A 144162-nucleotide genomic window follows, 5' to 3' on the forward strand; every position below is an offset into this window, starting at 1 on the left:
CTCTCGGAGTCCTGGATGTGATGCAGAGCCTTGCCTCTCACCCCTAAGCTAGCCTCCGCTCTCCCACTGTCCTTCTGTTCCATCATCTATCATCCCTGTGAAATACTTTCCAAAATGAGTAGTACATGAAACCCTTAGGTTAAACCACCAGCCTAAAGACTGCTTTGGAAAGCTAATATTTGATTTCTGTCTTTCCAGCTTGTTTGCCTATTTAATATAACAAACCCCTTTCACATATAAATACAGCCGCCTCTTTCTGCACTGAGCTGTTGCTGCTCACGTACAGGAGACGGGAGCTCAGAGCCCCACTCCCGCTGCCTGGGCTTTTTCAGCTGGCAGAAGCATCAGGGCCTCTTTCCACAACCAGCCAGCAGGCAAGGGCTGGGTCCCTGCTCCTTGTCCATTGCCAGTTGATTGGGTGCGCCCATTGGTCATGATTCCCCAAGTTGACAAAGGCTCATTTGACAGCAACAGTGTTATCGGCCCAGTTCTGTGGAACACTCTGCCACTAGAGATTTAAAGGTAAAGGTACCCCTGCCCGTACGGGCCAGTCGTGTCCGACTCTAGGGTTGTGCGCTCATCTCGCTCAAGAGGCCGGGAGCCGGCGCCGTCCGAAGACACTTCCAGGTCACGTGGCCAGCGTGACGAAGCTGCTCTGGCGAGCCAGCACCAGCACAGCACACGGAAACGCCGTTTACCTTCCCGCTATAAAGCGGTACCTATTTATCTACTTGCACTTAGGGGTGCTTTCGAACTGCTAGGTGGGCAGGAGCTGGGACCGAACGATGGGAGCTCATCCCGCCGCGGGGATTCGAACCGCCGACCTTACATTCAGCGAGTCCTAGGCACTGAGGTTTTACCCACAATGCCACCCGCATCCCCTAGAGATTTAGCAGACACCTTATGTTTTAACGCCTACTGAAAACATTTTATTCCTTCAGGTGATTTTAAGACTTTTATATTTTTTAAAATTATATGGTGTTGTGTACAATCATTGCAAACTGCTCTGACTTTTTAAAAGTGAATGCCAGCATATAAATAAACATCAACAAAATGTCAGAAATTCCTTCATATCATCCATACAACACTGAAGTCTTGATATGTAGCAAGTTTGGGCAACTTATTGGAGCAGCGATTTGGTCCAGGCTCAAGAAGATGTTGTAAAACGGATGTTTAGAAAGGACACAGTTGACTGTTCCTGCCGGAGGATTAAAGAGAAACCGCAGTACTGCACTGTGTTTCAAACATGTAACTTTAAAAAAACAAAAACCCCACATTCGTTGATGTGCCTGGATCAGGGAGGAAATGGTCTTGGGTTGACCTCATGAACAACACTGGGGGAGAACTGTTTGCATTTGAAGCAAAGTCTATCAAGTCCACACTCTCCAAAACAATATAAGAAATGAAACACAGAAACAACCTTCAAAATCTGCACGTATCCAAATTTCACAATGCATTTCTCCTGTCAAATAGTATTTACAAAACTTCATATATTAGGTGAAAGCGTGCCTGAAAAGAAATGTATCAGTGAAAGTAACATACAAGTAACATACAAGAATGCAGCGTGTTAGGAGAAAAAGAAAACCTTCAAATTACTATAGAAATGTGGAGAACTGCATTTAAGTTTGGAAAAAAGCCAGAACTGAAATTGACAGGTCCTTCCATCCCTACCCATGAATTAACAAGAATCACTCAAAACTGAGATTCTGAAACAGGAATCTGCCTTATAACAAATCAGCCGATTGCTCCATCTGACTCAGGGTTGTCAGTGCTGACTGACGATGGCTCTCCGGGGCTTCAGACAGTGCTTTTGCTCACAGCCCTACCTGCAGATGCTGAGGCTCAAACCTGGGACTTTCTGCAATGCAAAGCAGCTGAGGTTCCCCAGCAAGACTACTGCAATGCACTCTACGTGGGGCTACCTTTGAAGGTGACCTGGAAACTACAACTAATCCAGAATGCGGCAGCTAGACTGGTGACTGGGAGCGGCCACCGAGACCATATAACACCGGTCTTGAAAGACCTACATTGGCTCCCAGTACGTTTCCAAGCACAATTCAAAGTGTCAGTGCTGACCTTTAAAGCCCTAAATGGCCTCAGTCCAGTATACCTGAAGGAGCGTCTCCACCCCCATCATTCTGCCCGGACACTGAGGTCCAGCTCAGAGGGCCTTCTGGCAGTTCCCTCCCTGCGAGAAGTGAGGTTGCAGGGAACCAGGCAGAGGGCCGTCTCGGTAGCGGCGCCCGCCCTGTGGAACACCCTCCTGTCAGATGTCAAGGAAATAAGCAACTAACTGACTTTCAGAAGACATATGAAGGCAACCCTGTTTAGGAAAGTTTTTAATGTTTGATGTTTTATCGTGTTTTTAATATTCTGTTTGGAGCTGCCCAGAGTGGCTGGGAAACCCAGCCAGATGGGTGGGGTATAAATAATAAAAGTTGTTGTTGTTGTAATTCATGATGATGATGATGATGATGATGATGATGATTGCAATTCATGAGACAAGTGCAAGATGTACAATTTAGCAGCGCCAGCCCACTCATGAGGCAAAGTGGGGCAGTAGCTGTCTCATGCGCAACCACTTCCTCCTAACATTGTGCAGCAGTAGGTAGGAGGAGAAGGAGGGATTGGAAGAGGTGGTATATTTTGTTTTGCCACTAGCAGCAAAATATCTGGGCTGGCTCTGCACTTCAGAGTTCCTTTTTAGGTATTACACACCCTCCTAACATTTCTCCAATGAAAACAGTGGCATCCTATTCAATAATAATAATAATAATAATAATAATAATAATAATAATACAGTCATACCTCGGGTTACAGCCACTTCAGGTTTCGTTTTTTGGGATTGCGGACTGCCGAAACCTGGAAGTACCAGAGCAGGTTACTTCTGGGTTTTGGCAGTTGCGCATGTGCATATGTGCTAACTCACGCTTTGCGCATGCACAGAAGCGCTGAATCGCAACCCGCGTCTGCACAGATGTGGAGACAGGGGTTGCGAATGCTGCAGGTTGCAAATGTGCATCCCGCACGGATCACATTCACAAACCGAGCGTCAATAATAATAATAATAATAATAATAATAATAATAATAATAATGCCCCAGCCATTTGACTTGGTTGCCCCAGCCACTCTAGGTGGCTTGCAACATATATAAAAACATAATGAAACATTAAACAACTTCCCTAAACAATTTCCCTATCCAAGGGTTGCCTTCAGATGTCTTCTTAAGGTTGTATGGTTACTTATCTCCTTGCCTCGGGGGAAACTCCATACTCTCCAACATTTCTCTGATGAAAGTTGGGATGTCCTAAGGAAAAGCGGGACGTTTGGGGATCAAATCAGAAACCGGGATGGCTTCTGTAAATCCGGGACTGTCCCTGGAAAATAGGGATACTTGGAGGGTCTGGCGTATGACAGCTCCACCACTGTACAGTGGTAACTTGGTTCTCGAAATTAATCTGTTCCGGGAGTCCATTTGGCTCCCGAAAACCAAGACATGGCTTCCGATTGGCAGCGGGAGGTTCCTGCACTCAAGTGGAAGCGGTGTCAGATGTTTAGCTTCCGAAAAACGTTTGCAAACCAGAACACTTACTTCCGTGTTTGCGGAGTTGGGGAGCCGATTTGCTCGGGAGCCAAGCCATTCGAGAACCAAGGTACCACTGTAACTTTTTCTTGGTGCCCTGTGCAGCGAAGTTGTGTGAGACCCAGCTCAATACGCCAGTGTCTGCTCTCTCCCTCATGCCAGCTCTTCTCTCTGACCAATCCGTTTACACCCTCAACAAGTGGCCTACGATATCTCACACCATATTTGTGTCAGTGCGACGTGTTCGCCCTCAGATAAGATCTAGCAAATATTCTGTTACGCTCATTTGAGAGAGAATTATTAACGACAGCTTACAAATTGCTGTCTGCTTTGCAGCAAATTTATATATTGCACAGCAGGGGGATGGCATTCCCATCTCTGCTCTGTGGCATTTTCAAGCCTGTCTTTTATTAGAATTATAAAAACATAGAATTGTAGACTTGGAAGGGACCCCGAGGGACATCTAGTCCAACCCTCTGCAATGCAGAAATCCCAGCAGAAGCATCCATGATAGATGGCCATCCAGCCTCTGCTTAGAAACCTTCAAGGAAGGAGAGAGTCCATAATGTCAGCATTGCCCTTGAGCCAGTGCCACAAATTGGACTCATCCACTTCAGCCCCGACTGGGCTAGGCGAGCTGGGTAGCACTTCCAGAGACCACCTTCTGCACAGGAACAGGTCAAAGTGCTGTGGACTCACAGCTTAGAGTTGTGAGCACCGGATTCACTCCAACAAGAAGACAGTCATCGCACAGCTGAGTATAGCAGAGTATAGCTGAGCATAAACGACTCGGAGAGCAGCTCTGTAGAATATCTTCTTTATTCTATCTACAACTATAATACACAACTATATACAGAGCTAAATGAGGTCTAAACGAAAAATGCTGAACGGCACTGAGTGTCTGCAGCTGCTCTTAGCAGCATCCTTATCTATACACACAATCTCTCTCTAACACTCAGTCTCTCTCTCTCTCTTTGATGTGAGGCTGGAGCGGAATAAGTAGAGAGCAGAAACCGCCCCCTCCTCTCTGGAGAATCAGCAGAGAACATCAGCAGATTCTTGGATATGGGAGGGGTGAAATCTCCTCACATAATGCACTGGGGTAACAAGGTACAGAATAATATAAACCCATCTACTATTTTATGATTCATGACCCTCACCAGCCCATGAGTGTGGGTTTGTGAGCCTTGCTTTAAAATATCATTACCTGTACATGTCTTTTTTTGCTTTCTTCCTTTTCCTGGACTCATCGGTCAGTTTGATTGAGTTTCGGAAGTCTGCCACTGAGGTTTAGAAACTGACCCAAGTGACGAAGCAGGACTTAAATGATCTGCCACAGAGCAGAAGGTCTTGTGCATTCAAAGAATTAATCTTGCAGCCACCAGGCTGACCTTGAGTCTGGCCGTCCCATTTATCTCATAATCACACTGAGTCTCCAGATTTAAGTTCCAAGGTGGCCGTTTCCGGAAATTAAATCATGTCCTTCAAGTTGAAACCGGAGCAAAAACCTGAAGCATGAATTGTAATCAATGCTTGGAGTTGGCACTTCTCTTGCAGCCATAATGGGACGCGATAAAGAGATTTAGCACCTGTGGAGGCCAAACCAGCCCGGGGTTAGCTCATCTCTATTGGAAATAAGCTGCTTCCGGGCTCGCCCGAGGGGCACCTTCACAAAAGATGCCAGCCTCATTGCCTGACTGGGGGACCATCTGGTATCAGCTTTTGCGGCCAGGATTGTTCCAGCAAACAAGAGAGGCAATGTGGTGAAGGGAATGTGTTGAATCAACATCTGTGCCACAAGCTTTTCATCCAAATACAGCAGGGTGACATCCAGGGGTTTAGGAATCAGCCAGCTGCCAGGCATCTTCAGACAATTCTCTTTGAAATGTTGGTCTGGAACTAGCTTTGAACAAGGGCTGTGTGTGTGTGTGTGTGTGTGTGTGTGTGTTAAGAACCATGCAGCTTGCAAGGTTCAGCCCAGCGTAAGACAGATGCAAATTGCTAAATTGGTGGCTGTCTGCCTTCCTCTGCTCCTTCCTTCCCTCTCCCAATTAACCTCCATCTCCAGGGGTTAGCGATGGGAGCTCAGAGGAAGAAAACAAACTGGGCGGGGTTCAAGAGGAGAGGTTTGTGAGTTGGCATGAGCTCCTGATGTGGGACCTGTCCCATGTGACATCACCCTGAAATCTTAGGGGCTGGAATTTTCCTGACCTGGCAACCCTAAAAGAAAAGGAAACCTCCCTAACCGTTTTCTTCACATAATGTGTGATTTTTATAAGCCTCTATTATGTCATTAGGGACGCAGGTGGCGCTGTGGGTTAAACAACAGAGCCTAGGATTTGCGGATCAGAAGGTCGGCGGTTCGAATCCCTGCGACAGGGTGAGCTCCCATTGCTCGGTCCCTGCTCCTGCCAACCTAGCAGTTCCAAAGCACGTCAAAGTGAAAGTAGATAAATAGGTACAGCTCTGGCGGGAAGGTAAACGGCATTTCCGTGCGCTGCTCTGGTTCGCCAGAAGCGGCTTAGTCATGCTGGCCACATGACCCGGAAGCTGTTCGCCGGCTCCCTCGGCCAATAAAGCGAGATGAGTGCCACAACCCCAGAGTCGGTCACAACTGGACCTAATGGTCAGGGGTCCCTTTACCTTTTTATTATGTCATTCTTTCGTCCTTTGATAAACCAAACAACCCCAAACATTTCCACCTTTCCTCTGAGGCAGTGTTTTCTTACTGACCTAAGAACTGAAGGACATTTGTAGCTGAATGAGAGCTCATGTCATGTAGTGGTTAGAGTGCTGGGAGAGACCAGGGTTCGAATCCTCATTCACCCATGACTCTCACTGGGTGACCTCTGGGCCAGTCTCATCTACCTCACAGGGTTGTTGTGAGGATAAAACAGAGGAGGAGAAGTACCTGAGTCACCTTGAGCTCCCTGGAAGAAAGGAGGGTGTAAATGTGATAAGTCAATAAAATAAAATTTTGTTTTCAAGCACTAGGGATCTGTTTTCAGGGTCCTGCGTGTACTGGGGAGGAAAGGAAAACCCTTCCAGCAATAAAGAAGGGAAATCCTTTCAGCAACAAATAGGTCAGTTGCCCCTCCTGCCCCTCTCCCCATCACATCTACCGTATTTACTCGAGTCTAATGCACCATCAAATCTAATCTGCACCTCAATTTTCAGAACCTTGAAACCCAAAAAAGGTATTAGCTGGTGAATGTAAATGTGCCATCGAATCTAATGTGCACCTTAATTTTTGCAGTGTAATTTGGCCCAAAAAAGGTAAGCGTTAGATTTGAGTAAATACGGTATCTTCCTCTCTTCCTGCTGCTGCTACTCCCTTTCCTCTGGTGCTGGCCGTGGTGCTGAATACCAAACAAGGCAGCTGCCAGCCTGGTTTCTCCCTAGACACTCCCCTTCTTGGACTGTTTGACTCAAGCACTGCATATGTGACCAGCATATTTCCCGGATATATTTTAGTGGATGACAGGAGGTGTCACGGTGGTGCTGGGTCTCCCCGACTGAAGCTTTGAGACTCTCCTCCAGTGTCCTGTGATATGGGTGCCCCACTGTTGACCTCTCCTTGCCTGATTCAGTATTTATGGAGAAAAGGGAGTTCATAATAGAAAAGCCTCATGAAATTTTAGCGACCTGGCAGAATGCAATTCCCAGGGCTATTAAGGAAGACATATATTAAGAAATGGAACTTTGACGTCTGCGTTAGACACAAAAATAGGAAAATGATTTATCCAAGGTGCTGTTTTCAGATAGGTGTTGAGGCAAGCACTGGTGGGAGAGGAGGAATAATATTTTTATCCACTACCACACAGTCAAAGGTCTCTAGGAAGGATAGGGGAGGGGTTTAATTTAGTCTGCTTTCCACAGAAGACCAACCCAATCTGATTCTCCCGAGTTTGGATTGGGATGCAACACCCAGATATATTACATGCTTCTCAAATTTTCAATTTTCAAAGGTGTTTTCAAAGATAGGCAAGCCAAGTTCACATTTTACTAGTGAAGGCATTGAAAAAGCACTGAAAAATGTGTATTTCAAATGGAAACTGTGTGTTTTAGATAAAGCACGCACACAGAATGTGTACCTATGGGACCGCCTCTCCTGGTATGCCCCACAGAGGAACTTACGGTCTTCAAACAAAAACATCTTGGAGGTCCCAGGCCACAGAGAGGTTAGGCTGGCCTCAACAAGAGCCAGGGCTTTTTCGGCTGTGGCTCCGATCTGGTGGAACGCTCTGTCACAAGAGACTAGGGCCCTGCAGGACTTGACATCTTTCCGCAGGGCCTGCAAGACAGAGCTGTTCCACAGCCTGACCCCCTCCTTTGGCAATCCTCACAGAACTCTAGCCCAATGGTTGCCATTAATTTGACTTGAATTAATTTTATAATGAAATGATTTTGAATGTTGTATTATTTTATTGTTGTTAGACGCCCTGAGCCTGGCTTCGGCTGGGAAGGGTGGGATATAAATAAAAATTTAATATTATTATTATTATAATGGACCTGCGATTGTCAGTGAGACTGAGGTGGGATGAAATCAGCCGCTCAGCCCATCTCTAGGCTTCAGGATGTGTACAGGGCAATGGTAGCATTCAGTGTTCATTCTGTTACCTTCTCTGGGATTTTGGGTGGTCTATTCCCCCTCTCCAGCTCTAGTACCTACCCAGGTGCACACAATCTCACCTGCTGAGAGTACTTTAAAAAAAATTGGCCTCACCTTGGCTTCCAATCTATCTTGCCCCTCCATGCGATGACCTGACTGTCTAAAGTAGCCAAGATTCCCTCACCGTCCAGCATCCTGGTTTACTGCTTAACCACAAAGGTTCCTGCAAGGAAGAGATTCTGCAAGGAATCACACACCCCTTCTAAGATGGGAAATGTTAAGAATGTCAAAGATATATTGTTGGAGCAGAGCAACAAAGGCTGATCTGGTCCAGCATCTTATTCTCACTTGATGTACGTCAAGAAACCCACAAACAAGGCATGTGTGATGGCCTGGGATTCAGACTCGGAGGCTGAACCTGAGGAATCCCAGCCTGCACAGGATTCCCTGCCTCCAGAACCAGCTGAGCCGGAGCTGGGGCTTGAGCCTGAAGGGTCCTCACCTGTGCTGGGTCCTCAGGTGCAGGCATCAGCTGAGTCTGCTCTGGCTCCTGAGGTGATGGAGGACCCACTGCCTGCAGGTGCTCCACTCTCAGCCCCATCTGAGGTTGCCTCTGGGTCTGGTAACCCTCCAGCCTCTCCTGAGCTGCAGAGGCTCAGGGCAGAGAGGCGGAGGGAACTAAGTTCCCGCAGGAGGAGTGCTCGTCTCCAGGCCAGGAGAGACGAGTCACCTGTGGACCGGGGCCGCCCTATGCATCGGGGCAGATAAAAGCCAGCCAGCCCCAGTCCCAGGTTGCGGGAGCAACATTGTTGGTAGCCTGTTCCTACCTGCACCCTGTCCTGCTCTTCTGTCCTGACCTCACCCGATTCCCTGCCTTGGACCCAACTTCAGCTTTGACGGACAGCCTCCATACCGCACCCTCGACCTCGGACTGGACTCAGACCTCGCCGCATGGTTAACCCTCGGGACCAGCACAGCATGAAGGTGAATCTCCCCAATGACTTGTCCTAAATGCCTAGCTTAAAAGACCATGAATTCACAGGATCATAGAGAGGTGGATAAGGCCTTAAAGGCAGCGGTGGAGGAAGCCTCTCAGGCACCTGGGGCGGTGTGCCAGGGGTGGGGCGAACTGCCCATAGAGGCAGGGCAGGGCATGCGGCCCCCATAGGGACAGGATGGGGCGCGTGGTGTGCCGCGGGGCCTCAGCTGCCCTACAGCTTGGGAGGAGGCAGCGGCCGGACACTGTGGAGGCTGCGGGCACAGGAGAAGTGTGGCTCCGGTGCACTGCAGGCCCCGCGGTGAGTGCTGCCCGCCATTTTGTCACCCCCTCAGTGGGGGCACCCGGGGTGGTCTACACCTACCGCACCCCCCTGCTTAAAGTGTTGGAAGAAGAAGAAGAAGAAGAAGAGGAGGAGAAGGAGTTTGGATTTGATATCCCACTTTATCACTACCCGAAGGAGTCTCAAAGCAGCTAGCATTCTCCTTTCCCTTCCTCCCCCACAACAAACACTCTGTGAGGTGAGTGAGGCTGAGAGACTTCAGAGATGTGTGATTAGCCCAAGGTCACCCAGCAGCTGCATGTGAAGGAGCAGGGACGCGAACCCAGTTCACCAGATTACGAGTCTACCACTCTTGACCACTACACCACACTGGAAACATGCCTAGGAAGGCAGCCAACTTCCGAAGTCATCGGGGCGTCCTCCCTGGCTGTAAATCTCCCTCAGTCCAGAGAGACCAGTGATAAGAGACCTCTCTCTCCTGAGAAGAGCACACTCATCTTCTGGCATCTCATTGCAGAAGAAAGACTCAATCAGTAGCTCTAAAACTACTTTATTTACAGTCTGTAATACAAAGACTCCATCAGCACGTCTGTGCTCTTTGAGCACCAGTACAGAACAGCAACACTTCCAGAAGTGAAACTAACTTCCAACAGTACTCAGACTTCCTGTCCCACGCTCACTCAGACACTCACATGATGTATACAAAAACATAGTACAACAGTACAGTGATACCTCGGGTTACATACGTTTCAGGTTACATACGCTTCAGGTTACAGACTCCACTCACCCAGAAATAGTACCTCAGGTTAAGAACTTTGCTTCAGGATGAGAACAGAAATCGCACGGCGGCAGCAGGAGGCCCCATTAGCTAAAGTGGTGCTTCAGGTTAAGAACAGTTTCAGGTTAAGAACGGACCTCCAGAACGAATTACGTTCTTAACCTGAGGTACCACTGTACCACTCACTGGAGCAGCTCGGATAGATAAAAATCCTAACATAAATGTCATGTAGCCCAACAACTGCTGATGCAGGAGATCTGTTGCTACAGCAGCCCTAATAAAAGGCGGTCATTCAGCTCCTGCTTAAAAATATCTACCAAAGGAGTCTACCACCTTCTGGAAAAGCCTGCCCCACTGTTGGACAGCTTGCACTGTCAGAAAGTTCTTAGACCCGTATGATTGTAGAGCTGGACCCTGAGGTCCTCTAGTCCAACTCCATGACATCTCAGCTAAAGAATCCAGGACAGATGGCCATGCAACTTCTGCTTCAAAACCCTCCACGAAGGAGTGTCCACCACCTCCCAAGGGAGTCAATTCCCCTGTCAAACAGCTCTTACTGACAGAATGTTCTTCCCACTGTTTAGTCTAGATCCCTCTTCTTGCAATTTGCCCAAGCCTTTCCTTAATGTCAACTAGGCAGGTAGCCATCGCATAGTCTTGTGGGCGGTAAATTCCATGCATATATTTTTTTTTGAAAGGCATCTGAAAACGGTTGAGCCACCCACAGCTGTGTGATACGCAGACTTGTTGCAGGCTGGATTCCAACCAAGCTGGCTGTTTTGACAATCCCCGGGGGCAGAAGGAGCCTTCAGAAAAAACTGCTGGCGGGAATAAGGAGGTGCCAGGGTCAGAGTCGCAATCAGTCTGCTCTTGGCAAGAGCGGCTGTCAAATTATCTGCTTGCTTCCCATATGTTATTCGGCGCTGCTTTCCAAAAACCACATTGGAAGCATATTTAGCCTGTCTTTGATTTGGAGTAATTTCATTAAGATTGTGAAATGTATATCCAGTAGATTTATAGGACCGCATTATCCAACGCTGTCATTAAGTTAGTGAAACTAAACATTCTCAGTGACAGAATGGGGGGGAGAGAAGCAACAGGGAGGGAAGGCAAGCGAATTGGAGGTTGCCAAAAGGCTATGGTGCCCACTGCCAAGAAGAAATTGGGTCCCCCTGAAAGAGGTATAAAAGGCGCAAGGAGAGAGGATAATATTATATTAAGGATGGAATAACAAATAGAGGGAGTAACACAACAATAATAAAAATAATACTAGGCAAAGAAGATCGCACACGGGTGGAGGGAAGTACTGGGTTGTGGGGGAGGGAGGTGAAGGGATTAATTGAAATTGTTAAAGATTGGTATAGGATTTAAGAGATTTAAATTTCCATAAAGATTCTATAAGGAAAGCAGAAAGCAGCAAGAAATATCAAGTAAAGGTATTGGAAAGGAGATCAGTGTAAATGAAAACATGAGACTTACGGTTTTGCTATATATGGTTTTATTTTGGAGTTGTAAAGAATGTATATTATGTGAATAAAATAATAAAAAAATAATAAAAATAAAAGAAGAAAGAAAGAAAGAAAGAAAGAAAGAAAGAGGAGGTCAGTAATGCCCAAGGCAAGACAAAAGTCAGCACCTTAGAAAGAGATTCAGGTGGAAGTTTAGGACCATGGACAGTGCTTCTGCAGCTGAGACCAAACATCCAAGTTGCCTCAGCAGTGTCCTGGAGCGACCGGCCGAGTTCATAAAGCATGGCTAGGTAGACATTGACTGAGTGCTGCCCCCTGAGTTCTGCCTCCAGTTAAAAGGCTGCCATTTTCTTTTGCAGCCATTCCTTCTTTGAGGTAGAACCCAACCCAACTGGTATTCAGAACTCCCCTATGAAGAAAGGTTGCAATGTTCGGGACTTTTTACTGAAGATAGAAAGCGAGGAAGAGTTGACATGATAGAAGTTTATAAAAGTTTTTGTGGCATGGAGAAAGTGGAGAGATATTTCTTTCTCTCTCTTTCTCATAACATCAAAACTTGTGGATAACCAGTGAAATTGAATGTATGCCTGACTGGAAATGGTATTTATGATGTTACTGTACCTTGATTTTGCAAGATAAGCCAGAGCTGAACAGTACGCACTGCAAACACAGTCACACACCCTGCTTTATGCAATAGTGTTTTTTGGAGTGGGTTGAGGTGCTGGCTGGCCTTTAACTTCCTCTTTTATCCTCGCTCCCTGTTTTCAAAATGTCTCCCCTCCACACACACTCTGCTAGAAGAAGCCACAAGCAGCCTCCAAGTGGTTGCTGTAGCAACGCTACCTCCAATTTATAAATCTTGCTTTATCACCCTGCAATTTTTTTAAAAAAAACCTTTGGATGGGTGAATGTTTCTGAAGATGAAGGGAAATGACTCAGAACCCAAACAACGAAAGCTATGGCCTTACCGGTTCCGAATTATGTGACTTACGACATTTCACAGTTATGAAGAAGGATCTGCTGGATCAGGCCAATGGACCATTGAGTCCAGCATCCTGTTCTCATGGTGGCCAACTAGATAAAGGTAAATGGACCCCTGACCATTAGGTCCAGTCGTGACCGAGTCTGGGGTTGTGATGCTCATCTCGCTTTACTGGCCGAGGGAGCCGGTGTACAGCTTCCGGGTCATGTGGCCAGCATGACTAAACCATTTCTGGCAAACCAGAGCAGCACACGGAAACGCCGTTTACCTTCCCGCTGGAGTGGTACCTATTTATCTACTTGCACTTTGACGTGTTTTCGAACTGCCAGGTTGGCAGGAGCTGGGACCAAGGAACGGGAGCTCACCCCGTCGCGGGGATTCGAACCGCCAGCCTTCTGATCGGCAAGTTCTAGGCTCTGTGGTTTAACCCACAGTGCCAGCCGCGTCCGATGCCCAACTAGATACCTCGACGCAAAACCCAGAAGGATAGGAGTGGAACAGTAGTCTCCCCACTTGCGATTTTCAGCAACTGGTTTCCAGAGGGCTGCTGCTTTCATCTGTGGAGGAACATAGCCATTAAGGCTAGGACCCATTGATAGTCTTATCCTCCATAAATTTCTCCTGTCCTCTTAACCACTCAAGTTTAAAACCATCCCTGCCTCCTGTTTAACTAAGTGCAGCATGCAGAAGTCTCTTCTTTTATCTGTCCTGAATCTTCCAGGATTCAACTTCATTGGATGTCAACAGGTTCTGCTGTCAGGAGAGCAGGGGAGGGACTTCCCTGTCCCCTTTCTCAACGCCATGAATGTGGGATGTGATACATCAGTAGCAGTCAAGTACAACTTGAAAGACCTACATTGGCTCCCAGTACTTTTCCGAGCACAATTCAAAGTGTTGGTGTTGACCTTTAAAGCTCTAAATGGCCTCGACCTGAAGGAGCGTCTCCACCCCCATCGTTCTGCCCGAACACTGAGATCCAGCTCTGAGGGCCTTCTGGCAGTTCCCTCCCTGCAAGAAGCAAAGCTACAGGGAACCAGGCAGAGGGGCTTCTTGATAGTGGCGCCCGCCCTGTGGAACGCCCCCCCCATCAGATGTCAAAGAGATAAACAACTACCTGACATTTAGAAAACATCTGAAGTTTTTAATGTGTGACATTTTGATGTATTTTTAATCCTTGTTGGAAGCTGCCCAGAGTGGCTTGGGAAACCCAGCCAGATGGGCGGGGTACAAATAATAAATTATTATTATTATTATTATTATTATTATTATTATTATTATTCCTTGTTTTCCTAGAATGGACACGTGATGGAATGTATGGTCCAGCCAGTCGAAAACTTCCTGTTTCCTCCTGGCTGAGACATCCTTCCTTTGCATGTGACTAGAGGTGGGCGTGACCTTACCTGTCAACAAAAGGGACAAGGCACGCAGCACTTTCCCCCTTTTCATTTCCTTCTTCGTTGGACAAGCTTCTAGCTAGGACTGCTCTGCTTCCAGCTAGCAGAAGCACTGGGGTCATTCCTCCCTATGGAGTAGATCCACATGTACATATTTGTAACTAAGTCTGCCTTCAGGAATCCAACTGTGAACCGATGTGAGTAAACTTCTTTTATTGACTTTACATAAGATAGTGGTGTGTTTATTCTTTTAAGAAGGATATAAGGGAACTTACCAGGAACCTGACAGTGAGAGGCTTACACAAGCCTGCAACAAGCTACCCGCTGTGTGTTTAAAAGGAGAATGTGAAACTCTGCTAAGTACAGTGGTACCTCAGGTTAAGTACTTAATTCGTTCCGGAGGTCCGTTCTTAACCTGAAGCACCACTTTAGCTAATAGGGTCTCCTGCTGCCACCTCGCTGCTGAAGCACAATTTCTGTTCTCATCCTGAAGCAAAGTTCTTAACCTGAAGCATTATTTCTGGGTTAGTGGAGTCTGTAACCTGAAGCGTATGTAACCTGAGGTACCAGTGTAAAGGAACTTGCTAGCGCAAATTAGGAAGGGTATTAATAAACAATATATCCTCTCCTGCCTCCCTGAACATTCCCACAATGCATAAGTTTATGGATGTCTGTCATGTCACCTCTTACTCACTTTCTATCTTAACTAAAAAGCCCCAAATGCTGCAACCCTTCCTCACAGGGCAGTTGTTCCATCTCCTTGATCATTTTGCTTGTCCTCTTCTGAACCTCTTCCTGCTCTACAATATCCCTTTCCTGTAAGGTGATCAGAACCGTTCACAGTATTCGAACTGAGAGTGCACCACAGATTTGTACAGCAGCGTTACGATACTGGCATTTTCTGTTTTCAGTTTCCCCCCTAATGATCCCTTATATGAGTCTTTGCAAGACAATGACCTTAGCAGGCCACTTGGATGTCCTCATAAGCATCCCAAAAGAATGAGCTGAGTTGCTGCAGCCACAAAGGCGTGATGGGGGCCTCCAGGCGAAGGGGTGGGCTTTCCCTTCACACCCCCCCCACGAAGCTGCTAGGGAGGAGAACAAGAGCTAGAGCTGGGTGTATGTGAGCTGGAAGCAGATTGGAAGCTGGGCATAAAGACCTACTTGCTCTGTACCAGATCTAAAGCTAATGGAGAAGCAGTACTTGTTGGGTTGTTAATGCTGTGAGCCCCTCCATCCTATGCGGAGGTTGTATATAGGTAAAGGTAAAGGGACCCCTGACCATTAGGTCCAGTCGTGGCCGACTCTGGGGTTGCGGCGCTCATCTCGCTTTATTGGCCGAGGGAGCCGGCGTACAGTTTCTGGGTCATGTGGCCAGCATGACTAAGCCACTTCTGGCAAACCAGAGCAGCGCACAGAAACGCCGTTTACCTTCCCGCCGGAGTGGTACCTATTTATATACTTGCACTTTGACATGCTTTCGAACTGCTAGGTTGGCAGGAGCAGGGACCGAGCAACGGGAGGTCACCCTGTCGCTGGGATTTGAACCGCCAACCTTCTGATCGGCAAGATCTAGGCTCTGTGGTTTAACCCACAGCGCCACCCGTGTCCCTCGAGGTTGTATATAGGTGTCAATAAAACCATATATCATAAAGACACTGCAGTCTCCACTGACCTTCATTCCAAGGAAACCAAACTTGGGTAAGTGCTGGAATTCCTGGAGTTTCCCCCTGCTTGGAGACTGGGGTGGTGTGTAGCATTATAGAGAACCAAACAGTTCTAGATGAAAGGCAGGTCCAATTAACAACCCTGAAAATGAGATTTCCCCTACTGCCACGCACCAGCCAAATATCCCGCAGCCAGCTTTTGCAGCTATTTAAATGAGATGGGGGGGGGGGAGAGGACAGTTAAAAATGTAAACCAGAGAGAGCCCTCGACTCATACTTTCATAAAAGCAATAAAATGTATGGGGAGATGAGAGTTATAAATCTGAAGAGCAATAACATTCATCCCTCAACAAAAGCATCATGTTTATTTATCACTTTTACTATTTTCCGTAAAATTTACCGCCCACAATCTGCCAGAATGCAGGAGCGATAATTTAAATGGGCTCTGAGCTTGGAATGCGGTGGTGGAAGGAACAAGCAGCGATCCAATATGTCTTCCTTTTGTTTTGCTCGTGTCCAATTCTCAAACAAAAGGGGGTGATTTATCGGAGAGGTAACAAACCGCTTTATTACAAGAGCGCAACAGTGTGCTAGGGGTTGTGGGCTGGGGGGTGGGGAAGGGAAACGCACTCCACCCAGTAATTATGGAAAGCAGTGCGCTAGAGCAAAATGGCATTTGTGTCGCCGAGAATAATCTCCCCAAATGTTTGCAATAATGTAGAACTGGAATGAATCCAGACGTTGCAAAGGAACGGGAGGATGGTGTGCAGTCTTGCAGCAAGGCACCGCAACAGACCAGCAACAGAACATTAAATGGGGAGGAGAGGCAGTGCTGAAGCTCTGACTCACTCCAAGGAGGCAATATAAAAAACACAGCGGGTGGGTGGTTGCAGGGGGAGCAATTCAGTAAAAAAGGGCTGGCTGCTATCAGGTTCTCAGGGAACAAAGCCGAGGGGAGTTAAGGAAACACATCCAAGGGAAAACAAAAAAAATTTTTTCTTTCCAGTAGCACCTTAAAGACCAACTAAGTTAGTTCTTGGTATGAGCTTTCGTGTGCATGCACACTTCTTCAGATACACTGAAACAGAAGTTGCCAGATCCTTCTATATAGTGAGAAGGTGGGGAGGGGTATTCCTCAGAAGGGTGGTGGGGATGGCTACCTATCTGTAACATCCAAGGGAGACAGAGTAGTTTATTTTCAGAGACGACAACCCGAAACAATCAGGAGTCGTCACAAATGGTACATGGGAAGTGGCCTAATATGGAGTTGTTGTAAATAAAAAATATGCCCTTTCCCCTTATAGGGTATCCAATAGCCCATATAGAGTCCTTACATAGGTTCCCTATTGGTAGGAGAAAATAACAGAGGCCAACCAGAGAATATTGAGAAGCAAAGCAGCTAGTAAGCCTGATCTTTATTGATCTGTTGCAACAGGGTTCTCACTCACCACACGCAGGAGGGAGGAGGAACCCAGAACAATGGTGTGCAAGGGCTTATAAAGACTTTTGAAATTCCCATCCTCTAGATCAAGACCACCCCCAGAAACATTATGCATTCATCACAGAAGGGGTGTAACCTAAGACCACCCCTCAGATAAGGCGGTCTAAAACAGAACATTTGCATGTTGTTTTTCTCCTGTCACAGTTTATCTGCTGTCTGGCAAGTTACTTGATTGGATTGCCTGGGGAGCCTGGCCATTCTTTTGTAGTGGTAAAATACTTATTTCCTGGGCCAGGTCACAGGCTCACACCCTATTCATATCTTAAATGTGTCCTTAAGACAGGATTTGTGAGGAAAGAGACAATGGGGAGACTTTTCCATTTTGACCTTGCAGAGAAAACATTTGGTCAGTTTAGGAATCAAAATGGTTCCAGGTTGGTCTTCCTGTGCTGACCTATGTATGTGCAGTTATGAACATTACCATATATCTAAGACCATAAAACTCCTATTACAGAGTCAAGCATTGATCTATCAATCTCAGAATTGTGTAGAGTAATTGGCAGCATCTCTCCAGGGCTTTAGGTAAGGTGTCTCTCCCAATCCTACCTGGAGTTGCCTGGAGATTGAACCTAGGAGCTTCTGCATGCAAACCAGGTGCTCTACCAATGAGCTACAGCCTGTTATGGACAGGCTGGATGCAGAGGAATGGTGGGAAGAACCTGCTGGGGAAACCCCAGTGGAAGAAGGCTCAGAGAACAGGCACTGGTGGTGGGACTACGGAGAGGGAGAAGAGGGAGAAGACAGCGAGGAGGAGGTGTCAGAAGCTGAGGAGGTAACAGGCCTTAGTGAGCTGGGAGAGTCTGTGTGTGAAAGCCTGGGAATCTGATTCAGAGGCTGAACTGGAGGAATCCCAGCCTGCACAGGAGTCCCCGCCTCCGGGGCCAGCTGAACCAGGGCAGGGGCTTGAATCTGAAGGGTCCTCACCTGTGCTGGATCCTCAGGAGCAGACACCAGCTGAATCCACTCCGGCTCTGGAGGTGATGGAGGACCCATTGCCTGCAGGTGCTCCACTCTCAGCCCCGTCAGGGGAAGGTGAGGTTGCCTCTGGGTCCAGTAACCCTCCAGCCTCTCCTGAGCTGCAGAGGTTTAGGGCAGAGAGGTGGAGGGAACTAAGTTCCCGCAGGAGGAGTGCTCACCTCCAGGCCAGGAGAGGCGAGTCACCTGTGGACCGGGGCTGCCCTATGCCTCGGGGCAGATAAAAGCCAGCCAGCCCCAGTCCCAGGTTGCGGGAGCAATGTTGTTGGTAGCCTGTTCCTGCCGGCACCCTGTCCTGCTTTCAGCCAGAGTTCCTGTCCATGCCTGACTCCCTACCTTGGACCCAGCTTCAGCCTCGGACCACGCCACACGATAACCCCCCGTGACCAGCACACTGTGGCAGAGAGAAGTCCAGAATCAGAGGCAAAAGCTAAAGCAAGAAAGTGGGATGAGGGAGACCAAGAAGCAGAGATGAGTCTGGCTGGTGAAGCGTCACGGGTGTCTCGTCCTCCTACTGCGACAAGCTCCCCTCCCCCCTGACAAGCTCCCCTCCCCCGCAGTCTCCCAGAACCAGAAGAGGCATGAAAAAGGTGGAGGAGAGATTGGTGATGCTCAGATACAGTCTCCAATTGCTCTGGAGAGGAGGGGATTTAGGCAGCTGTGAGGATGTGGGGACCTTCAGTCTCTGCAACTGCTTCATGGGGGCCAAGACCTGCCGTACATGAGCTGCTGTTCTCATTAGGCGTAACACTCCTGTGCCAATCGTGTTTTGGCTAGCAAAGAGTTAACTCCAAGTTGCAGGGTGTGATTTACTGCTGGCTCGTGGCGGACACAGCCTTCCTCCTATGTGACTTTGCCACATGGATAGCGTGGAGCTCATATTGTCAACTAACACAGCGAAGCTGCCAAGAAAATCTGCACAAATCCCATCGAAAGCATTCAGGCTCCCTAGCCTATCTCCTCCCACTCTGACCATAGATATGGCAGAGAACTTTGATTTGGTTCTCATCTGAATGCAAAACTACCTGAATTGCCTTCCCCAAAACAATACCCTGCTGTCATTTGAAATCTGCACTTTTTTGAATTTTGTGGTGCTGTTTAACCATAGAATGTGCACAGAAAATTGTGTATTGTGGGAAAATCTGCCTACAAATGCATATATTGGTGAAAAACAAGCATTGTATTATGGGAAATGGCTAGCAAACATATTTATGTTAGACAAAATTGCATATAGAAATGGATGTTCCCCATGAACACAGATTGACCGTTCAAGCGCTCCGAAAATTGTAGCTCTGTGGGGAGAATCGAGGTCTCCTAACAGCTCTTAGCACTCATAACAAACTACACTCCCCAGAATTATTTGGGGAAGAGACAGCTTGAAGTGGCATTCCGGTGCTTTTAATGTATGGTGTTAATGTGGCCTAGGATACCGGTGAATTTTTCAGAAAACAGATGTGGAAATATGGTGAAATGAACTTCAGAACGGAAACCCCAATGGACAGATGCATCCATCCCAATCTTGTCCTTTTTTATGCCAAACAGCTGGACAGGAAGAGTTTATCTGTTTCCTTTTTGCATTTCAAAGCTCTCCAGATCCCATTAACTGGGACTGATGAGCTCCTGTTCCTGGGCTTCTACAAGAAAAGAGCCAGCTTTACTTGCCTCTAGGTGCTTGTTTTTGAAGAACAATGGTTTCAACCAAGTTATCTTTGTGATTGTAAGATTATAACTCGGAAAGCCGTGCTTGTAATTATGTCAGGAATATGCAGGAGCCAGATTTCTTGAGAGGGAGAGGCACAGGAAGGCTTTGTAACATTTAAGACAAGAACATTCTATTTTTCTTCGTCAAGATGAGCATTGTGTTGATAACCTGTAAAGTTAATTGATTGGATAACGACAACAATAAAATATCCCATTTATATTAATGTCCTGTGATTTCCTGCCATTAAGTGAAGAATCTCATTTAAGTTTTAAAGAAACATTTCTGGTTTGTGAGTTTGGGGAGCACACCTGTATAATGCAAACAAATATTTACTACACACACACACACACACACACACACACACACACACACACACAATAATTGGACACATACCAATGGGCCTCAGATTCCACATCCACTGATACACCAGATTCCCAATAGGTTCCATGGAAACAATCAAAATGGAATAGGGGAGTTCAGCTCAGAGTGAAGTAAACGGGGGATAAGAGACAGCAGGGAACATTTGTGACTCCATCTGCCTTTCCCTGCAAATGGTATAAACTTATCTGTGACCTTGAAAGACCTTTTTTTTTTTTGGTTCGGAGATCAGCCAGGATAGCATCTATCAGCTTATTGGCCTCTTCAGCCACATTGCAACCGTGTGAAAAGGGGACTTAATCCACACCCCCACACCCAGTTCTTTCAATGCACATTTGTGTGGAATCGGAGTTTTGTGACACAACCACAGCTGTGGGTGGTGTTATTCCATGCACACCCTGGACGCAAATGGCTGGGATCCTGTAAGCGGAGTCAGAACCACCCATGCTAATTCAATAGCGTAGAGACAGGGTTGCTAGAAATTTGCGCCGAAAATGCTAAGCTCCCTGGGTGACTTTCAGAGAGGTTGGTACATGTACCTGTTCTGGAAAAGCAAAGAACGAGTCTTGTGGCACCTTAAAGACTTGCATATTTCTTAAAAGTCTTCATCAGATACATCTGGCCAAAGTAGACTCGCTTGGCCATGAAAGTGGTTTCCATAACCAGTGTGAGAACCAGACTAGGAAAGTTTTCGGCTACAGTGGTACCTCGGGTTAAGAACTTAATTCGTTCTGGAGGTCCGTTCTTAACCTGAAACTGTTCTTAACCTGAAGCACCACTTTAGCTAATGGGGCCTCCTGCAGCCACCGTGCGATTTCTGTTCTCATCCTGAAGCAAAGTTCTTAACCCAAGGTACTATTTCTGGGTTAGCGGAGTCAGTAACCTGAAGCGTCTGTAACCCGAGGTAAAGGTAAAGGTAAAGGGACCCCTGACCATTAGATCCAGTCGTGACCGACTCTGGGGTTGTGGCGCTCATCTCACTTTATTGGCCGAGGGAGCCAGCGTACAGCTTCCGGGTCATGTGGCCAGCATGACTAAGCCGCTTCTGGCGAACCAGAGCAGCACACGGAAACGCCATTTACCTTCCCGCCGGAGCGGTACCTATTTATCTACTTGCACTTTGACATGCTTTCGAACTGCTAGGTGGGCAGGAACAGGGACCGAACAACGGGAGCTCACCCCGTCGCGGGGATTCAAACCGCCGACCTTCTGATCAGCAAGCCCAAGGCTCTGTGGTTTAACCCACAGTGCCACCCGCATCCCTGTAACCCAAGGTACCACTGTAGTATTATTATTATTATTATTATTATTATTATTATTATTATTATTATTATACCGCCCTATACCCGGTATAATAGGGCTGTCTCAGGGCGTTTCACAGAACAAAATCAAAATATAAAACCACAAAATATATAATCAAAATAAAAACAACAACCCAATAATGTCCCCACCCCCCCCAAAAAAACCACCACACCACATTTTAAAAGGGCATAGGATGTCAATCAAATCAACCAAAGGCTTGGTTAAAAAGGAACGTTTTTGCCTGGCACCTAAAGGTGTACAGTGGTACCTCTGGTTAAGAACTTAATTCATTCTGGAGGTCCGTTCTTAACCTGAAACTGTTCTTCACCTGAGGTACCACTTTAGCTAATGGGGCCTCCCACTGCCACCACCGTGCAATTTCTGTTCTCATCCTGAAGCAAAGTTCTTAACCTGAGGTATTATTTCTGGGTTAGCAGAGTCTGAAACCTGAAGCGCCTGTAACCTGAAGCATCTGTAACCCGAGGTACCACTGTATAATGATGGCGCCAGGTGAACTTTTCTGGGGAGAGCTTTCCAGAGACGGGGAGCCACTGCAACTCAAGGAATGGCCAATGTCGCTCCTGCCGATGATCTTGATGACTGAGCTGGGATAGCAGGGTAGCCCCTGGACCTAAGTTGTTTGGGGCTTTGTAGTAGATAGGCAACCAATGCAGGTGCTTCAACGATGGCGTCACATGTTCTTGGCTAGATGTCCCCACCTGCAATCTGACCATTGCTTTCTGCACCACCTGGAGTCCATACCAGGTCACCAGGGCAGCCCCACAAAGAACATGTTGCAGTAATCAAGCCTTGTGGTTACCATTGCCTGGACTACAGTGGTCAGGTTATCCCTGTCCAAGAAGAGTTGTAGCTGGAGAACCAAAGCTGGCCAAAGGCACTCTGAACTACAGAGGAAACATGGACCTCTAGTGGCAAAGATGTACATGACTATGCTCTCGTTCCTACTTGCCCGGTGTAGGCACTCCCACCAACATTTCTCCGGGGAAAATAGGGATGTCCTATTCCATCACCATCAGCTTCATCACCATCATATTTTTACTATTCATACCCCACCCATCTGACTGGGTGGCCCCAGTCATTCTGGGTGGCTGAAAATGTATATAAAAAGACAATAAAATATTAAACATTCAAAAACTTCCCTGTGCAGGGCTGCCTTCAAATGGTTCGGGGGTCGGATAACTCCACACCCTCCAACATTTCTCCAATGAAAATAGGGACGTCCTATTCTATTATTATTATTATTTCATTATTGATAGCCCTCCATACCCTCCAATGAAAATAGGGACATCTTACCATACCCTTGCCAACAAAGGTCCGTATAGTTAAAGCCATGGTTTTCCCAGTAGTGATGTATGGAAGTGAGAGGTGGACCATAAAGAAGGCTGATAGCCAAATAATTGATGCTTTTGAATTAAGGTGCTGGAGGAGACTCTTGAGAGTCCCATGGACTGCAAGAAGATCAAACCTATCCATTCTTAAGGAAATCAGCCCTGAGTGCTCACTGGAAGGACAGATCCTGAATCTGAGGCTCCAAGACTTTGGCCACCTCAGGAGAAGAGAAGACTCCCTGGAAAAGACCCTGAGGTTGGGAAAGATGGAGGGCACAAGGAGAAGGGGACGATGACAGAGGACGAGATGGTTGGACAGTGTTCTCGAAGCTACCAGCATGAGTTTGACTAAACTGCGGGAGCAGTGGAAGACAGAAGTGCCTGGTGTGCTTTGGTCCATGGGGTCACGAAGAGTCGGACACGACTAAACAACAACAACAACCATACCCTCCAACATTTCTCCAATCAAAATAGGGATGTCCTAAGAAAAAAGCGGGACATTCCAGGATCAAATCAGAAACCGGGATGGCTTCTGTAAATCCTGGACAGGCCCTGGAAGAGAGGAACACTTGGAGGGTGCTGTGCAGGGGGAATGCTTTGCCCCCCCCCGGCACTTGGGCTACATAGTTCCACAGGGCGCACTTTTTAACATTAGCATGAGCAAACATCTGACGTTTTGGGGCACTTCACAAAAGACATCCAAGAACACGGTAGAAATATTAAGAAAACGTTTGTTTAATGAGCGGCATTTGACCTGAGGATTGTTCAGAAAGAGTCCGGCAGCTTTGGGGCTACCCCACAAATGAAGGGGGAAAGGTAGAAATCATATCATTTTCACTACAACTATTTGGTCTCCAAAAAACAAAGAAAACCCATAAATAATCTTGCTTCACAAAGGCTCAAAGCACACACAAAAAAACACCCCCACACTCCCCTGCCCCCCGCAATAACTTTGCTGTTGCTCCTTATCAAATACATTCCAGGAGCACAGGAGCTCTGTTGGAGCCTTTTGGTCAAACATCAAAACAATAAAAGAAAAGCAAGAGGAAATAAGAAGCCAATGTAGACAGCAGCATCGACACACCCCAGCAGCAGCAGCAGCAACCCCAAGCAGTGCAAACGGTCTGTGAGTCGTCCCCCCCGCCCCCCACGAAGGTGCATAAAAAAATAGAGTTCTCTTGCAACATCCGTCATTGCAGCAGAAATATCTTTGCTGTCCTTGAACATGGAGAGAGAATTGTGCAGCCAAGACTTCGGATCTAAGTTAACTGGAGATAGAAAAGAATCTGTGTTCGACATATGGCTTTTGCATCTACATGTGGGCAGGAGGCGTCGAGCTGGGAAGTGGGGCATGTTTGTCCTGCGCCTCATCTCAATCTGAGATGCACTGGATCATGGGCACAGCTTTTCCATTCCTCGCTGCTTCCTTCCCCCCTGACCCTGCAAATACAGTTTGCTTCACTGTTATGTACTGAGTTGAATAGGATCCAGAATGCAGCAGTGTGACTGGTCCTAGAACAATAGGATTCAGAATGCAGCAGTCTGACTTGTCCTAGAACAATAGGATTCAGAATGCAGCAGTCTGATTAGTCCTAGAACAATAGGGTCCAGAATGCAGCAGTCTGATTGGTCCACAGGAGCCACCCAATCCAGCTCCAGGTGGAAGTGAATCTGCAACCTGATTGGCCTACAGGTGAATCCCGGAATTAGCCAATCACGTGGGGCCCATTGTGTAAATAATGTATATAAAGCAGACATTCTGGGGGAATATCCATTCGTCCTCACCACTATGAGCTGAATAAAGAGCATGAAATCCACTCTCGACTTTGAGTATATTTCATTCACCTTGACCTCCTTGCGAAAAAAGAATTGCAAAAGCTTGTCGTTTTTGAGATGCTCTGTAGAGACTGAGAAATGACAGTGAGGGAACAGCCACAACCTTGGGATTTTCTATCAACTGGAGGCCATTTTCTCTTCTAGGTCTCTGCAAACCTCATCCTTTTGGGTCTTTTTTTAACCTCCTGGCTCCTAAGAGGCCCTCATTCCAGGTTGGAGCACTGTGGCGTTTTGCCCTGTGCATGCACACCTAGGGGGTATGAAAGCAAGGAGCAATAGACGCTGGTAATTTAGATCAGTTTCATAGGTCATTGTAGTGAGCTTTTGCCACTGCAACTGGCCAAGTGGAAGGGAGATTCAAAATATAAATATAAAATTCCATGTTTGTCAGGTGAGAAAAGGGTTAGGACACATAGAGTTCCCTGCAAATTCCTAGAGGGCACTCTGTGAGGTCACATCCTCTGTTTGCCCAGGTGAGAAGGGTAACAATAGGAAGATAATCTTCATCATTTCCTCACACCTGAGGAACAGTCACTCTCTTGTCATGCAGCCGTAGGGAGAAGGTGATCTGAACCAGTGTTTCCCAAACTTGGGTCTCCAGCAGTTTTTGAACTACAGTTTCCATCATCCCTGACCACTGGTCTTGCTAGCTAGGAATGATGGGAGTTATAGTCCAAAAACAGCTGGAGACCCAAGTTTGGGGAACACCGATCTAAACCACTTACTTTGTAATCTAGAAGCATATTTTGCCTGATTTACTTATTTCTCTGTTATTTTCTGCTTGAATCGAGTCTGCAACTTTATGTAAGTAAACAATATTTTTATATCTTTACATTACAGACTTCCATGTTGTTATTTTTTTTAGAGGGATAAATAAAGGGGAAGATCCAGTCTGCCACAGGCATCCTGGATAATTCTAGAACGTTACACAGCTTTCCCCTAAGTTGCTGTGTTAATGCTGCGAAACTAGACCCCGATCTTACTAAAGTGAATATATTAATAAATAATATAATAATAATAATTTATTATTTATAGCCCATCCATCTGACTGGGTTCCTGTCCCGGCTTCCAAATCCATCCCAGAATACATGAATTCCATGTGTTAGGGATGAGGCTGTTGTAACCCTCAGGATTTTGTAGGATTACAAGTCTCCTCAGCCCCAGCCAGCATGGCCATTGGCCAGGGAGGATGAGAGCTGTCGTCCACCAACATCTGGAGGGGTCACAGGAGGAGGAGTTTGGATTTGATATCCCGCCTTTCACTCCCCTTCAGGAGTCTCAAAGCGGCTAACAATCTCCTTTCCCTTCCTCCCCCACAACAAACACTCTGTGAGGTGAGTGGGGCTGAGAGACTTCAAAGAAGTGTGACTGGCCCAAGGTCACCCAGCAGCTGCATGTGGAGGAGCGGAGACGTGAACCCGGTTACCCAGATTACGTGACTTAACCACTACACCACACTGGCTCTCCACAGGTTCCACACACCTGCCACACACCAGACATCATCAAGGACAGCTCTGGACATGGAGGCCTGTGAACTAAGCCTTGATGCCCCCCAAGTGAATGTGATAAAAGGCCCATTCTGACATGCAGAACTGCAGGTCTGGCCCAGGTAGTTAAGTGGGACCCCCTATTCCCCACACAGATCTACACTTCCCAGAGTGGTTTAACAATGCGTCCCTCTTCCCAGGGAACTCTGGGAATGTGGGAAAGGGCCATAGCTCACTGTTAGAGCATCGGCCATGCGCACAGAAGGTCCCGGGTTCAACCAAACAAAGAATCTGACTTCCTGTAAGGCAGCTTCCTGTAATGAGGAGGTAGAATGCTCAGTGTGGATGGTACCACTTTTTGGGACGCTCCCCTACAAGCAGAAAATGAAGTTGACAACATGAAGAGAATGGAGACCTTGTATCCCTGAACTACCAACCACCAACAAATCAGGATCTTGTGTGTTGTATTCCCACCCCCACCCCCGAAGGGAATTAAAAAATGGCATCCTTCAGCTGAAATTTAAAGTGGTACAACCTACTCAACCACCTCAGGTCTGCAACCGTGCTGTACTGTATGAGTAGACCAGGTGTTTGTGTGCAGATATGTGAACCAGGCTCAATTGTAGAGAGCAGAGGAACCCAGGATGTGCGTACAAGTGCCAGCCAGGTCCGAATGAAAGACCTGAATCTTGAGGAGTGTCAGGGCAGCCAAACGGACCACAGGTTTTTGACCAGGAACAGAACACTGCCTGGCTCGGATAAGGCCCCAGCGACGCCCAAAAGATCTGGGTACTGCAACCATCTGGAACAGAGCTGAGGTGATTCGTATTATGAAGTGGGGCAGGGGAGACAACACTCTTCCAAACAGCAGTAGCAAAGATCTAGCTTCATTTTGCAAACCTCCCCCATCCGTATGTTAATGTTGGTCCCTAGTGAACGTAGATCTGTGTGGGCTGGCTTGCCAAGGCATCTTCTACTGGCAATGGTGGATGTTGACTGCTTTTTGCTCATGCAAGGGGATTCGTTAACAGCGAGCAGCAGAAGTCCAAAAAAGGGCCACCCACTGGGTGGAAATAGTGACTCGCCAGGTGAAACCAAGCCGCACCTGCCTGGGCAGATCCCGTTCCTCCCAGCCAAAAGATGTCCCTACCCAACACGACCATCATCTTGGATAATAGTCCTCTGGTACCCCTGTGAGGTTTCTGAGTTTCAGGGCTGTGTCCACTGTTTTGATGTAGCCGTTGATCAGTTTCCTCATCTCAAGGGTATAGGGGTCGTATTCCAACTTCCTGAGCCCAGATCGCTTGAAGTTCCCATCCTTCTGGCCTTCCACGCACAGAAGACGGTCCTCAAGGACTGCGATGCCCAAGAGGCTGACCATCCTCTTGAGCTGAATGAAGAGGTCTTGTTTCAGGTCCTCAAAGTGCACCACCAGGACACTTTTGCCGTATTTGAGCCAGTCAAGGGTGTGCGTCGCCCACCAAGGGGCATAGTTCTTGACGAATTCTGGCCATTCTGAAAGAAGAGAGGGGGGCATCCTGTTAATTGGCATCTGGGCACAGGGTGGGATTCTGAGCACATTTGGTGCCAAGTGCAATGGGACCCACAACAGACACATGTTAGAAACAGCTTGCCCTTTGTCCATGATGGTAGAAATGAGGTAGTTGTATCAATTAAGTGTTTTAAATTTGTTGTTAGCCGCCGTGAGCCCGGTTTTCTGAACCGGGAAGGGTGGGGTATAAATAAAAAATTATTATTTATTATTAGTCTCTGAACAGACCTGGATATAGCTCAGCTTCAAAATGGTATGAGTGGGAGGCCAGCCAGAGATATTTTGCTTCCTGAGACCCAAGACAAGATTTTTTTTAATTGCTTTTTTCCATCCCTGCCCCCCCCCATAAAAATTATATTACAAGGGGAAAAAACCAAAAGGAACAAAACAATCAAATCATCCATGAAAACAGTTTAAAACAGCTGCACATAGAGCAGAAATTTAAGGTTAGAAAAATGGAGAGAGCTGCAATAAACAGATTCATTTGTCCCTGGTTAAAACACAAACCTGAATGAATTCCTGCCCCATGTCTACACCCGTGCTACGAGTTTGGAGGAAACAGAGATAAGAGGATAAAGGGACGCAGGTGGCACTGTGGTCTAAACCACAGAGCCTAGGACTTGCCGATCAGAAGGTCGGCGGTTCGAATCCCTGCAACGGGGTGAGCTCCCATTGCTCGGTCCCTGCTCCTGCCAACCTAGCAGTTTGAAAGCACGTCAAAGTGAAAGTAGATAAATAGGTACCGCTCCGTCAGGAAGGTAAACGGTGTTTCCGTGCGCTGTTCTGGTTTGCCAGAAGAGGCTTAGTCATGCTGACCACATGACCCAGAAGCTGTACGCCGGCTCCCTCGGCCAATAAAGCGAGATGAGCGCCGCAACTCCAGAGTCGGTCGTGACCAGACCTAATGGTCAGGGGTCCCTTTACCTTTACCTTTATACTTCAACAAATAAGAAGGCAACAAGATACAGATTTGTGTGTGTGTGTCCCAGGGTCTGGGGCAAACCTACAGGAGATCGGTGGAACATAATCTGGGGTAGCAAGCTGGATAAAGGAGCCCAACGATGAAAAGGAAGCCTGAATTCTTGTAGAGATGTTCTGAAGTAGGACTATATTGGAGCTCTGAGGTTCCTCAAGTGTGGATAAGCAGAGTGAAGATGACAGCCACCTTGAGCTGCTTAGCCGTTTAGGGGACCTACATTGGCTCCCAGTACGTTTCCGAGCACAATTCAAAGTGTTGGTGCTGACCTTTAAAGCCCTAAACGGCCTTGGTCCAGTATACCTGAAGGAGCATCTCCACCCCCATCATTCTGCCCGGACACTGAGGTCCAGCGCCGAGGGCCTTCTCGCGGTTCCCTCATTGCGAGAAGCAAAGCTACAGGGAACCAGGCAGAGGGCCTTCTCGGTAGTGGCGCCCGCCCTGTGGAACGCCCTTCCAGCAGATGTCAAAGCGATAAACAACTACCTGACATTCAGAAGACATCTTAAGGCAGCCCTGTTCAGGGAAGTTTTTAACGTGTGATATTTTACTGTATTTTTGGTTTTTATGGAAGCCAACCAGAGTGGCTGGGGAGGCCCAGCCAGATGGGCGGGGTATAAATAATAAATAATAATAATAATAATAATAATAATAATAATAATAATAATAATGAATAACAACCAGTCTGGTTGGCTGGAATCATTCATGTTGTGATTCCTGCATTGCAGAACTCAAAGACCATTGGGATCCATCCCAACTCTTCCATTCTTTGATTCTGTGTATCTGGGAACCCGTTTATAAGGGTTGCTCCAACTTCACTACCAGGGCAGCAACCCAGAGAAGAATGAGTTATTGGCTCCAGGCAAATCAGCTCCTGACGTGGGTCCAATATAGCCAATGCTCGTTTGGGGGGAAAGGGGCTGATTGGGAGGGTCATCTCATCATGTCTACCTTACCCCTGTTGCCATAAATGCATCATTCCCTAAGAAAAAAACCTTTCCTGGCTAGGCTCTTTTTGTTGATGATTGATACGATCTCATTAGCAAGCTGCTCCGTTAGCCACCAGCTCCTGGGCTCAGTTAAACATGCTCCCTTGCTTTAGAAAAGAAGGAGAGGAGATCTTTCAATTACCCCTGAGGTTTCCTGCTAATTGATCCTCACATTAAAATCGGGTGATAAAATGGATAATGAACCAGATATAATCTGCCAGAATTCCGTTTGCAACTGTAACGGGTCCGATGCCTCATTTGTGGTGCAGAAAAAGTTTGGACCCTTGAACTTTTCGTCTTCGCCTCCTTGAGGAAAAGACAACCTTGTCCACCCTCCCCACATCCCTTATTAATCCTCTTGAACTGTGTTTTATCCCCCACCTCTGAATTATTAAATGGACTCTCTGTTCCATTAAACAGAAGCGGGACAATTCACCTTGCATAATCATATCACATAAAACTTTGCTTTGGAACCGATCCAAGGAATATCATAAAATTAATGCCATGGAACAAAAACACAGAACTTTTTTTTTTTTTTAATAAAGTAAAAAATCACATAGACTTTAGCTTGGGGGAGCCAGGAGGAAAAGTGTAATCGGAAGGAAGGGAGCACGGTAAGTCTGTAGCCTGGCACTAAGGTGGGCATCAAAGATCTGCCCATCTGACCACATGGTAGTACAACTGACAGCTGCAGAAACCTAGCAAGAAGCTGACTAGGTGCATTTTTAAAGCCTGGAGTTGCCAGTGCAACCAGTCTGGTTTTATTTCTTTTGGCTGAACTTGTGCAGTTCTGCAGGGCAATCTATTTAAATTCCCTTGCAAGGGTGAAGTCATGGGGCAGGAATTCATTCAGTTTGTGTCTTAACCAGGGACAGTTGGATCCGTTCATTGCAGCCCTCTCCATTTTTCTTTTAGTCTTAAATTTCAGGTCTCCACATTTCTGCAACATTCTTCCACTAAAACAAAAACCCTAAGCCTAAGGCTATAACATGGATAGTTGAAACTTTGGCAATGCATTCAACGATGCAGTTATTTGACAGTGTAAAGGTAAAGGTAAAGGGACCCCTGACCGTTAGGTCCAGTCGTGGCCGACTCTGGGGTTGCGGCGCTCATCTCACTTTATTGGCCGAGGGAGCCGGTGTACAGCTTCTGGGTCATGTGGCCAGTATGACTAAGCCGCTTCTGGCAAACCAGAGCAGTGCACGGAAATGCCGTTTACCTTCCCGCCCGAGTGGTACCTATTTATCTACTTGCACTTTGACGTGCTTTTGAACTGCTAGGTGGGCAGGAGCAGGGACCGAGCAACGGGAGCTCACCCCGTCGCGGGGATTCAAACCACCGACCTTCTGATCGGCAAGTCTAGGCTCTGTGGTTTAACCCACAGCACCACCCACATCCCTATGCCTGCCATAGTGCTTTACATATGTGGTGTGAATATGGCCAGACTATGCGCTTGTGTGCTTTTGAGAGTTTTGTCACGCCGCCTTGTGAGGACACTGTGCCCTAAAAGGTAGATTAAAAAATAATCTTTTAATAAGCAGATAGAAGCCGATGGGGTGGATCCCCGTATTTACCTTTCCCTTTCCAGTGGGCGTGAGCAGCAAACCCAATGTGGCCTCCATATTTCCGGTTGAATTCAGCCATCAGTGCTTTGTAGGGGTTGCGGATCAGCAAGATGGCTGCATCAAACGCCTCGATTTCCTTCTGCCCGCTCTCGTGAGTTTTGATGCAGATCGTCCTCCCACTTCGCCAGTGGTCCCGTTCACCTTTGAACCCTGTTGTGGGGAGTGGAGGGGGAAATGGAAGATCAAAGAATGAGCTCTAGGGAGAAATATGGGAAGATGGAGTCAAGCTAAAGAGAAGAAAAGAATGAAAGAAGAACCAACAAACAGCTTACCCTCTAAAACATGGGTAGGCAAACTAAGGCCTGGGGGCTAGATCTGGCCCAATCGCTCCTGGCTTGGCCCATGACTTTGCAGGTCAGTCTGCAACAAATTGCTGCAGTTTTTCCTTAATCCCCCTAAGCTATTTAAAGGGGCATCGTTGTGAACCTATTGAGCCCAGGGTCTAAAGCATGGGTAGGCAAACTAAGGCCCGTGGGCCGGATGCGGCCCAATCGCCTTCTCAATCCGGCCCACGGATGGTCCGGGAATCAGCATGTTTTTACATGAGTAGAATGTGTCCTTTGATTTAAAATGCATCTCTGGGTTATTTGTGGGGCCTGCCTGGTGTTTTTACACGAGTAGAATGTGTGCTTTTATTTGAAATGCATCTCTGGGTTATTTGTGGGGCATAGGAATTCGTTCATCCCCACCCTCAAAAAAATACAATCTGGCCTCCCACAAGGTCTGAGGGACAGTGGACCAGTCCCCTGCTGAAAATGTTTGCTGACCCCTGCTCTAAATGTCCGTAAAACCCACACATTCCCTAATTCTCAGCACTGTTGTCTCTGCTATCTCCAACCAGCTGATTTTCCTGTGTTCTCCTTGACATCTTTGTGGCTCCTTACAAACACAAATCCTTTTCTCCCTTACCACCGCCCAACAGGACCGAATGCAGTGAGGGTCAAAGAGATTTGTTTCAATTGTGTCTTCCTGGCTAAGACATTTCAATGGGCCCCATAACTCAGAAAACGGTGGTTTGTGTGCATGTGTGTGAGAGAGAGAGAGGCAGAAAGAGAGAGGAGCTCTGGCGAGAATTCTTCAAGTGAGGAAAAACATTTGAAAAGCCAACCAGCCAACATCCATAACCATCCTGCCCATTAATGTCAAATGGCCTTTGTCTCTCTCCACAGACTGGTTCATCTTGGGGCTTTATAGCAGTTTGTTCATTAAAGAAAGAAGAGAAACTGGGGTGTGTGGGTGTGTGAGGGGGCACCCAATGCCACAGTAGCTGAACAGAAGATGATGGCCTCATGCCACATTCCAGATAAACAGAGGAATGGTCTGTTCGGGAAGTTTAGTCTGGAGAATAGGGGACTAAGAGGTGACATGAGATCCATCATCTGGTACTTTGGGGCTTAGGTGAATCATAGAACTATGGAGTTGGAATAATAATAATAATAATAGGGACTCGGGTGGCGCTGTGGGTAAAACCTCAGCGCCTAGAACTTGCCGATCGCATGGTCGGCGGTTCGAATCCCCGCGGCGGGGTGAGCTCCCGTGTTCGGTCCCAGGTCCTGCCCACCTAGCAGTTCGAAAGCACCCTTAAGCGCAAGTAGATAAATAGGTACCGCTTTATAGCGGGAAGGTAAACGGCGTTTCCGTGTGCTGCTCTGGTGCCAGTTCGCTGGAGCAGCGTCGTCACGCTGGCCACGTGACCTGGAAGTGTCTGCGGACAGCGCTGGCTCCCGGCCTCTAGAGTGAGATGAGCGCACAACCCTAGAGTCTGTCAAGACTGGCCCGTATGGGCAGGGGTACCTTTACCTTTTAAGCATTAGATAATCCCAGGGCTAGCTGGATGAATTGGCCCTACTTGGGCCAGCGAGGAGGCCAGGGGAGAATTAGCTGTGGGGTCTCAGAGCAGGTAATCTTCATAAAAGGGGAGGGGGAGGGAAGAGAAGGGAAATAAAAGATCAGGCTGAATTCAAATTAAAGGCCAGGCGGAATAGCTCTGTCTTACAGGCCCGACGGAAGGAGGTTAAATCCTGAAGGGCCCTAGTCTCATGGGACAGAGCATTCCACCAGGTCGGAGCCATCACTGAAAAGGCCCTGGCCCTGGTGGAGGATAGTCTGACTTCCTTAGGGCCCAGGACCTCTAAACTATGGTTATTCATGGACCTTAAGGTCCTCTGCGGGGCATACCAGGAGAGGCGGTCCCGTAGATATGAGGCCCTAAGCCACAAAGGGCTTTAAAGGTCAAGACCAGCACCTTGAACATGACCCTATACGCCACCGGAAGGGATCCCAAGGACCATCTAGTCCAACCCCCTGCGGTGCAGGAATCACAACTAAAGAATCGCTAACAGGTGGTCATCCAACCTCTGCTTTGAAAGCTCCAGTGAAAGAGAGTCTACCCTCCTCTGAAGTAATTCATTCCATTGTCGAACAACTCTTACAAAGTTCTTCCTAACATTTTAGTTGTCATCTCATTTCTGGTCATTTGAACCCATTGGTTTGGGTCCCACCCTCTGGAGCAGCCGAAAACAAACTTGCTCCATCTTCCTTGGGACAGCCCTTCAGATATGGCTACGAAGATAGCTATCATGTCACCTCTCAGGCTGCTCTGTTCCAGGCTAAACATCCCCAACTCCCTCTGTCATTCCTCATAAGGCTTGGTCCTTCCCTTTGCTGGGGCGACACCTCTGCTTCTCTGGAGCTTTCCAGGGTCCTGAAGGCTCCACCTCTGGACACTACAGTCACAATGTTCTGCATCCTGCCTCCCTGCATTGATCTGATTCCTTGCGAGGGTCCAGCTTCTCTACAAGTGACATTTAAGGTGAACAAAGCCCTGGGTGAGCATTCCCTCAAGTGAGGGGTGGGCAGAACTCCCTTTGCAATCCCTCCATCAGTTGGCCCAGTAACCAGTTTCCTTTGTGGCAGACAGTGGGCATCTGTCAGCACAATTTCATCTGAAAACCATCTGTTTGGCTCTCAGTCAACACAGTCAACGACTGACAAAGCTCAGCGATGTTGGGAGAGAGGACAGATTGGGACACTAACCCATGCTAGCTACTATTTCTAGCCAACGGGGAGAGATCAGATGGCAGGAGATACAAGATATTAATTACATACATGTAATTTGCTTCTTCCAATTAGAACATGCACAAAAGAGTTTCATGGCAGCTACTTTGCTCATTGCTCGGATATGCTTTGACCCAGCGAGGTAAGCGGAGACTGGCTCAGAACAAACAACCGCAAGCTACCATCTCTGATATCTGGCCAGCAGAAGCAAACAGTCATAATGATTGGCCACCACAATTATCATGTGGCAATGAGTTCCATAGGTTTAATCTCATGTCAAGTGATGTTACTGTAGTGCTCATAAACAAATATAATAGCTGTACATTCTAATTCTAAATAAATAACTGTAAATCTTTGTCATCGTCGTTGTCACATAGGCTGCAAACTATGCAATCAGCCCAAATTAAGGAACATAATAGGACTTACTTCTGAGTGGGCATACATAGGATTGGGTTGCATATATGCCAGGTATTAATTTCAGTGCTTCATTACGAATCATCATTACTGCTATCGCGTAGCATGACAATGACTTTTATTACCACCAGGAATAAGTAACTCTTGGGTTTTATAATACCAGCTGGCAGTGAGCTGCATGGGGCACGTAATGCAAGACTGATGGTTAACAAATAAGAACATAAGAAGAGCTGTGCTGGATCAGGCCAGTGGCTCATCTAGGTCAACATCCAATTCTCACAGTGAAGAAGAAGAAGAGTTTGGATTTGATATCCCACTTTATCACTACCCTAAGGAGTCTCAAAGTGGCTAACATTCTCCTTTCCCTTCCTCCCCCACAACAAACACTCCGTGAGGTGAGTAAGGCTGAAAGACTTCAGAGAAGTCTGCATGTGTGCAGAGGAGGAGCAGGGAGCGGGGATGCGAACCCGGTTCACCAGTTTACGAGTCCACCGAATTCAAGCCAGCAGAGCCAGCGAAGCTCTGAGGAATTTGGCCACCCTCCAGGTGCCCGGCTTGAATCCTTGTTGACCTCCCCTGCCAGCGACTCCCGGCAGGATCAAGGGAGGTCTCCCTCGGCGATTCTTCCCAACGTGAAAGAAGAACACACCATTCCTCCCCCTCCCATCTCCAGGGGGGGAAAGAGACAGACAGAAATATATCTACATACTTTTATTCCTGTCTTTCCAGCAGTACAGAGAAAACATGTCTGTACTCTCTTATCCCAACTGCAGAGAGAGAATAACTCCACCCATGTACTTCCAGTACAGGGTCATGTGACACTCTGAGCTAACATCCGGTGCTCAGTACACTGTCCCTTGTTCCCACGGTATAGTCCAATAACATCAGTTTCCTGTTTACCATTCCAGCCACCTGGAGCTCGCTTCTGCATTGCTCCTTTTTCGTAACATACACCACACTGGCCATCCAGATGCCTGTGGGGAAAACAGCAAGCAAGACCCAAGCACAAAAGCCCACTCTTCTCCTGTGCTTTTCAGCCACTGGACAGTCTCTGACTGTGGAGGCGGAGCATAGCCATCATGACAGAGCATAGCCTCTGACTTTGCAGGTACATGTCATAGACACATAGGATTATTGGCTCCCAGTACGTTTCCAAGCTCAATTCAAAGTGTCGGTGCTGACCTTTAAAGCCCAAAATGGCCTTGGCCCAGTATACCTGAAGGAGCGTCTCCACCCCATCATCCATCCCGGACACTGAGGTCCAGCTCCGAGGGCCTTTTGGTGGTTCCCTCCCTGCGAGAAGTGAGGTTGCAGAGAACCGGGCAGAGGGCCTTCTCGGTAGTGGCACACGCCCTATGGAACGCCCTCCCGTCAGATGTCAAGGAAATAAACAACTATCTCGCTTTTAGATGACATCTGGAGGCAACCATGTATCAGGAAATTTTTAATGTCTACGTTTTTATTTTATTTTATTTTATTTTATTTGTAAGATGCCCAGAGTGGCTAGGGAAACCCAGCCAGATGGGCAGGGTATTATTATTATTATTATTATTATTATTATTATTATTATTATTATTATTATGAGTTGGAAGGTACCCCAAGGTTCAATTTCCTGTAATGCAGCAATCACAACTAAGAAATCCCTGGCAAATAGCCATCCAACTTCAAAATCTCCAAGAAATGAGAGTCCACCATCTTTTGAGGGAGTCTGTTCCGCTGTCAAACAGCTGTTCTTCCTGATGTTTAGTTGAAATCTCTTTTCTTATCATTTGAATCCATTGGTTCATGTCCCACCCTCTGGGGCAGGAGGAAACAAGCTTGCTCTGTCTTCTATGTGACTGCCCTTCAGATATTTGAAGATGGCTTTCATATCTCCTCGCAGTCTCCTCTTTTCCAAGCAAAACAGCTCCCACTCCCTCGACCATTCCTCATATGGCTTGGTTTCCAGATGCTTCACCATCTTGGTTGCCCTCCTCTGTAAACATTCCAGCTGGTCCTCCTTAAACTGGGGTGACCAGAACTGGAAACCGGGCTCTAGGTGTGGTCTGCCTGAGACAGAATAGAATGGTAACCTTCCCTGTTACAGTGAGGAATTTCCTCTGTCAACCTTTCATTCACGTGGGCTGCCTTGTCCCTGTCCCTTAAACCGCCTTAGGGGGAGAAGTAAAGGATGAGCCTGTTGCCCATGAAATATTAACTCTGTAAATAATTTCCCATAGGAACGGAAAGATAGATGGCCTCTGAATCAGCGAGGGCAAGGAGAAACATGATGATCCAACCCAAAGCATACAATCACACATGACAGAGAAATGTGCTGCATTATTCCAAAAAGCTTTGAGCTGCAGTATTTGCTCTGGAGAAAGCCCCGTTTGTAAGAGATTTCTTTCTTGCCCAAACAAGCAGAGTACCTGTGTGTAAGGGAGATTTACTGTACTGCTGTGCCAGGGAGTCTTCTCAAACGGTAGGAAGACTTGGGGTGAAATGACCAGCTTTGTCATAGGATTATGACTGAGCTGGAGGAGTCTTAAGAAAACCCAACTCATCTCTCTCTCTCTCCACTCACAACTGAAGCCGAAAGCTGTCACCTGACCCTTCTCTCCCATGACGCTCTCCAGCCATTGGTGCTGCTGCTATGATGTCATGGAACACCCAATACAGCTTTGAAGCTCACTGAGTGAGTTTGGTCTACCTCTTAGGGTTATTATGAAGATAAAATAGAGAGGGGGAGAACTATGAATCTGCTTAAAACATTTTTGTTCAAACAGGCCTACCCAGATATGTAAAAAGCTGGTGTGTGTTTTAATCGGGTTTTGGGTTATCACTGGTTTTGATTATTATTTGTATGTTTTAAAAAGCTGCTATTAATTATTTTCCTGATAATTTTATTGCTTTACCTTTTTTGCAAACCACTTTGAGGCTTTGTTCTTTTTAACCGTCAAATGGTATATAAAAGGAAGATTTTACAGCCTGGACCCAAAGACTGCATGAACCTTTTTGTAAAGAAACCAAGCACTTTTATTTTTAAGTCATTTCGAACCTTTTTTTTCCTTTCCATTTTCATTTTACTGCCAATATATGGAGACTTGTATGCTGGATCTTCTGGAAACCAAGTAACACACCTGGAAACACAGATGCTAAGCACCTGTGATTTAAGTATTTTGATGTGGAATGTTTGTTTTAAGGTGGATGAGGGTAGATGCAAACCTAACCAAGTTTTAAAATGCTTCGAGTGATCACCATTGTGCTTAACTCTGCTACTGGAGAGCAGGGATCTCTCTTTCAAACCTCTCCCTCCAACATTATGTGCATTAGAAGTATTATAAATCTGACTGGGAAATTGATGTTGCTTCTCCCCACCCCCCACCCAGACATTTAAAATGCAGTCCTGACAGAAACATACCAGGGGGGTGAGAGGTTAAACTGACTGCTCCCCACTCCCCAAAACATCTGGTCTCTTTCACACCAGGATCTGGAGATATTCTTACTTCTCTCTTTTTTTTCCCCCAAGTAAATTTTTATTGTTTTCCTTACATATTCTTTTCCAACAAACCATATTAATGCCATACATTCCCTTTGACTCTGCCAAGTCGCGACTCCCCTCCCTCCCTGCAATTGGTATATTTAACCCCTTTCTATCACGCACATCATTCTCACAATAGTACTATTATACATCGAAGGTATTATGTCAATCCTGCTAATGTCTTGACCTCTTTACAATTCTCCTTTAAATATTCAATAAATTTACTCCAATTATTTTGGTATCTTTGGTCTTCCTGGTCCCGGATCCTCCCTGACAATTTGGCAAGTTCTGCGTATTCTGTCAACTTCACCTGCCACTCCTGGATGGTTGGTATGTCTTGTGTTTTCCATCTTTGGGCCAGGAGGGTTCTTGCGGCGGCCGTAGCGTACATGAACAGATTTTGGTCTCCCATTTTGATTTCCATTCCTATTAAACCTAATAGACACGCTTCCGGAGATATTCTTACTTCTCAATTTGCGCGTCTCTGTTTAAGGCCGTTAATCCTGCCCCCTGCTCTTCCTAGCTGGTTTTATGGTCACAGACAAGCTGCATGTAGCTGGCCCTGACTGTGTCAATAAGCCGAGTCTCTGCACATTCCTCGTCTCTCTGGGAGATTATCGGAGATTGATTGATGTAATGGGGCTTTTCTTTGGTATTCTGAATTGGCCTTGAGGATTCCCCCCCCCCCCCCGGGTTCCCCAGGAAGACTCCTCTTGTTAACTGATCTGCCTTTGTATACCGTGGATATTTTAAAGCTCTGACGATGCAGAACTTCCAAGGGAGTATCGCAGTTAGTTTCCAGGCAACCGATCGCAATTCACATAAAAGGGTCTGAAGTCAGCCTGTTTCACAGTGGCTCTCAGCCCTGGGAGAAGGAGCAAACTTGTTTTCTCCTGCTCTGGAGGGTAGGACCCAAACCAGTGGCTTCAAGTTACAAGGAAGGAGATTCCACCTAAACAGCAGGAAGAACTTGTTGACAGTAAGAGCTGTTCAAGAGTGTTCAAGAGACCATAGATAGTCATGGCTTCGCCCAAAGAATCCTGGGAGCTGTGGTCTGTTAAGGGTGCTGAGATTTCTTTGTTGTTGTTGTCATGTCCGACTCTTCGTGACCCCATAGACCAAAGCACACCAGGCACTCCTGTCTTCCACTGCCTCCCGCAGTTTGGTCAAACTCATGCTGGTAGGTTCGAGAAGCTACCATCTCGTCTGTTAGGGTTCCAAGGGGTTGCTCGAGAGCAAGCAGGCAAATGCCTCCCTGCTCGCCTGCGTAGCCTTGCTTTTGATGCCAAAATATACTTATTGTCCAGAACGCCACTCTCCCTTGCCCGGCTCATTCACTGGCAGAATCTGTGAGTGGGCGGTCCTTAAACCTTCCCCAGCAGAGTAGTTTCTTGACGCCCAGTCTGCACCTCCCCTCTCAGCGCGGAAGCTTACTGTGCAAGGAGGGCGTGGGTAACGGAGGACCTCTCTCCTCCCCGCTTTGCCCAGGCAAGGTGTCCTGGCACCGCCTCGCCTCCTCCGAGCCCTGAAGCTCCTCTCCGCTGGAGGCGTGGTTACTCTCCTCCACTGAGGAGGAGCTGCTTCCCACGATCTTTGGGGGCTCTCTGTAATCCATCCGGCTTTGCCCCCTCACCCCTGAGCCGATGGCAGTTCCCTGACATCGTCCTCTGTCGTCCCCTTCTCCTTGTGCCCTCCATCTTTCCCAACATCAGGGTCTTTTCCAGGGAGTCTTCTCTTCTCATGAGGTGGCCAAAGTATTGGAGCCTCAGCTTCAGGATCTGTCCTTCCAGTGAGCACTCAGGGCTGATTTCCTTCAGAATGGATCGGTTTGATCTTCTTGCAGTCCATGGGACTCTCAAAAGTCTCCTCCAGCACCATCATTCAAAAGATTTCTTAGGAAACCCTTATTTCCCTTACGAGAACTACAATTCCCAGAGTCATCTGGGAAGAGGGACTGATAGTTAAGCTACTCTGGGAATTGCAGCTCTGGGAGGAAAACAGGGGCCACCTAACAGCTCTCACTACCACAAACTACAACTCCCAGCATTCTTTGGGGAAGCCATGACTGTTTAAAGTATTACCATAATGTTTTGAATGGATGGTGCAGATGTGGATTCACTACAGGAAAGGGTTTCAGCCCCCACCCGCTTTCTGATTCTTTTTATATTAAAAACACCGATACATTCCAAAAGAAAACAATCACTCCCCTCTCACCTTTGTTATAAAGAGAGCCGTCGAAGTAGTAGCTGCCAGTGTAGAAACCTGTTGCCAGTTCAATGAGGTGCCTTGCCCAGGTATTGCCCGCCCCAGGAAAGCTGGCAAGGGCAACAAACTGCTTGGCCCGAGCTGTTAAAAATCTCCGGTCCATACAGCGGTTATCTGTGAGCAGATCAAAACGAAGGCGTTAGCTAGGAATGGAGGGATCCTGCGGTCACTGGGAGTGAATAAGTGCACAAAACACCAAGTAAATCAAGAGGAGGCCTTGGACATCTCCCTGGAGAGGGAATCCTAAAAGTGAGGGGACAACACCGAAAAGGCCCCGCCTTTCTCTGCTAGTTTCTTTATTATTCTTTCATCCAGAAACCACTTCCTATAAAGTGATTTCACAATAAAATTAAAAACGTATTGTTGCATGCACCCCAATCTCTGAGTGGCAAGAGACGCCAGGGGTTCCTGCACCTACCAGCGGGTTGGTTTACTTGGAATGAAGGCCAATGGAGAGACTACTGCGATGTTCTCTATGTGGAGCTACCTTTGAAAATGACCAGGAAACTACAATTAATCCAGAATGCGGCAGCTAGACTGGTGACTGGGAGTGGCCGCCGAGATCATATAACATCGGTCCTGAAAGATTTACATTGGCTCCTAGTACAGTTCGAGCATAATTCAAAGTGTTGGTACTGACCTTTAAAGCCCAAAAAGGCCTCAGCCCAGTATACCTGAAGGAGCGTCTCCACCCCTACCGTTCAGCCCAGACACTGAGGTCCAGCTCCGAGGGCCTTCTGGCAGTTCCCTCATTGCGAGAAGTGAGGTTACAGGGAACCAGGCAAAGGGCCTTCTCAGTAGTGGCGCCCGCCCTGTGGAACGCCCTCCCACCAGATGTAAAGGAAATAAGCAACTATCTGACTTTTCAATGACATCTGAAGGCAGCCCTGTTTAGGGATGTTTTTAATGTTTGATGTCTTATCATGTTTTTAATATTCTGTTGGGAGCCGCCCAGAGTGGCTGGGGAATCCCAGCCAGATGGGCGGGGTGTACATACATACATACATACATACATACAGGGGTGCAAGTAACAGTATGCATAGGATTTGCTGCCTAAGTTATTGGAATTTTGTTCCCCCTGAAATCCGCAGCACTCAAAGCCATTGTGAACGACTTACATCCATTTCAACAGAGCCTTTTAAAAGGAGATTGGTCTGAATGGAACACATAGAAATGCAATGCATGAACAAATCCAGAGAGGGAACTGAGTTAATACAGAAGAAGAAGAAGAAGGGAATGAGAGGGAAATGAAGAAAGGAAGCGGGCAACCGCTTCTTGCAAAAGTCAAACAGCGGTTTCCTGCATCTAACCAACGGAGCTATCCATCTGATGGAAGCCGGAACTAATTACTGTTTCATTCCAAAGTGAAATTTATATCTTTGGTAATTAAAAGAAATAAAAGGGTGAGGTTTTTTGTTTTTTAAAAAAACAAACAATTGACTCTCTAAGGATTCAGACGGCGGTGGGGTGAGGATCTTCCCCAGTCCTACGCAGATGCCAGATGGGTTGAGAAAGGGACCTTCTTCCTGCAAATCACTTCCATACAAAGCAGCCCTCTACCTTGAACTTGAGTCTGATAAACGATGAAATACTTGGAGGTGCCGCAGCTCTCGAATTCCTCGCCGCTGCATTTTTGGGAGCAGAGTTGCTCGTCTTCCCTCTCGTGCAACGTGAAGAGGGTCGTAGGGAAGCCGCAGTGGCAGGCGGTGGCAGCCAGCGCCGCAAGTGGGTATTCCTGGTGGAAGCAACAGGGGAGAATAATTTTGTGCAATGCCTTTGAGAAGGAGTACAGTTAGAATCATAGAACTGCAGAGTTGGAAGGGCCCCGGGGGGGGTCATCTAGTCCAACCCCCAGAATGGCCAGTGGTGCAGGACGATGGAAGTTGTAGTCCCTCTGGAAGGCCACAGCAAAAGAGAGGAAGTACTAACAAAGGAGGAATGGATAACTAAGATGATAGACTATGCTGAAAAGACGACCATGAAAATCCGGGACGAAGATGAAAAAAAGGTTTAAACAAGACTGGATTGAATTTATAGAATATCTTAAGGTCCACTTACAGGTAGGTAGCCGTGTTGGTCTGCCATAGTCGAAACAAAATAATAAAATTCCTTCCAGTAGCACCTTAAAAATGTAAAGGGACCCCTGACCATTAGGTCCAGTCGTGACCAACTTTGGGGTTGTGGCGCTCATCTCGTTTTATTGGCCGAGGGAGCTGGCGTACAGCTTCCGGGTCATGTGGCAGGCATAACTAAGCCGCTTCTGGTGAACCAGAGCAGCACATGGAAACGCCGTTTACCTTCCCACCGGAGCGGTACCTATTTATCCACTTGCACTTTGACTTGCTTTTGAACTGCTAGGTTGGCAGATAGTGTGCATGCACATGAAAGCTCATACCAATAGCAAGCTTAGTTGGTCTCTAAGGTGCTACCGGAAGGAATTTTTTTATTTTGTTAAGGTCCACTGTAAAGACTTAAAAATATTAGCAGGATTGGCATAGCATCTATGAAGTAATGTGGATTAGGGTTATCAATGGACTTGTAACTGAATGGAAAACTAAAGATGTGTGAGGTAATAAAGGGGAGAAATTGGAAACCGGGGGGGGGGGGGTGAAGTCTAGAATAGGGGTCAGCATGGTTTATCTTGCCTGGGCCGGATCGGTCCTATGGAGAGCCTTCAATTGGCTGGATTGTGTGTGCACGTGAGCACGCACGCCTGGATTTTTTGCGTCTGTGCAAATGTGATTTTCGGCGCTGCAGAAGCAAGTCCCTGCGCTGCGCCAGTTTAGCACAGCGGGCAAGTGGGCAGCTTGGTTAGGGTGCGGCTTGTGGGCCAGTCAAATGACCTCTGCGGGCCACTTTTGGCCCATGGGCCTTAGGTTGTTGACCCCTTGTCTAGAAGTGATGAATAAGTAAGTAATTTGGATGTTAAATTGTTTTTTTTTAATTATTTTTTATTAAAGTTTTTATAATCACACAAACATAACATAAAAACAGCAAATACATAAACAAACAAAAACAAAAACAAAACAAAAAACAAGTATCATTTCATATCTTAATTTCATATACCTTTCTTCCCCGACTTCCTCATGCCTCCCTTTTCTGTATTCCAGATTCTAATCAATTATTCAGCAAATCTTCCCTTATTTTACTTTAATTTTAAGTTAATCTTCCTTATTCTCCTTGTCTTAACCATTACTAATAGTAACCATTTACTTTCCAGTCCAACATCATTCTAACTTTCATTAATTTTGTAATATTTCTTTAGATAGTCCTTAAACTTTTTCCATTCTTCTTCCGCTGCTTCTCTTCCCTGGTTTCGGATTCTGCTCGTCATTTCTGCCAAGCCCATATAGTCCATCACCTTCATCTGCCATTCTTCCAGTGTGGGTAGATCCTGTGTCTTCCAGTACTTTGCGATGAGTATTCTAGCTGCTGTTGTAGCATACATAAAGAAAGTTATATCCGTCTTTAACACCCCTTGGCCGACAATGCCCAAGAGAAAGGCCTCTGGTTTCTTAGGGAAGGTATATTTAAATACCTTTTTAAGTTCATTATAGATCATTTCCCAGAATGCCTTAATCTTCGGGCACGTGGATGTTAAATTGTTAAGTTATTGAAAATTAAAAATAAAATGTGAAAAAAGGAAGGCCTCATCGTGCTGGGTGCAGCTGTGGGGTCTTGGGTTCGAATCTCCACTAAGCTGTGAAACTGAACTAAACAATTTAGGGGCACTTTCCACCTGCTGCTCTAAGACATCCCTACCAATGCATTCTATGTGGGGCTTCTCCTGCAGCTGAACTGAGGATGCAGAATGCTGCGGTACAGTTTCTGACAAGAGCGAGACCATATAACACCCCTGTTTAGAGATCAGCGACTACTCTTTTCAGCGCCTGATAAAAACATTTCGGTTTAGACTAGCCTACTTGGATATGTTTTGATCTGTTTTTGATTATCATTCATTTTAATTATCTTCTTAGAAATAGTGGCTTTTAACTGTACTGAATATTTGATAGTTTTCTTCCTTTTGTAAGCCACTTGGGGTTTTTTTAACAATCAAGAGGTATATAAATTTTATGAAAAAAATAAATTATATGTATATTTCACAGGGTTGCTTCCCTGCACATTCCCTCCAGATAGGTGCAATTTTTTTTTGCACGCAATTTCCCCTAATAGATGCAATTTTGAAAGCTATCCCCCATAAGTAATGCATTTTTGGAGGTAATTTTCACAAACGTACACTTTTTGTGTACCCCATATTCCTTCTTTGCACATATTTGTTGGCTGGGTAACGCTTTGCAAACATTTGCGGATGTGCAAATTTTGAAGGCGCAGTTGAGTCGATGCGTTTTTGCTCAGAAATGTGGACCAGGCAGGTTTGCATTGCAAATGCAAACCAAATTTCTTTCCCCATTTCTGCGCAGCTAAGTTGGGGATATCCTCATCTCTCCCTTCCCAAAGCAATGGTGTGGAAATTGCTGTTGCCGTCAGGGAGTTATTTACTACAGTCAAGAGTTATACGGCCAGGCTTATGGCACCCCTTTCAAAATCACGGCCCAGTGGCAGTTGGATAATGCGCGAGTTTGTCACCTGGACGAAGGCCGCTTAAAAGCCCATGGAGTACGACATCCGTGCCCTCATTTGAGCCTTAAAGCGCAGAGTTATGAAGGCCGTGGTGAGGCCTGACAGGCAATTTAATACCCAGGAAGGCAGCAAGGCTGGGTTAATCAAAGGGCACGCCACAATGAGTTTGTGTTGCCGCCTCAGAGAGCTGGCTGACAACAGCAGGGGCAAGGCCCAAACTGTGTGCCGTAAGAAAGCAGAGATAGTCCATGCTGGGGTGTGGGAGACCGGGGTTCAAATCCCCATTTGGCTATGAAGCTCATATTCTCCAAGTCTCTGTGATAGGAATTTTGAGGTCTTAGATATATGGTAATGTTCATAAGTGTACCAACCAAGCACGTACATAGATCAGCACAGGAAGACCAACTTGGAACCATTTTGATTCCTAAACTGAGCAAATGTTTTCTCTGCAAGGTCAAAGTGGAAAACCTCCCCATTGTCTCTTTCCTCACAAAACCTGTCTTAAGGGCACATTTAAGATATGAATAGGGTGTGAGCCTGCTGACCTGGCCCAGGAACTAAGTATTTATCACTACAAAAGAATGGCTAGGCTCCCCAGGAAATCCAGTCAAGTAACCTGCCAGACAGGAGATAAACAAGGACAGGAGAAAAACAACATTCAAATTTCTGTTTTAAGACTGCCTTTTCTGTGATGTAGGTATGATGTATCTGAGGGGTGGTCTTAGGTTACACCCCTTCTGTGATGTATCTATGATGTTTCTGGGGATGGTCGTGATCTACAGGGTGACAATTTCAAAAGTCTTTATAAGCCCTTGCACAGCATTTTTGGGGGTCCTCTTCCTCTCCTGCGTGTGAGGGGAGCACCCTGTTGCAACAGATCAATAAAGATCAAGCTTACTAGCTGCTTTGCTTCTCAATATTCTCTGGTTGGCCTCTGTTATTCTCTCCTACCAATAGGGAACCTATGTAAGGACTCTATATGGGCTCTTGGATACCCCATAAGGGAAAAGGACAGATTTTTTGTTTACAACATCTCCCAATTTGCCAGGGATAGTCCTGGAATTACAAAAGCTGCCTCGGTTTTACTTTTTCCGGTTTTCTTGGAGAACAATCAAAAGCGGTGTGTGTAGGTGCAAAAACAGAGTCCTGTTTCTACTGGGATGGGGTGGGGAGAATACATGCACCAGAATGAAGGAAACTGTGAAGCTCTTCCTGAAATTTTGAAGGAAAAGGTCACCAATCTGTTTTAAATTTTCAACTGCCATGCTTAGGAAACACAGGGAGTTTCCTTTGTTGTAAATGGAGACTTACACTGTCTACTCAGAAGGAAGTCCCACTGTATTCAATGATGCTTGCTCCCAAGTAACTGGGTCAAGACTGGGCAGCCTTACATGGCAATCCTAAGCAATTTACTCAGAGCTAAATCCTACTGGGTTCAATAGGATTTGCTGTCTCCTGATCATTCTCACAGTTTCTATTATTTCTTCTCCCCTTGTGATTTTTGTTAAAGAGAAATTCACTCCGAAAATGATCTTCAAGGATGATATTGGAAGATATGTTACAGTGGAATTGACAGTACAAGGTGAAAAGCTTTTGATGCTTGGAATCAATGCACCAAATGAGGGCAAGTCAGAATTTTTAAAAAATCTACAGGCCACTCTTATGGACTATTTGGATTACAAAATTGTCTTGATGGGGGATTTGAACGGCGTAGTCTCAACAATGATGGATAGAACCCAAAGGCAAAAACTTACTAATGACGGGAGGCTACCAAAGACGTTTTTCGAGATGGTGGACAATTTTGACCTGAGAGACATATGGAGATTGAGGAATCCAATGGAGAAAGATTTTACATTTTTTTCAGATACAAATCTATCGTGCAGTCGCCTGGACTATATATGGTTAACTAAAGACTTGACCCCAAGAGTGACTAAATCTGAGATTTGCCCAAGGACTTGTTCAGAATTAAAATTGTCTCTACAGGGTTCTTTTTGACGGCGGATGAATGATGCTTTACTGAGAAATGATTTGATTGTAAATAAAGCTCAAAAGACCCTCAAGGACTATTTTGAGTTGAACCTAAATCCTGCCTCTGAGACTTCTCCCTTTGGGGGTTCTCAACCTGGGGCTCCCTCCTCTGTATGCAGCCAATCATTGACAGTCTCCTCTTTCTATCTGCAAGATCATACCCCTTGGGTTCCAATCCTTGGTCACACTGGAGGGCTTGTGACCCAAGCTTAGGACATTGGGGCACAGCATCCTTCATCTCTTGGTTAGCTTACCTTTCCCGTGCAGAAGTCAACGCACCGGTCCACAGACATGTTTCTCATGACCCTGCTCACCGGCAAAGCCAAGGAGATGTTATCCGGCCTGCGGAAGCATCCGCGGAATATGGCGCTGCCGTCTAACGGGAGAGGAGAGAAAAGTGGAAGGAAGGAAGCATTTAATGGCTGAGCTCCCAAAGTCAAAGGCACAGGTGACCCTGCAGGATTCCCAAACTGTGCTGGCAAGCGTCCTTTGAGATTGAGCGTTTGAACAGGATTTCTAGGATTTCTGAGACTGATCATCTAGATCAGCCCAGATCATCATTTCTAGGAAAAGAGGTGCTGGAACTCACCATGAACGCCTCCTTTGTTCTCTTATACAGTGGTACCGCGGGTTACATACGCTTCAGGTTACAGACTTCGCTAACCCAGAAATAATACCTCAGGTTAAGAACTTTGCTTCAGGATGAGAACAGAAATCGCGCAACAGCAGTGCGGCAGCAGCAGGAGGCCCCATTAGCTAAAGTGGTACTTCAGGTTAAGAACAGTTTCAGGTTAAGAACAGACCTCCGGAACGAATTAAGTACTTAACCGGAGGTACCACTATAATGGCAATGATGCCCACCTCAGAGGTGCTGGAACTGAGTTCTGGCTGAAGAAAAGCCATGGGCCTGATCCAGCAAGGCTCTTGGGAGACTTCAAAGTTGTGTTTCTGAATAATAATAATAATAATAATAATAATAATAATAATAATAATAATTTATTCTTTATACCCCGCCCATCTGGCTGGGCTTCCCCAGCCACTCTGGGCGGCTTCCAACAAAATATTAAAATTCAGTAATGCATCAAACATTAAAAAGCTTCCCTAAACAGGGCTGCCTTCAGATGCCTTCTAAAAGTCTGGTAGTTGTTGTTCTCTTTGACATCTGGTGGGAGGGCGTTCCACAGGGCAGGTGCCACTACCGAGAAGGCCCTCTGCCTGGTTCCCTGTAGCTTTGCTTCTCGCAATGAGGGAACCGCCAGAAGGCCCTCGGTGCTGGACCTCAGTGTCTGGGTAGAAGGATGGGGGTGGAGACGCTCCTTCGGATATACTGGACTGAGGCCGTTTAGGGCTTTAAAGGTCAGCACCAACACTTTGAATTGTGCTCAGAAACGTACTGGGAGCCAATGTAGGTCTTTCAAGACCGGTGTTATGTGGTCAAGCATTAGGCCCCACACCCACCACCACAACATATAAAAAATATATTTGAAACCAACCAGAAGATCATGTGACAAAGCCAACCATTTCCTCCCTGACAGAGTTCCCCACCCACCCACTTGTGGGCCATGGGTGGGGAACCTTTAGCCCTGTGTTTCAGAATACCTCTTGGCACTCCCCGTTTCTTCCAACCCAAACAGGACTATGGTGCCCATGTGCCAGTGTTGGGCAGGGGTGATCAATGTGCTGTATTCCAGATGTTGCTGAACTACAACTCCCATCCTCCCTGACTGATGGGAGTTGTGGTCCCAAAACATCTGGACTTCCTTTCTTAGGAGCTACAAACCAAGCCACTGATTCATGCGTGAACCAAACCAACTCTATCAAGGCTTCCTGAAATAATATTTGAACAGTCCTCTTTGCAGATTTAACCCAAATGACGACTCGAACTGGAATGACAGAGCGGATCCAAAACAAATTAGGCTTCATTCAGATGCTACAAATTCAAGGTGAATATTTGGGTCACAGCACATCTCTAGAGGGAGATGTGAAAAATCCTATTGGTTAGTGGGATGTAAGCAGACACCAAAGGATTGCATCGTAGGTTAATTTCTGGTTTTGTTTTGTTTTTTTTAATTTTCTAGGATTTATTGATCCACTGATAAGAGAGCTTTTCAATTACCATTTTTCTGGTCTTTTAAAATGTACTAATATGTTGAAAATTGATCCCATTCAAAAACATAATAATAATTAAAGCTCACGAATCTAGAATATTGGTTCTGTAAAGTTTGGCAAATAGCTTTCTTCAAATGAGAGATCAAAGAAAGTCAGACAGTTTTTGGCACTCTGGCATCTGTTGATTTTTAAAATAGCCAGGAATCTGGTAGAAAAGTTCCAACGCCATATAAAATGGTTTGGTCTTTTAAAGGGGTAAATAGGATCAACTGAAGAAGGGTTAGATAAATTAAAGAAAACGGAATGTGGATCTGATTCACTGAGTCATTTTGATTTTGATTCTGCTATAGATTTTGGAGCATCTTAAAAAGTAGAGACATCACCTTGCCGACCAATGTCCGTATAGTTAAAGCTATGGTTTTCCCAGTAGTGATGTATGGAAGTGAGAGCTGGACCATAAAGAAGGCTTTTGAATTATGGTGCTGGAGGAGACTCTTGAGAGTCCCATGGACTGCAAGAAGATCAAACCTATCCATTCTTAAGGAAATCAGCCCTGAGTGCTCACTGGAAGGACAGATCCTGAAGCTGAGGCTCCAATACTTTGTCCACCTCATGAGAAGAGAAGACTCCCTGGAAAAGACCCTGATGTTGGGAAAGATGGAGGGCACAAGGAGAAGGGGACGACAGAGGACGAGATGGTTGGACAGTGTTCTCGAAGCTACCAGCATGAGTTTGACCAAACTGCAGGAGGCCGTGGAAGACAGGAGTGCCTGGCGTGCTCTGGTCCATGGGGTCACGAAGAGTCGGACACGACTAAATGACTAAACAACAACAACAAAAACAACAACAACATAGATTTTGGAATGCAGTTTCTCTGCGTCCTGTATATCTTGAGATATCTTCCCCAAACTTAGTATGAGGGTTGATGAGGGGGGCAGTACTCTCTGTTGCTGTTTGGACATTGGCTGACATTTTAAATCAAAATGGTGGACCAAAACATGACTTTGAGGTGATTTCATCCGTTTTTTGACATAGGTTTCGCCACCTCTTGAGATATTGTCATCAAACTTAGCACAAGATTTCCTGAAGTGAGATGGCAGGCTTTGTGACTCTTTGGACAACAGACACCATTTTGAATCAAGACGGTGATCCAAAACATCCTTTTGGCGTTAACTGCCCACAAGGTTTCAACCACCTCTTGAGACATCAACAGAGTCAGCATGATGGTCCCAGAGGTGAGGATGAGGATCTGTGTTGATGTTTGGATACCAGGCGCTATTTTGACTCAAGATGGCAGACCGAAATGTGGCTTTGACATGACTTTACTCCATTTTTGGTGTGGTGGAACTCACAAATTACACCATCCACTTAAAAACACAATATTTTTTAGTTTCTAAAAAATCCTGGGCAGCTCCAGGCATAGGAGATAGAAGAAGAAAAAGAATGATGTGAAATTAAAATTAGTATTATCTACTATAAATTTTTGGAAAGCGTTTTGTCCATCTGTTCTCTTTAGGTTTGGCTGCCTCTCAAGTTATCGTTGCCAAACTTAGCACAAAGCTTCCCAAGGTGGGGACGGCAGTCATAATCGATGTTTGGACGCCAGGAGTCATTTTGAAACAAGTTGATGGCTTGAAACATTTCTTTGGCATGGCTTCACCCATTTGGGGGCATAGGTTCAGTCGCCACTGAAAGCATGGAATCATAGAGTTGGAAGGGACCCCCAAAGATAATCTAATTCAGCCCCCTGTGATGCAGGAATCACAGCTAAAGGATCTTTTACAGGTGACCATCCAACCTCCATTAAAAAAATTCTAACACCTGAGAATCCGCAACATTCCTAGGGGGTTTGTTCCAACTGTCGAACAGCTCCAACACTCAGAATGTTCTTCCTAATGTTCAGTTGAAATCTTCTTTCTTGCCCTCTGATTCCATTTGTTTGGGTTCTCCCCTCCTGAGAAGCAGAAAACTTTGTTTCAACTTCCATGTGACAGCTTTTCAGATATTTGAAGATGGCTATCATATCTCCTCGCAGTCTCCTCTTTTCCAGGCTAAACATGCCCAGCTCCTTCAGCCATTCCTCATAAGGCTTGGTTTCCAGTCCCTTGATCATCTTGGTTGCCCACCCCTGCACACTCGCCAACTTGTCAACATCCTTCTTAGATTGTGGTGCCCAGAACACCAGGACGCCAGGTAGCGCCTGACCAAGGCAGAATAACGATATCATCATCAGACTTGGCACAAGCATTCCGAAGCTGGAGGCAATGGACTTTGTCAATATTTGGGTGCCATTTTGAATCAAGATGGCAGACCAATACGTGAATTTGGCTTGACTTCACCCATCCTTTGGCATGTTGTTGTTGTTGTTTAGTCGTTTAGTCATGTCCGACTCTTCGTGACCCCATGGACCAGAACATGGCAGGCACTCCTGTCTTCCACTGCCTCCCGCAGTTTGGTCAAACTCTTGCTGGTAGCTTCGAGAACACTGTCCAACCATCTCGTTCTCTGTCGTCCCCTTCTCCTTGTGCCCTCCATCTTTCCCAACATCAGGGTCTTTTCCAGGGAGTCTTATCTTCTCATGAGGTGGCCAAAGTATTGGAGCCTCAGCTTCAGGATCTGTCCTCCCAGTGAGCACTCAGGGCTGATTTCCTTCAGAATGGATAGGTTTGATCTTCTTGCAGTCCATGGGACTCTCAAGAGTCTTCTCCAGCACCATAATTCAAAAGCATCAATTCTTTGGTGATCAGCCTTTGGCATAGGTTTGGCCAACTCTCAATATATCATCACCAAACTCGGTATGGAGGTGGGGTGAAAGTATTTGTTAATTTTTTTATTCTTTATTGAATTTCTATACTGCCCTTCATTCGAGGATCACAGAGTGGTTTAAAATATAAAAACAAAAGAATACAAAACATGGTAAAAAACAAAACAAATACAATACCCCCCCCATTTAATTAATTGTTTAATGAAAGGCCAGGGAGAAGAGGAATGTTTTTGCCTGTTGCCTAAAGATTTGTAATGAAGGTGTCAGAGGAGTCTCCCTGGGGAGAGCATTCTACAAGCAGAGAGTCACTGCATAATAATTTGGATACTGGGTGCTGTTTTGATTTAAGACAACAGAACAAAATGAGTCTATGGCATGACTGTGGCATTTTTTTTGGTGTGATGGTCAAAACTCACAAATGACACTATTCATTTTTTTAAAACAACAACAACAATATTTTGTGGTTTCTACTTATTTCTGATCTGCAACAGGAACTCCCCGAGAGTATATTTATATAGTAGATTGAATACAGTGGTACCTCGCAAGACGAAATTAATTCGTTCCGCGAGTTTTTTCTTCTTGCGAGTTTTTTGTCTTGCGAAGCACGGTTTCCCATAGCAATGCATTGAAAATCAATCAATGCGTTCCTATGGAAACCGCCTTCAGACCAGGTCCGGGGACAGTCTGTCCCCCGACCTCTTCTGAAGGCTGGGGGGGGGGACAAGGGCTTTTCTTCCCACCGCCAGCCTTCAGAAGGCTGTTCTGAAGGCTGGCGGTGGGAAGAAAAGCCCTTCTCCCCACCTCCCGCCCCGCAAGCTCCGGGGACAGGAGGGCTTTGCTGCTGACCGCCAGCATTTTAAAAGCCCCTGGGACGATTTTAAAATGCTGGCGGGCAGCAGCGAAGGCTGGCCGCCCGCCAGCATTTTAAGGGGGGGAGCAAAGACTTTTGCCCCCCGCTGGCCTTCAGAAGAGGTCCAGGACCAGAAGAGGTTCTGAAGGCCGGCGGTGGCCGAAAGTCTTTGCTCCCCCCCCCGCCTGCCTTCAAAAGCCGTCGGGATAGCGGAGAAACGCGCTGCGCTTCTCCACTATCCCGGGAAGGCAGGCGGGGGGAGCAAAGACTTTTGCCCCCCGCCGGCCTTCAGAAGAGGTCCAGGACCTCTTCTGAAGGCCGGTGGTGGGCAAAAGTCTTTGCTCCCGACCGCCAGCATTTTAAAAGAGGTCCCCGGAGATTTCCCTATGGGCTTTCTTCTTGCGAAGCAAGCCCATAGGGAAATTCGTCTGGCAAAGCACCTCGAAAAACGGAAAACTCTTTCTTCTTGCGAGTTTTCCGTCTTGCGAGGCATTCGTCTTGCGAGGTACCACTGTATTGCGTTAAATAGAAGATTCTTGTAGAGTATACTGTGCTTTGAAGAAATGTATTCTGAATCCTGATAAACTGTTCAAAGGCTACCTTTGAAGGTGACTCAGAAACTACAACTAATCCAGAATGCAGCAACTAGATTGGTGACTGGGAGCGGCTGCTGAGCCCACATAACACTGGTCCTGTAAGACCTACATTGGCTCCCAGTATGTTTCTGAGCACAATTCAAAGTGTTGGTGCTGACCTTTAAAGCCCTAAACTGCCTCGGTCCAGTATACCTAAAGGAACATCTCCACCTCCATTGTTCAGATGAGGTCCAGCACTGAGGGCCTTCTGGTGGTTCCCTCCCTGCGAGAATTGAGGTTGCAGAGAACCAGGCAGAGGGCCTTTTCGGTAATGGTGCCCACCCTGTGGAACGCCCACCAATCAGATGTCAGGGAGATAAAGAATTACACAACTTTTAGAAAATATCTGAAGGCTCAGGGAAGTTTTTAATGTCTGACATTTTATTATTATTTTTTATTTTGCTGGAAGCTGCCCAGAGTGGCTGGGGAAACCCAGCCAGATGGGTGGGGTATAAACAATAAAATTATCATAATCATCATCATTATCATCATTATTAATGGGGGATTTAATTTATATTTATATTTTAAGCAATGTTAATTTTAATATAATAAATAAATATAATGAAGAAAAAAACGACCCCCTTCCAATTTATTTGTCCAAGTTCTTTAACAGCTCTATAAGCCAGGAAGCCAACAGAAACTCTTATTCCTGTCTTTTGGAAAATTGCATCTGTCACCAACATCCAGAATATTTCTAAGCAAGCTGCCATAGCTCCTGTTTCGCTGCTTTTATGCCAAACCACAGCTCTCCAATATTGATCTCTCCCTCTTTAGCTCTCTTTCTCTCTCGAGGGAATTCTACAGTTCTCACGAACTCTGCACAAATCAAAAGCTAAAATTAATCTCTCATGGCCACTGGCCACCATTCGTTAACAGTCACTAAGGTTAGACCCAATGGGCTCCTCTTTTGATTTTTGAATTTGAAAAGCACTGGTGTTTGTTTGTGTGTGTTGGGAGTAACACAACAGCACTTGTTGTTGGTTACCTGAACCAGTGGGGGCGTCAATAGATAGAAAGGCAACTTATTCCTCCAGCATCAACCCTTGTAACTGTACAGTAAGACTGCAACTTATGTATGCCTTATGCTTCCAGGGGTTGCACTTAAAGGCAAAATCATGCAAACTCAGAATGATCCCCAAAACTACCACCACTGTCAGAGATCTCATGAAACTGGGGGTGCAAAACGCAGGGGCTTTTGTTGCAAAACGCTGCGAAGAGTTGCTATTAGATCTGATGGCTTCATTCTACTACATTTTTTCTGCATTCCAAAATCTTAATAATTTCCATTGTATTCCATTCAGATATAATAATCCCTTATATGGCAGCTACAATATTGTGGTTTCATTCGTGTTGTTATGTCAGATAATTTATAAAGTTTCAAGTGAGGAACTCTGTAATCCTTATTCTTTCCTGCACATGACAAGTCCCCCCCCCATGATGTTTCCCCATCTATATATAATAATAATAATAATAATAATAATAATAATAATAATAATAATAATTTATTATTTATACCCCGCCCATCTGGGCGGCTTCCATAAAAACCAAAAATACAGTAAAATATCACACGTTAAAAACTTCCCTGAACAGGGCTGCCTTAAGATGTCTTCTGAATGTCATGTAGTTGTTTATCTCTTTGACATCTGCTGGAAGGGCGTTCCACAGGGCGGGCGCCACTACCGAGAAGGCCCTCTGCCTGGTTCCCTGTAGCTTTGCTTCTCGCAATGAGGGAACCGCCAGAAGGCCCTCGGCGCAGGACCTCAGCGTCCGGGCAGAATGATGGGGGTGGAGACGCTCCTTCAGGTATACTGGACCGAGGCCGTTTAGGGCTTTAAAGGTCAGCACCAACACTTTGAATTGTGCTCGGAAACGTACTGGGAGCCAATGTAGGTCTTTCAAGACCGGTGTTACATGGTCTCGGCGGTGTTTTATCCTTCCTTCCTACAACTTTTGATGGTTTCCGCCATGCCTTGGGAGAAGCGGTTATCTCACAGTTTCCAAAAGTCACTGCATCACTTCATCCTGTGATTTGGCTTCCAGTAAACAAGCCGTCTTCGCCATTTCTCCAGCCTAGGAGGAACGGTCTGAATCCAGACTGCAAATAGTTAATCCAAAAGCTTCTTATCCCACAGCTGGTAGACTCCTTTCTTCCCTGCCACAGATTTATGGCCAATTGTCCTTATCTCAAACACACTCCTTTATGAATAATGGAGGTTAGGAAGGACTTTGCTGCATATTTTCAAAGCATAGCGTTTTCCCCCACCCCTTCCCTCTCAGTTCCTTTCTTTCACGCACGCAGTTCCAGTTTTGTTAAATTCCAAATTTACATTCCAATTTCTTCCTTTCTCACTTGTACGTGTAGATTGCATTCCAGGGAGGGTTGCCATATCATAAACATAGAGAAAAACCGGACCGTCTCTTTCACCAAATGAAATCCCCTCTCAATCCAAACCTTTTAAATCCTTGTAGCTGGGTTCATTGTCGCAGTTTCTCATCTCTAGCACACGCCTGTACTTTACTCCAGTTAAAAAACCCCAATTAGCAGGATCGACTGTGCTTCCAAGAATGGGATTCGAGGGTCGCAGCAGCCGGAGTGCTCTGTGCACCCAGTGCCTTTGCCTGCCCTCACATTCCATGGGGAAGCGAGTGCCAGACCGCCAGGCAAACTGTGGGTGAGAGCCAGGTTCCTCTTTCCACCAAATGCCATTCCCCCATCATTTTCTGATTAGCTCTAGCTCTCTCTCTTTCTCTCCGTGGGGTTGGAAGAGGCGCCCATCCCCTGGCGCACAGGAAGTAGGAAAGGCACTGCGAAAACACCTTTTGGCCTTTTCCTTCTCAGGCTTGCTATGGACAATTGTGCTTCCTCCTGCAGGTTGCCAGCTTGATCTCGCTGCCCCACGGCCCACCAAGGTTCCCCATAATCTCTTCCCTTCCCCCTGCCTGCCTGGATTCTCCTCTCTGCTTTTGACATTTAAGCACCAGCTAATGAGCCTCCCAGCCCACCTTCTTAACTACAGAAGACAGGGAGGAACGCAATGAATGCAAAATTAGAGGCGAGATGCAGAAAAGCCTTTGAGAGCAGGGAAGAGATCAAAAGCCCATTTCAAACTCATTAAGGCAGCTCAAGCACCTAGGCCTTCCTTTCCCTGCATTGCACTCAATTGGTCGGCTGAGAGTGCTCTGGGAGGGATTCCTTCCCTCCCACAAACACCTTCACGTTTTCCAGTCCCGACTAGCCAAGGCTGTAGATTGCCAGTGTTCACAAATGCACCTCAAGCGTAGGATTTGAGATCATGGCACAGCATCCAAAGGACCTCTGTCTTGGTTTTGAAACCCAAGCTTTCTAGTCCTTGTGAAAATAAGAACACAGAGCTAGCTGAATCAGGCCCATCAAGTCCAGCGTCCTGTGGCCAGCCTGGTGCATGTAGGAAACTAGCAAGCAGGATCCAGGCAAAGGAGTTCTCTTCTTGCCTATGATTTACAGCAACTGGTAACCAGAAGCTTAACTGTCTCCAACCATGGAGGCAGAACATACAGCCATCGCTATGCACTCCTGGGGGAGCAAGTTCCATAGTTTAACTACAGCCTAGTAATGGTAAGGTAAGGGATGCAGGTGGCACTGTGGTCTAAAACAATGACCCTCTTGGGCTTGCAAATCAGAAGGTTGGCAGTTTGAATCCCCATGACAGGGTGAGCTCCTGTCGCTCTGCCTCAGCTCCTGCCAACCTAGCAGTTCGAAAGCACACCAGTGCAAGTAGATAAATAGGTACCCCTGCGGCTGGAAGGTAAACAGTGTTTCCATGCGCTCTGGTTTCCATCACGGTGTTCTGTTGTGCCAGAAGCGGTTTAGTCTTGCTGGCCACATGACCCGGAAAGCTGTCTGTGGACAAACATCAGCTCTCTTGGCCTGAAAGCGAGATGAGCGCCGCAATCCCATAGTCGCCTTGACTGGACTTAACCATTGCTCGGTCCTTGCTCCTGCCAACCTAGCAGTTCGAAAGCACGTCAAAGTGCAAGTAGATAAATAGGTACCGCTTCGGCGGGAAGGTAAACGGCGTTTCCATGCGCTGCTCTGGTTTGCCAGAAGAGGCTTAGTCATGCTGGCCACATGACCCGGAAGCTGTACGCCGGCTCCCTCAGCCAATAAAGTGAGATGAGCACTGCAACCCCAGAGTTGGCCACGACTGGACCTAATGGTCAGGGGTCCCTTTACCTTTACCTCAAAAATACCAGAGGGTATGTAGCAGCTGTAGTGAGGGTACAGGGTGGAAGGTCTAGTGCAGGGGTCAGCAAACTTACCGCGCCTCAGACCAGTGTCTCCAGCGCCGATCGTGCGGCGGGCCAGAGGGCGGGGGAGCACGTGCCCATACGCATGCACACATGCTATTTCCGGTGAACTGCCGGGTCGGAGGAGCACCGGAAATAGCTTGTGCACATGTGCATGGGCCTCCTCCGACCTGGATGTGCACAGGAAATAACGCTTGCGCATGCGCAAATAACGCACAAGTTATTTCCGGTGCTCCTCTGACCCGAAAGTGGGCAGCCACGAAGCGCAGCGCCAGTGAGAGCAGGTGGTGGCAGCAAGCAGCGGGGGTTGCCGCGGGCCGGATAAACAAGTCCCTCAGGCCTTATACAGCCCGCGGGCCTTAGTTTGGGGACCCATGGTCTAGTGTTCTGCAAGACACATGCCTAAGGGTAAAGGTAAAGGGACCCCTGACCATTAGGTCCAGTCGTGGCCGACTCTGGGGTTGCGGCGCTCATCTCACTTTATTGGCCGAGGGAGCCGGCGTACAGCTTCTGGGTCATGTGGCCAGCATGAGTAAGCCGCTTCTGGAGAACCAGAGCAGCGCACGGAAATGCCGTTTACCTTCCCGCCAGAGCGGTACCTATTTATCTACTTGCACTTTGACATGCTTTCGAACTGCTAGGTTGGCATGAGCAGGGACCAAGCAACGGGAGCTCACCCCGTCGCAGGGATTCGAACCACTGACCTTCTGATCGGCAAGTCCTAGGCTCTGTGGTTTAACCCACAGCACCACCTGCACATCCCTAATAGCCAGCAGCATCAGAGTTACTTCCCTTGAGCTATTAGGACACCTTGATCTCAATGCCATGAGCCCCAGGCTCTGCTCCCTTGGGCCACCCTAGTTCTCGAACCCAAACAGGTCAATACTTACACCTCCTTGCAGACTCTTGGGCCAACTCCAGGCGGTAGATTGAGAGTCGGTTCACCCCACCACAAATGTTGCTCTTTTCTCCCTTACACTCCATGTTGCATTCGGAATCACTGACGTTCGCCGCTTGGATCTTGTGGCCACAATAGCATTCGGCCCCAAACTCTAGGCCTGCGAAGAGGTAACCCCTGGAAAGGAGAGAGAGAGAGAGAGAGAAAGCATTTTGTTTGGAGGTTTGGTGGTGGTAGCAGCGGCCTGTGTTCAGATTCAGTGGCTGGACTTGGCTACCCGAAAGCTGAACGTTTGTGCAGCTGTCCTTGGTGCTGAACAGCACCTTCCGAAATCTCATGCTGTGCTGCCCACCCTGATATTGGCCACTTTGCAGGTAAAGGATGTCTCCTTTTTATAACATGCTGAGATAAAACAGCTGCTTAGTCTTGAAAGAGAACAAAGTCAGAAGGAAGGAAAGATAAGAAAAGGAGAAAGCTAAAGAAAGAGAAAGTGAGAAAAAAGGAAAAGAAAGAGGGGGAAAAAACAAAGAAGAAAAATAAAAGGACTTCTGGCTCTCTTTGCTGCCGCTACATATGATATTCATTCCTTAAGATCCAACCATTCTATCTGCTATAAGCCAGTATTTTTCCAATCTTCACATACAGATATTACAAGTTCATTTTCTCTTTTCACGTGCAAAAAGTCCATAAGAAATGTCCAATCCTTAATAAATGTCACTAATGGTTTCCCTCTAATTAAACACGTTAATGTTCCCATCTCAGCCACGTCCAAGAGCTTTATCAGCTGTTCTTTGAACATGGCTAAGCCATCTTTGTGCAGATAGCAATCAGGCGAGGGGTGCTTCCACCGTAACTGCCTCACCACGGAACGGCTGCCTGCACACAGAAGTTGGGAACTGCTTTCTATGTGCGGGGAGCAGGGCCGGCCCACCTGTGGGGCTTGGTGAAGCCTTCGCCCCAGGCAGCAGGCTCCTGGTAGCTGGGAGGGGTAGCAGATCCAGCCTCTCGGAAGCTTGCTGCTCACTGCCTCATGGACTTCTGGGATGCCTCCTCTGCCACCTGCCCTTCTCCATTCTCCTTTTACTCCCCTGCCAGTGCACTAGGCCTTCCCTGGCCCATCCCCAGTCTCCTTGGGCAGCAGCAGCAGGAGGAAATTGTGCATTTTTGCCTCAAGTGGCAAAAGGCCCTGGGCCGGCCCTGGCTGGGAGTTGTGTGTCAATGTTGCTTTTTATGGGGGAACACATTCTACGGTCCCTGGAGGCCTTTGCCTCACAAAATTCCTTTCCTTCCTTCTTTTTCTTTCCCACTTTCCCCTCTTTTCTTCTCGTTTTCAAAAACATTGTACGCTTCCGAATGCGGCGCTGTGTCTTCTTAAGTTTCGTGGGACAACCTCAAAATTTCTCTCGCACACACCAGGAAGATTCCCCTGTAATCCGAGGCGGTCGTGACCACTGAAGATTGGGATCGCCGAATTTTGATTCAGATTTGGGGGTCTGAATCTGGTTAAATCTGGTCCGTACTGATCCAAACTGAATCAGGACCCTATCTGAACCTGTGATCCTAATAGGCATAGAGCATTATTTGTATAATAATGAAGATAATACGCAATAATTGTTTGTATTTTTAGTGAACCGGATGGGGACTCTCTTGTTGAGATTAAGCAACAAGACAGGGCTTTGGGGGCGGGGTGGGTTGAACCCTGTCCTCAATATTAAGTATATTTAGGAAATTCCATCCTTAGTGACATATTCCCCATCCCTAGTACTACTAGTACTACTACTAATAATAATAATTTATTTACACCCCGCCCATCTGACTGGGTTTCCCCAACCACTCTGGGTGGCTTCCAACAAAGTATTAAAGTATAGTAGTCTGTTAAACATTAAGAGCTTCCCTAAACAGGGCTGCCTTCAGATGTCTTCTAAAACTCTGGTAGTTGTTGTTCTCTTTGACATCTGGTGGGAGGGCGTTCCACAGGGCGGGTGCCACCACCGAGAAGGCCCTCTGCCTGGTTCCCTGTAACTTGGCTTCTTGCAGTGAGAGAACTGCCAGAAGGCCCTCGGCGCTAGACCTCAGTGTCCGGGCAGAACGATGGGGGTGGAGATGCTCCTTCAGGTATACAGGACCGAGGCCGTTTAGGGCTTTAAAGGTCAGCACCAACACTTTGAATTGTGCTCGGAAACGTACTGGGAGCCAAAGGAAGGAAGACACCTGGCCAGTTAGGGAGCTGGGCTGTGGGCCATTGCCTGCCTCAGTTTCCTAGAGTGCCCCTCCTGCTGTTCCCTAGGCCTCAGAGCCTGCTGTATTCGGGGAGACAGTCTGGTGATGGGTCCTGCTGTTCTGGTTCCTGTGCACTGACCTCCATCCCCTTGCCATCCTCCATCATCCTCAAGAGTCCCATTATACCAACTAAGGCTGTGAGGAGGAGACTGACTTGTGCCATGGTCCAGCAACAGATACCAGACAGATACCAGATCTCCTATACATCCAGTGTCCTACTACAGTCCTGCTGGAAATTGGTCCTCTGAAGATGCTATTTGCATTGCAGGGAAAGCTCCCGTTGTCATGGACACAAATAGCAGCTGGCGGGGGGGGGGGGACTGTGTTCACTGGAAAATAACAAGAGGGGAGGGTTGAAAACCTTCTCCCCCCATCACATGGCTGCTTCAATCTGTATCCCCCATCTGCAGGTCCTTTCTCAAAATCTTGGGCTGGGGTATTGTTTAGGGGTTCGGGGGGTACTGTTAATTTTTGGTATCTTTATTTTGAATCCTACAATTTATGTTGAAATTGTTCAAATTGGTTGTGTACTTTTTAAATGTTTTGTTTATGACTACAGTGGTACCTCGGGTTACATACGCTTCAGGTTACATATGCTTCAGGTTACATACACTTCAGGTTACAGACTCAACTAACCCAGAAATAGTGCTTCAGGTTAAGAACTTTGCTTCAGGATAAGAATAGAAATTGTACTCCAGTGGTGCGGCGGCGACAGGAGGCCCCATTAGCTAAAGTGGTGTTTCTGGTTGAGAACAGTTTCATGTTAAGAACGGACCTCCAGAACGAATTAAGTACTTAACCCAAGGTACCACTGTATTTTTGTTATGTTTGTAGTCATGTATTTCTTTTACATGTTGTAAGACGCTTTTAACTTTGGAAAGGTGGCACAGAAATAAAATTATGGGTGGACGTTCACAACTAAATCATTCTCAATTTCCCTACTGAGCCCAACTCTTTGAGACCCTCAAAGACCTGACTGTGAAACAGTTTAGCACAAAACAAAATGATGAGCCAAGACCACCCACCATCCCTCAGCCTGGCCTACCTCACTGGGTTGTTGTGAGGAGAAAAATGGGTGTGTGGTGGGGAGAAGAAAACCATGTACGATAGCCCTAAAATCTCTGGAGGAAGGCAAAGAAAAACAATCCACGATAATTAATTCATATTTGAAATGGAATTGTCTTGGGCCAAATGTCCATTGGGCCAATTTCCTGTTGCAGTTCTTGCTGCACAGATGTCGTCTGTGCAAAGAAGCAATTTGGGTTGCTTCTTGGCACTCGGCGCCGAATGATTTACTCAAAGCGAGCAGGAGGAAGCATCACTTTTCAAGAGAAAAAAATCTCCACGTGCCTTATAGATCATAGAGTGGGACACGAACACATTACTTAAAAGCTAGGCAGGTTGGGGAAGCCAGTATGATGTGTGTTCTGCAATTGAAGCGATAAGTAAAAGAGACCCAGCAGGTGCTAGTGATGTGGCGAGATCCGGGTCCAGAAAAACAAGGCGTGGGAAGGCTCCAGAGATGTTTTCTTTTAACCCAGAATCCCACATCTGAGAAGTTAGCTACATCCTCACTCACGTTGCTCCACACCAGGGAAGGAAGTCCTTTGCCACTCCTGGGGGACTCCAGCTTCCCTCATCCCTCACAATTTGCCAATCTTTTACCTTTGCTTCTGCAAAATGAGATTTTAGGGAAAGCGGACCCTACCCATGTTTCTGCCACAGGCTAAACTCTCTCTTGGTACCCCAAGCTGCTGTGCAAGGTCCACAGAGACCATATTCCCATCATACGTTTAAAGCACTATAGACTTGGGAAAGTTCAGTTGGTAAAGCACGAAATTCTTAATCTCGGGGTTATGAGTTTGAGCCCCAAGTTGGGCAAAAGTTTCCTGCATTGCATGGGGTTGGACTAGATAACCCTTGGGGTCCCTTCCAACTCTACAATTTTATGATTTTGTGATTCTGTGAATACCAGTCATAGCTTCCCCCAGAGAAGCCCGGGAGCTGTCATTTGCTAAAGATGCTGATATTTGTTAAGAGACCGCTGTTTCCCTCCCAGAACTACAATTTCAAGAGTTCCCTGTGGAGAGGAATTGGTTGTTAAACCATTCCGGGAATTACAGCTCTCTGAGGGGAACAGGGGTCTGCTAAAAACTCTCAGCTCCCATGGTTCTCTGGAGGATGTCGTGACTGTTTAAAGTAGCATCGTGGTGTAAATATGGCCTCTTTTGATCCTTATCTCCCAACTGAGCCTTGCCTGCGACCTTTGCTCCTTCAGTTGTTAGGAGACCTCTCTTCCCCTCCCAGAGCTACAATTCCCAGAGTTCCCTGGGGAGGGAGACGGACTTGCTTAAGTGCCCCAGGAATCATAGCTCTGCAAGAAGAACAGGGGCCTCTCGGCAACACAACAAAAACCACAGCTCCCAGAATTCTCTGGTAGAAGAAGCCATGACTTAAAATGGTTCCCTACTCTTTTTCCGCAGCTACTGCAGGTTCCTCCTGCCAGAGTTTCTAGGCTCCCCGTCTTGTCGAGAGAAGGCCATTCTACTGCAAATGAGGCCTTGCCTTTTTCCCCCCAGTGAGGGAAAAAAAATCGATCTTTCGAAATTATCGGGAGGCGGTGTGGGAGGAAGAAAAACAACCAGGGGAAAAGAGTCAAGCCTCCGGAGCTGACAGGAGAGAAATACATTTGATGCCTTGGAATTAATGAAGTCCCAGCTCTCTCGCGCCACCCTACCGTTCGGCGCAGTTGTCTTGGCAACGGAACAATGTCATTTTTTTGTAGTCAAAGAAGGACACTCCGCGCAGGGCTCTCCGGTGGGTGTTGTCGACGTAACAGCCGATGTATTTTGCTGTGAAAGGGAGACAGGTGTTAAAAGGAGCTGTTCTTAATTTTAATTTAATTTCCCACTACTGGTGTCACCGGTCCTTGTTGAGGGACACCACAAACAACCAAAATCATTCTTTATGCTTCACATTTTTTTTATTCAGGGAAATCAGGGCAGCGTCCCTCCTCATGCACGTCAGAAGAACATGCTGGATCAGGCCAATCCTGTTCTCACAGCGGCCAACAAGGTGCCCCAAAGCAAAATCAGCAAGAGCATTGGCTCCCAGTACGTTTTCAAGCACAATTCAAAGTGTTGGTGTTGACCTTTAAAGCCCTAAACGGCCTCAGTCCAGTATATCTGAAGGAGCGTCTCCACCCCCATTGTTCAGCCCCCATCCAGCGCCGAGGGCCTTCTAGCGGTTCCCTCATTGCAAGAAGTGAGGTTACAGGGAACCAGACAGAGGGCCTTCTTGGTAGTGGCGCCCGCCCTGTGGAACGCCCTCCCTTCAGATATGAAGGAAATAAGCAGCTATCCTATCTTTAAAAGACATCTGAAGGCAGCCCTGTTCAGGGAAGTTTTTAAAATTTAACACTGTATTGTTTTTAACCCATGATTAGGAGCCGCCCAGAGTGGCTGGGGAAACTCAGCCAGATGGGCAGGGTATAAATAATAAATTATTATTATTATTATTATTATTATTATTATTATTATTATTATAGTCATCTCTTCTCCCAGGGTTTACAGCTATGGAAGCAGAGCAGAGGCTTGGTAATGGACTGGACAAGAGCCGTTTGACACGTGTCGTACAGGCACTAAGTCCCTTTTCGCAGCCATTTTTTGCCGCCGCCTTGATCTTCCACTTTTGCTAAGCCCCCTCAGAGCATTCAAAGACAGAGTTTAACATTCAGCCACAATGACCTGAGTTGCTGCATCCGTTCTGCTTAGCGACACACAACACACTGGGTGCCTGAGAGCAGAGGCAGCGCTGCCTCCTCTGTAGGAACTCTCTCGTTTGCTACTGAGAAAGTCACGGGGGAGGCTGCTCTTAAAGGGATTGTGAGGAGAGCATGGTCTTTAGCACAGCAGCCCAGCGCCTGGGGAGAGATCAGGCATTTAGCAAGGCTGCCGTGTCCCAGATTTCTGTATTTCCTTTTTCAAAAATGAGCCTTGAACAACTTTCAGGGAAGAAATTATCCATTGTTGTGTACAACTTGCCCAAAAGTAGACATCGGTCACGATACGATGCCTCGCTGCCTTTTGGCAGGGAAGAAGTGGCACGGGATTCTTTTGAACTAGCAGCACAACGAAATCACAACGAAACAGCATCTCTGATCTATAGGCTTAAAGCATGGAATCGGATTTGTATAATTGTTGAGTTGGAAGCGACACCAAACATAATCTACAGTTGTACCTCGGAAGCTGAATGCCTTGCAAGCCAAACATTTTGGCTCCCGAACAACGCAAACCCAGAAGTGAGTGTTCCAGTTTGCAAACGTTCTTTGGAACCCAAATGTCCGATGCACGTTCCATGGCTTCTGATTGGCTGCAGGAGTTTCCTGCAGCCAATCGGAAGCCGCAAACTTGGTTTCCAAACGTTTTGGAAGTCGAACGGACTTCTGGAACGGATTCCGTTCGACTTCCGAAGTACCACTGTATTCCAACCCCCTGCAATGCAGGAATCTCAACTGAAGCATCCATGACAGATGGCCGTCCAACCTCTGCTTAAAAACCTCCAGTGAAGGAGAGTCCACCACCTTCCAGGTGAGTCAGAAAAGCCTTAAGGTCTATAAATAGCCACACCCTAGAGGTCCCGGGCCCTAAGGAAGTTAGATTAGCCTCAACCACAGCCGGGGCCTTTTCAACACTGGCTCTGGCCTGGTGGAACGCTCTGCCTCATGAGACCAGGGCCCTAAATGATCTGATTTCTTTCCGCAGGTCCTGTAAGACAGAGTTGTTCCGCCTGGCCTTTGACTTGGAATCAATTTGATTCCCTCCCCCTCTTTCTTTTTCCTTTCTCCTCCTGTGATGAGGCTGCATTTTAATGTTTTAATGTTGTATTTTAATCTTGTTTTTTAAGTTGTATTTCAATCAACTTGTTTTTATTATTGGTTGTTAGCTGCCCTGAGCCCGGTCTTGGCTGGGGAGGGCGGGGTATAAATAAAATTTGTTATCACCACCATCATCATCATTGTTATGTACTGAAGTTCTCACCCTGGGTCAGCAGGGGGATACTGTAGATAGTTATGCAAATAAGGGATCGAAAGTGACGTTCAGTGATTGGATAGTTTTAGAAAATTGTTACAGTTACGTGGTACTGGAGCTCTATATAAGCAGGCTGACTGAGCCCTTCAGTTCAGTTCTGTTCTGGCCTGTGAATAAACAAGAGCTGTTTGAAGAATCGCTGTGTCGTCTGATATGTTCACCCACAACTTAACAATCATCACCATCATCTCTGGCCAGATACACAATACACATTTTCTGTGCTATCTGTAAAGTAGCCTAAAGTGAAAAGGCAGGACCAGGGTGGAAACTGGTGGGTTTCAAGTTTCCTATCGAGACAACCAGGCAGAAGTCAGCTTTGCCACTTGAGTCAGTATGATCCTGGCTGGTTGGCACAGAAGACAGCCTGCCTACCCTTCCTGGGGATGGCTCAATCTATAGTCCAGCGTCGTTGGTGGCAATGAGGAGGCTTGCAGCTATGGCTGGAATTTCTTGTCCCTGAAACAGCAGCTCAAGCAAAGCTTCATTTTCCCATCTTCAGTTCCTCCAACCCTCCCAACCACCCCTTTGGATGCAATAAAGAATGCAGCGAGGGCCTGTTGGGCAGAAACTTCGGCAGCGCGCATCGCTCAGGCTGTTTGTTCAGCGAAGCGTAGCTACTGCCATTTCTTACGCCTATTAGGGGGGGGAGGAGGGGAGGACATTCCTCTCCAAGTGCCAGGTGGGCAGTCAGCTGTTCTGTAATCTGTTAAAGCCATGCCTATTAATATGGCCTGACAAGGAACCTGAAGTCTTACTGATTAGGACAGAAATTGCCAGAGGCAGGAAGCTGTGAAAATATCACCTGCTGAGCCACCCTCGGAATCACAGAAATATAGAACTGGAAGGGACCCGCAAAGCAGAGGAGGGTTTAGGGGAGCACGGTCGGTTTGCCCGCACCGGGCGCCGAGCCGAGAGGGCACTGCAACAATGACTTAGAACAGGCTGCCTCAAACTCGACCCTCCAGATGTTTTGAGACTACAGTTCCCATCATCCCTGACCACTGGCCCTGCTAGCTAGGGATCATGGGAGTTGTAGGCCAAAACATCTGGAGGGCTATGTTCTCCGGCTCTGTTCACACAGCAGTTTATTCCATTTTCATGACTTTTCTCTGACTGTCAAGCTCTACTTTATATTTGAGCTTTCACACGATGTAAAAGCCACTTGTGGAATATAGCGCAGTGTCATGTTCGTTTCTGTGTCATTTCCTTCCGGGGAGATGGGGGGTGGGATCTGTTTGCAAATAATATGGAAACGGGTGCTAAACTTGTGCTATATTCAAGAAGAAGCATTTACGTTGTGCGAAAGCTCAGATATAATGTGGGAAATTAACACATTGTGCAAATGGAATTCACTGCCATGTAAATGTAATCCTGATTTCCTCATTAAGCAACTACTCTATTCCGAACTTAAAAATGGAAAGCGTAATGCTGGTGGTCAACAAAACAGTTTTAAAGACTGCCTCAAGGCAAATCTAAAAAAATGTAGTATAAATACTGACAACTGGGAAACACTGGCCTGCGAGTGCTCCAGTTGGAGAACAGCCTTTACCAAAGGTGTCATGGGCTTTGAAGACACTCGAACTCAGGATGCAAGGGAGAAACGTGCTAAGAGGAAGGCATGCTTGGCAAATCCACACCATGATCAAGTCCCACCCAGAAACCTATGTCCCCACTGTGGAAGGGTGTGTGGATCCAGAATTGGCCTCCACAGTCACTTACGGACTCACTGTTAAAACTGTGTTTATGGAAGACAATCTTACTCGGCTACGAGGGATCGCCAAAGAAGAAGAAGAAAGGAGAAGATGTCCATTCACATGAAACGGAATTCACTTCAGGAAAACTAATCGAATACAATTAGTGCTTAGTGTCCATTTCCATGTTATTGGGATCCAGGAAAGGAAACAATGTTTGCAGCCCCCTTAGCCTGGAAAACCATGAGAATAAAGTGGTGGCTCCATGATCACTGCAGATGATGACAGCAGCCACGAAATTAAAAGACGCCTGCTTCTTGGGAGAAAAGCAATGACAAACCTAGACAGCATCTTAAAAAGCAGAGACATCACCTTGCCAACAAAGAGCCGTATAGTTAAAGCTATGGTTTTCCCAGTAGTGATGTATGGAAGTGAGAGCTGGACCATAAAGAAGGCTGATCGCCGATGAATTGATGCTTTTGAATTCTGGTGCTGGAGGAGACTCTTGAGAGTCCCATGGACTGCAAGAAGATCAAACCTATCCATTCTTAAGGAAATCAGCCCTGAGTGCTCACTGGAAGGACAGATCCTGAAGCTGAGGCTCCAATAGCTGAGGCCACCTCATGAGAAGAGAAGACTCCCTGGAAAAGACCCTGATGTTGGGAAAGATGGGGGGCACAAGGAGAAGGGGACAATAGAGGACGAGACGGTTGGACAGTGTTCTTGAAGCTACCAGCATGAGTTTGACCAAACTGTAGGAGGCAGTGGAAGACAGGAGGGCCTGGAGTGCTCTGGTCCATGGAGTCACGAAGAGTCGGACACGACTAAACGACTAAACAACAACAAACAGCACAGGGTCCTTTCCTGCTGTTTTCATGGGCGAAATCACAGGAAGGGCAGAAGCAGGCATGTGTGGAAAGCGCAGTGGAGTAGCAGCAAAGCCCAGTGACATTTGTTGTTGTGCCTACTGGGAGTGAATGACAATTCACGCAAGATGCCAGTAGACAGATCAACAAGCCACAGTTCCACAACACAGCAGGTCCTGCAGTGTGAAAGAAATGTTAGAAAACGGGACAGAAATTCAAGCAGCGTGAACTCCATATATGCCCACTCGACTGTGTCGATTGGCAGAACTGGCACAGTTCCAGGTGCCACACAATGCCTATTCTGCTGCTGAAAGAAATCAATATTTCTTTCACTTGCACACTGTGGAACTCCCTGCCCTTTTTGACGCCTGCTAAAAACACTTTTGTTTGGACATGCCCACTCATATGTTCAGCTTTATTTAGCCTACCATTATTTTAACTTTTCAAAAGTTTCAAATCGTTGTTATTCGTCTTTATTAGCAATAATTTTATTGGGGTCCCCCCCTTTCTCATAAACTGCTTTGAGATTTTTTAAAACAACCGAGCGGCATATAAATAAACACTGTACGAAATATATAACAGTGAGGAAAGCTAGCACAATATTGCCCACGTCTTAACGCCTCCTTCTGCCTCCCATCTCTTTGCTGGGCTCCAGTCACGTCACACCAGCACACAACAAGGGACCCAAATTGAGCGTGGTTCTCAGAAGACCCTGCCCAGCGACTGTCCAGGATGAGGCCCTTTATCTGGACCTCCAAGAGGATGAGGAGGAAGCAGCAATGATGGGGCAGCGTATGGCAGAAGACAGGGACAGGTTTGAACTTTGAGGGGTGTGGCTTTTAAAGGAGAAATGAATTTTTCACTTTGCGTGTATCTTTTCAGCGAGAGCAAATCGGGTAAGCTCACATCACATTACTGAAATGTGAACAGAGCTGAATCCCCACTCCACCCCACCCCTAGTGGAGCACCACATATCTCCAGTCATCTCTTCCTGTGTTCAAGGCTGCTTTCAAGTGATATCGAAGGCCAGCTGATCTTGGTCCCTGTCTCCTGGGAAGAAGCAGCAAAGCTCTGGAGCAGCCCAATATATTTTGCCAGTGGCCAAGGCTAGTGGCAAGGGAGGGGCAGGGGGGGAGCAGCTAGGGCCTGCATACCCCACCACCTCTGCCCCTATTGCCTGAGATGGCATGAGAAAGGGGGGGAAAGGGGAGGCTGAAGAGAAGCAGGCACTGGAAGAGGAACATTCAGGGCCATCTTAAGCATATCCAACGCCGTGGTGCAAAGCTTCCTCTGGCGCCTGCCCCCCCCATTTCCCCCTTTTTTTTATAAGATATTTATTAAAGTTTTCAATTTTTTATGCAAACAAAAAACAAACAAAAAGATTTAAAAAGACATATAGTTCATAATACATACTTTTCAATAACATATTTCTCTGACCTCCTCATACCTCCCCTTCTTGTATTCCATTTCAAATTATTTGTTCAGCAAATCCTTAACTCAAAGCATTACAGCTTATAATACCACCTTGTTTTCTATCCAAACCTTTTTTCCATATTCCTTTATATCATTACAGCTAGAAACCACTCAATTTCAATCCAACATCATTCAACATTCCTTAATTTTACAATATTTCTGTAAGTAGCCCTTAAATTTTTTCCAATCTTCTTCTGCCGACTCTTCTCCCCGGTCACGGATTCTGCTAGTCATTTCTGCCATTTCCCAGAGCTTATTTAGGGAGGATGGATCTGCCGGTGGGGCTGGAGGAGGCGGGCAGCACCTGGAGGGCGGCTCCTCCGGCGGGGAAGAGGCGGAGGCCAGACGCGGCACCTCCCAGATCAGCTGGTCGCTTTGTGCCACGGTGGTCAGGGCAGACGGAGGCTCAGGCCATGGCACCGCATGGCGGGCGAGGGCGGTGAGCTGGTGCCGGGAGGCGCTGCGTCCAGCCTCCACCTCTTCCCTGGCGCCCTCCAGAACTTGGCACCCCGGCACCCTGCACTACTATCCTCCACCAGGGCCTTTTCAGTGATGGCTCCGACCTAGTGTAATGCTCTGTCCCATGAGACTAGGGACCTCCAGGATTTAACCTCCTTCTGTCGGGCCTGTAAGACAGAGCTATTCCGCCTGGCCTTTAATTTGAATCCAGCCTGATCTTTTATTTCCCTTCTCTTCCCTCCACCTCCCCTTTTATGAAGATCACCCGCTCTGAGACCCCACAGCTAATTCTCCCCTGACCTCCTCGCTGGCCCAAGTAGGACTAATTCAGCCAGCCAGCCCTGGGGATAATCTAATTGATTTTTGATTTTTGATTTTTATTGTTATTCATGCTTTTATATTGTATTTTATGCTGCTTTTATAATTGTTTTAAAGTGTTTTAAATTTGTTGTTAGCCGCCCTGAGCCCGGTTTTTGAACCAGGAAGGGCGGGGTATAAATAAAAAATTATTATTATTATTATTATTACTACTACTACTACTGCTACTACTACTGCTACTACTAGCCTCTATGGGTAAGACACCCCTGGGAACATTCTCCCTCAGGGGTGACTGGAGAGGCAGCAACTCCTATCCACAACCAAAAGAGGAGCAGCAATGGTGTGTGATATCTCCTTTCTGGATCTCCCCCACCCCAAACACTGTCTCCAGCCTGCTGCCTGGGTGCTCCTGCCCTGCCCTGGCTCCTCAGTGTCATACCAGTGCCAGCCAGCTCAATCCGCCAACACACCAGCTTCATCAGTAATGTTCCTAAATGAGAGAAGGAGAGGAAACACCCAAATCAGCCAAGATCCAGGACTGAGCGTGAGGGAGCAAGGGATTTCCCTCCCCTACGATGATGCCCTCACTGCAGATGGTGACAGCAGTCACGAAATTAAAAGACGCCTGCTTCTTGGGAGAAAGGAGATGACAAACCTAGACAGCATCTTAGAAAGCAGAGACATCACCTTGCCAACAAAGAGCCGTATAGTTAAAGCCATGGTTTTCCCAGTAGTGATGTATGGAAGTGAGAGCTGGACCATAAAGAAGGCTGATCGCTGAAGAATGGATGCTTTTGAATTCTGGTGCTGGAGGAGACTCTTGAGAGTCCCATGGACTGCAAGAAGATCAAACCTCTCCATTCTGAAGGAAATCAGCCCTGAGTGCTCACTGGAAGGACAGATCCTGAAGCTGAGGCTCCAATACTTTGGCCACCTCATGAGAAGAGAAGACTCCCTGGAAAAGACCCTGATGTTGGGAAAGATGGAGGGCACAAGGAGAAAGGGGATGACAGAGGACGAGATGGTTGGACAGTGTTCTCGAAGCTACCAGCATGAGTTTGACCAAACTGCAGGAGGCAGTGGAAGACAGGAGTGCCTGGCGTGCTCTGGTCCATGGGGGTCACGAAGAGTCGGACACGACTAAACGACTAAACAACAACAACACGATGATGCCCAAGGATGCAAGGATCTGGGCCCACCTTCCATTGCCCCTGATGACAGGGCAATGCTATCCAGCACAGCCCCTTCTGACTCCATCTCTCTATCGCAACCGAGTGTCACAGAAACAATGGCCATCGCAAAGTGGCGTGCGAGCTCTCAGTCTCTCCCACTCTCCCAGCCTCTTTCTCCCCGAAAACCTCCACTCCCTGTCTGGGGAATCATCAATCATGGTGACAGCCCTGTTAAGCCACAGGCTAGGCATGGCTGCTGAGAGTGCTCCCCGGCATACAGACGATGCTTTGATTTACAAGCCATCAGACTCTGTGAGGAAAACATGCTGGGTGTTCATTCTGCATCCGTGCTCCCGAAAGGAAAAAGAAAGAAATTACTAGCCATTCCGTTTTTTAATAAAAACGGGCAAGTCCCTTCTGCAAAAATCTCTCCTTAAAAGACACCTCACCCGGGAAGGCTTTGGCCTAGCCTCTGAGCTGAACCAGAGCCCGAGGATGCACAAAATGGCTACAAGAGGGAGATTCCATCCCCTTCCATTCCTTCCGCCTTTCTTTTATTCTCTCCTCCTCTCGAATTTTGACCTAAAGCAGGAGAGCTTCTGAAATTAATGCTGGAATGGGAGCATTCACAGTTTGCTACCACTTTCAGTTCAATTCCCTCGTCGCTCTGTGTTACTGACACACATATGTCCATGAAGAAAAACACCGAGGTGATAATATGGAAGTAAGGAGAGCCAAAATGCTACTAGCCGCAACGGCGGTGCTCTGCCTCTACAGTCAGAGGCTGTAATGCTTCTGAACACCAGCATTCCCTCCAACATTTCTGCAGTGAAAATAGGAGTGCCCTAAATAATAATGGGACACGGGTGGCGCTGTGGTCTAAACCACTGAGCCTAGGGCTTGCCGATCAGAAGGCTGGTGATTCGAATCCCCACGACAGGGTGAGCTCCCGCTGTTTGGTCCCTGCTTCTGCCAACCTAGCAGTTTGAAAGCGTGTCAAGTGCAAGTAGATAAATAGGTACCACTCCAGTGGGAAGGTAAACAGCATTTCCGTGCGCTGCTCTGGTTCGCCATAAGCGGCTTTGTCATGCTGGGCACATGACCCGGAAGCTGTATGCAGTCCCTCGGCCTGCAAAGCAAAATGAGCACCGCAACCCCAGGGTTGTCCGTGACTGGACTTAACGGTCAGGGGTCTCTTTACCTTTTAATAATAATAATAATAATAATAATAATAATAATAATAATAATAAACAGTACCCAACCCATCTGATGGGGTTGCCCCAGTCACTCTGGGAAGCTTCCAACATATATAAAAACATAATACAACTTTTTAAAAAACTTCCCTATACAGAGCTGCCTTCAGGCGTCTTCTAAAGGTTGCATAGCTACTTATCTACTTGGCTCAGGTGCCACATAACTCCATACCGTCCCAACATTTCTCCAATGGAAATAGGGACATCCTAAGGAAAAGTGGGAGATTTGGGGTTCAAATCAGAAACTGGGACTGCTTCTATTCCTGGAAAATAGGGACACTTGGAGGGTCTGTACCAGTTGTGGGGAACCATCAGTGGCACAGCATGAGGGGCAGGGGGGCCGTGGCCCCAACCACAGATTTCTGAGGAGGTACAACAAGGCCCCCCCATGACAGGCTTCCTCATTGAGGCTGGAGCCACATGCAGGCAATCCATGCCCAGGCTGGGCCTTTGTTGCTGCAGTAACTCCTTTTCCTCGTGGCCGGCAAAGGGTCGCCTCTGCAAGCCCCACGCCTAGGCTACCCAAAAGGGAGGAGAAGGCCGCCATCGCGACCCACTGAGGAGGGAGGGAGGGAGAGGAAGGTGGGAAAGTGTTTGTGTTATTTCCCTCTTGGACTACTGCAATGTGCTCTCCGTGGGGCTACCTTTGAAGGTGACCCGGAAACTACAACTAATCCAGAATGCAGTAGCCAGACTGGTGACTGGGAGCGGCCGCTGAGACAATATAACACCGGTCTTGAAAGACCTACATTGGCTCCCAGTACATTTCCGAGCACAATTCAAAGTGTTGGTGCTGACCTTTAAAGCCCTAAACGGCCTCGGCCCAGTATACCTGAAGGAGCGTCTCCACCCCCATCGTTCTACCCGGACACTAGCTCCAGCACCAAGGGCCTTCTGGCGGTTCCCTCACTGCAAGAAGCCAAGTTACGGGGAACCAGGCAGAGGGCCTTCTCAGCAGTGGCGCCCTCCCTGTGGAACACCCTCCCACCAGATGTCAAAGAGAACAATAACTACCAGACTTTTAGAAGACATTTGAAGGCAGCCCTGTTTAGGGAAGCTTTTAGTGTTTGATGTATTGCAGTATTTTAATATTTTTTTGGAAGCCGCCCAGAGTGGCTGGGGAAACCCAGCCAGATGGGCAGGGTAAATTATTATTATTATTATTATTATTATTATTATTATTATTATTATTGCCGCATGCATTGTCCAGAGCGCCTAGCTGCAAGGACAGGAGGGTGAGGTAACACACTGGCGCCCCTGGTTTCATGTTTCTCCGCTCCCAGGTTGGGGCTAGTTTGCAAGCAGAGACTCTGCTGGCCAGTCTACCGGAGGTTGCAACATTTGTTCTGCCCCGGGTGCCTGCAACCCACGCTACGCCCCTGGAAACCAGGGAGAGTTGCTCTTGTGCTCAGGTCCTGCTCACAAGTTTCCCTTTGGAGCATCTTCTTGGCCACTGTGAGAAGAGGTTGGTGGGCCAGAGGGGTGCCCACTGGCAGCCTCTTTGGAGACTCTTGCAGAGGAGCAGGGCTGGAGCCGGCTTTCGACGCAGCCCTACTCCAAACAAACACAGCCATCTAGAAAGGGGAAGCTGTTGCGTTGAATGGGGGAACGATTTGCATCTCCTTGCCCACCTTTTTACGAGAGTCAACGGAGGGGCGTGTGTCAGCGACAGACACTGCTCACCCACGTCGAGTGATGCCGTTATTTCCCAAGGCCAATCGCTGTCACCCTCATTAGGAATTAGGAGCTGTCCTAGCGGAGGTTAATTGTTGCAGACACCTTGCATATGGCTGGGAACGCGATGGCCGACTGTGCTGCCACTGACAGTTGAGTCTTCACTCACCATCTGGTAGAGATTCTCTGATTGTCATTTCAAATTAAACTAATGAGCCCGGCCAAATATGTTCCCCCAAACGGGTCCAGCCCCCTCTCCTTTGTTCACAGAGCATGGCAACCAAGCCAAAAGCTCGCGAGGAGGAGGAGGGAAATGGCGCCACTGTTTTGGTTTGGAGGGGAGCTGGTGTTGGAAAGGGGTGCTGTGATGGCCTGGGAATCTGATTCAGAAGCTGAACCTGAGGAGTCCCAGCCTGCACAGGAGTCCCCGCCTCCAGAGGCTTGAATCTGAAGGGCCTGCACCTCTGCCGGATCCTCAGGAGCAGACACCAGATGCATCCACTCTGGCTCCGGAGGTGATTGAGGACCCATTGCCTGCAGGTGCTCCACTCTCAGCCCTGTCAGGGGAAGGTGAAGCTGCCCCTGGGTCCAGTAACCCTCCAGCCTCTCCTGAGCTGCAGAGGCTCAGGACAGAGAGGCGGAGGGAACTAAGTTCTTTCAGGAGGAGTGCTCGCCTTAAGGCCAGAAGAGGTGGGTCACCTGTGGGCCGGGACCGCCCCTGGCCTCAGAGGAGATAAAGGCCAGTCAGCCCAGGCCCAGGTTGCGGGAGCAATGTCGTTGGAAACCTGTTTCTGCCAGCACCCAAACCTGGTCTTCTGGAGTACCTGATCACGCCCTGCTCCTTGCCTTGGACCCCGCTTCGCCCTTGGTGGACAGTCTCCAGACCCTCGACCCAGGACCGGACTCTGACCACGCCTCTCGGTAACCCCCCCCCCCCGGGGTCTAGCACAGGTGCCCTGGCGACTTCGAACGAGGGAAGCGAATCTAGAGGCAACTGGAGAATTCCTGAGAAGATGGCATCAGGGTGTAACAAGCTTTCTTGCAAGGTTTTACGCAGGGAAAGGAAAGAGGGTGGACTCTTCGATGGCTGTGGCAAATCAGAACTGCAACAAAATGCTGCAGCATGAGCGCCCCAGCTCCCAGCAGCCACCCATGCTTTCTTCCAGGGTGGGATGGGCCAGGGTGCGATGTTTCATATCCCCACCCACCCCTGCTATGCCCCACCATCACCCTTGGGAGTGTGCCACCCTCAGGCAACCGCCTCACTGTGCCTCACAGGTGGGCCGGCTCTGAGACTCCATTCCACACCATTTCCCAGATTGTCAGCATTCTGTGCCCACTGAGCCTGCTAAGCTTTCAGCGGGCTGTTCTGGATAAACCCAACCAACCAACCAACCAACCATCCCGCCGCCATTGCCGATTCTTTCCGAAAGAACGTTTGACCTTCTGCAAACCTTGTGTGCCGACCCACAAATCTATACGTACACTTACAGTTCAGTCAGTACAGCATGGGACTCTTAATCTCAGGGCTGTGGGTTCAAGCAGGGTGTGCCAACCTGAACAAAATATTGGGGGGGGGGCTCAGATAAAACCCGCCCCGCATGATCCATCACATGACACAGTGCGCGCACACACCATTCGAATGGGAATGCACATCAACTTTGCGGCAGCCCGCCCCCCCTCTAATATTTTACTATGGGGACCAAAGCCCCCACAGCTCCTAAGAGTTGGCTCTTATGGGTCTCACGCATTGCAGGGGGTTGGACTAGATGGCCGCTGTGGTCCCTTCCAACTCTATGGTCTTGTTCACAGGTGGTGCTGTTTTTGTGATGGGCGTTTGGAGAATACCTTCGTCACTGGTACCTAAAGATGGCCAAGTGAAGCTTTGATGCCCATCTAAACTGGGCGGAATGGGTCTGTCTCTCTGACTGACCCTCTGAACTTTCCATAGGACACGGCCCTCGCTGGCCTTCTCCCAGGGCCTCCTTGAGTTGCTTTATCCCTGAGCTGTGAGGATGCCTCATGCCTAGCAAGTTTCGCATCCTGTGCTCCATCAACTATTGCCTCTGGCCACATGAAGAAATGTTCCCTCAGGCAGAAAAGCCTTCCCTGCCCTGGATCTCAGCTTTGCACTAATCCAGATATCTAGCATATTATTCAGAAAGGCATGATATGAACATAAGAATATCAGGATATAAGGGGAGCCAGCTGAATAATAATATAGTCATACCTCGGGTTGAAGTCGCTTCAGGTTGAGCGTTTTCAGGTTACGCTCCGTGGCGACCCGGAAGTAACAGAACGCGTTACTTCCGGGTTTTGCCGCTCACGCATATGCAGAAGCAGCAAATCGCGACCCGCACACACACAGATGCGGGTTACATTCTGCTCTGGATGCAAGCGGGGCTCCAGAACAGATCCCGTTCGCATCCAGAGGCACCACTGTGTAATAATAATAATTTATTATTTATACCCTGCCCATCCGGCTGAGTTTCCCCAGGCACTCTGGGCGGCTCCCAATCGAGTGTTAAAACAATACAGCGTCAGACATTAAAAACTTCCCTAAACAGGGCTGCCTTCAGATGTCTTTTAAAGATAAGGTAGCTGCTTATTTCCTTCACATCTGATGGGAGGACAGGGCAGGCGCCACTACCAAGAAGACCCTCTGTCTGGTTCCCTGTAACCGCAATGAACTCTAGCCCAATGGTTGCCATTAATTTGATCTTGAATTGATTTTAGAATGCTGTGATACTTTTATTGTTGTTAGCTGCTCTGAACCCGGCTTCAGCTGGGGAGGGCGGGATGTAAATAAAATTTATTATTATTATTATTATTATTATTATTATTATTATTATTATTATTATTTTAAGTCTGGGATTGTCCAACATTCAGGTTCCTCAGATGTTCTGGGGTTGTGAGATGGGAAGAAAAAAATTCCCTCTGTCCCCACATTTTGCTTACAACATGTTTACAAGGGTTCTGGGGACTATGGCATCAGAATGACAGAGGGGCCTCTGGGCTGCCCTTCTACTTTGTAATGAATGAAGCAGCGGCACGGCGCCATCCTCTCCTCTCCAAAAATATAAGCAACCTGTCAGGTAGAGTAAATGAGGCCTTCAAGGCACTAAGTGCTCTCCAGACAGTCCCCATAAGTCACCAGTCAAAAGACACCATCAGCGGAGCAAAATGAAAGGGATGTGATGATGCCTGGGCTTTTGGCTTTGAAGAACACATGACCTAAGCCAATTCAGCCCCACATCTGACTCTTGGAATAGGAAAACAAGGCCCTCCAGCCACCCCCAACACTCGGGGCCGGCCCTGCCCTTAGGCAGAGTGAGGCGCTTGCCTCAGGTGGCAAATTCTGGGGGAGCAAGGAGCAAAGTTGGGCAGAGCTGTAAGTGTTTTTCAATCTTAAGTTTGGTTCTCTTAATGTCCACATTCATTTGCAATTGATTTGTTTTTTAAAAGAATTCATCGGCACATTTTAATGGATGCTTTTGGAGAACAAATATTGTTGTTTCTATTTTCTTATGAAATTGTTTCTAGGCCACCTTTTGGGGCACTAGCCCACCCAAGGTGGTTCCCAATAAAAATAAATATAAAATAATGTATAAAAATAATCAAAGCTGACGAGGGCTGCCACATTTAACAGTTATTTTTTAAAAAACAGATCGGGGGGGAATAGCTGTCAACCGTCCCTTATTTGGCGGGAAAGTCCCTTATCCCAGCACTGTGTCCCGCTGCTGTCCCTTATTGATGATGTCCCTTAAATTTCCTGGGTTTCAAAGGAAGCAACTCCTCTCCCTCCCTCCCTGCCGGCCAGGGAGGAGGGAGGCTCCAACTGTGTTGCTTGGCTGCGTTGCTCACCCAATAAGGAGTCTAAGAACAACTTGGGGGTGGAGCTTGCATGCCTTGTGCCGATCAAATCGGCCGCGTTGCCTGGGGACTCGCCTTTGCTCAGCACTTCCCAGCAGAGAAGTGACGGTGGTTTTCCTTGCTGCATCCCCTTTGCCGGGTTGCTGCGCTGTGGGAACCACCGCTTGAGGCTTTGTTTGGCTGCTGGCTGGGCTTTCTGCCTTTGACTCGGAGGTTGAACATATTTGTGTCCGCAAAATCCCATATTTTGGCTGCTGATCCCTTATTTTATTTTCGAGGCCACTGGTCCCTTATTTTCAAATCTGTAAGTTGACAGCTATGGGGGAGGGGCAGTTTTATTGAAGAAGATGCAATTTGAAAGCGTGTGGCTTACTGAAACCTGCTTTAAAATCCACACCAAGGGAAGAGAATTCCATCAGTGAGCTGACCGTTCTGGGCTAGAAAGACCAATGTCCTGACTTTGTAGAGGGGAGCTTACTATGATTTCTTGTCATAGTATCAGAAAATCATCCAATTCACTAAGGCTGCATTTGCATGACCGCTTATTCCATTTTCACGACATTTCCATAACTGTTGATTTCAGCATTATATCTGAGCTTTCATACGATGGAAAAGCCACTTCCAGAAATATAGGGAGCACAGAGCAAGTTCAGCACTCATTTCCATATTGCTTATAAACCTTTTTTTCTGGAAGCAAATTATATGGAAATAAGCATTAAACTTGCACCATATTCTGCTATATTTCTGGAAGAGGTTTCTATGTCCCGTGAAAGCTCAAATGAAATCCAGCCTAATTCAGTTTTGTAAACAGCCACTCCCCCAGTCAACTACAACAAGCAGAAATCATAACCAGGTTATTGCTTGCTTCTTCTTTTCAAATTTTTATTCTAATTCTTTTTCTTCTTATTTTATTATCCACACTCCCCCCCCCCTATTTTTAGGCCAGAAAGGACCGACATGGGTCATTTTTAAACATATTGAAATAAAATAGGAAAGTAAAATAAAGAAAGAAACATACTTATGAAAGTAAAATAAAGAAAGAAACAACAAATATACCTCCGGGCCACAGTCAACAAGCAATATATTTATTTGCTGGGCTCCCTGATTGGCTGGAACTGGCTGCACTGTGATCCCTGATTGGTCGGGATCACCCAACCAGGGAGAAGGAGGAAGCAGCAGCAAAAGTTCAGAATGGAACAAAAGCAAAAACAGGAGACAGAATTGAATTTCAGATTCTGAACGTTTGACAATCATTATTTTTGACCCCAAATTCAAACCAGGGGAATATTTGACATAGTCCTCATAAGGATGTCAGCTGTAGAGAGAAGATGTTTGCAAAACAAACAAACAAACGGGGAAGGAAAAGAGGCTGGATTTCAGAAAACCCTGCAAAACTTTTATGTTCCATTCCAAACCAAAAGCTTTCATTTGCCTCCCATATAACCGCTCAAAGGAGATGTTACCTCTGTCTTCTTCCTTCTCTCGCACGTTCCTGCCCTTGAGGGCTCTACTCCAAGTCCCACCGTAGTCCCCTATCTTGCTCCTCGCCGCTGTATCTTTGGAAGGGCTCTTAAACCAAGACCCATACCTCCGGGCCACAGTCAAAGATTCCGGTGTCTCTTTAAACTCCCGGCCAAGTTGTAGTGTCACCAAAGACTGGGCTTCCATCCCATTCCCGGCCCCGTCATTGGCCCTGGGCACATTCTCCGTGACTCTCACCTCTCCGGTGAAGCTAGCATGGAGGAACACCAAACTCCCAGCCGTCAGGTAGAGGGCAATCAAGGTGAAGAAGCGGATGGGTTTCCGCCGAAAATACCGCTGGAACTTTAGCAGGAGCTTGGCCATACCGGTTTCATTACGTTCCTCGACTGGGTACAAATCCGCAACGCGCAGAAAGGCTCCAGCTCTGAGCTTGCGAAGGAATTCCCAAGCAGGTGAAATAAATTGTGGTTGATGTCAAAGGCCAAAATGGAAGGGTGTGCTATTGTCGATGGCTCAAATGCGGCATTTCGACATATTGGGTGCCCCAAACACCCCACGATTCTAATGGTCCCCCAGGCCTAGACTTGGAAAGGAAAGGTGTATTGTCTTATTTTAGATATCAGTCCTGCTCTGAGATAAGGTGGTGCTTTCTCAAAGCATCGTTTTCTGTTGGCACCTTTGCCTCCCCTTCACATCCCCTCAGAATCTGGACCAGAGATTCCATCGACAGAGGGATCATGTTTGGGAGAGTGATGTGTTCCGAAAGCCGTTTGAAATCTACTGGATTCCCTTTGCTGATGGGATGGGTTGTTTTGACGTCAAACAGAAGAGGCAGAAGGGACTCCCCTTTCAGGCGAAGAATGGCGACATATCCAGGGACTTCCTAGGAATAATGGAACGGCTGGGAACTTTGCGAAACAAACCTCCTCTCACTGCCACAGCATCCAAACGAGAATGCTCTACCTGAAAATCAAAGAGGAGAAAACGTGTCAGGAAGAGAGAGCAGGAGGATGAATTATACGCTGGAGGCTGGAAACCAGCAAGTGGCTGCTTATTATATGAAACAGTGAACTTCAACCATATTCATCTCTGGAGCTCCTGGGTTCTGGTGCCTGTTTTTCTTCCCCTCACAAGGCCAGGCTACACATAAAATTGGGAGGATACCTGTGTCATGTTGGCATCAAAAGGATCGTGCAGGTAAAGGGGAAGCTTTCGCTCGCAGGCTCTATTGCCTGAACTTTCCCCACAAGAGTTCTCATAACAGAAGTGAGTTGGGCTAGGAGAAAGAAAGGACTCCTGGGACAACATGCGATTTATTTGTTTGTTTTCTTGATTTACTATGTTTAAATCCCACCTTCCTCTCTGAGGAACTCCAGGTGGCACACATGGTCTTCCCCCTCATCATTAAACCCCCATAATATACCGTATTTTTGGCTCTATAAGACTCACTTTTTCCCTCCTAAAAAGTAAGGGGAAATGTGTGTGCGTCTTATGGAGCGAATGCAGGCTGCGCAGCTATCACAGAAGCCAGAACAGCAAGAGGGATGGCTGCTTTCACTGCGCAGCGATCCCTCTTGCTGTTCTGGCTTCTGAGATTCAGAATATTTTTTTTTCCTCCTCCAAAAACTAGCTGCGTCTTGTGGTCTGGTGCGTCTTATAGAGCAAAAAATACAGCAATCCCCATTACTGGGGGGCATTTGCCCTCCCTCCCCTCCCAGTTTACCACCCCTAGGTCTCAGGACTGAGCCCTGAACTCTCAGTCTGGGGTGCTCTTGATACCCCCATTCACGGCTCAGGTAGTCTTTTGAATGTGTAGTAGCAGGTACTGCTGTGGCAGGAAGGTAAACTGCGTTTCCTTGCACTCTGGTTTCTGTCACGGTATTCCATTGTGCCAGAAGCAGTTTAGTCCTGCTGGCCACATGACCCGGAAAGCTGTCTGTGGACGAACACCGGCTCCCTCAGCCTGAAAGCGAGATGAGCGCTGCAACCCTGTAGTCGCCTTTGACCGTCCAGGGCAGAGGTGGACTAGCCGCCCACGGTGGCACCCACGGCGAGTGGCCCGGGGGGCACCACCCGCCACAAGCATCCCAGGGGGGCCCGGCAATGTCAAACCCCCCTCAGGGATGACACCCAGACGGACCACCCCCACCGCACCCCCCTTCCTCCACCAGTGGTCCAGGGGTCCTTTACCTTTTACCTTTATATATTCTGGAATGAATGAATGAAAAGTCTGCATATGGAGTACAGTTTTGCCCAGTTGGTTTGGGATGAATTTAGGGAAGTGCAGAGAGAAGAAAAGCTCCCTTTGGTTGGGAGAACGTGCTTTCGTACAAAAGCAGAGCCTATTGTACACAGGATAAACTGTTTCCAGTTCCTCTGTGTGTGTCTCTTTTGTGAACCCCCAAGGGAATGTCCTCCTCTCAGAGTTTTTGAAGCCAATGGAGAACATGGAAATGTCTTGTCGTAAAGGTACTGGGTATTTTGCTCCACGACAAAATGAATCGCAGAGGTGGAAGTAAAGTTTACTCTGTTCTGGGCTGCTTCACCCCAGAAATGTTTACTGAGTGGAAAATGCAACTCTTTGGTGTGTATGTGAAAAGAAGTTTTAGTTTTAACACCTCAAAGAGCTGTTTAACCAACTGTGACTCATTTCTCTCTTAAATACAGACACACAGGATGGAGGGAGGGGGTGGGGAAGCATTTTGATACCACAAAGACTGTGAAGGGGTCTGCTTGTGTTGGGCCTCCCTCCAATTTCCCTGCAAACACCCAAACTGAAAATTAAAGTTCACCACTGCCAGAATTTAAAAGGCCAATATGGATTCCGCAGCTCATCTGGGAAAGGGGGAAAAACACACCCAGACAACAGACAGCTTTTTCTTTCCACATGAAACACAGCAACTGTCTCAAGGACTCAAGAAATCAACAGGAGGCTCTTTTTCCATCCTTGAAATCTACCGTTCCCTGTCCTCAAACAACTTTTCAGGCAGAAATTCCACAGATGCAGCTTTCCCTATCTCTGCATCACCCTGCAGGGAATAGCAGCACCTGTTGAATTTATATCTTTTAGAAGACATCTGAAGGCAGCCCTGTTTAGGGAAGCTTTTAATGTTTGATGCGTTTGATACCATCGACCATAACATCCTTCTGGACCGTCTTGAGGGGCTGGGAGCTGGGGGCACTGTCATACAGTGGTTCCGCTCCTTCCTCCTGGGCCGTGTTCAGAAGGTGGTGGGGGGGGGATGAGTGTTCAGACCCCTGGGCTCTCACTTGTGGGGTGCCTCAGGGTTCTGTCCTCTCCCCCATGCTTTTCAACATTTACATGCAGCCACTGGGAGAGATCATGAGGAGGTTTGGGCTGGGTGTTCATCAGTATGCGGATGATACCCAGCTCTACCTCTCTTTTAAATCAGAACCAGTGAAGGCGGTGAAGGTCCTGTGTGAGTGTCTGGAAGCGGTTGGAGGATGGATGGCGGCTAACAGATTGAGGTTGAATCCTGACAAGACAGAAGTACTGTTTTTGGGGGACAGGAGGCGGGCAGGTGTGGAGGATTCCCTGGTCCTGAATGGGGTAACTGTGCCCCTGAAGGACCAGGTGCGCAGCCTGGGAGTCATTTTGGACTCACAGCTGTCCATGGAGGCACAGGTCAAATCTGTATCCAGGGCAGCTGTTTACCAGCTCCATCTGGTACGTAGGCTGAGACCCTATCTGCCTGCAGACTGTCTCGCCAGAGTGGTACATGCTCTAGTTATCTCCTGCTTGGACTACTGCAATGCGCTCTACGTGGGGCTACCTTTGAAGGTGACCCGGAAACTACAACTAATCCAGAATGCGGCAGCTAGACTGGTGAATGGGAGCGGCCGCTGAGACCATATAACACCGGTCTTGAAAGACCTACATTGGCTGCCAGTACGTTTCCGAGCACAATTCAAAGTGTTGGTGCTGACCTTTAAAGCCCTAAACGGCCTCAGCCCAGTATACCTGAAGGAGCGTCTCCACCCCCATCATTCTGCCCGGACACTGAGGTCCAGCTCCGAGGGCCTTCTGGCAGTTCCCTCACTGCGAGAGGCCAGGTTACAGGGAACCAGGCATAGTGGCGCCCGCCCTGTGGAACGCCCTCCCATGAGATGTCAAAGCAATAAACATCTACCTGACATTCAGAAGACATCTGAAGGCAGCCCTGTTCAGGGAAGTTTTTAATATGTGACATTTTAGTGTATCTTTCATCTTTGTTGGAAGCCGCTCAGAGTGGCTGGGGAAACCCAGCCAGATGGGCGGGGTACAAATAATAAATTATTATTATTATTATTATTATTATTATTATTATTATTATTATTATTACTGTATTTTAATATTTTGTTGGAAGCTGCGCAGAGTGGCTGGGGAAGCCCAGCCAGATGGGCGAGGTATAAATAAAAAATATCATCATCATCATCATCATCTTTTCATGCAGATAGTAAAGACATTGTGCAGAAGAAACTGTGGCTGCCCAGGTGTTGCTGGACTCTGACTTTCCATCACCCTTGGCAATCTCTTAGTATTGATTAGACAGACCTACCTTACTTCCAATGTTGTGAAAAGCCCTAAATAAATGCACAATTAGTAACATTTTCCCCTGTGTTCCATGGAAGAGACTCTGACATTTGTAGTGGTGGACCCCCGCTCTGGGCATAGCCATTGCTTACCTGTATTCCTTTCTTTCCCACCACAAGAAAGAAAAGAAAAATATATGACAAATGTCCAAAAATAACCGAGAAGAAAATAAATGGAGAACATTGAATGCCATTAATTTAATAGGCCCAAATGTTCCACCATCTGTCTTGAGATGATTAAGTTTAAAATATCGCTGGTGTAGACGGCATGGAGTATAAATAAATGTTTTAATTCTGCTTCCTCTTGTAATTATTCAAACACATCTTGCTCTCTGAAGCGGGAAGTTTATTGCGACCAACTTCAGGGCCCTTTCATTGTTCCAAGAGGGAGGGGGGTAGTTAACTGGCCTTCTAGAATCTTCCACTTCAACCTACACAAGAAAGGAGAGGAGGACTGGCAAACTCTGCCAGGGGTTTCTCTGAGTAACCAAACAATTAAACCCCTGTGTTGCAAACAAATATCAGTAATATCCAAAGGCAACACAATGACCAAGTACAACAATGCGATGTCAATATAAACTCTTTATATGATCCATACAGAACATTGAACAATATTAAATATATGAAATATGCACTCTCTGCAGAACCAAATAAACAGAAATCTTCTAAATCTCTGAAAGTCACAAAATATGCACTCTTGATGGATTCTCTTGAAAACATAGGACCAAATAAACGTAAGTCTTATAGGTCTCTGAAAGTCTTTGTGGGCTATGCAAGTCTCTCAGAGAAGCAATGGGTCAGATTCTTATCTGGTGAAAAAAAAGCCATAAAGCTATAAAGATATACCCAGTGTTTCGTGGAATTCTTTTTCAGCACAGATGAAGGATACAGAAATGCTTCATAAACCCATCTATATGGTGAATGGAATTGTAGAACAACAATTGCTATGGTGCAGTGCTTTACAGTGGTACCTCAGGTTAAGTACTTAATTCATTCCGGAGATCCGTTCTTAACCTGAAACTGTTCTTAACCGGAAGCACCACTTTAGCTAATGGGGGCCTCCTGCTGCTGCCGTGCCACCGGAGCCCGATTTCTGTTCTCATCCTGAAGCAAAGTTCTTAACCTTAGGTACTTATTTCTGGGTTAGCGGAGTCTGTAACCTGAAGCGTATGTAACCTGAAGCGTCTGTAACCCGAGGTACCACTGTATTTGGCTTTGCGGGGGAGCCAGGCAGAGGTGCATGGAGTTGCATGGATGTGGACTTTGCAATTTTCTCTGCTGCTGTGTAGTGGCAAAGCTGCATGCTCTGCTACCGGGGGTGGAGAGCAGGCGGGGACGTGGCTGGCGCCCCCAGGGGAGACGCAAACCTCGGGGGCGTGGCGCGCATCCCAGGGACGTGGCGCACATCCTGGCGGCGTGATGCACATTCTGGGGGCGCACCACCTGTGGGGGCATGGCACCCGGCACACAAGGGGTGCACAGTGAGTGTGGGGGGCCGCCGTCATGGCACCCTACCGGAATAGTGGTGCCAGGGACGGTCCACTCCCTCCGCACTCCCATTCCTCCGCCAGTGCTGCTGTGCAACCAGAGAGTGAACTTCCTCCGAAAGTGGCTGGCTCTCACTCCTTAGCTGTGATCCCTGCCAGGGCCGTCTTACCCATAGGCGCTAGGGGTGCGGGACACCCGGGTGCCGGGCTCTCAGGGGTGCCAGGCCGAGAGTCCAGGGTGCGAGAGTTGAGTCCGGGGAAGAGCCCGTCCGCTGGTTGGAACGCCGCGGCGGGCTCTTCTGCTGCGGGCGGCGCTCCACCTCAACCCCCTGCCCTCCTGCCCAGCGTCTGACGGTGGAGTCGCCGCACATGTGCTGTACATAGCGGTTTGCTGCCAGCGCAGGGATCCTCTGCTTGTGGCTGCAGCCGCGAATGAAGGATACTCCACATGTGGCTGCAGTGGTGCGATGGCTGCTCACGCCACCATGAGCCACCGCGGGGTGCCTTCTTGTCACCCCCCCCCCCCAGACATGGCACCCAGGGCGAACCGCCCCCCGCCCCCCGTTGCGACGCCACTGCCTCTACATCTGACCGCCCACCAGATCCATGGCAGACTCTCAGATCATTGGCTCTCCTGGAGGAAGGAAACAATCTCAAGGGCAATACCTAGGGGTTGGTTAGGCGTGGAACGGGGAGTGAAAATCACACTTCTCCACTCTGTCTCGGAGTGGCTAGGAGCCTGCCCACCCATGCGCTCCCCAGGCAGCTCCTCTGCTGCTCTGGGAGAGACGGGGTGTGTGTGGCACCAATGTAGCTCCTTGCCAAGGACGCAAAGGTATGCCTCTGTGCCAGGCAGGGTCCCTTCCCTGGGGATCACAAACAGGCGTGTGTGAGAGAGAGGGATGGAGACAGGGAGTTCCCCAAGGCCTCCGATTGCCCACAGTGGGGAAGGATGCTAGATGGATTTTCTCCCTCCAGAATCTCAGACTCAGAATCCCACCCAAGCTCTCTCCCCTGGCAGGAGGAGAAGCAGAAGGAAGCGTGTTGAAGCAAAGCTTGTCTCTTGTTTTGCCTGGTTGCATAATTCCCTTTGTTTTAAATGCTACAGCCCGGCCTCAGCCAAGCGCCAGCTTTTGTTCTGTGGACCGGCAACGTGCCATTCAAGCTGTTTGTCTGGAGAGTAAATTACAGATATTCAGATGGGTAGTTTGCTTCTCTGCAACCTCTCTGTTGTGCAGCTGCCCTTCTCCAGTGGGGCCTCTTAGCCGAGGAAAGAATGGGTTGCCATATTTTGATGAACAAAAAAGAGGACACATTTGCCGACTTTTAACTATGGATCACTATGATGACTCTCATTTACATACTTATTATTATTATTATTTATACCCCACCCATCTGGTTGGGTCTCCCCAGCCACTCTGGGCAGCTCCCAACAGAATATTAAAAATGCAATAAAACATCAGACATTAAAAACTTCCCTAAACAGGGCTGCCTTCAGATGTCTTCTAAAAGTCAGGTAGTTGTTTATTTCCTTGACATCTGATGGGAGGGCGTTCCACAGGGCGGGTGCCACCACCGAGAAGGCCCTCTGCCTGGTTCCCTGTAGCTTCACTTCTTGCAGTGAGGGAACCACCAGAAGGCCCTCAGAGCTGGAGCTCAGTGTCCGGGCAGAACGATGGGGGTGGAGACGCTCCTTTAGGTATACTGGGCCGAGTACGAAGTGCAGCCTACCGTACAAACATAAGGGTCACATCCTTTGCTCTGCCTACATTTTAAACAAGCACACGGCCCCCAGAAAGTTCATCATGAGGGAATGTGGCCCTTGGGCTGATAAAGGTCTCCTGACCTTAATCGAAAGCTGCACAGAACGAGTCAGAATTTTTGCATGGAGTAGATTAAGCACAGGATTCCATCTCTCATGAAACTGGAGTTATGTTGCATTTTCCTGAACAGGAACCTTCACCTCCAAGGCCTTTTGAGCAAACAGAAAAGCTTTGGGAAGCAGGGCAAGTTTCAAAGTCACTAAGTTCACCAGGTGATCTTAAGCAAGTCACTATATGGCTACCAGAGGGATTCAATCCTTGCGCATTCCCTTACAAAAGGACCTGATCCCACCCCTCTCAGACTTGCAAACACCCCCCCCATTTCATAGTTCTCCCAATGTTGCGACTGAGCTGCCTTCATCTATATCAACGTCCTTCGTCACATGAGAGACGGGGGAGGCTTGTTCCTTGTTGCTCCAGCCTGCAGGAAAGGAAGGCAGTGGGTGGGAATTTCAGGAAAGCAGAATTTGATGAAGCATTAGGAGAAACTTCCCAAGAAAACCACTTCCGAACTCAAGAGGAGGTGGAGTTGCGGGCTTCACGCCCTCTCCACATGCGCGGGGACTGGCTCTCAGCCTCCACGCGATTGAGGGAATCCCCGGCCACGTCATCCCCTGGCCAATTGGCTGGCCAGGGGGGCGTGGCTTGCGCTATATCACACTGGCGCAGCCGGGGATCTCCCTCCTTTGCCGCCGCAGCGCATCGGGTTTCCCACCCTCCCACCCTTTAGGTTTTCCTTATGACCTTGCTATGGACCCCGGTTGGTCGCCGTTAAGGGGCCTGGTAGGAATTTTTCCCACTTGGCAAATTGGCACCAGCCACTTGGTTTTTTGCCTACCTCATAGCAAATTGTCACAACTTCCTCGGCATTGGTGGTTAGGCATTGGTAGGGCTATTGTTATGTTGATGTGGGGGGGAGAAAGACCCATCACCTCCCCCAAATATTGAAGGGTAGTCCAGTAAAGGATTCCGGGGGGCGTGGCCCTGTCCAAAGCCTATGGAGGTGAGGGCCTAAGGCACGCCCCTGATTGGTGACCCCGGGGGAGTGCCTAGTTGATGTGAATCAGCAGGTCTCCCCCTACTGGTGGTTAACCCTTCCCGGACTTCAAGCAAACAGGCTGAAGCCATAGCTGTCAGCTTACAGAATTGAAAATAAGGGAGCAGCAGCCTCGAAAATAAGGCAGCCGCCGCCAAAATAAGGGATTTTCAGAACACAGGTATGTTCGACTTCTGAGCCCCTCCGAGCCAAAGGCAGTAAGCCCAGCCAGCAGCCAAACAAAGCCTCAAGCAGTGGTTCCCACAGCGCAGTAACCCGGCAAAGGGGATGCAGCAAGGAAAACCACCGTCACTTCTCCGCTGGGAAGCGCTGAGCAAAGGTGAGTCCCCAGGCAACGCAGCCGATTTGATCGGCACAAGGCATGCAAGCTCCACCCCCCAGTCGTTCTTAGACTGGCTGGGAGGGACGGAGAGGAGCTGCTTCCTTTGAAACCCGGGAAATTTAAGGGACATCATCAATAAGGGACAGCAGCGGGACACGGTGCTGGGATAAGGGACTTTCCCACCAAATAAGGGACGGTTGACAGCTATGGCTGAAGCCGGATAGTCGGTTAGGACCAATGTCTAAGCCAATACCGCTCATTCCTGTAACCAATAAAGTTGTGGCCAGTTTTAGCCCATTAACCTAAATAATTGTGTCATGTGTCTTTATTTCCACTGGGGGAGGGGCGGGAACTCGCCACGCAACTGTCCAAGGATGGGGCAGGCTGTCTTAGGAGCTGGTGGGCTCTTCTTGGCTACAGGCTGGAGAGCGGTCCATCAGGGATCAACCAAGGAGATGGACCAGACCAGCCAAGTGCCCTCTCAAATCTTTGATGTCAACAAACCAGATCCTGGAGACCAGGAGAAGAGGACCACCCCCTCCTGCCTTGCTTTTGAGAGCACTTCCCAAAGGCTGGAGATCGTTAGACAGCATAGTAAGAGACTCTTGGCCTGGTCTGGCAAGCTGCCTAGATTTCAAGAATCAAAGAGACTTGCTGCATCAAAGCAAAATTCACAGGGAACAGAACCAACAAGCTCCTGGCAGATGTTTCTGGGAGCACACAAGCTGAGCACAGAAGGCAATGGGCACCTCCACTGGTTTCATGCCAGCATCATGACCTTGTCGATATCAGCATGATGTCTCTACTGCACAGAATGGATGGTTATAATAGGAGGCACTATTTAACTGTCTTCTGTCAATCCACCATCTTTGATTTGAAATATTTCTTTAAAATGTTCAAAATTAAAACAAAACAGATTATCCAGAAACATCATCCTTGTCCCACCCCATTTTTCCTCCCTCCTCCCACCCTCCCACACAAAGCCCACCCACCCCCACCCCCCGACTTCTCTCAGTTCCAGTCTTTGGTTTCTCTGAGACTGCTGTTTTCTGCATATTACAAAGTTGTATAGATCCTCAAACTATTTAGCTGATTATTATCACTAAAAATGTTTGTGAATGTTTATTCAAAACCAGCCAAGGAGTCCAGTTCGCTTTGTTGTGTCTTCAAATACTTTGTAAAGGGTTCCCATTCATCATTAAAGTCACAGTTATCCTTGTCCCCTAGCTTATATGTCAGTTTTGAAACCGCCCTTTCTCAGCAGATCCTAGTGCGACTAAGATTCAGTGGGAATAAAATTCACACAGCACCGGAATGCAAGTTGAAAACAAAAGAATACAAGACAACAAAATGAAAACAGAAAAGGGATCAAAAACAGAACAAAAACTTAAATTCTAAAAAAAAAGAACCAATGACAACAAAAATACCTGGGCGTGTGTGTGTGTGTGTGTGTGTGTGTAAAGGGACCACTGACCATTAGGTCCAGTCGTGGCCGACTGGGGTTGTGATGCTCATCTCGCTTTACTGGCCGAGGGAGCCAGCGTACAGCTTCCAGGTCATGTGGCCAGCATGACTAAGCCGCTTCTGGCGAACCAAAGCAGCGCACGGAAACGCCGTTTACCTTCCCGCTGGAGTGGTACCTATTTATCTACTTGCACTTGATGTGCTTTCGAACTGCTAGGTTGGTAGGAGCAGGGACCGAATAACAGGAGCTCACCCCATCGCGGGGATTCGAACCGCCGACCTTCTGATCGGCAAGTCCTAGGCTCTGTGGTTTAACCCACAGCGCCACTGCCCCTCCTGTAGCTTTTGGCAACTGGTATTCAGAAGAATTACTAGCTCAAACTGTGGAGGCAGAGCAAAGCAGAGCCATAGTGGCTAGTGGCGATTGAAAGCCTTCCCCATGAATTTGTCCAATCCTTTTTTTAAGCCTTTCAGGTTAGTGGCACTCACTGCCTCCTTGTGGGAGGGAGTTCCGCAGTTTAACTCTGTGCTGCGTGCATAAGTCCTTTCTTTTCTCCTCCTCAATCTCCCAACATTTGGCTTCATTAGATGGCCGTGAGCTCTCATGTCATGAAAGAGGGATTCTTTAGCTGTGATTCCTGTGTTGCAGGGGGCTGGACTCACCTTCCAACTCTAGATAGAGAGCCAGTGTGGTGTAGTGGTTAAAAGAGGTGGACTCGTAATCTGGGGAACCGGGTTCGCTTCCCCGCTCCTCCACATGCAGCTGCTGGGTGACCTTGGGCCAGTCACACTTCTTTGAAGTCTCTCAGCCCCACTCACCTCACAGAGTGTTTGTTGTGGGGGAGGAAGGGAAAGGAGAATGTTAGCCGCTTTGAGACTCCTTCAGTAGTGATAAGGTAAAGGTAAAGGTACCCCTGCCCGTTCGGGCCAGTCTTGCCAGACTCTAGGGTTGTGCGCTCATCTCACTCTATAGGCTGGGAGCCAGCGCTGTCCGGAGACACTTCCGGGTCACGTGGCCAGCGTGACAAGCTGCATCTGGCGAGCCAGCGCAGCACACGGAACGCCGTTTACCTTCCCGCTGGTAAGCGGTCCCTATTTATCTACTTGCACCCGGAGGTGCTTTCAAACTGCTAGGTTGGCAGGCGCTGGGACCGAACGACGGGAGCGCACCCCGCCGCGGGGATTCGAACCGCTGACCTTGCGATCGGCAAGTCCTAGGCGCTGAGGTTTTACCCACAGCGCCACCCGCGTCCCTTATCAGTAGTGATAAAGCGGGATATCAAATCCAAACTGTAGATAGGGAGAAAAACGTCTCTCTGTCCCCTTTCTCCACACCACACATCTTTTTATACACTTCGACCATGTTGCCTCTTTCCCTTTCTCTCAAATCAATTGTGTTGGGCCTGGACTGGGAAGAGAAGCAACATTAGCCCCATGTTCGGCGAGAAAGGGTGCTGAGGTCAGGATCTTTGAGAACAAATCCCTTGCTTGCTTCGTTAAGCAGGCTGCTTAGCCACCTGGGGAATGAAGAAGCCTGCATTGGGTTACTCCGATAGGTGCTAGTTTCAGCATGAAATAACATCCCCTGGCGTGCTTAAGAATGCTGCATTCTTCCCTTGCAAGGTGATATTCTGGTGGAACAAAACGGCCGGGCAAAGGAGAGTCCAACATCGCAGACCAAGATACCTTTATTGCTAAGCAGCTGTGCATTTACTTACAGATCAAAAGGAAAACTGTGCTCCAAGTGCGCCGGGTAAATCACTGCCCCTCTGTATTCTACTTTGCATGCACGAATCATCATATCACAGAGTTGTAGGGTTGGAAAGGAAACCCAGGGGTCATCTAGTCTGACCCCCTAGGGATGAGGATGGTGCTGTGGTCTAAACCACTGGACCTCTTGGGCTTGCTGATCAGAAGGTCAGCAGCTCAAATCCCCACGACAGGGTGAGCTCCTGTCGCTCTGTCTCAGCTCCTGCCAACCTAGCAGTTTGAAAGCACACCAGTGCAAGTAGATAAATAGGTACTACTGCGGCGGGAAGGTAAACGGCATATCCATGCACTCTGGTTTCTGTCGTGGTGTCCCATTGTGCCAGAAGCAGTTTAGTCATGCTGGCCACATGACCTGGAAAGCTGTCTGTGGACAACCGCCGGCTCCCTCGGCTTGAAAGCGAGATGAGTGCCACAGCCCCATATTCGCCTTTGACTGGACTTAACCATCCAGGAGTCCTTTACCTTTTCACCTTTAGTCAAACCCCCTGCAATGCGGTTAAAGAATCCCTGACTGATGGTCATACAACCCTCTGTTTAATAAGCAGAAGCTGTGTAATAAGCTTCACCAGGTTCAGTGGATCTGATCTCAGATTTGCACTCAGGTTGATTTCTAATAAGATTGGCACTGTGGACTCTTCTTTTGGGCATAGCTAAGGGGGCAGACGGGAATGCGGGTGGCACTGTGGTCTAAACCACAGAGCCTAGGGCTTGCCAATCAGAAGGTCAGAGGTTTGAATCCCCACAACGGGGTGAACGCCCATTGCTCGGTCCCAGCTCCTGCCAACCTAGCAGTTCAAAAGCACGTCAAAGCGGAGGATGTCTTGCATGTTCAATGGAAAGCAGATGAAGCCCGGATTCTGCGTGTGTCCATCAGCTCCTTCCTGGAGCATCTCTGCTTGGTGGTGGAAACTGTGGACCTGTTTGGGCCTCCTGTGGCTTGATAGATGGTTGCAACAGGAAGCTTCCCCATAGTCTTGGCTGGACTCTGGACTTGCCCATGGGCTACTGATGTCAGAGGAGGCACTGAACATGCCATCCTTAGAGCCAAGATATTGCTTTGTGTTCTGTAGCCAGCGGGGAACTCTTTGGTCTTGGATACTCTTGGACATTGATAGATTTTGGGTGCTGAGAAGCAGGCAAGTCTGGGACTGTATTGATGTAAGATAAAGTACATAGAATCTGGAGCTTTAATAAATTGTCCATTGTGCTTAAAAAAAAAAGCACATCAAAGTGCAAGTAGATAAATAGGTACCACTCTGGTGGGAAGGTAAACAGCATTTCCGTGCACTGCTCTGGTTTGCCAGAAGCGGCTTCGTCATGCTGGCCACATGTCCTGGAAGCTGTCTGTGGACAAACGCCGGCTCCCTCAGCCAGTAATGTGAGATGAGCGCTGCAACCCCAGAGTCGGTCACGACTGGTACCTTTACCTTTTTACGGGGGCAGACATGTTGAGCTCCTGCACTTTGAAATTGACCTCTACACCACTGGACTTTTAACCAGAACCATGCAGAGTTTGAAAATATGAAAATGACCCTGACACAACAAAAAACTACATTTCTAATATTTCAACTCTTTTGCTTAAAAAAGGGTGTGCTGTCCATCAACTATTGCACCCCTGAAGTACACCTAGTGGTGGGCATGTTGCTCAAGTCATCCAATAAGCAGGGAGTTGAACCCATCACTAACTCATCTTGCTGGCCCCCAGCCTTGGACATTCAGAGTTACTGCCCTGAACAGTTTAGTCATCAAGGTGCCCTCCCTGAAGGCACACAGAAACAGGCCTCTAGGGAGTCAAATCCCTGCGATTTGATGCACTTCAGGGAGGGAGGGATTAGGGAAGAGGAAGAAGTGCAGTTGGGTTCACATGTTAATGAACAAATACGAGGGTGGCTCCTGGATTATTTTACACCCACCCCTTGCTCTTAACCTTGTGATTCTGGGAATGGTGGACTGATGTTCGCCACAACTGCTGCAATTCCGCCATGTACAAAGTTCGCTTTTCTACAGTATTCCTCTCTGGGGTCAGAGGATGGCAGCTCTGTGGGAGTGCAATTGCTCTGTAGCTCTCTTGACATTCGCTTGAATATGCGATTCTCCCCTTACTTAATATAATCGTTTGAACTTTGCTGCTTCCTTTTGGTTTCACTGCCTGGGAAACTGATAAGAGGAGGGGAGCAATGAGAGACGGGAACTGTTTCAACCTGGAAATTGAGCGTTAACCCGAAGCCTTTCTTTTAGAAACCTTAGGTGCAGAAATCCCAAGGGAGCAGAAAAGACTATTTTTGTATGCAACCATGGCTGCGCGGATGTTATTGGCCCAGAGATGGAAAGAAGATAAAGTCCCGACCAGAGAAGAAACGCAGATTAAGTTGAAAGATTATGCTGAAATGGCAAAAATGACCAGAAGAATCAGAAATCAGTGTTGTAACATCATCACCTCATTTCATCTTTTACACGTGTGCAATTTGTTGTTGTTTAAAAGGTAAAGGTACCCCTGCCCGTACGGGCCAGTCTTGACAGACTCTGGGGTTGTGCGCCCATCTCACTTAAGAGGCCAGGGGCCAGCGCTGTCCGGAGACACTTCCGGGTCACGTGGCCAGCGTGACAAAGCTGCATCTGGCGAGCCAGCGCAGCACACGGAAACGCCGTTTACCTTCCCGCCGGTAAGCGGTCCCTATTTATCTACTTGCACCTAGGGGTGCTTTCGAACTGCTAGGTTGGCAGGCGCTGGGACCGAGCAACGGGAGCGCACCCCGCCGCGGGGATTCGAACCGCCGACCTTTCGATCGGCAAGCTCTAGGCGCTGAGGCTTTTACCCACAGCGCCACCCACGTCCCCATTGTTGTTGTTTAGTTGTGTCCGACTCTTTGTGACCCCCTGGACCAGAGCACGCCAGGCACTCCTGTCTTCCACTGCCTCCTGCAGTTTGGTCAAACTCATGCTGGTAGCTTCGAGAACACTGTCCAACCATCTCGTCTTCTGTCGTCCCCTTCTCCTTGTGCCCTCCATCTTTCCCAACATCAGGGTCTTTTCCAGGGAGTCTTCTCTTCTCATGAGGTGGACAAAGTATTGGAGCCTCAGCTTCAGGATCTGTCCTTCCAGTGAGCACTCAGGGCTGATTTCCTTCAGAATGGAGAGGTTTGATCTTCTTGCAGTCCATGGGACTCTCAAGAGTCTCCTGCAGCACCATAATTCAAAAGCATCCATTCTTCGGCGATCAGCCTTCTTTATGGTCCAGCTCTCACTTCCATACATCACTACTGGGAAAACCATAGCTTTAACTATACAGACCTTTGTTGGCAAGGTGATGTCTCTGCTTTTTAAGATGCTGTCTAGGTTTGTCATTGCTTTTCTCCCAAGAAGCACAAGAAGCACTAGCAATTTCTGCTGATTAAGTTCTGATTCCCACCGTGTTCTGTTACATTGTGTTAGTGTGCATGTGGAGAACCTGTGTTACGTGTAGCCATTTGCACCATGTAGCAACTTACGTTCTAGCTTTGAGCTGTATCTTTGTGATTCACATATTAGCTGTATTTCTGCCCCACTGCGGGGCGGCAATTTGCAAAATCATCAGTTCCATAAAGTAGCAGGCTACCATATTCTATCAGAAGCACACTGAAGGATTTACAGGGGTACGCATTATCACATTTATTGTGGCCCTTTGGGCCACCACCACATTGGGAAGACCAAAATTTTAATAAGGAAGGGGGGAAATTTTATAATTAATCTTAAAAACCATTTTAAACAGCTAAAACTGTTAGTAGGGTTGGAATAACACTTGTAGTTTAATGGTGAATTTTGGACATAATGGAGATGTAAAAGATTTGAATGATCATATAAGATGCACGAGGAAACGATTAACAGTAGGACCCACAAAGGGGAGGAGGGAAGTCCAGGGGATTCCTTGAAATCTTGTTTTTATTTGTATGTTGGCTATGTGATTGTAAAACTTTAATCTGAAAAACCAAATAAATAAATTTATACACTGTATTAAAAAAGGAAACAGCGTTGAGCATGCCAGTCTACACTGTAGGAAATCTAGGAACTCGTCACCAGTGCGTGAGTCCATTGCATTGTGCCATTTTGTGTGGTAGTTCCTAGGGGGCATGTTCATGAGGATGTTTCTTTAAATTGAAAAAAAAAAAAGCAAATTGCTGCAGAAATGTGGAGAACTGAATTGAGGATTAGAACAACAAGAAGCTGAGAGAGAAATTGAGGCATCTTTCCATCCCTCGTTCAGAGCCAGCCAATTACCGGTGGCTCCTGACGAACTTGCCCAGTTAATCTGACTTGGTACAAAGTAGGAGATAAGTCCAGCTCACCATCGCCACAATGTTCTGCCTTTAGACTCCCACAAAGGTCAAGCCAGAGTTGTGCTGACAAGCGATTAATTCCCCCTCCTCCCCACCACAGCCAATGAGAGCCTCGCCGTTGAAGGAGACTGACACAAGCTCGCCTCTAAAAAGTGCAGGATCGCCTTGGGCGGACACACCAGCTTCTTCTCTGGCTTCAGAGACTTCAGATTAAGTATGCTCCTATGATGGCGTCAGCCAAGGGGTGGAAAGGCACCTTATTATCTTCTGTTTGCAATATAATTCTTACAAACACGAAGATACCAGAAACTGCAAGCATTTTTACAAAGGAGCCCAACTGTTTTGGCTGTGCCACTATCGATATGTGAAGGGCAGGGACTGATGCATTTCTGTGTCAAAGAGCAGAGACAAACTATCTTTTCTTCTTTTTTTTAACATGATTTTTATTAAGCTTTCCATATTTCATTACATTTCCATATCAAAAATCAAAAGTCCATAACTTAAGACATTGCTTAAATAAAGCATCAACCTCCTTCCCTCCCTCTAACTGACTTCCACACAACTTTACCAATTTCTCACATTTCTATATCCACTTTTTTACCTTATATCAATCTTTTAACATTCACCTTCTTCTATGTAAATCAGCTCCTTGTTTTCCCATTACCAAACATTTCAACTCAAACCTACAAACGTTTTCAACTGTTTACAATTTTCTTTCATATAAAGTATAAATTTGCTCCAGTCCTTTTGAAACAGTTCGTCACGCCAATTCCGGATCTTCCCCGTCAGCTTTGCCAACTCCACGTATTCAACCATCTTTACCTGCCAGTCTGCCAATGTAGGAAGTTCTGAGCAGAGACACACTATCAACTGAAGAGTTGGAAGGGACCCCGAGGGTCATCTAGTCCAACCCCCTGTCGTGCAGGAATCACAGCTACGATATCCCCGATGGATGGCCACCCACTCTCTGATTAAAAATCGTCAACGAAGGAGAGCCCACCGCCTTCCAGGCTACTCCTTTCCCGTGTCGAACAGGTCTCACTCTCAGAAAATGCTTCCTAAAGTTTAGTTTGAATCTCCTTTTATGTCATTTGAATCCATTGGTTCGGGTCCTAATGCAGAAAAAAAAACCTTCCGATATTTGAAGATGGCTCTCCTATCGCCTCTCAGTCTCCTCTTCTCCAGGCAAAACATCCCCAACTCCTTCAACCATTCCTTGTAAGAGGCTGAAGGAAATGGAGTTGTCATACTGGAACCTAATGAAATTTATTGGCAATAGGTCCAGAACAGGGGACACGGGTGGCGCTGTGGTCTAAACCACAGAGCCTTGGGCTTGCCGATCAGAAGGTCGGCAGTTCGAATCCCCGCGACGGGGTGAGCTCCCGTTGCTCGGTCCCTGCTCCTGCCAACCTAGCAGTTCGAAAGCACGTCAAAGTGCAAGTAGATAAATAGGTACCACTCCAGCGGGAGGGTAAATGGCGTTTCCGTGCACTGCTCTGGTTTGCCAGAAGTGGCTTTATGCTGGCCACATGACACGGAAGCTGTCTGCAGACAAACGCCGGCTCCCTTGGCCAGTAAAGCGAGATGAGCGTGCAACTCCAGAGTCGTCCACGACTGGACCTAATGTCCAGGGGTACCTTTACCTTTCGGTCCAGAACAAACAAAAGGAAGATGTTTATCTGTGCATTGCTTTTATCGAGCACTGCTCCTCCCAAAAGAGACCGAGGTATTCTATGGCAAAGATAAAACAACAAAGCCCACCAGTAAATAAAATATGTGCAAAAACTTTTTTTTAAAAAAATCCATAAAATATCAGAATAATTAGAAACACAGAAACACATGCTATTGTTAGGCATTGGAAAACTGCAGGTGCCTGTCTTGCACTCAGAAGAAACTTGGTTCAATCCTGGCATCTCCCTGTCTGGGGGTTGGAATACCCTCAGCATTGGAAATTTGCCAGGCAACACATCCTGTAGAATTCTATCCATTATATATCTGTGCAATCAGAATGCATTTCAGGAACTGAAAAGTCAATTGAAAAATACGACCCTCGAGCCGCCTGGCCCAAAAATCGCAACTCGTCATTCCTTTTTCGAGACTGTAACCCTGGTTTCGATGACAGCAGCCACGATATTAAAAGACCCCTGATTCTTGGGAGAAAAGCAATGATAAACCTAGACAGCATCTTAAAAAGCAGAGACATCACCTTGCCAACAAAGGTCCATATAGTTAAAGCTATGGTTTTCCCAGTAGCGATGTATGGAAGTGAGAGCTGGACCATAAAGAAGGCTGATTGCTGAAGAATGGATGCTTTTGAATTATGGTGCTGGAGGAGACTCTTGAGAGTCCCATGGACTGCAAGAAGATCAAACCTCTCCATTCTTAGGGAAATCAGCCCTGAGTGCTCACTGGAAGGACAGATCCTGAAGCTGAGGCTTCAATACTTTGTCCACCTCATGAGAAGAGAAGACTCCCTGGAAAACACCCTGATGTTGGGAAAGATGGAGGGCACAAGGAGAAGGGGACAACAGAGGACGAGATGGTTGGACAGTGTTCTCGAAGCTACCAGCATGAGTTTGACCAAACTGCGGAAGGCAGTGGAAGACAGGAGTGCCTGGCGTGCTCTGGTCCATGGGGTCACGAAGAGTCGGACACGACTAAACAACTAAACAACAAAACCCTGGTTTCAGGAGCCATTTGGTGTCTAGCTCATATACCTGAGTTTCTAACAGGTTTTCAGTTTCAATCTGCTGAAAACTCAATTGGTGTTTGCTCCAATTCAGCAGTCAACAGCTGGTTTTCTCAGGGGACAAGTGGAAGGGTGGGCAAGGCCTCAGTAAAAGGCAGCTTCCTGCATTCCTATCAAGTCGTAAAGGCCTTGCTAAATGAAAACACCTTCAACCGATCTTTAAATGCAAGGATAGATACAGTTTTCGGGGAAGGGCATGCAAGTGTTGAAAGTGTCCCTGAAATATACTCAGAGTCGCGAAGTGATTTCATGCTCTTTATTCAGCTCATAGTGGTGAGGAGGAATGAATGAATGTCCCCTCAAAGTATCTGCTTTATATACATTATTTACACAATGGGCTGCACATGATTGGCTAATTCCGGAATTCTACTGTAAGCCAATCAGGTTGTGGATTCACTTCTATCTGGAGCATGATTGGGTAGTTCCTGCCAACCAATCATACTGCTGCATTGTTCTAGGACCAATCAGACTGCTGCATTCTGAATCCTATTGTTCTAGGACCAATCAGACTGCTGCCTTTTGGATCCTATTGTTCTAGGACCAATCAGACTGCTGCAGTTTGGATCCTATTCAACTCAGTACATAACAGTCCCTGAACCACTATAGAGGTGAAATGTTATCTAGAATGTATGATTTGTTGCTTGAATGGTACACAAAAGGATGGTGATTATTTTCATATGTGCTGGACCTGTGACAAGGTGAAAAAAAATTGGGAGTTAATCTATAATGAGCTTAAAAAGATATTTAAGTGCACCTTTCCCAAAAGACCGGAGGCTTTCTTGCTCGGTCTAATGGGAAGGGAGATTAAAATAAAAGATCAGAATTTGTTTATGTATGCCACAGTACCACAAGAACTCTACTGGCCCAAAAATGGAAAACACAAGATATACCCACCATCAAGGAGTGGCAGATGAAATATGACAGATTTTGCGGAACTTGCCAAATTGACAGGAAGGATCATGAGGACCACAGACACAAGAATAATTGGAGTAAATTCATTGAGTATTTAAAGGAGAACTGCAAAAGTTTAAAGACACTAGCAGGACTGGAATAATACCTTCAATGTAAAATAGTAGAGATATAAGAATAAAATGATGTATGGAAGTGAGAGCTGGAGCATAAAGAAGGCTGATCGCCGAAGAATTGATGCTTTTGAATTATGGTGCTGGAGGAGACTCTTGAGAGTCCCATGGACTGCAAGAAGATCCAACCTCTCCATTCTGAAGGAAATCAGCCCTGAGTGCTCACTGGAAGGACAGATCCTGAAGCTGAGGATCCAATACTTTGGCCACCTCATGAGAAGAGAAGACTCCATGGAAAAGACCCTGATGTTGGGAAAGATGGAGGGCACAAGGAGAAGGGGGCGACAGAGGACGAGATGGTTGGACAGTGTTCTCGAAGCTACCAGCATAAGTTTGACCAAACTGCGGGAGGCAGTGGAAGACAGGAGTGCCTGGCGTGCTCTGGTCCGTGGGGTCACGAAGAGTCAGACACGACTAAATGACTAAACAACAACAAGAATAAAATACGTGATAAGATTGTGATAAATATACCAACTGGAGGGAGGGAGGGAAGTCAGGACTCGGCAGAGTCAAAGGGGATATATTGTGATTGTATGGACTGTTGGGAAAAGAATATTTAAAGGAAACAATAAAAATTAATATTTTTTTGAAAAGAAAGTGTCCCTGAACCACGAGTCCCAGGCTGAACCACAAACAAAGACCCCCGTCCCCTGTTAATCGCAGGTTCATTCGGCCAGTGTTGTATTTTAATGCCCACAGCAAAAGTCAAGCTGAACTTTTCACATCCACAGTTCCAGTTGAATGGAGGAGCACTTTCCAAAAGGCTGACTGAGCAAACGGCGAGAGGAAAAGGGCAACGCAATCATGTGACCCATTAGAGGATCTTTCCAGCCGATGACGATGGATGCACTTTCAAAAATTAACTAGGTGGGGGCAGGGGGGGAGAAGCCAGGCACCCCAGCGCGGTAGCACATCTGCCCGTTCCAGATATGCAGAACCTGCCATTCCATCTGGAAACTGACATGTGCCACACGTGGATTATTCACTCTGGAAATTGGAATGCATCAAGAAATTACAATCCACACACGTTAACTCCAAACTGGCTGGGTGCTCTACAAGGTCCATGAAGAGGTGGGACATTTCTCCAGGACGTTTCTCCAGAATCAAAGAATTTAAAGCCTTGGGAAGGATTGTGGAGTTCAGCCCATCCAAATCCCAAAGGCTTTCAGCACCCCGGCAAGTGGCCGTCTGCTTAAATGCCTCCAGTAAGGAGATGCCACCTCCTCCCATTTCCTAAACAACCTGTAGCATTAGGAAGTTTAAGGAATAAAAAATATTCTGATAAAAGAAATTACTTCTTCATGAACTCACTCCCATAGGAAGTGGTGAGGGCCACTAGCCCAGATGGCTTTAAATGACAAATTCATAGAGGATTAGGCTATCAACAGCTTCTATGATGGCTATAATCTGCATCCATGGTCTTTCTGAATTCCAGTTGCAGGAAACCAAAGGAGGGGAGTGTGCTTCTGCACTTGGGTCTTGCTTTCAGGCTCCCGACTGAGGCATCTGGTTGCCAATGTGAGAACAGGGTGCTGGATCCAGCAGTACTCTTAAAAGGTAAAGGGGACCCCTGACCATTAGGTCCAGTCGTGGCTGACTCTGGGGTTGTGGCGCTCATCTCGTTTTATTGGCTGAGGGAGCCGGCGTACAGCTTTTCCAGGTCATGTGGCCAGCATGACTAAGCTGCTTCTGGCGAACCAGAGCAGCGCACGGAAACACCGTTTACCTTCCCGCTGGAGCGGTACCTATTTATCTACTTGCACTTTGACGTGCTTTTGAACTGCTAGGTGGGCAGGAGCAGGGACCGAACAACGGGAGCTCACCCCGTCACTGGGATTCGAACCGCCGACCTTCTGATTGGCAAGTCCTAGGCTCTGTGGTTTAAGCCACAGCGCTACACTTAAGTTGCTCCTAATTTGAAGCCAAAATTGGCTTCCCTACAATTTGCCACTCAATGGTTCCAGCTTTGCCACTCTGGGGCCACAGAGAGCAAGCCTGTTCCATCTTTTGCGTGGCCAGCAGCCCTGCAGATACCTGGTGATGAAGACTCCTTTTCACTTTCTCCTATGCAAATTTTGGCTAACTAGCAAAAGCAGTACGCTGGTACTCATCCCCCACATGCAGTTTTGTAACGCCGGCTCACTGGAGAAATGCATGTGTGATGGAAGCACAGAGGAAACCTCCCCATCGCTCCCAAACGCTCCTGCTTTATGGTGAAGGGGCTTCGCAAATTCTGCACTGTGTTGCAAAAACAAGTCATGGGCGTGCTGCTGAGAAACTGGCTTGCCGTTTGCTCCTCTGCAGCCCTGTTTGCCTTAAGAACATTGGAAGAGCCTGCTGGATCCGACTAATAGCCCACGCAGTCCAGCATCCCGTTATCACAGTGGCCAACCAGTAGCCATTGATGGCCCCCTCCTCCATATAGGTGACAACTCCCTGGGGCCTTGGGGGCCTGAGCACCCACACAATTCCCCATGAAGGGGCCGGGCACCCACAAATTTCAGTGCCAGGGCCATGCACGCTGCATTGTACCCACAGCCCTGGGCACTCACGCTTGTAGGGCCAAGTTGGCCCTCCTGCTCCTCCATGAATTGGCCCAATCCTCTTTTAAAGCCATCCATTCATTGCTGCCTCCTGTGGGAGTGAGTTCCACAGTTCAACTGAGTGCTTCATGAAGAAGTACTTGATTTATTGGACTTTAATCAATCTGATTGGCGGCATCAGATCCTAAGAATTTTATGGGCATCCAGGTCCAGTGCTCAGCTCTGGGTGAATTTACATTGCTTTAAAAGAACCCAAGCCCTGTGGGTTTGGGTTGGTTTGAAAGCTTGGTTTGAAAGAAATAAAGGGCTTGTTGTCCGTTGGGGTACATTGCATACCCATTAATAACTAGGGCACACAGACAGTGAGCTTTGGTGTGGCCTGGTTATTGATGGGAGACAATGAAAGCTAATTCACTGAAGGCCTGACAGGATGGGACAATATAATGGTAAAGGGACCCCTGACCATTAGGTCCAGTCGTGGCCGACTCTGGGGTTGCGGCGCTCATCTCGCTTTATTAGCCGAGGGAGCCGGCATACAGCTTCCGGGTCATGTGGCCAGCATGACTAAGCCACTTCTGGCGAACCAGAGCAGCGCACGGAAACACCGTTTACCTTCCCGCCGGAGCAGTACCTATTTATCTACTTGCACTTTGACGTGCTTTCAAACTGCTAGGCTGGCAGGAGCAGGGACCGAGCAACAGGAGCTCACCCTGTTGCAGGGATTTGAACCGCCAACCTTCTGATCGGCAAGTCCTAGGCTCTGTGGTTTAACCCACAGCTCCACCCGTGTCCCGTCCACTGAAGGCATGACAAGATGGGACAATATACCTCATTATAAATTGAGGACCGATCAGAATTTATTGGCACATCCAGTCCCGCCCCTCTACCTATTCCTGCTTTATCCTCGCACAGATTCCTCCATTCGCACACACAAGTGACCTTGTGTCATGTAGCATGGCTGGCTTACAGGAGCTTTGCATCCTACAGTTTCCTTTCCTTTCTGCAGTGACCCTCATCCCCTGCTTGCTGCTTGTTGAAATTGAATGAATGAAAAAAAATAAATCAGAGATTTGCCGCACTCAAATCAACAAGGGCAGCCCATTCTGGCCTCCTGAGCGTGTCTCTTGCAGGCTTCTTTTTTTCTAAAGGAACACACTCCAAAGAATGGTCACACACAGACTAGAAAATGTGCCCTGAAGAACTCTCTCTCTCTAGGAGAAGGCAGCAATGCCAGGATGGCAGGCACGTGACCACCTTTTCACAGCTATGGGCAAAATTCACTGTTGTAATGCACTGCAAGAAAAGACAAGCTCTCTGCTCCAGTCAAACCAGTTGTTCTTCTGTGCCCACAACCCATGCAAGATGTGGTCTGGTCCACCTTTTCCCTTCCTCCCTCAATATCCCCAGTCCTAAGTCTTAAGATGATCAGGTTTTTCAGCCATGCTCACTCCTCATATAACTTTGATACATCTCTCCGGGAACAAATGCAGCTTCTTAATTTTAATTTTAATTTTTTTAAAATTGTTTCCAATGTTTAATTTTCCATTAATTCAGCTGTACTCTACCCATCCCTATTCCACACACAGAAACACACATCTTAATCAGCCCTGAATATCTAGACCATCTTTGGTTTGTTCCGCACCCGACATCACAAACAGCTCCATTACACCCATAAAATTGCCTTCCAATGTGGGGTGAGGGGGCTGGAGATGTACCTCTGACCACCCCCACCCAAATTCTGAGACCAAGAAGTTGTTTATAAGGTCATTAAAGGGTGATTCACCTTCATCAAGTTGCCTTGAGTGCATCTCACGTATAGCACCGCGCATTCAAGAAATGTTGTCTGAATGGACCCGAGTGCCGACAGAATCCCAAAAGTTAACCTGAAAGACTGACTCGTACCCCCATCAGTACAAAGTCTAAACTGATACTATGGACCTTTCCCCCCTAGGACCAGAAACCCTTTCCCCAACCCCTTGCAGCAGGAATCAGCATGAGCACCGAGTCCTCTGCAAAAGGTTTTACCTGCCACCTTTTCCAGAAAAGGATGCTCTGTCATTCCAGGTGCCCATCAAGAGCCCATCATCCCACCTGAGGTTTAAAAAGCCTTTGGGAGGACGGTGGGGGGTTTGCAATGACACCTGACAGCCTTACAGCAACCTGCCACCCCCCACATACACCTTCCCCATCTTGGTCTTTTGGAGGGACTTGCAAGAAGCTCCGCTGACTCCCAGAGAGAATTTCCTACGAAAAGTGTCACAAGCCCACAAGCCCCTTTTGCTTGCCAGGAAAAGGAGAAGAGCAGGTAAAATGAGGTCACTTCCAAACCATCAGAACTAGCCAGAGAGTGAAACTTTTGCCCATCAAGCCTCTGGCCCGCAACCTTTTTCCTCTGCCTCTGCATGCATCTCAAGGGCCAAAGGTCCCCGAGTCTTTGCCCTGCCAGCAACACACTGATGTCCACCCTCCTTGGCCCATCTTACCTGAACACTGATGCCTTCATGGGGTCCTCAGAGGAGGAACATCCATCTTCTCGCCAACTCTGGCCATTCTGCTGAGGAGGCAGCGGTTGCCTGGCTCCCTTGATGGGTAGCATGGAGAAGCTCAGACCACCGAGCGTTCAAATCCAAGTTCTGCCGGCCCAGAATCTCCTCTCTTTTTTGCCTTTCACACCCAGATCACAGGGACACCTTCTCAGTCGACCGGATGCATTTGGCCGGAGCGCCAGAGACAGCCACCCTGCTGCCAGATTCGCTTCTGGAAAGATGGTCACGCTGAAAAGACCAGTCACTGCAGAGTTCCCCGGAGCCGCACACTGGCTTCTCTCAGCTGCTCCGCACCCAGAGATCCCTCCTTGCCAGAAAAGATGGTCTTCATCACCGCTGCTGGCTCACCAGCCCAGGAAAGGGAGGTTGGGATGCCCTCCTGCCTCTGGGGATGCTTCCAGCTCCCAACTGCTGCGAGGTGGTTTGCTGGGCTCCCTTTTTTAACATCTCTATCTGGCAGCCTCTCTCATTTCTTCTCCCTCCCTCCCTCTCTCTTGCTGCTGCTGCTGCCACCGTCTTTGCCAGAGCCACAGAGCTGCGTTCTATTTGCAGGCCTCTAGCACTGCCTACTGCTTAACTCCTTAACTGCCATCTTTCTCACGCTCCCTTGCAGGCCGCAGCTGGCTGGCTCCATGCAAGGGGCAGATAACATTTCTCACTGGCGTCGGTCACGCCGAGAGGCTCCTGATACCCACAAACGGGCTCAAATTGCAAAAGAGGAGACCCCGTTATCTCCCTTGGCTCAAGTGTGCCGAGCCTAAACAGCAGGTTAAATGGGAGCAAAGAAGGAGGCTTTATGAAGGCAGACAGAATAGACTTTCTTGTTTGTGTGTCAAGGTAACCATGGCAGACATTGGGGTTTTGCTGGTTTTTTTTCTTCTCAAGGCAAGTCTCTGCCCTTAGGAGGCTACAGTCTAAATTTTGAGGATCAAAGATAAAGGGAGGTGCTGGAGTTAAGATGGGAAGGTGGTGTGCAAAAGAAGATATCCAGGCTTTGTTTTGGTCATGGTCATTTTTATCTGATTTTTAAAAATTAAAACTTGTAACAAAAGCAATTAAAAATCCATATAAAGAGATCGCTCTGAATCTTAAGACTTCCTTTCCATCCCCTCCATGGGTCCTAATGACAATATTTACAACTGCATATCAATCCGTTATCCACATTTTTAATCTGTCTAAATGGTCCATAGTTTTTGTTACCTTACAAGTGAGATTAAAACCCTGCTAATGTTTTCATCTGCTTACAATGGTCTCCTAAATAAATTATAATTTCCCCCCCATTCTTTTATAAAGTTCTTGTCCTCTTGGTTCCTGAGCTTTCCAGTTAATTTTGCCCTTTCAGCCTTGTCCATCAACTTGTTTTGCCATTATTTCTTGGTCGGGATTGTTTCTTCTTTCCATCTCTAGGCTAATAACATCCGTGCCGCTGTGGTCGCATACAAGAAAAGTCTTTTCTTTGGAATCTCGGTACCTATAATTCCTAATAAAAAAGCTTTTTATTTTTTTGAACATTTTTTTTCATTTCATTATGTATCATTTCCCAGAAAGTGTTTGTTACCTTACACATCCACCACATATGATAAAGGGTACCTTCTTTTTCTTTACATCTCCAGCAGGTCTTTGTGCTTCTTCTATACATTTTTGCTAACTTAAAGGTAAAGGGACCCCTGACCATGAGGTCCAGTCGTGGCCGACTCTGGGGTTGCAGCCGTCATCTCGCTTTATTGGCCGAGGGAGCCGGCGTACAGCTTCCGGGTCATGTGGCCAGCATGACTAAGCCGCTTCTGGCGAACCAGAGCAGTGCATGGAAATGCTGCTTACCTTCCCACCGGAGTGGTACCTATTTATCTACTTGCACTTTGTGCTTTCGAACTGCTCGGTTGGCAGGAGCAGGGACCGAGCAACGGGAGCTCACCCCGTCACGGGGATTCGAACCACCAACCTTCTGATCGGCAAGCCCTAGGCTCTGTGGTTTAGACCACAGCGCCACCTGCGTCCCAACTGCAATATTAAGAGTTACTAAATGCTACCACATGAACGTAGACCTGTCAACAAATGCAGCGACACATGCACATACGTTAGCTGAGACACAGATGAACGCCTCCCACTTGTCTCTGCGAATCCGGCAGTTCCCATTATCGCATCCAGGGGTGATTCACCCTACATTCCTGTCACGACCTTGTATATGTGCAACCTGAAAACCCCTTACGGACAAGGGGTCTTCATTTGGAAAGTGGCAGTGTGGGAAATGTTAACTGCCCCTGCCATGGGGTGTGCAGATCTGTCATTTTGGTTTTTCCTCAGTTTCTCATATTTCCAATCTTAACTTTGAATCTCCATAGTTCTGCATCAGTCTGCGATTTTTTAAAAGTCCTGATGAAAATTAATCAGCAACTTTCTCCTAAAGCCGATGTACTTATGCCATTTTATTTAATATGCATTTTTGCAAAGGGATTACCCATGATCTAGTGAATTTGAAAATTTTATTTTCACCAATACATGCATTTTATGAACACCTGAGTACAGGTGGTGACCATTTCGCTTGAAGGTTCTGTCCCTGGCCCCAACACATGTCGGCGGAGCATGCCCTGACCCATTATGCCCTGTTCTGCCTTCTTCAGGGTCCAAAAAGACCCACGCAGGGGTCCCAACTTGAATAAAATATTGGAACACCCAGGAAAACCCCGCCCCACATAACTAATCACATGACACAGTGCATGCACACCACTTGACTGGTAAAGCCCATGAACTTCAAATACTTTATTGGAGAGTGGAGACCCTTCAGAGTTGGCTCCTATGGACCTGCACATTGGTGATTGCGCATCAATTGGCTGTGGGTGGCGCTGTGGGTTAAACCACAGAGCCTAGGACTTGCCAATCAGAAGGTTGGCGGTTCGAATCCCCGTGATGGGGTGAGCTCCCGTTGCTCAGTCCCTGCTCCTGCCAACCTAGCAGTTCGCCGGTGGGAAGGTGAACGGCGTTTCCGTGCGCTGCTCTGGTTCTCCAGAAGCGGCTTAGTCATGCTGGCCACATGACCCGGAAGCTGTACGCCGGCTCCCTCAGCCATTAAAGTGAGATGAGCGCCGCAACCCCAGAGTCGGTCGCGACTGGACCTAATGGTCAGGGGTCCCTTTACCTTTACCTTTTATGGCTGTGCCTAAAAAGGTTGCCACCTGTATCTGATAGGCGCATCTGATAGGTGTGTGACTGCGCATGTGCGCATCGCACTGAACCCAAAAGTGACTTGAAAACTTCATAAAAAGGGGCAGAATGAGGGGCAGGGCAGAATGGGGTGTTTGCAAGCTTTTTCAATTGTGTTTCAAATATATGCTATTTCACTTAAATGCATGTTGCCTCAGAACATATCTTCCATGTGAATGGGGACTTGCTGCTTGTATGTAATTTTATTTGACAAGAGAACTACTATGCAAAATTCAGAGATGTGTCGATTTTGAACATTGGCTGTGTTTTGCTTTACATTTTGTTTTGGAAAGCGCAAATTAGGTCGGTTTGCATTTAAATGTGAACTGAATTGAATTCCCTCTTCTCCTGGTCACACACAAACACAGTCCATTGCTATCCATTTAAATGTAAATGTAAATATATATAAAAACAACCCACAACCAAATCATGGATCTCTGTTATGTCATCCAGTTAGGTGTTTTGGGGGGTTTTGTTTTCTAAGAAAGAAAAAGAATGAGTGAAGGTTGGGGTGGGGGGCAATAGTAAAGGTAAAGGGACCCCTGACCATTAGGTCCAGCCGTGGCCGACTCTGAGGTTGCGGCGCTCATCTCGCTTTATTGGCCGAGGGAGCCGGCGTACAGCTTCTGGGTCATGTGTCCAGCATGACTAAGCCGCTTCTGGCGAACCAGAGCAGCGCACGGAAACGCCGTTTACCCTCCCACTGGAGCAGTATCTATTTATCTACTTGCACTTTAACGTGCTTTCAAACTGCTAGGTTGGCAGGAACAGGGACTGAGCAACGGGAGCTCACCCCGTCGCGGGGATTCGAACCGCCGACCTTCTGATCGGCAAGTCCTAGGCTCTGTGGCTTAACCCACAGCGCCACCCGCGTCCCTGGGGGGCAATAGTTTGTTTATATATACTGTATACTTCTTGTGCCTTTTGGTCAAAAGTGAGCTTCAGCAAAAGTGACTTCTATAGAGCAGAGAAACAAAAGCCACCTGAGCTGTTTCTGGAGGTATGGCTTTCATGCTCAAACAACACTTGCTAACCATCATTATTTTGTTCCCCAGCCTGTTTTCTCGGTGATACATTTTCTCCTTTTGCCACACACCTGGATCTGCTGCCCTTGATTCACAATAACACAGAGGAGGTGATAAAAGGCAATGCTGATCCAGGAATCCATGGATCCTACAAGCTCAGAAAATATGCAAAATTTTGTCCTTGGCGTATTAAATTCAGCATCCTGAGAATCTCAGCTTCTTTGACTGTGTGTTTTCAGGAGGCAAGGAGCTAGTCCTCATGGCTGGTGCCAGTTACAATCTCCAAAGCCTCCAAACTGATTGACTGTATGGGATTGGCAGAAATGACGAGCAGAATCCGTGACCAGGGAGAAGAGTCGGCAGAAGAAGACTGGAAAAAATTTAAGGACTATTTACAGAAATATTGTAAAATTAAGGAATGCTGAATGATGTTGGATTGAAATTGAGTGGTTTCTAGCTGTAATGGTATAAAGGAACATGGATGAAAAAAAAGGGTTTGGATAGAAAATAAGGTGATATGATAAGCTGTAATGCTTTAAGTTAAGGATTTGCTGAACAAATAATCTGAAATGGAATACAAGAAGGGGAGGTATGAGGAGGTCAGAGAAATTTGTTATTGAAAAGTATGTTTTATGAACTATATGTTGTTGTTTTTTAATCTTTTTGTTTGTTTTTTGTTTGTATAAAAAATTGAAAACTTTAATAAATATCTTTTTAAAAAAAATACAATCTCCAAAGCCTGTTTTTACACACTGGGATTATAACACTGACACACTCGCTAAATTGCAAAGGGGTGGGAGCCTTGAATCACCAGGAGTTTGGCTAAAGAAGTCAGCCAACTGGGTGGGAGTCTGAATGTCAATATTATAGCCTAGCAGTAGGAAGCCTCCAGATTTTGTAGGACAACTCCCACCAGCCTCAGCAAGTGTGGCCATTGGCCAAGGACAATGGAGTTGCAGTCCAAGATTCCCGATTCCTGTATGGCAGGGGTTGGATTTATGGACCCGCTGGATCCCTCCCAACTCTACAATTCTATGAACACCCAGTGGGCCGCAGTTTCCCCATCCAGGTTATAGATTAACTGTTATTAGGATTGCTAGGTCAGGATCAGGGACACAGGTGGTGCTGTGGGTTAAACCACAGAGCCTAGGACTTGCCGATCAGAAGGTCAGCGGTTCGAATCCCTGCAACGGGGTGAGCTCCCGTTGCTCGGTCCCTGCTCCTGCCAACCTAGCAGTTCGAAAGCACGTCAAAGTGCAAGTAGATAAATAGGTACTGCTCTGGCGGGAAGGTAAATGGCGCTTCCGTGCACTGCTCTGGTTCGCCAGAAATGGCTTAGTGATGCTGGCCACATGACCCGGAAGCTGTACGCCGGCTCCCCTGGCCAATAAGGCAAGATGAGTGCCGCAACCCCAGAATCGGTCACGACTGGACCTAATGGTCAGGGGTCCTTCACCTTACCTAAGTCAGGATCATCCCAGGCCCTGAAGTTTCACAGCCCAAACCTGAGACCTAGGAGCAGCCGCTGGAGATGGGGTTAATTGGTGAGGGCTGGAGATGGAGGTTAATTGGGAGAGGGGAGAAGAGAAAGGCAGACACCCACCCACACACCAGGGTGTCTATGTTATCATTTGCAGCCAGCTGCTACTGGAGGGAAGCTTGCAAACTGCACACACAGTCTTTCTTAAGAATTTTTATTATTTAAAGCAGCCTCACCCTCCTGGGAATCAAGATCTCCCCCTGACAGCTGGAGGGGGCCAGGGAAACAGAGAGCCATGTGTGGGGCAAGCAGGGGTTGGAGCCTGTTGCGATGTTCTCCATCTCTGCCCCATTGTTGCTGCACAGAGCCTCTCCTGAAAAGGGTCTTACGAGGAGTGAAAGATGAGTGGAACAACATCCGAGAGAATGCACGAAAATATATTAAGCCAGAAAGGGCATCATCTAAAATTTAAATAGCTGGCTCGCTGCGTTCCCATTCTCCGTTGCTAATGAGCTGGAATGTATTAAAATAGGTTTCCTTTTGAAGTCTCTGAGCCTTTTTGGTGATGCGAAATGTCAGCTTTTTTTTTTTCAAAATAGACATTGTTATTCTGGGAGGTGGATAGTTCCTTCTAAGTACGTAACACTTTTAGTGTTGAAAAACTAAAACCGTACTGTTGGCATTTCCAGTGATCTGATTTCTCTTGGGGGGGGCTGGACTTGGGGGGGGGCAACAGAAAGTTGGGGGAGGAGAGAACATCATGCGAAAATAGGCCCCTCCCCTTTCCACCCCCGCACTTTGATCTGAGTCGCCGAAGGAGCTCACACCACTCCAACTTTCCACTAGGATTGCCAGCTTTCAAAACAGCCTCCATTCCTGTTCCTTTCACATCTTCCCTCAACAGTAGCCTGGCATGCAAAAATGTCGAGCAGGGAGCTTTCCTTATCATTTTTTATATCCATGCCACGGAAAAGGCACCTCCTAAAAGCTCTCAGCACCCTTAACAAAATGCATCTCCCAGAATTCTTTGGGGAGAGCCATGGCCATAGCTGTCAACTTACAGATTTGAAAATAAGGGACCAGCAGCCTCGAAAATAAGGGTTCAGCAGCCAAAATAAGGGATTTGAGTCAACCAGCTGAAATACGAAGTTAAAAGGGACCAGATCATTTGGGAGAGCAGCGCCGGTTTTTAGCCCTTCGTTTCCAGAGGTTGCTGCTCAAGACACCAGCTGATGAAACACTGCAATTAAATAACTACAAGCAGCAGCCACTTTTCGCGCAAAACAAAGTCCAAGCTACAAAGGTGCTGCTGTAGTTCTGTATCTTTTCTCTCGTGCTCCATCTGCAGCTCTCAGTTCCATCAGGCAGGGCAGGAGGAGGGGGGGGAATAGCACCTGAATTAAACCCGCAAATCAGACCATCTATGCTAGTCTACCACTACAAATCTATGGGAGAAGCGCTTGTGGTCCTTCCTCCGCTTTCCCCCTCAATGGTTAGCCCTTGGAACACCTGCCCGTGCCTCCGCCTCCGCCTCCTCTCTCTGAACTGCTTTTTCTATGGTTGCCCTCGCTCTCCTCTCAAGGCTCCTCAGCAATTCATAGGCTACACCAGGCTGCCCATTTCATCCGGGTCCTTTGGCAGCACAGCCACAGTATGGCCTAGCTGGAGCGGCGGCGGCAGGCAGAGGGGAGGCCCTAAGCAGAGACGCTCAGTTCGGCGGCCGCGAGGAGGATGGCGGCGGAAGGGCCCGAGGCTCCCGCCAGTCCTGGCGGGGAGGGGCTCCTGGGGACTGAGGCTGGTGAGAGGAGGCCGGAGGGGGGCGGGCCGAGCAGCCAAGCAACACAGTTGGAGCCTCCCTCCTCCCTGGCCGGCAGGGAGGGAGGGAGAGGAGCTGCTTCCTTTGAAACCCGGGAAATTTAAGGGACATCATCAATAAGGGACAGGAGCGGGACATGGCGCTGGGATAAGGGAGTTTCCCGCCAAATAAGGGACGGTTGACAGCTATGGCCATGGCTGTTTCAAGTAGCATCATAGCACTTAGAATGTGTGGTGTGAACATTATCCGAGGCTCGCTGAAGGCATTGGCCAAAGTTGCGCTGGCTGGGAGAGAGGCTTTGCGCATTCCCCAGCTGCCCAGCCTTCCCATCTCATCAGACTTTAATTGAGTGGCCCCTCTCCAAATGGGATACGCCTTTAATCGGATCTGCGGAGACACCTGTCTGCACAGACGTGCAGATTACGCAGCCTGGTAATGCTCTCGCCGTTTGCCCTTTTGCAAAGTGTCACCCTGGGACCTCCTGGACTCCTTAGCAAACATTAATTAATTAAGCCCTGAGCCACCGTTGCCAGGAAAGATCATCCCTCCGCTACAACCATCGATGCGCCGGGGAAGCAGGGAGCGTCCAAGGATTTCAGCTGCATCACAGGAGACAAGGCAGCAAATGCAAGAGTGCCTTGACAGTTGAGAGCGGCAAGGGAGGGAATGTTTGGGTAGAGAAAGGGAAGCAGTTGAGATAACACTCCCAGGTTAGGGACCTGACGAAATGCTAGAATGACCCATTAGAAGGAGAAGGAGCAGGGTCCTGACTGGGTACTACATTATCCCCCATCCTTTCAGAGGATCCTTGCTCATTCTGAAACCTGGGAGACGCCATCCATCTTCAAATAAGCAGTGACCAGGCCTGCAAATTTCATCCACTTCTGGCAGAAAACAAAAAAGTTACAGATTTTTCCTTTGTTGTTTTTGTTTTAAATCAAACTTTCTTTAACTGCCTTCCAGTTCAGCATACATTTAAAGCAGCATTAAAACACTTTAAAAGGTTGTGGCTTCCCCCCAAAAATCATGGGAGCTGTAGTCTAAGGGAACTGAGAGTAGTTAAAGGTAAAGGTAAAGGGAACCCTGACCATTAGGTCCAGTCGTGGCTGACTCTGGGGTTGGGGCGCTCATCTCGCTTTATTGGCCGAGGGAGCCGGCGTACAGCTTCCGGGTCATGTGGCCAGCATGACTCAGCCGCTTCTGGCAAACCAGAGCAGCGCACAGAAACGCCATTTACCTTCCCGCCGGAGCGGTACCTATTTATCTACTTGCACTTTGACGTGCCTTCAAACTGCTAGGTTGGCAGGAGCAGGGACCAAGCAACGGGAGCTCACCCCTTGGTGGGGATTCGAACCACCGACCTTCTGATCGGCAAGTCCTAGGCTCTGTGGTTTAACCCACAGCGCCACCCGCGTCACATGTTCAATGGTAGTCTATCCCTAATTCCCAGGCGCTGGGGCTAAACAACAGGAGAAGGCTCTTGCCTTTGAGCCCTCCTTGTGGGCTTTCCAGTGTCGTTCAGTTGGCTACTTTGGGTTGCACTCATTGGATCTTTGGGTTTCATCAAATCAAATTGTGAATTGTGGAGCTGGAAGGGTCCCCCAAAGGTCATCTGGCCCAACCCCCATCAGTGAAGGAATCTGAGCTATAGAATCCCTTGGCAGGTGGCCATCCAACCTCTGATTAAAAATCTCCAGTGAAGGAGAGTCCATCACCTTCCGGGGGAATCCAGTACTCTGTTGAACAACTCTTACTGTAAGAAAGCTCTTCACAGTGTTTAATCGGCATCCTGTTTCTTGTCATTTGAACCCACTGATTCGGGTCCAGCCCCATACCCTCCAACTTTTCTCCGATGAAAATAGGGATGTTCCCATTCCATGATGATAATTTTACTATTTATACCGCACACGTCTTACTGGGTTGGACCAGCCACTCTGGGTGGCTTCCAACATATATAAAAGCATAATAAAACATGAAACATTTTAAAAAACCAAAAAACCTTCCCTATACAGTCATACCTCAGGTTACAGACGCTTCAGGTTGTGATTTTTCAGGTTACAGAAGCGCCGCAACCCAGATGTACCGGAATGGGTTACTTCCGGGTTTCGGCGGTCGCACATGCACAGAAGCGCTAAATCACGCTTTGCTCATGCACAGAAGCGCCAAATCTCAACCCGCGCATGTGCAGATATGGCACTGCGGTTTGTGAACGCTGCTGGTTATGAATGTGCCTCCCGCATGGATCACATTCGCAACCGAGCGTCCACGGTACAGGATTGCCTTCAGACGGCTCGGGGGTCAGATAACTCCATACCCTCCAACATTTCTCCAAGGAAAATAGGGACATCCTAAGGAAAAGTGGGACATTCTGGGTTCAGAGCAGAAATTGGGATTGCTTCTCTAAATCAGGGACATCCCTGGAAAATGGGGACACTTGGAGGGTCTGCAATCCTCTGGAGTAGGAGAAAACAAGCAGATATTTGAAGGCGCCTCTTCTACCCCCTCTCAGACTTCTCTTCTCTAGGTTTTGAATATTCACAGACTGGAGATTGAGATGGTTTTCCCCTGCCAGTCCCAACTCCAGGAACCTCATTTTTGCTGCTGCTCCTTTTTTTGCAGGCGTTCGAAGCTGCTGATTCATTCCTTCTGGCTTGCTGGGGAGGCGACGCCGGCTGCCTCCCCCTCAAAAGTAATAATAGACCAGAATTATGTACTGCTAGGAATGGGCTGCCTCTGAAATATGATCTTACCTGCCCAATAAAACTGGCCCGATGAGCTGTGATGAGCGATTGCCTTATTAAACGGCGCCCAATGGTAGCTGTAGGTTATTCCGAGGCATTATCGATGAGGCCCGTATCGATCAGATGGGAGCTGAGTAAAGCTGGATGGCCATCGCACAAGGAAGGGGAGGCAGAGGCGGCGAGGAGAGCCGCAGCAGGTCAACTGCAGCAACACTCCACTTTGACAGAAACAAATTAATTGATTCTCGTGGGTCCAGCCGCTGGAGCAGTGGCAGATCAGCGGGTAATCGATTAGGAGTCCGGACAGACAGTCCCCGAGGGAAGAGGTTGGGGCGAAGGGTTCAGTATTTCCCAAGGAGGCTCCTTCAGACTTGAAACACAGCGTTAAGCAAAAGCCTGGCATCCAAACGATGGGGCAGGTGTGGCCAGGTGAGACCTCTTTAAAAAGGGAAAGGACCCCTGGACGGTTAAGTCCAGTCAAAGGCGACTATGGGGTGAGGCGCACATCTCGATTTCAGGCCGAGGGAGCCGGCCTTGGTCTACAGACAGCTTTCCGGGTCATGTGGCCAGCAGGACTAAACCGCTTCTGGCGCAACGGGACACCGTGATGGAAACCAGAGCACACAGAAACGGCATTTACCTTCCCGCCGCAGCGGTACCTATTTTTCTACTTGCGCTGGTGTGCTTTCGAACTGCCAGGTTGGCAGGAGCCGGGACCGAGCAACGGGAGCTCAATCTGTCACAGGGATTCAAACCGCCGACCTTCTGATCGGCAAGCCCAAGAGGCTCTGTGGTTTAGACCACAGCGCCACCTGTGTCCTTTAAGGGTATAAGATGCACCCAGATGGATAAGAAGAACCAAACCCAGAGTCGCAGGATGGCAGCAATAGAAGAGGCTCCAAGGTTCATCTAGTCCAAACTCCTGCAAAACAGGGATCACAGCGAAACAATCCCTGACAGATCGCCATCCAACCCATGTTTAACAGGGCGCAGTTTATTATTATTTATTTTATTTAGACCTGCTGGATCAGGCCAATGGTCCATCTAGTCCAGCATCTGAATCCCTGAATAGTCAACAAGATGGCTCAAAGGGAAGCCCTGGGGCAGGATTGGAACGCAGGAGCTCACTCGCCACTGCTGTTTCCATCAGCTGGTACAGTGATACCTCTGGTTAAGAACTTAATTCGTTCTGGAGGTCTGTTCTTAACCTGAAACTGTTCTTAACCTGAAGCACCACTTTAGCTAATGGGGCCTCCCGCTGCCACCACACGATTTCTGTTCTCATCCTGAAGCAAAGTTCTTAATCTGAGGTACTATTTCTGGGTTAGCGGAGTCTGTAACCTGAAGCGTATGTAACCTGAAGCATATGTTACCCGAGGTACCACTGTACAGTGAAGACGCCTGCCTGATGTCAACAAGCAGGGAGTTCCAAAGTCCAGGTGCTGCCACACTAAAAGATTGATTCCTTACAGATGTGGAACGAGGATTATGTGGCAGCTGGAATGCTGCCAGTTCTGTAGACTGAAGCTTGAAGCTGGAGCACTTGCTCTGCATGAGGAGAGTCCCGAGTTCGAAGTCCGACATCTCCACAGCCGGCTGGAAACGTCCCCTGTCTGAACCCCTGGAGAGCTGCTGCTGCTGCTGCTGCCAGTCAGTGTAGACAATATTGACCTTCATGGACCAGAGGTCTAATAAGGCAGTTTCTTTTGCTCCTGTGCCGATCCATAAACAAGGTGGAAGACGTCAGCTGCCCATCATTTCTCCCTCGCCTCCCCGCCCCATGCAAAAGCAGCAGCTAGTAATCTTATATTGATCAAGCGCCTGAGAACTGGAAAGGAGCAATTGAAAGCTCTTGGGATTAATAAAAACGTACCTCTCACCCAGGTCGTAAATCTCTCTCTCTCGCCTCCAGCCTTGCTGCCTTTGTCTACCATTTCCTTAAGCAAGCTATTGATTTCTTTAAAAAAAGTGCACCACTGAAGGAGCCAAATGAGTCCACACTGGCAGATAGTTAAAAAGGTGGAGAAAGGAGTCAAGTCTGAGTTCCTCATATCTCCAACCAAGGGTGAGATTGTCTTTTTTAAAAGAGAGGGAATACTGGCCACATGGGGAAAACTCAACGATGAATACCTGGGAATACCCTGGAACAGGGCTGCATACACCCCATAATTCCATGCTACGATGAGTGCAGAATTTATTAGAATTTTGGTTTGTCATTTTGGCGTTTTGGGATGTTCTTTTTCAAGTTTCTAGACCTTATGGATGGAAAGCAATAGCCGGCTTTAGAGTTTTGGGTTTAGAGTTGTGGGTTTCAGTACTGAACATCAGGTCAAGGGTACATTATTTTATATGTGGTGGGCCTGTAAAAGGGTAAAAGAGCATTGGGAAATAATTTACAATGAATTGAAACAAAATTTTGGAGTATTACAATATATCCAAAACAATGGGAGAAATTGGAAGGATCTCAAAAGAGAAGATAGACAGGGACTGGAAAGTGTTTAAAGGATACTTGCAAAACCATATTGAAAAATCAGAACTCCTATTAGAATAAACAAGTTCTGTTTTAAATACTGAAATACTAAATAAGATGGATAACAATGTGTAATAGAAAAAGAAGCATGAAATTCGGTTAAAGATGTGTGAAAGAAAGTAATAGAAGTGGAAAGAAATTGCAATTGAGTAGATTTGAAGTCTAACACAAAGGTGGGGTGAGGGGTGGTGGATGGTGAAGGGAAAAGGAATTATCTGTGGGATTGAGTGTAGGTATGTTTGAACATTTTTAAGGATTGTATGAAATGTATGTTTGTATGCTTGTGTATTCTCAATATGTGTGTATTAATGCTGAATTATTTTAATAATAAAAACTTTTTTAAAAAGAAAAAAGAAACAAAATGTTTAAAAGCACTTTCCCCCCCCCAAAAAAAACACCCAACAGAGTCCTTTTTGTTGGGGATAATTCAGATGGAAATTCCCAGGTGTCAAAAAAGGTTATTTATGTATGCCACTACTGCGGCCTGTGTTTCGTTAGCCAAAAAATGGAAAACGAGCGAGGTCCCAACTAAAGAAGAATGGCAACTGAAACTGGTGGAATATGCGCAGCTTACAAACCTAACATATAGAATAAGACAGGGGTCGGCAAACTAAGGTCCGTGGGCCGGATAATAATAATAATAATAATAATAATAATAATAATAATAATAATTTATTATTTATACCCCGCCCATCTGGCTGGGCCTCCCCAGCCACTCTGGGTGGCTTCCATAAAAACCAAAAATACAGTAAAATATCACAGATTAAAAACTTCCCTGAACAGGGCTGCCTTAAGATGTCTTCTGAATGTCAGGTAGTTGTTTATCGCTTTGACATCTGCTGGAAGGGCGTTCCACAGGGCGGGCGCCACCACCTAGAAGGCCCTCTGCCTGGTTCCTTGTAGCTTTGCTTCTCACAATGAGGGAACCGCCAGAAGGCCCTTGCCGCTGGACCTCAGTGTCCGGGCAGAATGATGGGGGTGGAGACGCTCCTTCAGGTATACTGGACCGAGGCCGTTTAGGGCTTTCAAGGTCAACACCAACACTTTGAATTGTGCTCGGAAACGTACTGGGAGCCAATGTAGGTCTTTCAAGACCGGTGTCAAGCCCATTAACCTTCAGGATCCGGCCCGCGGACTGTCCGTGGATCGGCGTGGTGATTCTGTTCATTCGGACTGTGCCATTTCTTTCCTCTCTCCCTGACACACCGTGGTGGCGCCTCCTCCCTCCCTCCTCCTGGCTTCTCGCCTCTTCTTCCAGCCTCCCCCCCCCCCCCGGGGCTGCTTCTCCAGCCCGCCACAAAGGTCTGAGGGACAGTGGACCAAGGCACACTTTCCTATAGAAAGCAATGCAAAACGGATTAATCCATTCCAGACTTCTAAAAACAACCCCTAAAACAGCAATTTAACATGAATTTTACTCTCTAACGAGACCACTGATCCATAAAATGAAACCAATAATCAGTGAACTGTACTATAAAATAAATAAGACAGAATTGTAGGTGATAAGTGTTGGTGCTGATCTTTAAAGCCCTAAACGGCCTCGGTCCAGTATACCTGAAGGAGCATCTCCACCTCCATCGTTCAGCCTGGATGCTGCGGTCCAGCTCTGAGGGCCTTCTGGCGGTTCCCTCGCTGCGAGAAGCCAAGTTACAGGGAACCAGGCAGAGGGCCTTCTCGGTAGTGGCACCCGCCCTGTGGAACGCCCTCCCACCAGATGTCAAAGAGAAGAACAACTACAAGACTTTTAGAAGACATCTGAAGGCAGCCCTGTTTAGGGAAGCTTTTAATGTTTAATAGACTACTGTATTTTAATACTTTGTTGGAAGCCGCCCAGAGTGGCTGAGGAAACCCAGCCAGATGGGCAGCGTATAATTTTTATTATTATTATTATTTTTATTATTTTTATTATTATTATTATTATTATTATTATTATTATATTACTTTTTTTTCTTACCTGCACTGATGATAGACATTGTTTGGATGGGGGCTTTTATCCACTTACGCAGTCACACAATCAGTAGCTGAACTGGGTTCCACACAGTGACAAAAACAAATTAACCGAAGAAGCCTCAAAAACAAAAACGCAAAATAAAGAGCAAAAACAAAAGCGCCAAACTTAATCCGTTCCGGAAGTCCGTTGGACTTCCAAAATGTTCGAAAACCAAGGAGCAGATTCTGATTGGTGCAGGCGCCCCGGAAACAATAGCCGACAGCAGCATTGGACGTTCGGCTTCCGAAAAACGTTCGAAAACTGGAACACTTACTTCCGGGTTTTCGGCGTTTGGGAACCAAGGCGTTTGAGTACCAAGGCGTTTGAGAACCAAGGTACCACTGTACCTGCATTGCTGGGGGTTCAGCTAAATGACCTTCAGGGGTCCCTTCCAACTATGATTCTGTGAGAGTTGATGCCAATCTGAGTAGTCAGTAACTGGACTCAAGCTCTTAAGGCAACTGGACTCATGCTCTTAAGGCAAGGACCCCGCCTTCCAAAGTCACTCCCGTGGCAACCCGGGTCACAAATCCTTTCAGACCCTCCTAATATGTATTTAGCGCCTATGCCCCATTATCACCAATCAATATAACAGTTATTACTTAATGGGCTTCAAAATTGAAATTCTGGTCTCTCCAAATCTGTGCACAACATCGCAGCTAATTGCTGCGGAACTTATTTTGGGATCTTAATGAAAATGCAAATGCGGAGGCATTAATCAAACAATTATTTCTTAACCACGAGACAGGCAATGCTCAACCTAATTAAGAAATAAACAAAGTTAATCAGGGAGCCGACAACATCAGTTAATCGTACGTATGCGGCATGAAAAGAAATATTACACGACGATTTATTAACACGACCCTCCCCGCATCTGTTCTCCTGCTGTAGCTCCTAATGAAGCAGTGATGTAGATGCAAGGGAACAAAACGCTTGCATTGTTTTTTTGTTATTCACAAGGAATTTCTTTCCTTTGAAGGTCTAGCTGGCAGCGGAGAAAAGAGAGCGAGAGTGAAGAAATTGCACAGACAAAATTAAGAATCACAGCCATCTACCGAAGCAAGCCTGAGATATGGGGACACGTGCAGAGGAGGGAGAGCGAGAAGATTAAAGGCCTGGGAACTTTATAAGGTATGGCTGAGGGATTTGGGTATGTTTGGAGAAGAGAAAATACGAGATATGATAGCTGCCTTCAGATAGCTCAAGGGTTGCCCCATGGAAGATGGAGCAAGCTTGTTTTCTCCTGCTCCAGAAGGTAGGACCTTGTTATGTACTGAGTTGAATAGGATCCAAAATGCAGCAGTCTGATTGGTCCTAGAACAATAGGATTCAGAATGCAGCAGTCTGATTGGTCCTAGAACAATAGGGCCCAGAATGCAGCAGTCTGATTGGTCCACAGGAGCCACCCAACCCAGCTCAGGTGGAAGTCAATCCGCAACCTGATTGGCCTTCAGGAGAATCCTGGAATTAGCCAATCATGTGGGGCCCATTGGGTAAATAATGTATATAAAGCAGACATTCTGGGGGAAATTCCATTCCATTCCTTCTCACCACTATGAGCTGAATAAAGAGCATGAAATCCACTCTCGACTCTGGGTATATTTCAGACCTGAACCAATGGAGTCAAAGGACAAGGGAAGAAGATTCTGACTCAACATCAGCAACAACTTTCTGAGGGTAAGAGCTGTTCGACAGTGGAATGGACTCCCTTGGGAAGTTGTGGACTCTCCTTCCATGGAGGTTTTAAACAAAGGTTGGAGGGACATCTGTCATGGATTGGGCTAGAAGACCACTTGGGTTTCCAACTCTTGCTGTTGTTGTTGTTGTTAATCGTTTAGTCATGTCCGACTCTTCGTGACCCCATGGACCAGAGCACGCCAGGCCCTCCTGACTTCATGATAATGATTATTACTATTCAGAATTTATATGCTGCTCATCTGACTGGATTGCTCCAGCCCTCCTGGGAGGCTCACAACAAAATATTAAAAACACAATAAGACTGATGTGAGCCACTTTATTGTCTAGAATGTCTGGAATAATAAGATTAAATAATATATAAAAATAATATATATATGGGGAGGGAGTGTTTTGGGAGCTCGTAAAAACTGACCTCAACCAAGAGGCAAACTTTCAGTCACTCAGTTATTCTCCTGCTCAGATCAAAATCCAAAACAGAGGAGGATTCCCAGCCTCCCTCCAAATTTGTGTTTTTCAAATTTCAGATTTCTACCTCACAGGGAAAATCCTTACCATTATGAAACCCCAGTGGAGGAATCAGGCAGTACTGGACATCTTGAGATATATATATTTATATAAAAGATCAGGGAACAAATGAATTTGATGGTCCGGGGGTTAAGGGTGGCTGAAACTAATCTAAAAATTGGTTGGCTTTGCATCGCGGCAGCTGTTCGTGGCTTCCCTGGGCGGATTTGAAAGTCAGCCCATCGCAGGCAGACGCAATCTCTAACACGCTCGAGAGAGAAGGATGGAGCAAGATTTAAAACTGTCTCAGCTGGAAGGCTCAGCCTCATGAATACCTGGAGAGGATACCCATGGAAGACTCTCCTCCATCCAAGAGCCTAGTCTGAAAGGAGGAGATGCCATTTGTTCAGTTCCGGGGAATAAGAACTTGCCGCTTGCAACAGAAAGGCAGCTACTGTTTCATAGAATCATAGAATCATAGAGTTGGAAGAGACCACAAGGGCCATCGAGTCCAACCCCCTGCCAACCCCCTGTTTGTTTCTCTAGACCAGAGACGGGAGCCTTTTTTTAGGACTCCGAATTCCTGCTAGCAAGGCTTGTGGCAACGGGGGCAGATGGAACCCAGCAATGCCTGGAGGGGCTCCCAGGTCCCCCATTCTTGGTACAGGCCAGGGGTTACCCTCTGCTCCGAGGGCAGCCTTCCCCCTTGGCACACACGAAAACATCCTTGGCACATAATTCTCCCCTCCTCGGCTGATCCACGCAAACAATCTTATTGTTATTCAATTCCTAAAATTCGTATACCGCTTGACTATAAACCAGGGGTCAGCAAACTTTTTCAGCAGGGGCCGGTCCACTGTCCCTCAGACTTTGTGAGGGGCCGGTCTATATTTTGAAGGGGGGGGGGAGGAATGAATTCCTATGCCCCACAAATAACCCAGAGATGCATTTTAAATAAAAGAACACATTCTACTCATGTAAAAACACACTGATTCCTGTACCGTCCGTGAGCGGAATTTAGAAGGCGATGGGGCCGGATCCGGCCCCCAGGCCTTAGTTTGCTACCCATGCTATAAACCTTAGATGGGTTTACAGAAAGGATGGAATGGAAAAACTTGTCCATGAAAAGAAGAAGAGTTTGGATTTGATATCCCGCTTTATCACTACCCGAAGGAGTCTCAAAGCGGCTAACATTCTCCTTTCCCTTCCTCCCCCACAACAAACACTCTGTGAGGTGAGTGGGGCTGAGAGACTGCAGAGAAGTGTGACTAGCCCAAGGTCACCCAGCAGCTGCAGGTGGAGGAGCGGAGACGCGAACCTGGTTCACCAGATTACGAGTCCACCGCTCCTTGCCCCTACACCACACAGTGGATAATAGCTATTTAAAACGTTCAAATGATAATTAAAATCCGCAATAAGCTAGAAACATATTGAAACTCGTGTCTACATTCTGTTTATTTATTATTTCATACCACTTGATGTGGGGGGGAGAGACTTCAAAGCTGCCGTACATATCTGGATAGGCCTGCTGAAGCAAAAGCTTTTTTAGCAGGCGCAGGAAAGAACACAGCGAAAACACCTGCCTGTTGTCAAGAGGCAGGGAGTTCCAAAGTGCCACACTAACAGATCGATTGCTTACGAATGCGGAACCGGTGTTATGTTGCGCCTTCGATAGTGACAGTTCTGAAGGTCAAAGCAGGTAGAGGGGCAGACATGGGGTCAGGCGATCTCGCAGGAATTAATGGCTCCTGGATGCATTATGCCTCTGAATGCAAGTTGTTGGGAGTTCCAGGTGCTCTTGCACCCGGTTTCCCACAGGCAACTGGTTGGTTAACTATGAGAACAGGGTACTGGACGAGGTGGGCATCTGACCTGATTCAGCAGACTCTTCCATGTTCTTATGGTTCAGATCCCTGAGCATGAATTGGGCATTGACCCTGATTCTTCTCTTTTCTTATGACATTGTGGCTGGCATCCATCAATAGCCCCCTCCTCCATGAATTTGTCCAATCCCCTTTTAAAGTCATCTAAGTTGGTGGCCATCCCTGTCTCTCCTGAGGGAGAGAGTTCCATGGTGTGTGGGTGTGTGGGTGTGTAAAATTTTCTGTTTTACAGTTTAAAATACTCATTTTACTTCCTTAAGATATCAGTGACTTCCCTTCTTCTCTTTCCATGGTTCATTTTACATATCATAAAGGTAAAGGGACCCCTGACTGTTAAGTCCAGTCGCGGACGACTCTGGGGTTGTGGCGCTCATCTCGCTTTATTGGCCAAGGGAGCCGGCGTGCAGCTTCCGCGTCATGTGGCCAGCATGACTAAGCCGCTTCTGGTGAACCAGAGCAGCGCACGGAAACGCCGTTTACCTTCCCGCCCGAGCGGTACCTATTTATCTACTTGCACTTTGACGTGCTTTTGAACTGCTAGGTTGGCAGGAGCAGGGACCGAGCAACGGGAGCTCACCCCGTCGCGGGGATTCGAACCGCCGACCTTCTGATCAGCAAGTCCTAGGCTCTGTGGTTTAACCCACAGTGCCACCCACGTCCCTTACATATCATAAATCCCTGCATATTTTACAAAAACTATACCATTCAATATTCCATTATTGCATCCATCAAGACTTGTTTACAATGTTGATTTTATCTTAATGTTGCCAGCGTTTTCAGCTGTATACAATTATTTCCCACATATTCAATAAACGTTTTCCAATCTTCTTTAAACGTATGTTCTTCTTGTTCTCTTATTATATATGTTAAGTCTGCGAGTTGTGCATATTCCATCAACTTAAGTTGCCATTCTTCTTTAGTTTGAACCTCGCTCCTTTTCCATTTTGGGGCTAACAAAACACGGGCCGCAGTAGTGGCATACATAAATAACCTTTTTTTGACACCTGGAAATTTCAGTCTGAATTAACCCCAACAGAAAAGACTTCGGGTTTTGGGGGGGAAAGTACTTTTAAACAATTCAATTCATTATGGACCATTTCCCAGTACACTTTTACCCTTTTGAGAGTTCCATAGTTTAACTAAGCACGGCATGAAAAAAAATTCTTCTGTCTGCCCATTTGGCCACCATAATGATGCAGTCCTTTTCACCTTAATTTTTCTGATGTTCTTAACAATATCTGAGGAGTCCCTGGTAAGAAAGATAGAAAACCGACATGGAGAAAACAGAAATCCACAAACCACATGGCATTTCTCCTTCTCAAAGGAGGCCTACTCTCAACAAATGAGCCAAATGGGAAATTTTAACCCTGATAAATATCTCTTTCCAATTAATGGGATGGTGGACTATTCCTGCAGAACCAAAGCTTTGTATCTTAGTATTGCATAACTGCGTAAAATTGATCCACCAGCATTAGACGTTCCATTTGGGAGATTAACCAGGCTGGGTATGGAATAATTTCCTGAGAATCATTAACCTAATGAGGGCGGCTTTCCATAAACTGCTTAGCCAGGTTGCAGCAAAATGAATCCAGATTTCTTGGGGAGTGGGGGAAGGGTTTTTTTGGGAAGAATTATAAAAGGTTCTGTGCCATTTGTGACCATGACCTGGTCACTGCTGTGATTGATCTGTGAGAGAGCTACTTATGTACCTCAGGGTAAAGGTAAAGGGACCCCTGACCATTAGGTCCAGTCACGGACGACTCTGGGGTTGCGGCGCTCATCTCGCTTTATTGGCCGAGGGAGCCGGTGTACAGCTTCCAAGTCATGTGGCCAGCATGACTAAGCCGTTTCTGGCAAACCAGAGCAGCGCACGGAAACACTGTTTACCTTCCCGCCAGAGTGGTACCTATTTATCTACTTGCACTTTGACGTGCTTTCAAACTGCTAGGTTGGCAGGAGCAGGGACCGAGCAACGGGAGCTCACCCCATCGCAGGGATTCGAACCGCCGACCTTCTGATCGGCAAGTCCTAGGCTCAGTGGTTTAACCCACAGCGCCACCCGCGTCCCTGTTCCTCAGGGAGGGCCATCAAACTGGTCATTCTGATGAATTGATTTATTGCAATAAACCATAAATCAAAAGAAGTATCAGATCATGACATTTCTGCCTCTTGCACTTTGAGGGCTGACTCAAGGTTTTGTAAACAGTGGGTAATACTTGACTTCTTTCTTTTTTCTATTATAGTTAAGAACAAGCCTTGTTGAAGCAGAACCAGCATGAGCTACTGCACACATTTTGCATAGCAGGGTGGGGAAACTTTTGCAGCTCGAGGTCCACGTTCCCTTTAGGGAAACTTCTGTGGGGCTGAAATATACGAAAATCTGCCCTTATTCCCTTACGGGGGACACAGAAGCCCTTATAAAGTTGTGATAGGAATTTTATGGTCTTAGATATATGGTAATGTTCATAAGTGTACCAACCAAGCACATACATAGATCAGCACAGGAAGACCGACCTGGAACCATTTTGATTCCTAAACTGAGCAAATGTTTTCTCTGCAGGGTCAAAGTGGGAAACCTCCCATTGTCTCTTTCCTTCACAAATCCTGTCTTAAGGGCACATTTAAGATATGAATAAGGTGTGAGTCTGTGACCTGGCCCAGGAACTAAGTATTTATCACTACAAAAGAATGGCCAGGCTCCCCAGGCAATCCAGTCAAGTAACCTGCCAGGCAGGAGATAAACAAGGACAGGAGGAAAACAACATTCAAATTTCTGTTTAGACCGCCTTTTCTGTGATGTAGATATGATGTATCTGGGGGGGTGGCATTAGGTTACACCCCTTCTGTGATGTATGTATGATGTTTCTGGGGGGGTGGTCTTGATCTACAGGGTGGCAATTTCAAAAGTCTTTATAAGGCCTTGCAAGCCATTTTTCTGGGTTCCTCCTCTCTCCTGCAGGTTAGGAGAACTCCCTGTTGCAACAGTTCAATAAAGATCAGGCTTACTAGCTGCTTTGCTTCTCAATATTCTCTGGTTGGCCTCTGTTATTTTCTCCTACCAATAGGGAACCTATGTAAGGACTCTATATGGGCTCTTGGATACCCCATAAGGGAAAAGGGCAATATTTATTTACAACAGAGTCCTTTGTAGGTTCTCCATCAGTCGGAGGAAAAAAGAGGCCAACCAGAGAATATTGAAAAGCAAAGCAGCTCGTAAGCCTGATCTTTATTGAACTGTTGCAACAGGGTGCTCCCCTCACAGGCAGGAAAGGAGGAGGACCCTGAACCAAGGTGTGCCCGTCCTTATATAGACATTTTAAATTACCAGCCCTGGAGTCCAAGACCACCCCCAGAAACATCATACCTACATCACAGAAGGGGTGTAGCCCAAGACCACCACATTCCCCCCCATACATCATACCTACATCACAGAAAGGGCGGTCTACAGCAGAAATCTGAGTGTGTTGTTTACCTCCTGTCTGGCAAGTTACCTGTTAATGCTTACTTGATTGGATACCCTGGAGCCTGGCCAGTCTTTTGTAATGATAAATACTTAGTTCCTGAGCCATATCACAGGCTCACCCTATTCATCCACAGACATACCCTTAAGACAGGATTTGTGAAGGAAAAGACAATGGGGAGACATTTGACCTTGCAGAGAAAACACCTGGTCAGCCTGGGAGTCAAAATGGCTCCATGGCTGCTCTCCTGTGCAGCTTCAGACATGTGGCCTATATATCTATGTACGTGTTTGCTTGGTACATTTATGAACCTTTATTATATATGTAAGACCTTAATTTATTTATTTCAGGCTGCATATCAGTTGTGGGTCAGGGGGAGGACAGAGGCAACAGCAGCACATCAGACCCCTACTTCTGTAGAGTAGGCTGAATGATGATGAAATTACAGTGGTACCTCGGGTTACATACACTGCAGGTTACAGATGCTTCAGGTTACAGACTCTGCTAACCCAGAAATAATGCTTCAGGTTAAGAACTTTGCTTCAGGATAAGAACAGAAATGAAGTTATATGGCTTTAGTAGAAATGTTATAAGGAATTAAGTATAAATAGATTAATAGAGTATTAAAGGAAAAAATAAGGTTAGAATATGTTAAGATAATTATAGGATAGAAAACAGGGAAGATGGAAAGGAATTGCTGAAACAATTAATAGAAGTGGAATACAAAAAGGGAGGTGTGAGGAGGTCGTGGAAATAAGTGAATGAAAGATAAGATATTGAAATTGTTTGATGTGTTTTAAACTGTTTTTGTTTTGTTTTGTTAGTTTATTGTGTCAGTGTTATGCAGTGTTTTTGTATTGTATTGTATGGTTCTTTTTTCTTTTTGTATAGTTCTTTTTTTTGTAGTGTTTAAATTGTTGGAAAAGTAATAAATATAATTTTTTTTAAAAAAAAACAGAAATCGTGCTCTGGCGGTGTGGCGGCAGCAGGAGGCCCCATTAGCTAAAGTGGTGCTTCAGGTTAAGAACAGTTTCAGGTTAAGAATGGACCTCCGGAACGAATTAAGTACTTAACCCGAGGTACCACTGTATTTGTACCCTGCCCATCTGACTGGGTTGTCCCAGCCATTTTGGGCATCTTCCAACAAACATATAAGCATAATAAAATTTCAAACATAAAAAAAACTTCCCGATACAGGGCTGCCTTCATGTGTTTTCTAAACATGGTGTAGTTGTTTATCTGTTTGACATCTGATGGGAGGACATTCCACAGGAAGGGAGCCACTACCGAGAAGGCCCTCTGCCTGGTTCCCTGTAACTTCGCTTCTGGCAGTGAGAGGAAATCCCAGCCACAGAAAAGTCAAAGGTTATACACAGAGGCACACCCACCCACCCCTCACAATCCAGTCTGGCCAAGGCACCCAGGTGAGGAATGGAGGAGGGCAGGTGCAGAGTCCAACCTGAGGCTGTGGAGCCTGAGCTCTCCTAGGCCTGTTTTAATGGGGCAGGGACCCCGTTTCCTTTTTGTATCTGATCACTAGGGTTCCCCTGTCAGGAGCATAGCAGCCGCTGAGATTTCAGGGCCCAAACCTGAGATGTAGGGGTGGTCCCTGATGATGTCACAGGGATGGGCCCTGGAGATGGAGGTTAATTGGGAAAGGGGAACAGAGGAAGGCAGACCCCCGGCTGAGGGTGTCGATGCCATAATTTGCAGACAGCTCCTGCCAGCTGAAGCTGCATGCACACTCTGTCTAATAACAAAGGTAAAAATATTTTAAAGGCACTCCTGCCTGGGAATGTAAAAAAGTAAAGAACTTCTGCGAAATGATATATAATGAGATGAAAAAGATGTTGAAATATACATTTTTTAAAAAGCCAGAAGCATTTTTACTTGGTATTATAGGTCAGGACATTAATAGGCAAGATGTTAAATTGTTTTTATATGCAACAAGTGCGGCAAGAGTGTTGTTAGCCCAGAAATGGAAACAAGAAGAAATTCTGATGAATGAAGAATGGCAGACGAAATTAATGGACTATGCAGAATTGGACAAAATGACAGGAAGGATTTGAAACCTGCGGGACCAGAGATTTACAGAAGATTGGAAGAAGTATATGAATTATTTGAAGAGCAACTGTAATCAACAAATTACGCTAGTAGGACTACAATAAGTTTTGTAAGGAGAAATATACGAAGTGTTACAAAGTAGAAAAAGATAGTGATATTGGTTATGAGTTTGAAATGTAATAGGGAAGATAAGAAAGGCATACTGAGAGATTAGATTGGAAAAATTTCAGACAGGATTGATGGAAGTCAAAAATTTGAATAAGATGTAAAAGTGTGCTTAATTATTGTTGAAAATGATATGTTAAAAAACTAATAAAAAATTATATACAAAAATTATATACAAAAAAAAAGGCACTCCTGGCCCCCCTTGAGAGCCAGTGTGGTGTAGTGGTTAAGAGCGGTAGTCTCGTAATCTGGGGAACCGGGTTCGCGTCTCCGCTCCTCCACATGCAGCTGCTGGGTGACCTTGGGCCAGTCACACTTCTTTGATGTCTCTCAGCCCCACTCACCTCACAGAGTGTTTGTTGTGGGGGAGGAAGGGAAAGGAGAATGTTAGCCGCTTTGAGACTCCTTAAAGGGAGTGAAAGGCGGGATATCAAATCCAAACTCTTCTTCTTCTTCTTCTTCCTGCTACCTGGAGAGGGCCAGGCAAAGTCTTCAGGTCAGCCATGGAGGTCTGGCAACTTTACTGATCGCCCTTTCTAAAATTTGATGGGCCCTAGCGACAGTGTTCTCTGTCTCTTCCTCCAAAGTCAATGTCCCACCGCCTCCTCCCCGTGAGCAGAAAGGATTCAAAAGCAATCAGTGTCTCCCTCGCATGTCTTCTCAGCCACGGAAGGGATCAGCTGTTCAACCTCTGCTTAAACAACCTTTAATGACTAAAGCTGGGGCTTAGTTCCTTAATAAGGACAAGCCGGGGCGAAGCAATATCCATTGCATCCAATATATTACCAAGCAGAGAGAAGCTCATATTTAATTATTCAGATTGAATGGGGATTGGGGAAATGAGATTGCAGGGAGTTTAGGGTCTTTGTGCCAGAGAGAGGAGATGGAGGAGGAATCTAGCAGGTCACTTTGAACTCCGATCAGTCACAGAAAAATCACGCACAATTTGTGTAATCCTCGGGAATGCAAGCAGAGGCCTGGTGGTCGGCTGGATTGCACATCAAGATACAAATAAGAATTGTTGGAAGTGTGGGGTGAAAGAAGGCAGTTTCTTCCACATGTGGTGGACATGTGTCAAAGTGAAAACATATCGGGAAAACATATATAACGAACTAAAGAAGATCTTTAAAGGTAAAGGGACCCCTGACCATTAGGTCCAGTCGTGACCAACTCTGGGGTTGCGGCGCTCATTTCACTTTATTGGCTGAGGGAGCCAGCGTACAGCTTCCAGGTCATGTGGCCAGCATGACTAAGCCACTTCTGGCGAACCAGAGCAGCGCACGGAAACGCCGTTTACCTTCCCGCTGGAGCGGTACCTATTTATCTACTTGCACTTTGATGTGCTTTCAAACTGCTAAGTTGGCAGGAGCTGGAACCGAGCAACGGGAGCTCACCCCATTGCAGGGATTCGAACCGCCGACCTTCTGATCAGCAAGCCCTAGGCTCTGTGGTTTAACCCACAGCACCACCCGCGTTCCCAAGCAGATAAAGAAGATCTTTAGGTATACGTTTTTGAAAAAAACAGAGTCATTCCTGTTGGGAATGGTGGGAGAGGATATTGATAAGAATGACTGGAAACTGTTCTTATACGCAACAACAGCGGCGAGGTTATTGCTGGCCCAGGTGTGGAAACAGCAACAATTGCCTACAGTAGAAGAGTGGCAGTACAAGGTTATGGAATACGCAGAAATAGCTAAACTAACAGCAAAAATCCGACATCAGGGTGATGAAACATATCAAAAAGAATGGGGAAAATTTATGTTATATATAGAGAAGATGGTGTGAAATAGGGAAACCAGTAGAATTGAAATAAGTCTCGTAACGGGAAAATACAAAGAAATTTATTGGATAGTAATATCAAAATGAATTAAAAATGTATATTATGACCATTGTTGAACAGTATTTGTAAATGACTATAGACAGACAACAAGAATTGTACATATAGAAAGATTTATTTGTTTACAGACATTTCATGGACAAAAAATGAAGAAGAAGAACTATATACAAAATGGATAAAGACAATGCGAAAAGTTAAAGGCAACACAAAAAAGCCAGAAGAAGGAAGGAGGGAAGTCAGCTCTGGAGAGCAAGAACAAATGTAAAATATAATGTAATATGTGTATGTATAGTATGTAATTAAAAAAATCAATAAATATCATCTTTTTTTAAAAAAAAGCACATCAAGATACTGGAACCTGAGGACATGCAACGAAGCTGAACGTTGGAAGATTCAGAAGAGATAAGAGAAAGTCCTTCACGTAGCACATACCGTATTTTTTGCTGTATAAGACTCACTTTTTCCCTCCTAAAAAGTAAGGGGAAATGTGTGTGCGTCTTATGGAGCGAATGCAGGCTGCGCAGCTATCCCAGAAGCCAGAACAGCAAGAGGGATCGTTGCTTTCGCTGCGCAGCGATCCCTCTTGCTGTTCTGGCTTCTGAGATTCAGAATATTTTTTTTCTTGTTTTCCTCCTCCAAAAACTAGATGCGTCTTGTGGTCTGGTGCGTCTTAGGGAGCGAAAAATACGGGTAATTAAACTACGGAACTCACTCCCACAGGAAGCAGTGAGGACCACTAACATGGATGGCTATAATAATAATAATAATAATAATAATAATAATAATAATAATTTATTATTTATACCTTGCCCATCTGGCTGAGTTTCCCCAGCCACTCTGGGCGGCTCCCAATCAAGTATTAAAAACAATACAGCGTTAAATGTTAAAAGCTTCCCTGAACAGGGCTGCCTTCAGATGTCTTTTGAAGATAGGATAGCTACTAAAAGAGGACAAGACACATTCATGGAGGAGCAGAGGGCTACTGGTGGTTCCCAGGCATGATGGCTCTGCTCTGCCTCCACAGCTGAGAGAGACTCCCTGCTTGAAACCCAGGCGAGCTGCTGGCAGTCCGTGTAGACAATATTGTGTTAGATGGACCCATGCTCTGGCTCAGTATAAGACAGCTTTTTCTGTTCCTCTGCTCTTTTCAAAATCACTTGGCTTTTAAAACATTCATCACAAAAAGGACTCTGTCCTCACAGCCCCTTCTCAGCTGGAAGGATCTAGGGCTGAATTATTTAGTGGTGAAGAGGCAGAGGGAAAAGCAGTGGATGTTCTTCAGGTGCACTCCAAAATCAGGCCAGAACTGTCCAGCATCCTGCCCCCTCCCTCTCCACCTCCTGCGATACAGATCTTCAGCATCTAAAACCAACCCCCTCTTGACAGCGATGGACGAAGATGGACTGGGGGGAAACACCTATTCCTCTTCAAATCTGGAAGCAAGGAAGAATGCCATTGGCTGTTGCTTAGCAACCACTTACAACATCCCTCACATCCTCCCTGATGGACCAGATGTAAAGGAGGGCATCAGGACTCTTGTAACCTTCGAGGGCTCTACATATGCGGGGGGGGGGATTTTGGCCTAGCATCTGCCCTCTTCTGGTGTGGCAACTGCCCAAATAATGTCAAATCATCCCATTCTGCGGCCCCCCTCCACCAGCACAGCCCTTCCTTTCCCCGCTCTGTTCCCCTTAAAAGGCAGGACTTGGGAATTGTGTGCTAGAATTGAGAAAGAGCCACTTGCACAAATTTCACACCAGCAAGATGTGAAATCACCACCATTTCCCGCATTGAAATCCCTTATTATTCTGAAGGGTCAGTCTGGGAACCTGGAAGTTTAAAAATATGAACATCGTTCTAGACCCTTTAGTTTCAAAGATATAAGGCGGAAGGATTTCTGAATCTACTGAGTTATTCAGCCAACCATCTCCCTCTCCCTATAGATCTGGCCAGTTGATGCAAAGCAAGCAGCCAGCTCATATATTTCCATAATGAAATACCTTAAGCTCATTAGATAAGGTCGTTTTAGCGTTTTGCTGTTTTGTTCGTCAGTTTGCAATGCCCACACTCAGGCAGTGACCCCACAATTGCCACCAGGACTTCTGAACTCAAGGACTTCTGAAGATGTATTACTCCCTTGGCAGACAAGGCTTTGGAGCCTTAGCCAGGAAAAAAACCCATTTTCAATAGCAGGGCTCTGTTCTGGAATGTTTTGCCATAAGCCAAAGCAAGAGTTTCCCTAAGCATGTGCAAAGGGCACAGAAAACAGTTTTCTTTACATACCCAGAAGCTGGGGGCAAAAGGAAAGAGTATGGTTGTAAAAAAAACAACTGATGGCCCATCTTGGCAAAGACACAATGTAGTGTAGTGGTTAGAGTATCAGACTGGGAGACACGGGTTCAAATCCCCTGACTCGGCCATGAAGCTTCCTGGGTGACACCATGTTGGAGGAAAAGGCAGGATATTAATGCAATAAACAAATAAACTCATACCCTCCAACATTTCTCGGATGAAAATAGGGATGCCCCGTTCCATAACGATAATTTTAATATTTATACCCCACACCTCTTATTATTGGGTTGCTCCAGCCACTCTGGGCAGCTTCCAACATACAGTGGTACCTCGGGTTAAGTACTTAATTCGTTCCGGAGGTCTGTACTTAACCTGAAACTGTTCTTAACCTGAAGCACCACTTTAGCTAATGGGGCCTCCTGCTGCTGCCGCCGCGCCGCCGGAGCACAATTTCTGTTCTCATCCTGAAGCAAAGTTCTTAACCCGAGGTAATATTTCTAGGTTAGTGGAGTCTGTAACCTGAAGCGTATGTAACCCGAGGTACCACTGTATAGAGAGTTGGGTTTGTTTAGCTTGGAGAAGAGAAGACTGAGAGGTAGTAGCGGAGTCTGCAACCTGAAGCGCCTGTAACCTGAAGCGTATGTAACCCGAGGTACCACTGTATATAGAAACATAATAAAACATTAAAGATTAAAACTTTCCTATACAGGATTGCCTTCAGACGGCTCGTGGGTTGGATAACTCCATACCATCCAACATTTCTCCAATGAAAATAGGGACATCCTAAGGAAAAGTGGGACATTCTGGGTTCAAATCAGAAATTGGGATTGCTTCTCTAAATCAGGGGCGACCCTGGAAAATAGGGACACTTGGAGGGTCTGTAAACTTATGTTTTTCTCCGGCTGCTAGGTTTCCGAGGAGAGTCTCCAGGAGAGAAATTTGGCAACTGTTACCCCGCTGCAGATGGGATGTGGGTGGCGCTGTGGTCTAAACCACAGAGCCTAGGGCTTGCCGATCAGAAGGTTGGCGGTTCGAATCCCTGCGACGGGGTGAGCTCCCGTTGCTCGGTCCCTGCTCCTGCCAACCTAGCAGTTCGAAAGCACGTCAAAGTGCAAGTAGATAAATAGGTACCACTCTGGCAGGAAGGTAAACGGTGTTTCCGTGCACTGCTCTGGTTCGCCAGAAGCGGCTTAGTCATGCTGGCCACATGACCCGGAAGCTGTACGCCGGCTCCCTCAGCCAATAAAGCAAGATGAGCGACGTAATCCCAGAGTCGTCCGCAACTGGACCTAATGGTCAGGGGTTCCTTTACTTTTACCTTTACCCTGCTGCAGAAATTGGCAGTTCAAGAAAGGGGATTCCAGCACAAGAAAAGAGAATCCGACTAAACATCAGGAAGAACTGCCCATGGACGGTCCAGGAATCAGCGTGTTTTTACATGAATAGAATGTGTCCTTTTATTTAAAATGCATCTCTGGGTTATTTGTGGGGCATAGGAATTTGTTCACCCCCCCCAAAAAAAGTCCAGCCCCCCACAAGGTCTGAGGGACAGTGGACCGGCCCCTTGCTGAAAAAGTTTGCTGACCCCTGGACTAGATTATCCTTGGGGTCCCTTCCAACTCTATAATTCTATGTTTCACACCAGCTTTGGAGCCATGAGTAGAGTTTTCTGGAAGCCATTTCCAACTGCTCCCTCCTTTACTGGAGTTTTGCAAGGGCGGTGCCAAACCAGCAAATAAAGCACTTTCCACTGTATATATTTCCAATAAAATCAGCGCAATGCATGGTTAATATTCAGAGCCTGATTAATCAAAAGGCTGCACCCCCCCCCCCATTCTTCCACTTACATTTGCTGTTCACCTTCAACTCCCGTCTTCTTTGCTTATAAACACGGAGTCAATTGCTACCCTGGATTTATGGCAGAAGCTGAAAGCTACATTCTCTGGTGGTAATAACTTATTTTCCTATTTATGCGGCATACAGTTCTTTTAATAATAGTAAAAAACCATCAACAACAACCCATCCAGCCCTGATATTTACTTCCTGGAGATTTGAAAAATTCATAGAGGCACACCTAGCAATTAACTGCTTGGGTGTTTATATTTCACAAACGCCATCAATGAAACAATGAATCTTGAAGGGGGGGGGTGTTGTCTGCACTATTACTCACACCTCAAAATTTCACCCCAAATGTGTAGCTCCTTACAAAACCAGCCATCAGAGGTTAATAATAATAATAATAATTTATTATTTCTGGGACGCAGGTGGCGCTGTGGGTTAAACCACAGAGCCTAGGGCTTGCTGATCAGAAGGTCGGCGGTTCGAATCCCCACAACGGGGTGAGCTCCTGTTGCTCGGTCCCTGCTCCTGCCAACCTAGCAGTTCGAAAGCACGTCAAAGTGCAAGTAGATAAATAGGTACCGCTCCGGCGGGAAGGTAAATGGCGTTTCCATGCGCTGCTCTGGTTCGCCAGAAGCGGCTTAGTCATGCTGGCCACATGATCCGGAAGCAGTACGCCAGCTCCCTCAGCCAATAAAGCGAGATGAGCGCCGCAACCCCAGAGTTTGTCACGACTGGACCTAATGGTCAGGGGTCCCTTTACCTTTATTATTTCTAGCCTGCCCATCTGGCTTGGTTTCCCCAGCCACTCTGGACGGCTCCCAACAGAATATTAAAAACAGAATAAAACATCAAACATTAAAAACTTCCCTAAACAGGACTGCCTTCAGGTGTCTTCTAAAAGTCAGATTTTTGACATTTGATGGGAGGGCATTCCACAGGGCAGGTGCCACTACCAAGAAGGCCCTCTGCCTGGTTAGCGCTCTGTCAGAAATTTCTCCCGTGGATTTTTTCAACTGTTCTCAATAATGAGAAAAGAAATTGCATCAGAGAGGGGAAATTCTGGTGAAATTCTCAGGGGGGGGATGGAGGGGACTTTATCGTGTTTGTCTTATGGTTGCGATCTCTGAGTGGCAAGAGATTCCAGGGGCGCCTGAGAGTTTCCCACGGTTTGGTTTCTTTGAAACGAACGTCAACAGATATATGGTAATATAGGATGTATGGTCTTATGTATATAGTTGGCTCACATCTTATGCTGGGGTTCAGTTCCAAGCATAATGTATGTATGTAAAAGTTGCATATAGCTGAAATCAGGGCTAGCCCAGGATGTTTTAGCCCTTGAGGAAAAACAGAAAATGCTGCTCCACCCCCAGAGATATATTTACCGTATTTTTTGCTCTATAACACGCACCAGACCATAACACGCACGTAGTTTTTAGAGGAGGAAAACAAGAAAAAAAATATTCGAAACGAAATAGTGGATATATGATTTTTGTGGTTCATGCTGTGGCCACAGACATGTGATCTGACAGTGAGTTTGGAGTAGCCCAATGCAAAAATCCTGAGGATCCATGTGGATCCATGCTTTGTAACCACGGAGGAGGAAAGGAAGGGGAACCATGGATCCTCTGCTCACGACTGCAGCAGATCCCCCCGCCACCTGCAGGCATTCACTCCATAACATGCACAGACATTTCCCCTTACTTTCTAGGAGGAAAAAAGTGAGTGTTATGGTGCAAAAAATACGGTACCTATTTATTACATCCAAGCAGCTCCAGGTGGTGCATGTGATTCTACCTCCTCCCATCTCCTCCTCCCAGCAAACCTAGTTTGAGCTAAGAGACAGCGAGTCAACCAAGGTTGAGCTTCGTGGCAGAGTGAGAATTCGAACCCTGGCCTCCCAGGTCTTAATCTAGGAGGAGTCTGTGCACTTTCTAGAATTTTAAAGAAATTCTATGAGAATCAAGCAGGGAGAAAAATGCCTTTCTTAGGGGAAGAAAACTTGAGAAATTGACAGGCAGATTTCAGTATCACTGAGCCCTGGAGACAGAGGTTAATTGGGAGAGAAGAGAAGGGTGCGCCACCTTGAAAAGTCAATGGAACTTTCAGGGATTGAGGAAATTATTTGGGAGGAGGGAGCAGGGAGGGAGGCAGACCCTTCCGAAACAGAGTGCATGCCATAATTTGCAGCCAGCTCCTGTAAGCCTGAATCTGGCAAGCTGTATGCAGTCTTCTTAATTAATGAGATGTAGGGGTGGCCCCAGGGGATGCCACAGGAACATAGCTGTCAACTTTTCCCTTTTCTTGCAAGGAATCCTATTCGGAATAAGGGAATTTCCCTTAAAACAAAGGGAAACGTTGACAGCTATGCACAGGAGGGGCCCTGGAGACGGGGGTTAATTGGGAGAAGAGAGCAGAGCAGATTCTGTCCAAGAACGTCTATGCAACAATTTGCAGTCAAATTATGCTGGGCTGCAGCTTGCAAGCTGCATGGATAGTCTTCTTCATAATCTTTGACTACCATCCACCTGGAAATTCAAGCCTTCCCCCTGCCCCCAGAAGGGGCCAGGCAACTTGGAGACTCCTGGTCAGCCCTGAGGTTTGGAAACCTGAGTCCAGCACTAACCAGGACTGCAGATCCTACCTGCTTTGGCATGCTCATAAGAATATGGGAGAGGCACCTGGACAGGTTGCTGCACAGAGGGGAGGGGGGTTTTCTCCTCCTTCCTGCCATCATCAAAAGCAAAACCTATGGGGGGGAGCCCCAGGGGGAGGGCTTTTGCTCAAGGGGTGTGGCCTTCTCTTTCATAGGCCAAGGGCCAAAGTCAGCGCCTTCTTCACATCCTCAGCCAAAAGTATTTGGTCCCTTCAGTGGCTGGAGCTGGCCTCCGTCCCAACGTAGCAAGAAATTGGCTTTTGTGTCCAAACCGCTTAGCCACCGGTCTGCTGCGCAGTCCCCCGCCTGCCCCAGGGCCTTGACAACCTCTCAGCAAAGAGCAAGTCTGCATTGATTTCCAAGCGACTAAAACTGTAAATTATTAGTCGTGACAACCGGCTCAGCTGGCTCCAAGATGAGATTCCATCGATTGGGCCAAATCACGTTAGTGCGCAAAAAAAAAGAAAGGAAGGGAAAAGGCATTGGATCAGAAGGCAAGTGTTGTTGGGGAGTGGGTTCCCAAAAATGAGGACTGCCCTTTCATATAAATGCAATTGGGCAACATAAGTTAGAGGACTCTAGGCAGGAGCAGGTTGAGCTATGAAACAACAACAGCCTTAGTGCCTGATTCCAGCAAGTGGGCAGCGATCACTGAACAAGGAAGGAAAGGCACTTTGCACAGGCTCAGAGACACCTTTCTTTTTGGTATTTTTAAATTATATGTCGCTTGTCTGGGCCCTGGTATTGAAACAGGTTCCAAAGATGAGCTCTGGTGAGACCAAACTAGACCTTGATCCCATTTCTTCTGTGCAACAATGCGAGTGCCACTTCTCTGTCAGAAACATCCATGGCATTAAAAGGTGTCTGAATGCAAGAAAAGTCTTCTGGATCAGGCCAGAGGCCCACCTGTTTTTACAGCAGCCTGTGAGAAACCCAGAGGCAGGATTTGAGCACAACAGCACTTTCTCCCCTCCAGTGGTTTCCAGAGACTGGGATTTAGACGCTTCCTCTGGTTGCATGAAGAAGTCCTTTCAATGTCCTTTTTGAGGCGAGGCAACCAGAACTATATACAGCATTCCAACTGCAGTTGTGCCATAAATTTACATAACAGAATTATGCTATCTGCAGTTTCGTTTTCAATTCCATTCCTAGTGATCCCTAGCATGGATTTTGGCTTTTTCGTGGCTCCCACTCATTGGACCGACTACTGCAGAGCTCTTCCATACCCAGCTGTGTATCTGCACCTGTATGGCTTTCCGGATTGGTGCCTTGCCAGGAAAACTGGACGCACACACACACCCCACCAGTGTTGAATCCTGCCCCCCTTCACATTCTGCTGTCCCAGAGTTTTTGCTGACAACAACCATCATCTTTTGAGTGTTACTGCCACCTGCTGCACGCTTAAGATGATTGCAACAAGGTCCTGATTATTCCACCCAGATTCCCGAAGGTTTGTTTTGAAATAGCTCTACCCAAAGTTCTCTTTAAGTGGATTTGAGTTAAATAGGACTCTTCTTCGGACGGGATGCGTGTATTTCATTTCAAAAGCTCACATATCATGGACCAACACAGAGGTGCCAGCTCAAGGGTGGGGACCTGAGCTCTTGTGGGGGCCCGGGGCTTTTTTCAGCTGGAACTCACCAGAACTCAGTTCCAGCACCTCTCAGATGGGTGCCATTGCCATTACAGTGTTACCTCGGTTTACGGACTTAATCTGTTCCGGAAGTCCGTTCTTAAACTGAAACTGTTCTTAAACCGAGACGCGCTTTCCCTAATGAGGATTCTCGCCACCGTTCAGCTTCCGTTCTTAGACCGAGGTAAAGTTCTCAAACCATAGCTGTCAACCTTCCCTTTTTTTGCAGGAAATTCCCTTATTCCAGGGCCGTTTCCCGCTGCTTCCTGCTGCTATCCCGGATTGTTAGATATCCCGTAGACTGTCCCCGGGACAGGTGAGGCTGCTGATCCCTTATTTTTGAGGCTGCTGATCCCTTATTTTCAAATCTGAAAGTTGACAGCTATGTCTCAAACCAAGACACTATTTCTGGTTTTGCGGAGTTTGTAAACCAAATCGTTCTTAAACCAGACTGTTCTTAAACTGAGGTACCACTGTATAAGAGAACAAGGGAGGCGTTCACAGTGGGTTCTGGCCAGGGCCTCTTTCCTCAACAGCCTCAGAGAGGAGGATGTGGAACCAGGAAGGAAGGAAGGAAGGAAGGAAGGAAGGAAGGAAGGAAGGAAGGAAGGAAGGAAGGAAGGAGACTGAGAGATGAGTTATAGTGTGCCAGGCCTCAGACAGGATTGGAAGACTGATCAGATACCTTCGGCCCGCACCCCCTCCTCCAACGATCTTGGATCGATCTTATTTATCTATTGAATTTCTAGCCCACCACTTCCTCCAAGGTGCTCAAGAAGTCATCTACATAGTTTCCCCGCTCCACAACAGCCCTACGAGGTAGGTGCGGCCGAGGCAGTCAGTGGCCCTGGGACACCCGGTGTGGCCAAGTGGGGATTCGACTCCTGGTTTCTCCCAGGTCCTAGTCCAACACTCTTTAACAAAACTGCCCCACACTGGTTCTTGGGAGTGTTTCCACCTCGACTTCTGCCTCAGGTGCACAAGTTCAAGAGATGCAGGTTCAAGATATGCAGGTGACAAAAACACAAGGCAAAGTGAGGTTTCCCCCCAGGTTGTTTTCACTTTATTAGGTATGACATGAAGAAAAGTGGGGGGGTTTCTTACACCTGCATGCAGCAGAAGGTCAGGTGGGATTGGGTTTTTGTGTTTATTTTAGCACTGGTGGTAGGTTGGCTGTTAAATAGTTGTAAACTGTTTTTATTTCTCTGTGAAGTCTCATTGCATGCTTGAGAGAATGCAATTGTCAAGAGAAGGAAGATGGGGGGAGGTTAGGGGTGTGTACCATTCCTGATCTAAGATGTTCATGCTTTATTTACAAAGAACGAAAGCGGACACATTACAAAATGGTCACAAACTGCCAAGAAGTTGAAGGGGTGGAGAGCGGGTGGACATCCGTGAAAATCTGGGAGGGCGGATGGGAGAAATGCAGGTCCTTTCTTGGTTTTTCCCGACAAGAGTCTTCACACCGCGCTGTGCAAAAACCAGACTTTGGAGGAAAACAAACCACTTGCACAAAGAAGGCGTCTCCAGACGTCATGTGAAATGGAGAAGAGAAACGTTGGCGCCAGAGGGGAAGAGTCCCTGTCTGGGCTTGAAGGCCTTTGCTCTGCATCTAACCTTGGCATTAAATGAGACTGGCATCAGCCTTTGGGGGGAAACTTGCAACAGGTACCTCTTGTTGTGTATTTTGGAAAGAGATGAGAGGAGCAAAGAGAGAAGAGTGCCACGCTTTGCACTCGCCTCTTCAACACCGTCCCGACTCTCTCCAGGGACACACACACACACCCCACCCTACAAGAGTGCTTTGGCCTGACAGATGCGCGCTAGAAAAGCAGTAATGCATCTCACACGCCAGGATGGAAGACAAGAGATATTTCTGGTGAGAGGGGTGTGTGTGTAGAACCTCTTACATGTTTGTGAAGCTGGAATGTCGCTTATCATACAAAGTTCTGAGGCACCTCTGCTGCCTCACTCGTTTTGGCTTCTGGCTCCCACCCACCCTCCATCGGCAGCTGAGCCCCAGAAGTCTGCCCACATATGGTGGCCCTTGGATCACAAAACGTTCGCCGCCCCAGTCTTCATCCATCTGATGTCCCAACCATCTCACTGCCATTCCCCAGAATTTAAATGTGAAAGAGAAAACATGCTTTCCTAGCACAAACCAGTGATCTTGGTTACATTGTAGGGAGGGCATTGTGATAGGAAGTCCTGTGTGCTAGCAGGTCCCAAAGATACACCAGATCTGGGACTTTGACACCAGCTTATCACAAGGGATCCATTAGCCTAAAGTTCTGCCAGGTGGTCAGATGGCTACCAGCACAGCTAGGCTGCTGGATGGTTCTTGCTGTCTACACAAGGAACAAAAAAAAAATTCCCAGTAAGTTTTATGAAATCTTAGAAGATTTGTCTAGACAGATGATTAGATAGACAGAGTTGGGGACGGATGGACCCAAAGAGTCATCTAGTCCAACTCATTGCAATGCCGGAATGGAATGGATAGAGAAATAGAGAAATACTACAAGGTCAAGGTAGGTAAAGAAGTTTGGCTGCACCAGAACTCTGAGGCTGTGTCCTTCTGACAGGCCAACAAGGAAAATCGACACCCTGTTGAAACTCTCATCCAGGACAAGACAGCTGAGACATCTATTCATGAAGGTGCCCTTCAGAAATGTACAACTAAGAGTCTATTGGACAAGGAAGATGAGAGGGAGATTTGCTACTGGAAACCACAGGGAAGAGTGGCCAGTGGAGCTCTGCTCTGAAACAGCAGACCACTGTCAAGAACTGGGCAGAGGAGGAATGGCAGAGACCATCTCCCTCAAATCCTGACCTTTCCAGGGAGGACAAAGAGGAAGACAGTATAAATTGACAACAGTGGTTTGCAGGAGGTCACAGCTCAGAGGCAGATGAGGGGGAAAGTTGGGGAAATGGGAGGGGAGGAGGCAGAACTGAACGGCAGTCTTTAGAAAGCATTCCAGACTCTCCATCTCCCAGAACCCAACAAGCCTTAAAAGTAGGACAGCAAAGAACTTAAAGACAGAGGGCACGGATCAGGGCCCGTAGAAGTGATGAATGAGGAAGTGGGAGAGATTCACTTGGGACAATCCAAGAGGCTGGGTTCT

General features: G+C 47.2%; 1 protein-coding gene across 2 annotated transcripts; it reads right to left on the reverse strand.

Annotated features, from left to right (window-relative positions):
* Positions 1 to 27075: 27075 nt before the first annotated feature.
* On the reverse strand, positions 27076 to 106826 carry WSCD2 (WSC domain containing 2). Of its 2 annotated transcripts, XM_053401224.1 has the most exons (9): positions 106163 to 106826; positions 80458 to 81439; positions 63863 to 63977; positions 58838 to 59022; positions 47557 to 47678; positions 42254 to 42428; positions 40643 to 40807; positions 31387 to 31587; positions 27076 to 27810 (listed from the first exon to the last, which is right to left on the reverse strand). In XM_053401224.1, the coding sequence occupies exons 2-9, from the start codon at positions 80837 to 80839 to the stop codon at positions 27458 to 27460; spliced, it is 1698 nt and encodes a 565-aa protein (XP_053257199.1). In that variant the 5' UTR covers positions 80840 to 81439; positions 106163 to 106826; the 3' UTR covers positions 27076 to 27457. The 2 variants fall into 2 exon arrangements, with proteins under 2 accessions (XP_053257199.1, XP_053257200.1); XM_053401225.1 differs by lacking the exon at positions 80458 to 81439.
* Positions 106827 to 144162: the final 37336 nt, after the last annotated feature.

Source organism: Podarcis raffonei, chromosome 8 (genome assembly GCF_027172205.1).
Source record: "Podarcis raffonei isolate rPodRaf1 chromosome 8, rPodRaf1.pri, whole genome shotgun sequence".
In the NCBI taxonomy this organism is placed as follows: Eukaryota; Metazoa; Chordata; class Lepidosauria; order Squamata; family Lacertidae; genus Podarcis; species Podarcis raffonei.

Coding starts and splice junctions, on each gene's coding strand:
- WSCD2 (XM_053401224.1), bottom strand. CDS start 80,839: ATGGCCAAGCTCCTGCTAAAGTTCCAGCGGTATTTTCGGCGGAAACCC. Junction 42,429..47,556: donor TTGACTTCTGCACGGGAAAG/GTAAGCTAACCA, acceptor TGCTTCCACCAG/GAATACCCACTTGCGGCGCT. Junction 27,811..31,386: donor CGCCCACTGGAAAGGGAAAG/GTAAATACGGGG, acceptor CTCTTCTTTCAG/AATGGCCAGAATTCGTCAAG.